This window comes from Polyodon spathula, chromosome 7 (genome assembly GCF_017654505.1).
Source record: "Polyodon spathula isolate WHYD16114869_AA chromosome 7, ASM1765450v1, whole genome shotgun sequence".
In the NCBI taxonomy this organism is placed as follows: domain Eukaryota; kingdom Metazoa; phylum Chordata; class Actinopteri; order Acipenseriformes; family Polyodontidae; genus Polyodon; species Polyodon spathula.
In genome coordinates this window covers 39,435,183-39,558,423 of record NC_054540.1, presented here as the reverse complement: position 1 = coordinate 39,558,423, position 123,241 = coordinate 39,435,183, and the positions used below count along the sequence as shown (strand labels likewise).

Below are 123,241 nucleotides of genomic sequence, written 5' to 3'. Positions count from 1 at the left end.
AACACGTATTAATATTAGATTGACTGACATATTATGTTTTGTTTGCAGTGTACAAATGTTTCATGTCACTTACTGAACTCAATACACACAGGAAAAGTAACAGCAGTCTACACACCAGGCAGTACTGCCTGTGAGTGGGCGGAGGAGGGGCGAAGTATTGTATGTGAGTCGGGGGGGGGGGGGGGGGCACCGATGCCTTCATGAAGGTTTTGCTACAGAAGAAAACCTACTTGTAAGAATTAATAGGTTTTTTCTTGTTAATTTTCTTTTGATACTGATAAATTCATTTTAAAATGAAAATATTAAATATAATTATTTGGATTTATGTAAGACTTATTTTGAAATTGCATACCTGCCGACATTTTTGAACACAAATATAAAAAAAACAATACAGTCCTTTACTAGTTATGCTTTAAATATTATGTTTTGTTTCTGCAGCAATGGTCTTGCATGGACATCAGAAGATTAATATGTTCCTCACAGGAATGAACATTCCGGGTATTGTCTTAGTTTTGATTATTTCATTAGGCAGCAAAGAATGAGGCCCAGTTGAACAAATGAATTAAATATAAAATGTGTAAGCTATTTTTAATTTATTCTTCTAATTTGTGTAAGAAAGGTAGAGTAATAATGACCTTGTTCTCCAACAGCAATGAATATGTGGAAATCAGCATTGATGCTGCTTGGCAGACTAGAGGGAAGGGCAAGGCATACAACAGCCTCTCTGGCCATGTCACTGCAGACAAAGAAATGTGTTGCATATGCAACATGTAAAAAAAAAAGTGTGCCCTTTGTGATTTTTCCAGGAGGGGCAAACCCCCTAAGCCACACAACTACAGAAAGAATTACTCTGGTTCAGCTAAAGGTATGGAAGCTCATGCTTCTATCATAATTGTGAAGAAACTGAAGAAAATCACAACAGATGAAGATTCCACCACTATCGCAAGAATCAAAGAGGAGGTAGATCATTCAGTACAAAAACTATTCTGATAAAAATCATGTCAACATGATTTCCATTACATGAGAGTAGATGTTAAAACTTCATGCTGATTTGAACTCGGCTCTCATGAAGATAAGCACCAACTAAGACGTAGCTTTACAGTAAACTAATGTGATCAATCTGCACCTCCACCCATTTGAGTTTCTTTCCATCTGATGATGTAGATATCCTTCTGCTTGGTGTTAATGGCTGAAGTGTAATGCTGGCTCCAGGGATCAGCTTATTTTGCCTTCCCAGCGCATCAGCACACACAACGGCTGCAATGCTGGCTCCAGGGATCAACCACAGTGCGGCCTCTCCAGTGCATCAGCATTATAACCATCTGGATTGAGCTAAGTGGAGTACAGCTCTGGAGTTTTCAAGAGGGCACCTTCCGTCCTTGGTGCTTCATCGACTAGCCCACGACACCTCAAGAGGGCTCGACAGTGATTCTGGTGTCCCAGCATCACTCCCGTCCACCCCCACTCAACTCAGCCCAGATTACTTACCTGTACATCAGCGTTGCTTTCTTTCTATTGTGCTTGAGATCTCCATCCAGAATCTTTCTGTCTCAACCACAGCCAGTTGCTGCTCCGTTCTGCTGCTTCAGATAAGTTCTTCACTATACGACGCAACTCTTAGCCACTGAACTCGACACCTCTGAGAAACCGGGTTGTAGTGTGTGCCACAAATCCTCGACAGCCCACCTCCACTGGGTAAACCCAGACTCTCCAACCTCGCAGTTCTGCTTCAGCAGCTAGTTGAGCATACCGAAGTTTCTTCCTCTTATGTGCCTTATCGACAGCATCCTCACATGGCACCAAAAATATAATCTATATGAACTTGTTAAAAAACACAAAAATAAGCTTTCAACAACTTTATTATTATTATTATTATTATTATTATTATTATTATTATTAGGTTACATGCTAGCCCGTACTTTGTCTTGCAGTTAGATGAAAGTACAGACATTGCAAATGCTGCACAGCTACCCGTACATGTTAGGTTTATAGAAGGCGGAAATTTGTCAAGCTAGGCTCCTGAAACACAGAATGTTGTTTGACAACAGCACCACTTAACTGTTTTGGGTGCTTCCTCACCCAGTATTTCATGAACAATATTAACAGCCCTGCTAAAATCTTCTCCAATTGTATGAGTTTTTTTTGTGCAAGTAATGTGGTATGAGGCTAGAAAAGATGCTTTTTAATGCCCTCTCTGGAACAGCAACACGCTGCTTAAAAGTACTCACTTGTTTTAAAATGTGGGATTTCTTTCTTTTGAAAACATCAATAGATTTCCCAGCTTCATGGTGTTTTTCTTGTAAATGCTGTTTCAGCTTTGATGGCTTGAGACATTAATTAGATTTCAAAGCACATCACACATTTTGGGTAATCAAGGCCTCCTTTCTTTGTAATGCAAGAATACGTTAGCTTAATACCATAACCCTGGTTCCGTGAAAGAGAATGACAACCATTACCGAACGGGAAGAGTCCTCTCTGACCACCAGTCACTGAGGATATATAAAAAAAGCTGCCCTGTCAGGGCCCTGCTGTGAGAGGGAAGTCCCTCCCACCTCCTGCTGAAGAGGGACGTCCTCACAGTATATCGCCATTTTTTTTCGAAATCACAGGTCAGCTGGGGACATGACCTCGAAGGGTAATGGTTGTCATTCTCTTTCGGGGAACCAGGGTTATGGTAATAACCTAATGTTCCCTTTTAATGGAATGACAACTATGATCGAATGGGAAGCTGTACCAAAGCTGTCGTGGCTCCAAATTACTGACACTACAGCCCCACGGCGATAGCCTCAGAGCCCACATGACGCCTAAGGGCATGCCGCCTGCAACACCCTAGAGCCCAGAGAGGGTCTCACTCGGTTTGCAACATCAAGGCAGTAGAAACGCGCAAATGTCTGACTACCTGTCCATGTAGCAGCATTGCATAGCTCATCTAAGGAGGCTCCATGAAGGAATGCCCACGAAGTTGCCTGACCCCTGGTAGAATGGACCGTAATATCACCTGGTAAGGGGGAGTCCGTCTGTTCATATGCCATGCGTATAGCATCTGCCGCCCAGTGCACTAGATGTTGCTTCAATAGGGCCTGACCTCTAGAGCGGGATCCATAGCAGACAAACAGCTGTTTTGACTGTCTCCAGGACGCCGTCCTATCCAGGTAACAGCACAGAGCCTGAACTGGGCAAAGCATGTGCTGCCTATGGTCCTCCTTTGACTCGTGCAGGGGAGGTCTGAAAGTTTCCAAAACCACTGGTTGGTTAATATGGAATAAATATACCACCTTCGGCAAAAAGGCTGGATTTGTTCTTAATGTTACCCGCGAGTCATTTCCAGTGAAAGTGATACATGTGGCTTCGATGGACAGCACATGAGGCTCACTTACTCATCTGGCAGACGTAATGGCTATTAAAAACGCCACCTTCAAGGAAACGGCGCAGTTCTGCTGACACCATGGGCTTGAATGGGGGACCCATAAGGACCCGCAGTACCAGTTCTAGATTCTTGGGGACCATACTTTTCATGGGAGGACGAAGCCTCCGAGCCCCTTTAAGAAATGTGCCCCAGGGGACACCGAGTCAGTTTTGTTGTGGCACACTGATATTGCTGCCAGGTATACCTTCAAGGTGGACACTGATTTTCCTGCGTCAAACAAGCGGTGTAAGAAGGTTAATATGGTCTCAATAGGGCAGGTCACAGGATCGTGACCTTCGGCAATGCACAAGTTTTGGAAAACTTTCTATTTGTATGAGTACTGGGCTCTAGTGCTCGGCACCCTAGCAGACTGTAGTGTTCTACTACTGCATCTGGCAACCTTGTCTGAATAGATGGCTCCATTCAACGGCTGGACCCGGAGGTCCTTGCGCAGCGGGAGCTGCCACGGCTGACCCGACAACATGTCGGAGAGGAGAGCAAACCAGGGGCGTCTCGGCCATCTGGGTGCAACCAGCAAAACCTGTGCTCTCTCCACCCTGATCCTCTCTCTTGTCAGGGGTAATAATGGTAGCAAAGGGAACACATACAAGGGCCCCTGTGGCCAGGGTTGAGCTAGAGCGTCTACTCCCAGGGGGCCCCCATCTCTCTCCATGGAGAACCATGAGGGGCAATGAGTGGACTCAGCTGTGGTAAAGAGGTCGACTCGTGCTGGTCAAAACCTCTCCCAAATCTGTTTCACCAGTTGAGGATGCAGTCTCCATTCCGAGCTGTCTGGAGCTTTTCTGGACAGGAGGTCTGCTGCCTTGTTGTCTACACCGGGGAGGTGAACCGCCCTGATGGAACGCAAATTTCTGTGCGTCCAGGACAGGAGTGTGTGTGCTGCCTGGTGAAGGCCTGCCGAGAGCAGACCGCCTTAGTGGTTTATGTAGGCTACCACTGTAGTATTGTCCGTCTGGACCAGCACATGTTTGTGCACTAACTGCTGGCAAAAATTAGATTAAGCCAGGTTCTCTGCTTGCACCTCTTGGGCAATTATGTGCACTTGCTGCCACTGTCCCTTTCACTGACCTCATATTCCTTTACCATTCTAAACCACTCCCCAGCCCATGCTGGAGGCATCTGTAGTGACCACTTCCCTTCTGTGAGGGGATCCAAGGGGAGTTCTGAGGAGCAGATTGCCAGGACGGAGCCACCACTCCAGTGTGTTCCGGCATTGTCTCACCAGCCGGTACTGATCTCGGACCAGGTAAACCTTGAGTGCATTTACCCAGTCTTGAAGCAAGCGCATTCTCAGCAGCCCTAGTTGAAGGATTCTCGAGGTGGTTGCCATCAGCCTCAACAACCTTTGATATATTTTGACCTGTAGGAGAGCGTCCTCTGAATAGGGAGAGTGTGGCCTCCAACGATCGAATCCGACAGTGAGACAAGCGTGCTCACAGAGTTCAGTTTGATCCCCAGGAACACTGTGGTCTGAGACGTTTCAAAGTTACTCTTCTGTAGGTGTATCGAGAGCCTTCACTTCGTCACATGATCTATGACCTGTTTTGTGTGTGCCTCTGCACATGCTTTGGAATGCGTGCAAACTAGCCAATCATCCAGCTCAGGATCCAAATACCCCACAGTCTGAGTGGAGCCAGTGCTGCATCCATGCACTTCGAAAATGTGAGGAGCGCCAGCGAGGGGCCAAATGGCAGCACACAGAATTCGTACGCATTGCCTTGAATGGTGAAGCGCAGATATTTGCTGTGCGTGGGACGGATCGGGACATGGAAATAGGCGTATTGCAGGTCGGTCGATGTGAACCAGTCGCCCGGTTGGATGGACTGGAGGATACGCTGTGCTGTCAACATATTGAACTTCCTCTGTTTGAGGAACAAATTGAGGACCCTGAGGTCCAGAATAGGTCTGAAACCGCCATCCCTCTTGGGCACCAGGAAGTACCTGGAGTAAAAGCTGCTGAGGGCATCTGTCGGATCTACCAAGCATACAGCTTTCTTCTGTTGAAGATTGGCGATCTCCTGTTGGAGGAATATCGCGCTCGCTGGTTCGACGGTGGTGAGAAGCACACCCTTGAAGCATGGCGGACCTAAGCGGAATTGTAGAGCATATCCGTGTCTCATTGTCGATAGCACCCAGGAGTCCTGGGTGCAGCCTAGACATGGGTTGTTGCCTTTGGTTAGTCCGGTTGTGAGGGGGGTTGGTGGCAGCCAGGGCCTCTCAGGGGCAGTCTTCCTTGGGCTTGGGAGGGGGTGGGTCTTTTTTAGGCCCCGGCCTCGGTCTCCAGCCTGAGAACCGGTTAACTCTGGCTGGCAGTGGTCCGTTGCCGCCGGCTCTGCCTCTGTCTGCTTGTCTGTTTTGGGGTGGCGGGCGACGTTCAGGCCCTGTTGCCCCTGCAGGCTGTGAAGTCCACTTTGGGCGCTGGCGGTTGGCAGGAAGGTGCGAGAACTTCGAAGAGACCTCTTTGGCCTTGTGGGACTTTTCAAGGCTCACATCAATGGTCGCTCCGAATGCCTGTAATAGGGGCATCTAATATCGCTACCTTCTCTGTCTGGATGACCTTGGCCTCGGTTAGCCAGAGGTGTCTGAGCACAGCTACCAGCGCCGCTAGAGACCTGCCTGATGCCTGACCTAACTCCCCCATTAGGTCGGTCATCACTGTTGCTACCACCAGTAACTACCCTGTGTCTGTCTCCGCTGCCCGCTCCTGCAGCCTTTCAGCCAGCTGTGCCTGGTACAGGACCATTATAGCCACTGCATTGGCAGCCATGGCTGATAGTGCCGCTGACGCATATGCCTTTTTCAGCATGGCGTCAGTCGTTCTGCATGGCTTGGATGGGCAGGTCGGGCGTTTGTCGCCTTGGTGAAGGTATATCCCTTCACCAGTACTGTGACTGTGTCCCTGATGGTGGGGAACGTGCCTAAGCCCACTTCTTGGGCTCCTGCAGTGTGTAGCAGGGCCACTGCTGTTCTAGAGGCCGAGGGGGCGGTGGCTGGGTTACTCCAGGATGAGTGAACCAGCTCGAGGAAATCCTGGCACAAGGTGAGTACCCTTTCTTCTGTAGAAAGCGGTTCCCCTTTTCCTCCTGTTTTGCCAGCCAGAGAACATCTGTGGCTGCAGCTGCACGCTGCATAAGTGCCTGGAACTCTTCCCTTTGTGACACATGCGTCTGTGGCTTGCCCGATGGATGTGGTTGGGTGAGACACGTCTTACCTCGACACTATACAAGACAGGTTGTCTGGGCTAGGAGGTCTAGGTGCTGGGAATGGGGAGCGAGACTAGGGAAGTTGGGGCTGCCCGGTGGTAGGGGGCAATCTTCCCTGAGATTTAAGCAGGTTCTCCAGCATTGTCTGCAGAGCCCTCACAGTCTCTGCCAGTTCCTGAAAACGCCACTCAGCCGAGCTTGGTCGTCTCTGAGGCGACTTCGACGGAGATCGTCTGCGCCTGCGCAGGGAAGGAGAGCGGTACCTGTGTGGTGACCGCCTGTCCCCCAGTGCACGACCCCTTGAGCGGTATCGCCTCGATGGTGACCATCTCACTTCCCGTGAGAGGCGCCTGCGCCTCTGCACCGGTGCTGGAGAAGGGAGGGTGACCCAGGTGTGCCTATGGGGGGGAGGGGGGAGGGGAGGGGGTCCTAGAGGACCTCTGCGGAGGACTTTGGACCACAGACCTCATTCTTCCCTGGCTCGGGGAAGGAGACTCTGTTGGGGATAGGGCTGCTCTCCTGCACTTAGTTCTATTGGAGAACTTTCTGCATGGAGAGTAATCCAACTCACCTGTCAGTGCTTTCCCTGCATGATCTGGCCCCAGGCATCTGGTGCAGGACAAGTGCTCATCCTGTCTAGGCAGCTTTGGCGCACACTGGTCGCACTGGTGAAAACCAGTGGACGACCCAGTGGAACGCACTGACATGGTACGTGCGTAGGCAGGGCTGCTGCGCTTGGTGCCGAGGGGAACTGTGATCAGTGCCGAGAAGTCGGTGCCAAGGGAGAGAGTGGTCAATGCCGAAAGGTCGGTGCCGAGTCAATCGGCGCCGAGGTTGCTGCAGATGGGTAGTGCGGTCGGTGCTGGGCTGTAGACAGCGCCGAAGGTGGTCACATCAGTGGTGATTTCATTGGTGCCGGGGTTGGCACCAAGCGGTCAGTGCCTAGTCAATCGGTGCCAAGGTTGGTACCAATGGGGAAAGTGATCGGTGCCGGGCTGTAGATGGTGCCGAAGATGGTCACACCGGTGCTGAGTCAATCGGGGTCGGGTAGGCACTGGTTCAATCCTGAAGTCGGCCGGTAGAAGCGTGGTCGATGCCAGGCTGTGCAGCTGATTCAGTCGGCGTGGGCGCTGAGGGCAAGGGCAGCCGCACTAGAAAGCCCAAGGCTTGAGAGGGGCACAAGGCCAGAGCTGTTTTTTTTTTTTGGTTCGCTATGGCCGATTAAATCTGCGTAGAGGATGATGCCTCGAGCCCACAGGGTCTCCTTACAGCACCACCAGCTCCCAACACGGTATAGCAAACTACACAAGGCCATCTGTAGTGAAAGAGAGTAATGGCCGCTTACCAATCTCAAAAGAGGGGTCAAAACCAGCTCTAGTCAGTAAACTGACACGAGAATTAGGCAGGAGCACTCTCAATAACACTCAAAAGCGTGATTTTACCGTGGATGAAATTAAATTTGATGGTATTAAACTGACAAATCAGCCAGGTTTTGACAAAGAAAGCACAAAGCAATCTGTGACCTGTCTCAGTGAAGTGAGAGAGAAAATGCCGATATGTTACTGTGAGGACGTCCCTCTTCAGCAGGAGGTGGGAGGGACTTCCCCTTTGCAGTAGGGCCCTGATAGGACAGCTTTTTTATATATGCTCAGTGATTGGTGGTCAGAGAGGGCTCTTCCCCTTCGGTAATGGTTGTCATTCCATTGAAAGGGAACCCAAAATGAATGTACACAGCATCATATTTTTGAGATTTTGATGCCTTCACTGAGGATGGCAGCTCGTTTGTACAGGTCTTACTTTTGGCACTGGTACTCTTGGAAGTATCATTGGATTCGTTTCCTTGCTCAGGCTCCTTTCATTGGCGTTTCAAAGAACATGTGCAGGGCAGGGGGTGCAAGGGTATGAGTTTTAAGATTTGTTTATGTAGCTTTTAAGATTTGCTCTTAAATATTTCACACATAATTTTCTTTTGTTAAATAATTTTACATATTTGCTGTGGACTCCCTTGAAGGTTTGCTGTGGACCCCAGTTTGGGAACCCCTGATCTATTACTCTTGCACTTCCTGGGTCATTTCGCCTCAGCAGTGTCTTCTGGGTCAAAACATGTTACTGTCTGAAAGTCACTAAAGGAAGTAGGTTTGGTTGGTTTTTGGCATGAAGGATAATATGCGTGGTGCATTAATACGTGGCATAGAGGAGAGTACCACTACTTTTTGTCAGTGTATTATTGCAAGTATAAGTCAATGAAAATATTTTAACCAAGTGTAGTACCAGATATCATTTTTAAAATAAGAATACATATAACAAACAGGTAAGATTTATGTTTTTTTTTTTAAATGTTATTTATGCATTTATTTGTTTTATTTTTTTAGCTACAATTAATCTTGAAGCATTACATATAGAACTTACATTCTATTTGGCACTGGCAGGACATGAGCTGCTAATGAATGATTTAGCAAAGTTATTAGTGGTGGTACGATGGACCCACGTGACTGATGCTACAAATGTAGTATGACGACTTATATACAGTGCAAATGTAGTATGACGACTTATATACAGTGCAAAACTGAACTTTTAATAAATGTGACAGATCTAAAAGATCATATTTTAAAACCAACACCTAAATGCTAAAATAAACCATAAGCATAAAAGAAACAAATTAAATAACTAACTTATAAAGGACCATTTAGCATCACCCTTTTCTGTTCACAAAGTCCAGTCCAGTCAAGTTCACCCAAGCCTAACTTGGCACAGCTCAGAAGAACCCTGTCGCTTCCAATATTGAAAGCAGGTTTTAACCCTTTCTGGTGTATTGCATTCTGACCCCCTTTGTCTGCTAAATGCAATGTTTTGTAAACTTCATAAACTAAACTCAATTCAGATGCATTATGAGTTAGGTCTAGCACAAACAACCCCCCAAACACAAGAAAGTATGATTAACTCACATAACCAATGAGGCAGTCAAAGATGTTGTTCAAAAAGACCCTCCTAATCCTGCTTGAAAGAATCTGGGCTGCTATAATTATGGTAATCCTTTCTCAAATTCACTCACAAGCAGGTCCCTTATTTTGTTACAAAAGCTTGAGCCACTCGACTCCTTCAGTATCTCTCATGAAGAATGTCTTTGTGATGCTGACTTATTGACAGGGCCATGCCCTGGTTATTTAACACTGATTTGGGTGGGACTTTCTATACAGTAAATGTACATTTGATTAAAATAATTCCACTAAATCTTATCACTGCTTTTCCTGTTAGTTACTGGAGTTATTGGGAAATAGTGTGTGAATTCCCCAGCCAGCGGGACAAAGGTGGTGTATTTCGAAACAGTTATTCAACACAAGTATAAGCTTTTTAAGAGAGGTGGGGACAACATGTGGACTAGCCACAGAATGCTCATGCTCACCAGGCTTTAATTTCAAAGAAAGCCATTGCTTCATCAGTACCTTGACAGTCAGTCAATGGACACTTGTTTATTATCTAGCGGCTATTTCGACACAGCCAGAGGCAACGTCTTTCAATTGATATTTTTGAAAATGGGTTGTTTTGGAACGTAATCTCTCACGAGCTACAGCAGGTGATGAGGAAAAATGTGAGTGAGTGAGAGAGAGAGAGAGAGAGAGAGAGAGAGAGAGAGAGAGTGTTCGTTTGGCTTTAAGGGACAGGAATGTAACGTAACTAAGTGAACAGAACCTCTAAATATGTCAGTGCTCAGTCCTCACGTAAAATGCAATGCCTTGTCTCGGTGTTTTGCAAAAGAAGAACATAGTTGTTATTGTTTTTGTCAAATTTAAAACATGATTTGATTTTAGCTCGTATTTCTTCGCATCTATCAGCGATGGTTGCCACATGGGGAGTTCTGATCATCCTATGTTTATTATGCAGCACAGAATCAAAATGTTCACGGACTACTTTTTATAAGAACTGCTGGATTCGTCGTTTCCCCGGGATTTGTATTGATGTAGCGGAGTCTCAGTGGAAAGGCGCTCAACTCCTGAAGTTTTACCGTGAAGATACTGCACAGAAGTGCAGTAGGACCTGTTGCCTTGCTAGAAACGGTAAGTCATGGACTTGACTTAGTTTACATATGTATACAAAGTGTTGACTATTACTTTAACTCTACTAAAATAATGGGTTAAAATTGAATCGGTTTAGTCCGTAACTTTATCAATTTTACCAAAAACAAAAACAAAAAAACATTCACCAACAAATATAAGTGTTGCATACAAACATGATTTTATGAACAACAGTGTTCTGGCGTATTATTATTATACCCAAATGCTGACATCAAACTTGACAAGTTTTTGAAAAGCTGAATACGACAAAGCAAAGCAAATCTGTAACTTCATGGGTTGTATTTTGAAGCAGATCTCACATAATTGCATTAACACATTTTATACACACACACACACGCACATTCCCGTTCCCGCGACATGGCAAATCTTTTACACATCGGGTTTTGTACAACTAAGCAACCAATAAGCCAAAAAGAAAGCGCTGAAATCAGTAAATCATATAGAAAGTAATTCTGGAAAATAAAAAAATAAAAAATGAAGACGAACATTTAGAGTGGAGGCTTAATTATGACAGTGAAAAAAAAAGTAACGGTCTGCCTTGTTTGGCGTCAGTTTCCCACTTGCAGATAAAACAGCAGCTGTATTTGTTGTGAATCAAAATACAGTTTACATCATATCCAGTCTCACAGTAAGATATCACAATGGATACCCAGATACGCGGTCAAATTGTCTAACGTTTTGATTTGGGATCCGGTGTGTTCAGGTCAAAAGTGCCGTTCAGTCTTTCCAGGAGTCGTTGGTATCACTCAGCAAGACTGGCACTGGCTTGGTAGAGGATACATAAACGACAACGGTCTGAGAAGGATTGTTATTATTTTGTATTGTGAATATTGTTTTAATAGTGTTTATTATTAGGATTCCAGATGGTAATTTCGAAGAGTTTCTTATTTCAATTCATAGGGTGCAACATTTGTGTGTATTCGATTACCCGAGTCCCTTATGCTTCCAAGAATAAAAGACAAATGCGTGAGTACAAATACACAGCATAACAGTGTAAGCCGGTAAAGTTAGGGGATCTCCATGATGGAGCCACCACTCCAGTGTCTTCCGGCATTATCTGGGCACTTGTACCAGCCGGTACCGATCTCGGACCGGGTGCACCTTGAGCGTAGGATTCTCGAGGCGGCTGCCGTCAGCCCCAACAACCTTTGATATATTTTGACTTGTAGGAGAGCGTCCTCTCTGAATAGGGAGAGTGTGGCCTCCAACGACCGAATCCTGTCTTCCAACAGTGAGGCAAGCATGCTCACAGAGTTCAGTTTGATCCCCAGGAACACTGTGGTCTGAGACAGTACAAAGTTGCTGTTCTGTTGATGTATCAAGAGCCTTAACTTTGTCACATGATCTATAACCTGTTTTGTGTGCGCCTCTACACATACTTTGGAATGCGCGCAAACTAGCCAATCGTCCAGATAGTTCACGATCCGAATACCCCGCAGCCTGAGTGGAGCCAGTGCTGCATCCATGCACTTTGAAAATGTGTGGGGCTCCAGCGAGAGGCCAAATGGCACCACGCAGAATTCGTACGAGTTGCCTTGAAAGGCGACGCGCATATATTCGATCAGTGTGAACCAGTCGCCCGGTTGGACGGACTGGAGGATACGCTGTGCTGTCAACATACTGAACTTCCTCTGTTTGAGGAACAACTTGAGGACCCTGAGGTCCAGAATAGGTCTAAAACCAATGTCCCTCTTGGGCACCAGGAAGTACCTGGAGTAAAAGCCACTGAGGGCATCTCTTGGATTTACCAAGCGCACAGCGTTCTTTTGTTGTAGAATAGTGATCTCCTGCTGAAGGAGTATCGCGCTCACTGGTTCGATGGTGGTGAGGAGCACACCCTTGAAAGGTGGTGGACCTAAGCGGAATTGTAGATCGTGTCTGTGTCTCATTGTCGATAGCTCCCAGGAGTTCTGGGTGCAGCCTTGCCATGGGTCATTGCCATTGGTCAGTCCGATTGTGAGGGGGATTGGTAGCAGCCAGGGCCCCTCAGGGGCGGTCTCCCTTGGGCTTGGGAGGGGACGGGTCTTTCTTAGGCCCCTGCCTTGGTCTCCAGCAAGAGAACCGGTTACCCTTGGCTGGCGGTGATCCCTTGCCACCCACTCTTCCTTAGGCTGCAAATGCCACCTTGGGCGCTGGCGGTAAGCTAGAAGGTGTAAGAATTTGGAGGCGACCTCCGTGGCCTTGTGGGACCTTTTACATCAAAACCAACAAAACAGCCAAATTTGGACAAGAAAGCATGAAGCAATCTGTGACCTGTCTCAGTGAAGTGAGAGAGAAAATGCCAATATGCTACTGTGAGGATGTCCTGCTTCAGCAGGAGGTGGGAGGGACTTCCCCCTTACAGCAGGGCCCTGATATGGCAGCTTTTTTATATATGCTTAGTGATTGGCGGTCAGAGAGGGCTCTTCCCAATCGGTAATGGTTGTCATTCCTCGCGGTTGGTGGCCATCTTCTCTTTCAGGGAACCAGGTTTACGGTAGGTAAACTAACGTTCCCGTTCAATTCGAAGATGGCCACCAAAACATTGTTATGGGAAAACACGTACCAGAGCCGTCACGAGGGAGAAAAGAACGGCAGCATACGAGGGAAGCTTAACCCTGCCTAACCAAGGTTAGCATTTGCGAGCGTGCAACCTCCAGGACCCTAGTGCCCACAGACGGCAATGAGGGATCTATCACGTTCAGGCGCTAGAACCTGGAAAAAGTATGCGGTGTAGCCCAGCTAGCCGCGTCACAAATCTCAGCCATGGAGGCACCTGGAAAGAGGGCCCATGAGGTAGCCACACCTCTCGTGGACTGTGCGGCTATCCGCCCAGGTGGGGGTTAGCCAGCAATATTATACGCAGTCGAGACTGTGTCCGCAACCCAATGCAACAGCCGCTGCTTGGAGAGGGGCTGTCACAGGGTCCGTGTTCCATGGCAGACGAAGAGATGGTCAAATTGACGCAACGCTCCTGTCCTGTCCACATAACTATCTCAATGCCTGTACCGGGCAGAGAAGGTTCAACTTCCTATCCTCCTCCGAAGCAACGGTGGAGGATGAAAGGACTCCAGTTTCACAGACTGATTTATGTGGAAGGCTGTAACCACCTTAGGGCGAAAAGCAGGGTTTGCATGCAGTGACACTCTGCTAATATCATCCCAAATACGTATGCAGGAGCTATGCACAGACAGCGCCTGCAGCTCACTAACCCGCTTTCCGGAGGTGATAGCCCAGAGGAAAGCTGTCTTCATGGACAGGTGCTTCAACTCGATGGAGTATATAGGCTTAAGTGGGCCCTGCATGAGAGCCGCCAGTATAATTTCAAGGCTCCATTCGGGGGTGGTGGGGGTGAGGGGGGTGCGCAATCGCAGAGCAACCGAGCAGCCAGAAAATGCGCACTCAGAGACACTGAGTCAAGGGGGGTATGGCAATCAGAAATAGCTTCTAGATATACCTTCATTGTGGAAGGTGATCTACCAGCCTCAAGCAGATCTTGCAGACTGCAAGATGACAAGCATGGGACAGGAGATTGGATCGTGACCGTAAGTACGGCACCAATCCTGAAAATATTTCCACTTATAGGCATACAGCGACCTAGTGGAATGCGCCCTAGCATTTTGCAGTGTACCCATGACCGCTGACCGCTTCTGACAGCCCTAAGGGTGACCAGCGGTCCCTTTCAGGAGCCAGACCCACAACTGGAGCCTGCCCGGTTCTGGTTGCCAAGTGCCTCTCATCTGGCTGAGGAGATCTCGGACGAAGCGGGCCGTTCAATCGCTGGCACAGGGATGAAAACCAGATTCTCCTGGGCCACCTGTGGGCCACTAGGAGAACTGATACCTTCTCTGACCCGGCCTTTTCGAGAAAGGCCAGGAGTAATGGCAGAGGCGGTAACGTGTCAAGGAGCGCTCTGGACCATATGTGGGCTAGGGCGTCGACGCCGAGTGGACCGCCGCAGCGGTGGAGAGAGTACCACAGGGGGCAGTGTGTCGTCTCTGTCGAGGCAAAGAGATCGACCTGCGCTTTCCCGTACTGTTCCCAAACACTCTGCACCACCTGAGGGTGGAGCCACCACTCCGACGGATGTGGGCCCTCCCTCGAGAGGAGGTCCGCTGCCCGATTCTCCATACTGGGAAATGGATCGCCCGAAGGGACAGTGGGTTCTGTTGTGCCCAAATCAGAAGCCTGTAGGCTAGGTGATGCAGCCCCGAGTACCGAAGGCCACCCTGGTGGTTGACATATGCCATCACTGATGTATTGTCCATGCGGATCAGCACATGTCTGTTCTGCACCACGGGTAGGAAGTGCTGGAGGTAAAGGTTCACTGCCTGCAGCTCCAGCATACTGATATGCAGGGACGTCCTCTGCCTTCGCAGACCACTCCCCAACCTGAGTTGGAGGCGTCCGTCATCATTACCCCGCGGTTGCAAACTACTCCTGTTCGGACTCTTTGGCACAGGTGAGAGGTAGCCCTCCACCAACGCAGGGCCGCCAAGCAAGCAATAGACACTGTCAGCCGATGGTGTCTGTCGCTCTTGGGATGGAACGCATTGAGCCACGCTTGCAGTGGGCACATGCACAGTAAGCTCAGTGATGCTGATATTGCTGCAGCACAAGACAAGGGGCACCCTCGATCCATGTCCATACAGGGAGAGTTGGTGCTGGAGTGCTGCTATTCTGTTGTCCGACAGGTAAGCTTGCTATTAATTGGCTTTAGCATCGTTGAGGGTGAGACCCAGTCTCAAACTTCATCACAAATAGCTGTTTGCCACTGCTCCTTCCTGTGACTGGTCGTGTAAGCAATTCATCACCCTGATCACTTGCCGCTGCAAGGGAGCGAGGGTAGCCTTCATGCACTTTGAAACGCGTGGGGTAAGGAGAGGCCGAATCACTGCACGTAAACTCAGGACACTCCTTCCTGTGCGCTTGACCCATAGAAATGTGGAACAGGTTCTTCCGGTCCAGTGTGATACTGTAACCGGGCCAACAGCCTGGTGAGCCATCATATGGAGGAAGCTATAAAAAAGGCCAACAAGATGCTTGGATATGTTGTGAAAAGTGTTTAAATCAAGGGAAGAAATGTTAAAACTGTACAATGCATTAGTAAGACCTCATCATGAATATTGTGTTCAGTTCTGGTCACCTCCCTACAAAAAGGATATTGCTGCTGTAGAAAGAGTGGAAAGAAGAGCGACCAGAATGATTCTGGGTTTAAAAGGTATGTCATATGCAGACAGTCTAAAATAATTTAATCTATTCAGTCTTGAACAAAGCAGACTATGCGGCGACCTAATTCAAGCATTCAAAATTCTAAAAGGTATTGACAATGTCAACCCAAGGGACTTTTTCGACCTGAAAAAAGAAACAAGGACCAGGGGTCACAAATGGAGATTAGACAAAGGGATATTCAGAACAGAAAATAGGAGGCACTTTTTTACACAGAGAATCGTGAGGGTCTGGAATCAACTCCCCAGTAATGTTGTTGAAGCTGACACCCTGGGATTCTTCAAGAAGCTGTTTGATGAGATTCTGGGATCAATAAGCTACTAACAACCAAACGAGCAAGATAGGCCGAATGGCCTCCTCTCGTTTGTAAACTTTCTTATGTTCTTATCTTCTTATGAGGTAGAATACACTGCTGGTGCACCAAAGGATCGGGGACACCGAGTGTTACTGACATGCTGTAGCACCAAGCACCGAGGCATGGACGCGTGAAGCCAACACAGCCCGGGGTAGTTCATAGCATACACCAGGGTGGATACACAGGCTTGAGTGACTGCGGTAGGCAATCAGGAGAGCAGTACAGGGGAGTGCATGGAGCTGCACCATGGTGCAGAGCGGCGATAACCTGGTCCTGGACCGCGTGCAGTCACACCACCATAGTGTATGTCAGAGTGGAGCACAGGCTCAAGGAGCTGCGGCATGTTATGCAGGAGTAAAATGACACATTCCCCATGCCAGGCAGGTGACCAAGCACACCAATAGGCGGGCTTAAATAAGCCTGCTGATTCAACTCAACAGCAGGACCCTGCAGAGCTGGGTCCCGGTAGAGGAATCACGCTGCTACTACTTTTTCTTTTTAAAGTGCAAGGCGGTAAAGAAAAACACATATACACAACAATAATGTAAGTGCAAATAACAGTCACCAGGGCAGCGCGTGTAACTGTTCAGTTCACACCCACAGTTAGAGAGGGTGCCTTGTGCCTGACTGAGGAGATCCATGTGCAGCAGGATCCCTTAGGGCTGGCCTTGCAGCAGCTAGCAGATGTTTAAAAACCCAGAATCTCCTCGGCCATCTAGGGCCCACCAGGAGAATTATCGCCTTGTCTCTCCTGACCTTCTCGAAGAAAGCATAGGGCAGCGGTATTGGCGGGAAAGCATACAAATTGCTTTGGGAAATTGTGGGCTGCTCTCGGCTCCGATGCATTTATGTGCAGGGATGTCCAGCGTTCTGACCAGGATCCGTGAACTCTTCTGCCTCCCAGACCACCCCCCAACCAGAGTTGGATGCATCTGTCATCACCAATTGACGGTTGTGTATCACTCCCATCCTTCGTTCAGGTGAGAAGCTTGCGTCCACCAGTGTAGAGCTTCCCAACATAGGCGAGGCACGGTCAGCCAGCGGTGTCTGTCACGCTTGGGGTGCAGCCGAAAGGCACTGAGCCACAGTTGGATTGAGCACTTGTGGAGTAACCCTAGTTGGGTGGGCGATGAAGTTGTGGCAATCAGACCCAATAGTTTAACGCAACACCAATTATTGAACCCTTGTTGAACAGGGCCGGGCAGTTGCGAATGGCAGCTACTTTGTCTTCCAACAGGCAGGCTCACATTGTAAGGGAATCCAGCCTTAGACCCAAGTAGACCGTACTTTGCACCGGTAGTAACTGGCTCATCACAATCACTGTGTGGGCCACAGCTGCTTCCTGCAACTGGGACAAATCAACCAGTCGTCCAGGTAGTTCATCACCCTTGTCTCTGCACTCTGGGTGGGTGTTCGGACAAGTGAACGAGAGTCAGAGAGGAGGGTACAAATCAAAGATAAAAAATAAGTAGGATCAGTGAAGGCTACTGCCCAGCCTGATCGTATTATTTTTTATCTTAGATTTTTACCCTCCTCTCTCTCACTCGTTCACTCCTTCAAACACTCACCCAGAATGCAGAGAGCTGCAGGCTTTTATGCACGTGATTTTAACAAAATAGTTAATACAAAACAAATATACTTTATAGGGCCCCCTTCTCATGTTTGTTGCTGAACCTCTAATATGTTGCTAAATGTTCTATTGCAGTGTCCTGTAACCTTGCAGTCTTTCATTATGAGAGCACTCAGAACCGTGTTAACTGCTTGCACTTACACTGCCCAACCCTGGAGAGCTGTGTACTCAGCCGGAGCAGTATCGCCATTCTTTACAACATTAGCAAAGGTAAGATGCAAATCTGGAGGCACAGCATTTTAATTCACTAGCCTGGATGTACACAATGAAATAATGTCCTTGTCCACGTATATACTTCATGTTATTTTATTTCTAATTATGCTAATTGCTTGTTTGTCATTACATCCTTGAAACTTATTTTTAAAAAGTATGATCTCATCTGAAGACCATTGAAACATGCTTCTAGGTCAGGGGTATCAAACTTAGTTTCTGGAGGGCCATAGTGTCTTCTGGCTTTTGTTCCACTCGAACTCTCAATTACTTAATTGGTCTATTTATCTGATTAACTGGACACATTTAACACTTTTCTTCAGGCCTCAAAATGTTTCATAGGTAGTGTACCTTGAATCAAGTGCATTTTTAAAACCAACTGTAAAAGACCTTGAAAAATATTAAATATGTCAAATTCAACAAATAATTAGGTCAATTATGTTAATTGAGAGCTTAAGTTGGAATGAAAACCAGAAGAACCGGCAGCCCTCGAAGGACTGGAATTTGACACCCCTGTTCTAGATGGTTCCTTACAAGGGCTTTTTGCATCACCAACATGAGAGTAAAGATAAATTGAGACCAATTTGATTATTAGTCTCACCTTCTCCACATGTATGAGCTTCCCTGCTGTCAGTTGCAATGTGCTGGGTGGGCTAGTTGAGTTAATTGCTGCTGTTAATAAGAAGCACTGATTTTTTGTTCATCACAGGGAACCTTGCACAGGTCTTGAAGGTGAAACTAATAATCTCTTGCCTTTCATTTTAGAAGCGTGTTGCAATGGTAACAGTATTGCTATGAACTATGCTGAGCTCAAACTTTTTAAAAATACTTTTCAAGGGTATAAGACAAATGGAAGCAAAACAATAATTGGAAACCAAATAACATGAGTGATACAGGAGAGATTGATTTCATTGTGTACATGCTGTGGTCATGTATCCACTTCACCACACAGCTTTGTCTAAATGACAGACTCTGCTTTAGAATGAGTCAAATCTCATTGAAAATGCACTTCTTTCCAGTGTCTGTTTATATAATGAAGGCAGTATGTGCATATGAATGTTACACTAATGGGTTTCCATCTGCTGTATCTAGAGAAGCTCCAGTACTGTCTGCAACTTGTCCTATTGTAGTGAAACTTGCCGAGGACCTTCAGCACAAGCTATTGTGTGTATTTTAATCTTGGGGTATATGGGGGCTATCTGAAATGTGTATATGTTTCTAGGGAATGCCTTGTCAAATTCTGATTAGCCTTGCTAAGGACCTTCTTTAGCAGTTAGAGTTTCATAATAGGGGCTTATGTTGAGACTGTCTATATGTATGTCTGTCCATTTTAACTAAAGAACTCCTAATCCAGATATGATTAAAATCACATACTTTAACTCAGTTTATTAGGAGTATCATAATGTGAAAATCAGCACTACCGTTTGTGGGGGATAGCAGTCAATTAACTCCAAACATTTTAACAGCTATCATAGAATTTGATTATTTTTACAATTAGAGTACAAGTGCATCAAATTGTATTGCTCATTTAAAAAAAAAAAAGTTTACCCCTTGATCACCTGCAGGTGTGCTGACATACCTTAATTACCTGGTAAGGATCCTGGGTAGTGTAGTTTGTGGTGGGCGACCATTTTGTGAACTGTAGTCCTATTGGGACCTCCATTTTGTGTAAGGACAAAATCCTAACAAAATCTCTGCCCTCACGTATCTCCCATTCAGGACCATGCCCTGAGGGTTATCACTATATATATATATATATATATATATATATATATATACACACAGTGCCTTGCAAAAGTATTCAGACCCCTGACCAATTCTCTCATATTTCTGAATTGCAAATGGTACATTGAAATTTCATTCTGTTCAATATCTTATTTTAAAACACTTAAACTCAAAATCAATTATTGTAAGGTGACATTGGTTTTATGTTGGGAAATATTTTTAAGAAAAATAAAAAACTGAAATATCTTGTTTGCATAAGTATTCAACCCCCACACATTAATATTTGGTAGAGCCACCTTTCGCTGCAATAACAGCTTTAAGTCTTTCGGGGTAAGTATGTACCAGCTTTGCACACAGTGTCGGAGTGATTTTGGCCCATTCTTCTTGGCAGATTTGCTCCAGGTTGTTCAATTTGGTTGGACGACGATTGTGGACCGCAATTTTCAAATAGTGCCACAGATTCTCAATGGGATTGAGATCAGGACTTTGACTGGGCCACTGTAGGGCATTCACCATTTTGTTCTTGAGCCACTCCAATGTTGCTTTGGCCTTGTGCTTGGGATCATTGTCCTGCTGAAAGGTGAATTTCCTCCCAAACTTCAGTTTTTTAGCAGAATAAAGCATATTCTCTTGCAGTATTTTCCTGTATTTTGCTCCATCCATTCTTCCTTCAAATGTAACAAGATGCCCAGTCCCTGCTGATGAGAAGCATCCCCATAGCATGATGCTGCCACCACCATACTTCACTGTAGGGATGGTGTGTCTTGAGGCATGGGTAGTGTTAGGTACACATAGCGCTTTGAGTTTTGGCCAAAATGCTCTATCTTGGTCTCAACTGACCACAAAACCTTTTCCGACATCGCAGCTGGGTCACTCTCATGCTGTCTGGCAAACTCCAGAAGTGCATTCTGATGGTACTTTTTGAGTAACGGCTTCTTTCTTGCAATTCTCCCATACAGGCCAGTGTTATGCAAAGCTTTTGATATGATGGACTGGTGCACCATTACTCCACTCCCAACCACTGAACTCTGTAGCTCCTTCAAAGTGATTGTTGGCCTCTCTGTGGCTTCTCTCACAAGTCTCCTTCTTGTTTGAGCGCTGAGTTTTGAGGGACGGCCTTTTCTTGGCAGTGCCTGGGTGGTGTGATGCAGCTTCCACTTCCTGATTGTTGATCCAACTGTGCTCACTGGGATATCCAAACACTTGGATATTATTTTGTACCCTTTCCCTAATTTATGCATTTGTATTACTTTATCTCTAACTTCTGTAGAATGCTCTTTGGTCTTCATTTTTCTTCAGATTCACAGCCTTACCTATGATCCTTCAACAGTGGGGTTTTTATCCAAAAAATGTGACAGCAACTTTAATGGTTCACAGGTGGAGGCCAGTGGTAAGGTAATTGTGTCCTCGTTAGGGCAATTTCTTTCATCGGTGCAGAATTGGAGCTTCCAAAGCACAGGGGTTGAATACTTATGCAAGCAAGATATTTCAGTTTTTTATTTTTCTTAAAAATATTTCCCAACATAAAACCAATGTCACCTTAAAATAATTGATTTTGAGTTTACGTGTTTTAAAATAAAATATCGAACAGAACAAAATTTCAATGTACCATTTGTAATTCGGTAATATGAGAGAATTGGTCGGGTCTGAATACTTTTGCAAGGCACTGTGTGTGTGTGTGTGTGTGTGTGTGTGTGTGTGTGTAGTACCAGTCAAAAGTTTGAGTACACCTGCTTGAGACCAGGTTTTTCATGACTATCTATGCTTTTCACTGTGTAAACTTGTCTATAAACACTTAATATTTCATTATATGATACATGTACTTATATAAACTGATAATCATAAGTGAACTGCATTCAAAAATTTAATTTTTAAATGAAAATGTAAATCTTGTCAATTTCAATGAAATGGTCACCCAAAGCAACGAGATTTCAGTCTGAAGCCCAAGTCAGTTAAAAGTCTGAAATGTGTATAACACGGTGTTAGAACACTGGCCTAAGTATAAAAGTGTCTTTGTTAGATGTTCTCCAAGTTTACTTGCATGTTACCTGATTAACCTTTTGTCACCAATTATTGTTAACAGGTGAGGGTCCATGAATACTATAAATATAGGTAGCATAGGCACAAGTTTGTCATTCCTGAATGTAAGGGAGCAGAAAATGGCAAAAAAAACGCTCAGTTAAGCAAAGAAAAAAGACTGTAATTACTTTAAGAAATGAAGGTCAATCTTTAAGACAAATCGCAAGAACTTTGCTAGTGTCTGTAACTGCTGTGGCCAAGACCATCAAACAATTTGAAGAAACTGGCACTCATCAGGACTGAACAAGGTCAGGCAGGCCAAGGGTGACCTCAGAATCAGAGAACAAGTTCATTTGAGTCACAAGTCTGCAAAGTCGGTGATTAACTGCCCCTGAAATACAAGCTCAGCTAAATGCTACTAGAAGTACAGATGTTTCAACATCAACTGTTCAGAGGAGATTGCGTGAAGCTGGCCTAACTGGAAGAATTGCTGCAAAGAAAGCATTGTTAAGAGTGCAGAATAAGAGGAAGAGACTTGCCTTGGCCAAAAAACACAGAAACTGGATGTTTGAGAAGTGGAAGTCGGTCTTATTGGACCGATGAGTCAAAATGTGAAATATTTGGGTCCAACCGCCGAGTATTTGTAAGACGCAGAGAGGGTGAGCGCATGAGTTCTACATGTGTGGTTTCCTCTGTCAAGCATGGAGGAGGCAGTGTCATGGTCTAGGGTTGCTTTGCTGGTGACAGAGTTGGTGATCTTTACCAAGTCCATGGCAAGCTCAACCAGCATGGGTATCATAGCATACTTCAGAGGCATGTCATTCCATCAGGATTATGACTAGTTGGGCAGCCCTTCAATCAACTCAATCTAATGACCTGGCCTGCCCAGTCTCCAGATCTCAATCCCATAGAACTTCGATGTAACAAACTGGACAGAAGAGTCAAAGCAAAGCTACCCACAAGTGCCCTACATCTCTGGGAACTGCTGCAGAAGAGCTGGGAAGACATGTCTAGTGATTTCCTGCTAAAACGTTAACTGAATGCCTCGTGTTTGTGAGGCTGTTATTACGGCAAAGGGTGGCTATTTTGAGGATTAGCCACCCTTTTGAGGCTATTTTCAGTTTTCTTGAACATTGCTTTGATACTCCTTATGTTTTGTTTTGTATCTGGTAACATGTGTTTTCATTTTCAAGTATTTACAGAAACATATACGACGTAAAACATTGTCAATTATGAAACAAACCTAGTTTCCAGCAAGTGTACTCAAACTTTTGACTGGTACTGTATAGCTACACTCGGCTGTTGGTTTGGACCCGAGACTGTTGCTGAGTTCGGTACAATAAGTTACAGGTAAACACCATACATTTAAAATAAAATAACCAGTACATTTTATTAATCACATTAAAGAAATGAAAAAAAGCAATGTTAACATGCTACGTGCTAAATCTGCGAATGTAAATCATGGTGAGCAGAACAGAGTACAGTAGCTTGAAATTCCAGACTGTAACTTTGTTTAGATAGGATTGCTTGAGTTGTCAGGCATGTTACACGGGGCAATCCTCGCGGCATTTGGCCACAAGCAATGTTACGTGTACATCACCGAGGAAATCACTCAAGCATTACCAATGAAACACATTGATCCCCCTAAACGTCATTTGTGAGCGGACTCTCGATGGGGAAACCACTATTTGATTAAAGCACAGAACGTTATTTTGTTATATAGTAAAAAAGAAGAGATGAAAGTCCGTGTAAAAAAGAAAGAAACAATTGCTACGTATGCTGGTTTCGCCACCAGCATACTGTTTGTTTATTATTTGTTTGTTTGGCCCTTGTACCCTTTTGTTTTGTGTTTGTTTAAATCTTTTGTTTATTATTTAGTAAAATGCTGGACGCCTTATGTGTGAGTGAATAACCAGCTGAAATGTATTATGATTGCTAATCATGCTATTTAGAGGGAGATGGCTCCTTTGTTCTATTGTACTCTGAGGAAGACCTACAGGTCAAAAAACATAAACCATTGTTGTGGTTTTTAATATGTTTAATAAAGACTATTGCATTTATTGAGAATTCCTTTGTGCTGTGGACTTAATTGTAACGGGAGCTGCTGTCTTCATTTCTCCTTCAATGTGATTTCTCACTGGAGGAGACTTCTAATTACCTGTATCCCAGGACGAGGCACCCCGGATTTTATAAACTGTTCTTGAATACTTTTGTAGCGCCGGCATCTGCATTATTTAATATATATATATATATATATATATATATATATATATATAAGTATATATATATATATATATATATACTATTTGGTTGTGATAAACTTCAATACTGAAATCTGTGATAAAATTTGGTTTGGGCATACTGAAGCACAAGTTATTCAAAGTTTTAGAATATGGTGGTGTAACAGGGTGTTCTGTTAGAGTGTGGGTATCCGCTGATAGACGAGAGAGACGGTCTAAGTTGAAAACACCTCTCACACATCCAGGTTTTATTGACAGAAAACAGGCAGTGCAGTTGTAGGTGGCTGCCACTAGGGTACCAGCAATGGTAGCCCATAGCGTGGCAGACAACACACCCAAGTGTACATGGATACAAAAATACAAAACACAGTGGGTAAACCAGCTAAAAACAAGTTTGCCCTCAAGTAGCTCAGTGCTGAGTATAGTGTTTTTTTTTTTAATTTATTCCTCTCACTGGATATTTGTAGTGGCTCTGAGTAATTCCGACTGCTGTTACTCAGATATATATTTCTTATGACCTTGGCAGTGCTTTTAAGTGTTTTAAAAAGCCCAGCTAGAACTTCCAATGTGTCTTGCACTTCCTCATTTCGTTCAGTGGATTCCATGTTGCCGTCACTGTAATAATGCAGACTGGACAAATATATACAGAGCATCAAAAGAAACGTATCACTATTGTAACACATTGTGGCAAAGTGGTGCATAAATATGAGTGAGTGCAGTGCAGAGCAGATTAATCATACAGACAAATGCTTTCAGGTGCAAGGTGGTTTTATTTAATGAATGAGAATTTCCAGAGCCCAAAGTCAAACACCTGTAAATAATAAATGCTGGAGTGATAGAGCGGCTTGTATCACTTGTAATTGTAATCCCTGGGTTTGACCTGCAACCAAAAGTCCAGGTTTTACACACACCAACACCAGCGTTCCCTGTAAGCTTTTTAGATACCGAGAAACTTGCCGTTTTGACTGAGAAAGGGTAAATTACCAGTGAGAAATCTTCGGCCACGCATTAACCCTTTTAATATATTTTTGTTGCATTATACAAGTTTGAAACAATATTCCAACACAAGTATCTCAACAATTTTACAATTTACTTTAAATTTAAACAAGACATTTATTGTGGCTCTGCCTCTGATTTTGAAACACTCTCTGATCGTATGCAACCCTGTCAGTTGTTATCATAGATATAGACTTCATGTTTAACTGGTGGCCTGCATAAAATTGCATTATACTACTGCATAAAACAGTGGCATCTGGACTGCCTTCAACTGTAACCATCTTTAGGGCTTGTTCCATTTTTGGGAATACCAAATTCCATTTTTCAAAAGCAGCCAATTCCATTTGTACCAACTTTTTATCAACATATTAATAATTAAATATGGCATTTGAACATAAATACAATGTTGGTAGTTAAAATAAGTACATTTAATAAATATTACCACAGTTCAGTTCAACTCAGACTCTTGTTGCTGTAATAGTAAGTAAAGCACCTGAAGACACTTCAGACTTGTCATAATGTTTATAGACATCACTTGGCTCATTACTGGCATTAAAATAAGCAGGAAAACCTAATAATTATATTACAACAGTTCAGAAAAACAAATGTCCAGCACAGTTGTGAGAATTATAGTTAGTCTTCACTAACACAGTAGTTCAGTCTACAAATAAAGGTGTTTTGAAAAGACTTGATTAGCTTATTGCTGGCATTTACAATAACAATAAAACATAGGAAACAGTTTAGTAACAGCCCAGCAATGTCATGTGAGAGTAATCCTATGTACAGTACTCCAAAATTAAGTTTAGTGTTTTAAAGGCATTACAGTAATAACCAGGATAAAATATGAAACACTGATAAAGGAGTGTTGTCTGACTCATTGCTCTAAAACAGGTTGACTGCTATGTGTTACCCGATTGTAATTTAAATAGCGCTCATTTTAATGTAAACGCATAATTAATCCTCTCAGTTGTTTCTTTCCTAATTTAAAAAGAGGCGTGTCTCCAGATAGAATGTCTTTATGAAACTAACGGTGTGTAGTGACTACATCCTTTACACAGTAAAGTGAATAATTTCCTTTAAGGACTGTATAACTGGAAAAATAGTTTTGAGCTCATTTCTTCGTTGTCAGAAAATATAATTAAATTAAGAAACGGACATGGTTTAAACTTGCTAATTATAGCTTCATTAAAGGCAGGTAGAGTGGAAAGAAATAAACTAAACAATAATGAAAAACACAATTAATTTAGCTTACTTACTTCGGGAAAGCTCCGCCTTGAGCGCGGTACCTTAGGTCTTAGTTTTTCAGCATAGAAATAAATGCAGTGCTTTGCCATTGTTGCCGTCTCATTTACTTTCTTATTCTCTATCCCAGCCCTGCCCAATATAAATCCGACTAACTTTGGCCCTTACCATCAGGGTGAAGTTGTCAGCACACAGGTTCTAGAGGCACATCATGCAACGATTAAAATAAATTCCTGAAGACCTCCGTAAAAAAGTTGTTGATGCCTATCAGTCTAGAAAGGGTTACAAAGCTATTTCTAAGGCTCAGGGGCTCCACCAAACCACATTCAGAGCCATATTGTTCAAATGGAGAAAGTTTGGGACAGTAGTGAATCTTCCTAGGCGTGGCCATCCTGCCCAAATCTCTCCAAGAGCGAGGCATAAAATGGTCCAGGAAGTCACAAAGAACCCTAGAACAACATCCAGGGGTCTGCAGGCCTCTCTCGCCTCGGCTAAGGTCAGTGTTCATGACTCCACCATCAGAAAGACACTGGGTAAAAATGGGATTCATGGCAGAGTAGCAAGGCGGAAACCACTGCTCACTAAGAAGAACATGAATGCTCATCTCAAGTTTGCCAAAAAGCACCTGGATGATCCTCAAGAGTTCTGGAACAATACTCTAAGGACAGATGAGTCAAAAGTGAAACTTTTTGGCGAACATGAGCCCCGTTATGTCTGGCGAACACCAAACACTGCATTCCACAGTATGAACCTCATACCAAAGGTCAAGCATGGTGGCGGTAGTGTCATTATTTGGGGATGCTTTGCTGCATCAGGACCTGGACGACTTGCCACCATTGAAGGAACCATGAATTCTGCTCTGTATCAGAGAATTCTACACAAGAATACCAGGCCATCCGTCGGTGATCTGAAGCTGAAGCGCAGCTGGGTAATGCAGCAAGACAATGATCTGAGACAAACAAGCAAGTCTACATCAGAATGGTTGAAGAACAAGAAATTTAAAGTTTTGGAATGATCTAGTCAAAGTCCAGACCTGAAAGAAGCAGTTTATGCTATAAAACCCACAAATGTCACTGAGTTGAAGCAGTTCTGCATGAAACTGTGTGCCAAAATTCCTCCACGGCGCTGTAAGAGACTGATCAATAATTACAGGAAGTGTTTGGTTGCAGTTATTGCTGCTAAAGGTGGCATAATTAGTTATTGCGTCTAAGGGGGCGATTACTTTTTCACACAGGGGCATTGGGTGTTGCATAACTTTCTTTAATAAATAAATTATAAATATCAAAATTTTGTGTTATTTGTTCACTCAGGGTCCCTTTTATCTAATATTACTTTTTGGTTGAAGATCTGATAACATTCAGTGTCAGAAATATGCAAAAATGCAGAAAATCAAATGGGGCAAATACTTTTTCACATCACTGTACACTTAAATGTGTATTTTCGACTAATGTGCTGATTACATTTTTACCAGTTTCAAAATGCTTGTGATGATTTCTGAAATAGTTATTTTTTAAAAGGGAAATAAAACAAAAACCGTCAAAGTGTGAGTATTGTGATTTTTATTTATGTTTACTGGAGTATTTATACTTCTAAATAATAAAGAGATTGTGCTTCACTGGTTTTAGTATTCAATTATACAATGAGTTAATAACTGTAAAGTTCATGAGCAGCACAGAGCACCACTCTCTAGAGGCAGAATCGCCAGACGCCTCTCCCACCCTGTACCAGTAGATTCGCTGGAGCCCGACCGAGTTCTGCACTATGTGACTTACATTTTTACGGAGAGAAATCTGAATCAGCTGCAGACACAGCTAGACACAAATATGCTTATGTTAATGCATTATAAGAATGGTCTCAAAATAATAGGTTTACCTCGAGTGACTGGAGTCTCGATTGAGGCTGATATTTATGATAATAACTTGCGAAAGTTAGTAAACCGAGTGCAAAGGTTGTTGCCAGTTACTGCAAAAAATGCGTGCATTTTAGCCTTAGAGGGAACGCTGACCAACACTAAACACAAACACAAGACAGTGAAGTGATATTACATGCTAGTGGTGCAATTTTCATGTGCAGTTTAGTGGTGCAGTTCTCCGTGAAATGCTGGGGTGAAAATGATGTCCGGGTTGATGCTGGCTTGCACTACAGCTCTGGATCGTGTTACTGGGAGCCTATTGAGACAAACAACAGTTACAGCCGACACTAAAAAACAAAACAAACACTTTTTCAGTATTACACGGTATTCCTTCAAGGTCAAATCCAACCTTTTGCAGAGGAGCAGATTACTTTGCTACACCCCTATTTTATACCCTTCCTCATGACCTCTTGGTTAACGAGCGCATCCACTCCTCCAATTTGCGGATGCCACGCCGTTTCCCATTCAGGTCATTGAGTTTGGTTACCATAGCTCCGTCCCTTTTCTAGCTGGCTGACTTCCACCTACCCACAGGAATAAAGTGTCGTGGCTTTTAATCAAGGGTACTCTGTTCCCTTTACCTAGTGCCCTCACAGATCGGGAGGGAGACCTAACACCAAGCGTCATTCAATCTCTGTCACACACATTAATTTTTTAAATAAAAAATAAGGTATATAAATGATGGACATTGACGAAATGTTTTTGTTTTCTTTTTATTCACTCGATCATTCATCCTTGACCATGACACGCTTGAGTGACTATGACTGAAGCATATGCACTTAATCACCTAATTAGTGAGACTGATTGGGCAGTGGATATGGAGTGATTTCAGCTGTTGAATTGCAAGCTTGAATAAAAGCAATAAAGAAAATCACAGAAAAAAAAAAAAAAACAATATGACATGTCTGTCAAGACAGCAGCCCCTTCATGCAATCGGCTCGCCATCTTGGGTGCTCACAGCCAGCAGTTTCAAATCTGCTGAGATGGTATAACCAGACACACTCTGTCAATGACAGGCTAAGAACTGGGATACCAAGAGTCAATGCCTGCCCAGGATCGACAGATCATTTTGCAGCTTCTTTATGATGTCAGTTGTTAATCAGCACAATAAAAAGTCACTGCACCCGCTCTAAACAGAGTTTGTCATTTTTCAACAACATCTAGTGAATTTTATCCAAATATAACTGATACTTTTCTTTTGATGCTCAAATATAAGAGATAAGTTTCTTTTGATGCTCAGTATATGTCAATGTTGGAGCAGTAGCACTCAGACCTACTCAGAATGATTGCATGTATCATAAAAGGGTAAAACTGGTGAAATATAATTTGAAGCTACATGCTGCTCTCTAAATCTGTGTATTTTTACAGGTATTGACCCAGACCTACTTGTATTTGGAAAATACCCCACCTCAAGTCTCCGCCTGTGGACCAACCTGTCTTCTTCGAGATTCAACAGCTCCGATTCCTCCTCTTCTGACAAAAGGCAGTTCCACCGGCTGCCATTCTCCTCCAACCCTGTACAGTCCTCCCCTCCAAGTATCCATGAGAGCCTGCTACCGAGCACTAGCTGGGGACCAAGCAGCAGCAGCACAGCTTCTACCCCTGTACCTACCATAACTACATGGCTCAGTTCATCCACTACAATGGTTAGTGTTCCTGACGAGACCCAACCCACAATAGGCTATTCTAGTAGAACCACAGCTTCCACTCAAACCTCCACTCCCAGTTCTACTACCCCTACCACTGCCAGCCTTTCCCCAGAAACCCACCCACAGTTCACCACAGCCTCTCCGGTAACCAAGCCCTACTCCAACATTGCTGCTGTACCGAGTAATTTTGAAAGCAGTAAACAGTATCCCAATGAAACCAAAGGCTACGTCAGCAGGAACACAACTTCAGAAGAGGAGCCCAGCACTCTGTCACCATTCTGGGAGGTGGCGACGGACACGCTACTGGTTCCCGTGGTGATTTGCTCTGCCATATTATTTGTGTGCTGTTGCACCGTACTCTTTGGCGCAGGTCGGCGCAGCAGAAAGACAGGTCACTACAAACCGGTGTGGAAAGCTGACAGGGGCTCCATGCGTTTGATAAAATACATGATGGTTCGGGAAAGCTTGTGATTCTAAACTGAAGGGAAGTTGTGCTTGATAGGGGTGTGCAAAGGAAGGTTGATAACGGTTCCCCTTTAACTGTAGCCTCTTATTGACACTGCCCCCCCCACACTGTAAAGAACCTTGAGATCAGTTTCTGTTTACTTATTTCAACTATTTCAAAAGTGTATTTCTAAATGCATTTATTTCAAAAAGTGTCACCGTATATTCAAGAATAATTAGAAATTTCAAACTGTAAAATGTTATCAGTTTTAATCATTTTGAAGACTAAAACTGAACATCACTGTGGGACACAGCAATTTTTAAATACGACTTACAAAATGCCACCCTAGTGTAATACACCACCATAGCCAATATGCAGGTATAATTGCCCAAAAATCAGTTCATTGATGGCTTCCCAGACACACACAGAGACACTCCACAAGTTTGTGACATTGTCTTTAATGTAGTATTTACAATGGCAAAGACATAGGAAAAAAGTTGGAAATGTACATTTTGTGATCAGTCACTTTTTGGCAACTTTCCTAAATTGTCTACCCTTAGCTTTGAAAGTACCACCACACTGCCGTGACAACAGAGGGACATTCAGTTTCCATGTTATCTCAATCCTGAAGTTTTTTTCTTTTGAACAAAATCCACCTGGAGGGGCACCGGACCGGACACAGTGGTCATACAAGAATGGCTTTCACACAATCCAGTCTCAAAGTGAACTGAACACAGGAGAACAGGGTCCTTCAATGTAGGGCAGTGTGTGTAACCTTCCAGCAGATTTGTCATTAAAAATGGAATAATTAATTAGAACAGTGTTACTGAACACACAGTAGTCAGTTACTTGTTTCTCTCACTGAAACTTAAGTCACTGAAAACTCACAGCACTCATTAACTTGTTTTTCTAGCACTGCTTACCAAAAGTACTGTAATTGAAAATTCCCCATTTTGAGTGTGTTTGTAAACAGTTTGGCAATGGTATTTTGAATAAATATCTTGTAATGTTTTAGTTGTTATTGTGTCCAAATAAGCCACCACTTAAGATTGTTTACCAATTACTTAATGAGGAACAATTCTTATTTTGATTCATCATCAATGATTTGTTATTATTTACTGCATTCATTTATTTTAGGCGACAATTAAGCAGGGAAAAAGGAGATCCGAGACCGACTTCTCTAGCAGACGTGTAATGACATTTTGTGGGAAAATTGTTATTTTAGATGATACCAAACTAAACGTTGACGTTTCTCAAACAAGCACCTCTTCTCTTCAAATTGTTTTGCACTGCTTATTGCTACAAGTTTACCCAGCAAAATAAAGTCACATCCTTAATTTGCAAGGTACTGCCTCCAACACAAACAAAATAGTGATCAGTGATAAAAATGAATGAACAAACCTGATTTTAAAACAATCACACACTGCACAGCTTCGGTATCAAAGTTCACATAGCCAAAAAATTAAGCTTATTGTTCTAGAAGGCATATGAATATATTTACTCAAAACATCAGTAGATGATCTAGTTTAGGATTCTTTAGAGGCATCTAGACAGTTTTAAAATTTGAATAATGACAGATGTGCTATTACATGGGTTGGCTGCACACTAATGTGGGTTTAAGGAAGTACGGCTCTCTAGCTTAGAATGAATAATGGGTTTGTATTTAAAAATGTTGCAAGTTGTTTTATTTTTTTTACAAATGGTAGTTGTTGCTTAATTCAATGTATAATGATTTGCAAAATAAATATTTGAATTATGTTTCATCAAAAAAGTATTTGGTTTTTATGACACATACAGCATAGGTCTCAAATGTACAGTTTTTAAAGAAACATGTTACACAAACATATCATTTCATTTTCAAACAGGATATCTGGTACTACAATAGGTCAAAGATGTTCCCATATTTGCTTGCCTTGTTGTTTCTCTTCAGCAGTGTCTTCTGGGTCAAAGCATATTAACCTGCCTTAACTTTGTTTCTAGTTAGTTTATTATGCATGAGAAATGAGTACAAACATTACTTTGCTTTTTTAACCAAGTAGTCCTTTCTGTGCTGGAGATTACAAGTTGAGCAGGTTCTTGACGGACTCCTTGTACTGGATGAGGGTACTTTCGCTTTCCACTGCATTCTTCAATTGGTAAGAGTTTCTGTATTCCTGCATGGGGCTGGGGTTCAGCAGCTCCTCTCTGGTTGGAGCCGAGCCCTCCTCAGAACCCTTCATGCAGAGCAGTGTCTCTAGTGCGTTTCTCTCAGAGAGGCTGCTCTCCGATAAATAATCCTCCATGTCTGCCTCTGTCTTCTCCTTCTCCCAGGGTTCGCGTTTCTGAATAAATAAATAAATTAACTAATTAAATCACCCTGTCATATACTGGGAAAAGGACAGGTTATGAACTTATAAATGGTCTAAAGCACGGGGCCCATAGTTGCACTAATATTGACAAAGATGATCTTGCACTAAGAATCCCTGTACCCCACAAGATATGTCTATATTTCCAACATGCAATCCTCGTGGGCTACTGAGTTATTTATAGAAGATGAGAGAGGTTTGTGGTAAAGATCATCAGTACTAAGCCCGCTGGGGATATGAACCCCCCTCTTGCTTGACAGGTCTGCAATCCTGAGAACACAATAATTAACTTGTCAGCTTTTGTAACAAATACCCCACCAATAATTTATAGAGTGCCCAATTATTACAATTATTTTTTAAATTTGAAGTCAGCAATTTTTGTTTTTACCCCATTTTCTCCCTAATTTGAAATGTTCAATTTTTTTTTTTTTTTTTTTTTTTTTTTTAACCCCTGTGCTGACACGGGACAGACGAAGACGAGCACACGCATCCTCCAAAATATATGCAGTCAGCTGTCCACTTCTTTTAACTCTGCAGGCCCGTCATGCATCTACCTTCAGAGCTACCGCAGCTCTGGGCCACTTGTAGGCAGACCCGCCAACAACACCCGACCTAAGCCCTTTCTATTCTGGGTGGTGCTCGGCCAATTGTGTGCCACCCCCTGGAGCTCCCGTCCATGGTCGGCAGTGGAATAGCCTGGACCTGAACTAGTGATCTCCAGGCTATAGGGCACATCCTGCACTCCATGAGGAGTGCCTTTACTGGATGTGCCACTCGGGAGCCCTCTATGCCCAATTATTTTAACCCTGGGTTTTCCACCAAATTGAGAATGACCAATTAGACTCAGTTACTGCAGCAATTCCCCACAACAGGTCAGGAGAACTAAAGTTCAGTTGTGTCCGCCGATCGCAAACCAAGCCAATTAGCTATTAACACCCAAGAGCTTTACAGCGGGTGTTGACGAGTTACCATCCTCTGGAGGTCTTTGCTTGAGTTCACCAGGCGCTTGGCCAGTAAGGTCTGCTTCACTGCAATCAGGAGAAACCGTCCTTGCGGGCTGACTCTTTACTAGGTGAGCCAGTCGGGGACCCTAGACTTTATTCTAAATACACAAATTTGACAAAGTTTGACTGTGCTCACTCTTGTTTTTGAAGATGACACTTATTTCAGTAAAAACATAAGATTTTTTTGAGAATTACTGCACAATTATGGAACAACATTACTATCCTCAATCAAGTGCATTAAACTGTATCCTTTCCAGTTTCAAGTTTTCTAAGTCTGCCTCACTGCCTGTAAAGCAATGATGGAGGCTGCCTTTAAATGTGCTTTCAAAACAGCAGATCAAATCCTTGCAGGAAAGCTGACGCTTCTCTTCACTGAAATTATTCCAGAAAGAGAAGCATTTTGACATCTCTGCCGCACAGCAAACAACAAGCGTCTCTCACAGAGATCGATTATCCAGGAGGTAATACAAGAGGAATGGCGCACCTGGCTCATGCCAGGGCACAAAGTATCTCTTCAAATTTCACCAGTCACATCATAAACTTCACTTACAAAAAACTTTGTCCGTGCCCTTAAAGCATGATTGAGTTTTGGATTTTTACAGCCACTGTAATCAGAACTAATGACCATCATTACATCTATCTCGTCAAGAAAATCCTTGTAGTAACCCCCATCCTTCTGGGGTTTGAGAGATACAGGCTGATAAACAGATTAGCCGGCCTCCTGTACCTCCAGTACACCATACAGAGAGTCTCAAGCTTTAATAAGATCTGGTTATCAGAACAGAAGACTAGGATAGACTGCTTCTTTACAGCTTGCAGTATGAAACACAAACCAACTGCTTAAATGGACAAGGGAAACCAAACTTTTATTTAGAAAACGATTTAATACATTTTACAATAGACTTCAGATACCTTTATGTGAGATTTTGGGAGTTTAAGTAGTTGTTGCAGTGTTCTAACATTATTAACGATAATAAACGATAGTAAACTAAAGCATTTAACAGCAGTCAGAATCGGAAATGAAAGTTACAATATTTATGTATTGTGGCATCTCTGCAAGTTTGGTAACAGAAAATATGATCTGTTCCTTGCTGCCTTTAAATGTCATTTAAAAAATTACAAACTCGCAGCTAGAGAGTACAGTGCTGATAGTTCAGTGCCACTCTGCTACTAAGATGTTTTGTTCCTCTCTTCCTGAAGACAAACTGACTATTAAAGAAGTTAGGAAGGCTGTGAAACACTGGTGCACAAGATAAACATAGATTCAGCATGATACTTCATGATAAAAGTATAGGAGTAACAGATATCAAGAGTTGAATGGACACAATATGACACGATTCAAAAACAAAAAAAACAATAAATAAATAAATAAAAACAGGCCTGCCGACAGGATGTCAGTTTAAAAAATAGATATGGATTATCTCAACAGAAACAACATCATAAAAAGGTAGGTGTAAAAATGGTAGTTATAGGACTAAAGTCTGCTTTGACATCACAAGGCTATTTGTCAATACATGTTGGTTCTGCTTAATAAAAGGAAATCCTTGGAACTGCATCAGAAATTAAAGTAACCACAAAAGGTGATTAAATTATTCCTTGGAAACAAAATCATGTGTGAGTCAATGCTCCTGAGCTGGTTAAGAATTTAATTAAAAAGAAACATGCTTTTACCTGCCTGTTCCCTTCTCTGTCTGTGCCTAACCTTGCTGTAATCCCATCGTGCAGATGGACACTGGCAGGATAGCACACCCTGTCTTATGAGCAGCTGGCAATGGAGAATTAAGCCCTCTATGTATCCACTGAGCAGGGAAAGCACAGGCTAACTTGAGGGAAGGTCCCATTCCTGCCCTTGATGCACCACACTCCTAACCATATTCCCATTTGCAACATGAAACCAGTCTGTAAATCTCATCCCTTTCCAATGTAAAACTCTATAATCCAATCTGCAACAAGGCAGTACACAAAAATCAAATATCACCAGTATGAATCATGTTTATATGACTGCTATTTATTAAAAATATAACCCTGACTGCAATATACTCCTATTTGTTTCTGCAGAGAGAGTTAAAAACTGCATTAGGTGCTCAGCAGGCAACTTCCACAGTCAGTGTGAGCTGGAGAGATCACAATCCTACCAGGGGCTGAGGGAGTGCCAGTTGAAATCGACTGGATCTTGATCTGCTGATGATGGACATAAACAAGTCTGATTTGAAATTGTTTTCAGGCTAGTCCCGGTGGCACATTAGAGGGTAAGTTCAGTTTACATGCCCTTCCTTTGGCCTATCTTTGAGACCGTCTGCAGGTTTCACATTGAGAAAATAGTAGTCATGTGGCTATTAATGGGTTACAGAACATGTACAATGTCCTCATTACCACATGTGTTTTAAAACATGCTGATGCATTTCTTTGAAAAATGTGAAAATTAGGTCAAATTGACATGAAAGGCGTGATGGTTGGTGGCCACCTTACTGCAGCCATTTCAATTCATTTGCACACTACTGCATGCTACATGTATTTTCAACTTCAGTTCATGTTATGTTGAAATTATCTATATTTTGTTACCCATCTATCCAGTGCATGAATTGTAAAACATATTCACAGGACATATTGTGAAGATAATGATGGACGCGGAGGTCCCCATAGCACCCTTTGGTTATGCTTATGATTTTCAAGTACTGGGGTGGAAAGCCAGTGCAAAACCCACAGGGCAGTTTGGACTGTGCAAACGAAGTAGGTGTAAACTCTTATCAGAGAGATATTTTACCTTGATCGCTTATGGCGTAAACACCTAGTTTAAAAGGTAATTTGAATTGCCATTATACTACCAATCTGGTGCGGAGTGGCTCTGAGTTTATTTGCTCCAAATCTGAATTCTAGTCAACTTTAAATATAACTGGCAGGCTTGCTTTGAGGAACAGTATGGAGAACAGAACCAATCTAATTCAGATTTCCATTACAATCAAAGGACAATGTGAAAATGTTAAGCCCTGACAGCCCTACCTACTCTGTCTCTCTCCCTGTCTATATACATATTCATACATTTAGTAAGTTGGGCTGGCAGCTGATATTGTTAAATAATTTGAATGGAATGGGGAAGTCTGTTCAGTGCAGGCAATCAGGATCGACATGCAAGCTTTGATAAGACAGATAATGAAAATGATAAAATAGTAAGGGGAACGCAAAAAAGATATTTAATTCACATTCAATCTACATCCTCTTTCACTAAATCTGCTTGAGTTAAATCTATTACATTTAAAGCAAAGACATTTTTATTCTGAGTTTTTATCAATTTGGACAGAAAAATTCCAGGGCTTTACAAAAGCTACTCTGTAGTGTGGCCCACTCAAGCATGTGAATATATTGATTTACACCAAGTAAACCAGGGCTTCACAGTCAGTATTTGTCTTAGGTAATATGGGGCAGTCTGGTTAACCTAGTACTGAAATTAAGTACTGACACAGCTTAACTTCACCAGTTTGCATTCACAAAGAATATAAGAGTAGGCAAGCTGTTTATCCAACCCTCATCTTCGATATTCACCTGTAAATCTGGGAAATTTATTTGTTTCACCTAATTTCATTTTTTTTATATATATATATATATATATATATATATATATATATATATATATATATAAACACTGATAAAAATACCCATGAAATTCAATATAAAAGAAAGAGACTTCAGTGTTTTGCTGTAGACTGTTAATAACAATTACATTCTCATAATATGTGATTAAATCAATCGTCCACATGCTGTGTGCATTAAAATAAAACAACATTTTGTATTTTAAGTAAAAAGGCTATTTTGATTTCCTAAAATTAGATTACATTTGTGGTGTAAAAGCCCTTTTTGTTCCCAGTGCTAATGTGTGGATGTGTCTGCCCCTCTTCTGCAAGAATAGGATCCTTCTGTGTTGTAAACATGAGACTTCTCCAGCGGGGTAAACCCGTTCTGCATGGACTCCTCCACTCCATTAGCAGAGCGCAGTCATTTCAAACACTTTATCCTTGCCTGAATCATCTTTCCTCACTTTAGGAAAATAACCAGGACAGCTTAACTAATGAGAAAACAAGCACTGCCAGGGAGTCTGGTCTTCAGGATTTTTAATACACAACTCCTTTTCAATTAAAGGTTTATTTAGGCTGCCAAAAATCCCTGGGTTTTAGTTGCCATGCCTTCATGACTTTCAAAGGTTTCACCTCTGGAGTCAGGGGATTGAATCAGCTCACGGCCGAGGTTGTAGGGAGTGGAAGCGACAGCGAGTGGGAGAAGTACAGGCGTGGAAAAGTACAGAGCAGTTTCGAAGCAGAAAGGAGAAATTGCATCTTGAATTGCTTTAATCAGAAAACAGAGGACATTGGGGAAACACAGCAGCAGCTCAAAGTCAAACAGCCGCGTGTGTTTTTCTGATAACAAACAAGCTGAAACTCGGAGCAGCTGATTCAAATTCAGCGCCGTTTTGAGACACGGGAGAGGGGAGGAGCCAACAGCACAGCAGAACAACGCAGTTAAACGAGGCAGTCTTCCAGGCGACAGCGAGTGGAAGCGACAGCGAGTGGGAGAAGTACAGGCGTGGAAAAGTACAGAGCAGTTTCGAAGCAGAAAGGAGAAATTGCATCTTGAATTGCTTTAATCAGAAAACAGAGGACATTGGGGAAACACAGCAGCAGCTCAAAGTCAAACAGCCGCGTGTGTTTTTCTGATAACAAACAAGCTGAAACTCGGAGCAGCTGATTCAAATTCAGCACCGTTTTGAGACACGGGAGAGGGGAGGAGCCAACATCACAGCAGAACAACGCAGTTAAACGAGGCAGTCTTCCCAGCGACAGCGAGTGGGAGAAGTACAGGCGTGGAAAAGTACAGAGCAGTTTCGAAGCAGAAAGGAGAAATTGCATCTTGAATTGCTTTAATCAGAAAACAGAGGACATTGGGGAAACACAGCAGCAGCTCAAAGTCAAACAGCCGCGTGTGTTTTTCTGATAACAAACAAGCTGAAACTCGGAGCAGCTGATTCAAATTCAGCGCCGTTTTGAGACACGGGCGAGGGGAGGAGCCAACAGCACAGCAGAACAACGCAGTTAAACGAGGCAGTCTTCCCAGCGACAGCGAGTGGGAGAAGTACAGGCGTGGAAAAGTACAGAGCAGTTTCGAAGCAGTTTGAAAGCAGGTTGACAGCTGCAGAAGAAACTAAACTTCAAAAAAAAAAAAAAAAAAAAACCTCAACATGGTCTTCAAGCCAGTAATCTGTGACACCTGCTTGATGTGGGAAATCCGAGAAAACCCAGCGGAGCTAAACCAAGTGTGCGTAAAGTGCCGCGCGATCCAGGATTTGCATAAACTAGTAAGTATGCTAGAAATGGAGCTGGAAGAAGTGAGACAGCAACAGGATCTTGAGGAACTGGCACACCCACAATTCATGGAAGTCTGCATCACCCCTAACAGACTGAAAGCCACCAGGGAGATAGAAGGTCAGAACAGCTGGGTTCAGGTAGGCAGAAGCAGGGAAAAAAAGAAACTTCGTCAAACACAACCACCAGAAATCAAAACAACCAACAGATTTGAGTCACTTCAGAATTTTGATGAGCAGAACCAACAACAAGAGAATGAAAGGAACAACATCCAGGACCCTATTGACAGTGGTGACCAGACAGCAAAAAGAAGGGAGGTCATGATTGTTGGGGACTCCATATTGAGAAACACAGCAAGTTCAATTCGCAGTTTGGACCCCCTTACTACAACAGTGTGCTGCCTTCCGGGAGCCTCGGTCAAGCACATCACTGAGAACGTGGACAGACTCCTGGAACGAACAGGAGACGACCCGGTAGTAGTCGTCCACATTGGTACAAACAACATTGGAAGAGACAGACCAAAATCCCTGCAAAACAAATTCAGAGAGCTAGGAAGGAAATTAAAAGAGAAAACCAAAACTGTGGTATTTTCTGGTATACTACCCGCACCTTGCAAAGGACCATATGGACAGCTGGAAATAATTAATCAAAACGCATGGCTGAAGACGTGGTGCACACGAGAAGGCTTCACCTATCTTGATCATTGGACCACATTCTACAACGAGGACTATCTGTATAGACGGGATGGACTGCATTTAAATAACAAGGGAACTAGTCTACTCGGAGAAAAGATCCTCGAGCAGGTTCGGAAGCATTTAAACTAGAAAGGAAGGGGGGAGAAATCAACAAAAAAACAGAAGGGAGACCGCAGTAAAGCAGCAGCAGCAAAGGTCATTCAAAATGATCTAGACAAGATTCAGAACTGGGCAGACACATGGCACATGACATTTAATAGAGAAAAGTGTAAGGTACTGCACGCAGGAAATAAAAATGTACATTATAAATATCATATGGGAGATATTGAAATTGGAGAAGGAATCTATGAGAAAGACCTAGGAGTTTTTGTTGACTCAGAAATGTCTTCAACTAGACAATGTGGGGAAGCTATAAAAAAGGCTAACAAGATGCTCGGATACATTGTGAAAAGTGTTGAATTTAAATCAAGGGAAGTAATGTTAAAACTGTACAATGCACTAGTAAGACCTCATCCTGAATATTGTGTTCAGTTCTGGTCACCTCGCTATAAAAAAAGATATTGCTGCTCTAGAAAGAGTGCAAAGAAGAGCGACCAGAATTATTCCGGGCTTAAAAGGCATGTCATATGCAGACAGGCTAAAAGAATTGAATCTGTTCAGTCTTGAACAAAGAAGACTACGTGGCGACCTAATTCAAGCATTCAAAATTCTAAAAGGTATTGACAGTGTCGACCCAAGGGACTTTTTCAGCCTGAAAAAAGAAACAAGGACCAGGGGTCACAAATGGAGTTTAGAAAAAGGGGCATTCAGAACAGAAAATAGGAGACACTTTTTTACACAGAGAATTGTGAGGGTCTGGAATCAACTCCCCAGTAATGTTGTTGAAGCTGACACCCTGGGATCCTTCAAGAAGCTGCTTGATGAGATTTTGGGATCAATAAGCTACTAACAACCAAACGAGCAAGATGGGCCGAATGGCCTCCTCTCGTTTGTAAACTTTCTTATGTTCTTATGTTCTTATGTTCTTATGTTGTTGGTCCCAACCCAGTGGACAGTAGTCTGCAACACAAAACCACCATAGTATTCGGCAGCTGAGGTGGAAGTTCTTCTGGTCCACACCTTTCATCAGGGGTGTAATGATCAGTCATGTATCGATGAATCGTGATACTTTCTTTATTGTATATTGGACTGTAAAAGAGGCAAGTATTGTTTGTACAAATAGTTCTTTAAATTAAAAAATGTGTGTTTTATAGTTGGTATGACTACATACTAACCCTGAACTTTGGTCTTATCAAAATAGTTAATCGTTAAATTATCATTTTATCTTATTATGCATCAAATAAGGTGATGATTTTGGCACAGTAATTTTTAGTACATTTCATGGACGGGGTGCGGCAAAAAAAACCAAGACTTAACGGAAAGGTCATTAATTAATGTATGTTTAGCTACATCAACATACACAAGAGCTATTGCTTTTGACTACTGACCAGTTTAAATGTTATTTTAGAGTACAAAACTTACAGTACATACTTCAGACTCTGACATTATTTGTGGCTGGAGTGACGGGTCCCTGAACCTGTGCGACAGGTAGGAATTACATCATCATCTACACTCTTGTGATGTACGTCTTTGTTATTCTAAAATATCTCACCTACACTTACCCGCATCTATCTAAATAATGTTTGAAACTCTCCCTTGTTCTATCTGTTGGTTGAGAGGATGGATGTACCAACGAAACATAAGACGTAAAAACTCAGCACATCTACTTAAATGTAAATGTATCAGATTTCGAGAATGCAGTCTGTATTTAAAGTATGAACAACTAAGGCCACTTTGCGCAGTCAGAAGGGCTGCGACACGATGCATCCTGTACAGAAAATAGTGAAGCTGCATTGCTAGCTGTCTGCGCCCGATGCATCAGCAGAAGTATGAACCAGGCGTTAGTTTTCCGCGAGTTGTAACGGAAGCCTCTGTAAGTCAGTAAACTTCTGTTCTCCGATGCATTTGTTCTTCTGTCTTTACTCACATTTTATTGTGTTAGCTGTCACCGGTTTACGTGCTTGCTCAGCTATCTCATTGGCTAATGTACATAGCTAAACGTAAATGCTGCGTGCATCAACCAAACAATTTATAGATATTTGCAGATTTGTATTTTCAGAGCACGACATACTGCATTTTTAAAAGGAAATAAAGGAAGTGCCTAATCAAAAGTGTTTTACGTTCCTTTTGAAGATTTCACTGACTTTGTTCAAATTCGCAATTTGCACGATCTCTGTGACCTCCGTGACAAAATCGTAGCCATATGCATCATGCATGTAACCCATCAGGACCATCACATGCATCGGAATACACATGGTACCGTGACCTTAGTTTATCTACACCAACTAGCAGGATTTCTGTGGTGAGATTAAGCATTGGTAAATAAACAGGACTGTGGACAGTTAAAAAGCAAACCAAAGAGTTCTACTTAAGTATAAAACTGAACATGATTATGAACACATCCGCTTTAAAAACACCCATTATGTGGAACAGAGTTACTATTCACCAAATTCCTCTTACCTGGATGCATACAAATCAACAAGATAGCGCACAAGCAAGGAAACAGTAAAAACACTCAAGCCAGGGCTTCAGATCTCTAAACAACTCCCCCATACAGTTTACCAAGTAGAAGACAGTCAATCCAGATCAGACACTGCAGAATGAAGAACAAGGGCCTGTATTACAGTGCCTTGCAAAGATACCATCAAGCTGGTCACTCACCACAAGGACTCGAACAAAGACTCCTTTGCTGGGTTCAATTACCTGCTTACAGCATGTTATGCTAGCACTGTATTTGGAAATAATAACCGTAAGGGCATCTACCATCTTTAACGCATAATTTGATTAGGTTATTTTAGAACAAACTCATAAAGTAGTACATAGGCATTTATTCTCCAGCAGCATATACTGAGAAAAGTAAAGAGGCCACTGTTTATTCTGTTTTAAAACTGCTTATTTTAAAAGACTTATGGACATATTTCTCAGGAGTTTACTCCAGTCTTTATCACAACTAGATCTGCTCAATCTATACCATGCTGGGATAAGAAATAGCTGCATGATTTTACAGTACCACGGAATCAACCTTCAACCTCCATTTTTAAGGGTAATCTTGGGATAAACTATGCAGTTGATGTAATCCAGCATGATTCCCCAGTGCTATAAAATGCTCTAAAACGATGTCTTTACCTTGACGAGGTATAGGTTGATCAAATCAATTATCTGTTATATCCATGACAGTTTAAAAAAAAATCCAAAAGCAGAAAATCCCAAATATAGAAAATGCAATAACATTATCTGAAACTGGCAGTAGATATCTATGACAAGCATTAACATCTAGCAATATCAGGACAGATTAAACAAATTTCTATATAGATAGATATATATAGATACAGATAGATGGCAAGCAAGTAGAACACGTCACAGAACAGCATAAAAACAATAATTTCAATAAATGCAACACAACAGAATGTATTTGTATCAAAAAAACTTGAATGCATTTTGAATTTTCTAATTTAAATTCTTTCATAAGCATTACACTCCATAGTGCATAATATAGAAATACTAAAAGAAACTTGACAAACCTTTAAACAAGAAGTCTTGTTCAAGCACTCTCTTTTAAAAGTAAACAGTAGTAGCTACGTGTTTAAATGCAGCCCAACACAGCCCTTGTGGATTCTACATAGTTAAAAGCTACATAGTTAAAAAGCTGCATAAATAGAGCAGAGGTTTGTTTTTTTCATTGCTTTTACACAAATAAATAACTCTTTTTTAAGGAGAAAAAATGAGTAAACTAAGCAATATAAGCAAGTCAGTTCCATTCACTCTGTAAATTCTAAATCTGAGCTACTGTAACATGAACAATGGCACCATCGTGATCTACAGTGTATCCACTGTATAAACGTGTGAATGTCTTCACATACCCACCCGATTCCCAAAAATCAGAAACACAGTCTTACATTACAAGCACATTGTTGGTTAATGTATGTATTTGTACCAGCTTTCAAAACAAATAAACATATTAGGACTTCTTTAACTGAATTTTTAAAACTTTTTTTGTACCACCAGTAGATGGCGGAAAAGTACTCCTAAACTGAGCATTACCAGTGAAAATAAAAGGCCTGCACATTCTGCTGAGAAATAAATAGACTTGATGCCTGTAGAAGTAAAAACACATGCAATCTCTCCCGAGTGCAGTGGGAAGTGCCAAACGTTTAACACTTTAACAGTCAAGCACAAGCAGAAAACCCCTTCAAGAAAACACATGTACATGGATTAGGGAGTGGTTAACTTGTAGAAAACATAAAGTACTGATTAGAGGAGAAACCTCAGAATGGAGTGTGGTAACCAGTGGTGTACCACAGGGATCAGTATTAGGTCCTCTGTTATTCCTAATCTACATTAATGATTTAGATTCTGGTATAGTAAGCAAACTTGTTAAATTTGCAGACGACACAAAAGTAGGAGAAGTGGCAAACACTGTTGCAGCAGCAAAGGTCATTCAAAATGATCTAGACAAGATTCAGAACTGGGCAGACACATGGCAAATGACATTTAATAGAGAAAAGTGTAAGGTACTGCATGCAGGAAATAAAAATGTGCATTATAAATATCATATGGGAGATACTGAAATTGGAGAAGGAATCTATGAAAAAGACCTAGGAGTTTTTGTTGACTCAGAAATGTCTTCATCTAGACAATGTGTGGAAGCTATAAAAAAGGCCAACATGATGCTCAGATACATTGTGAAAAGTGTTGAATTTAAATCAAGGGAAGTAATGTTAAAACTGTACAATGAATTAGAAAGACCTCATCTTGAATATTGTGTTCAGTTCTGGTCACCTCCCTATAAAAAAGGATATTGCTGCTCTAGAAAGAGTGCAAAGAAGAGCAACCAGAATTATTCCGGGTTTAAAAGGCATGTCATATGCAGACAGGCTAAAAGAATTGAATCTGTTCAGTCTTGAACAAGAAGACTACGCAGCGACCTAATTCAAGCATTCAAAATACTAAAAGGTATTGATAATGTCGACCCAAGGAACTTTTTCGATCTGAAAAAAGAAACAAGGACCAGGGGTCACAAATTGAGATAAGACAGAGGGGCATTCAGAACAGAAAATAGGAGGCACTTTTTTACATAGAGAATCGTGAGGGTCTGGAATCAACTCCCCAGTAATGTTGTTGAAGCTGACACCCTGGGATCCTTCAAGAAGCTGCTTTTTGAGATTCTGGGATCAATAAGCTACTAACAACCAAACGAGCAAGATGGGCCGAATGGCCTCCTCTCGTTTGTAACCTTTCTTATGTTCTTATGTTCTTATGCATTTGGCCATAACTGCACATTCATTCCATGTTAAACAAGTTAGTCTAACAAATGTCCATTCAAAGTTTTGTTGTATCAGGGAAACTGGTTTAATATTTTTTTTAAAAAATACGCTTCCTTATTTTCCCTAACTGCAACCAAAACTTCTGTATAAGTAGGTCATCAAAAAATAGGCTGAATATTTTGCAGCAGAGGGAACATTTTTGAGAGGAACAAATCGGAGCTGCTACAACCAGAGAAAGCGAGGAGAAGTATAAAAAAAGCTGAGAGTGGTGGAAATCTGGGATCGACTGCCGTGTTGGATTTTTTGCTCAGGAACCCAAATTGAATGCTGTTAAGATTCAGATTACACCTGAAATTAGAATGTATACCAAATAATACATGAACTTTAACTGCTGGTTTGACAAATCCAGAGATGCCAATACTTGAGAGTGAACAAAACAGCACCTGCCAAGCAGGACCTTAAAATAGGGTCTGTGAAACTTGATGCAAGTATCCAGTCAAATAAAGTTGAGGTAATATATATATATATATATATATATAGTTTCAAGTGAAATGTTTTTTTTCTTAAATAAATGTTGTACAGCATGTCTGTACTTTTAATGTTCTTGCCCCTTAGGAACTCAAATGCAACTTGTTTACATTAGAATGTCACTCCCTTCTGATTTAACTACCGGGGAAAATAAAAATCAGCTATGTGTAAAAGTCTTTATCCATCACCCTCGCCAACCCCCCCGCCACCCTAAACCCTTGCTATGCCAGTATTATTAACCATCAGAAAAATCTACATCCATCCCCGAAACTAAATCCTGGCTAGAAAATAAATAAAAATAAACACTAATTGATTGTGTCATGAAAGTTTAATAAAGTTTAAACTTAAGGGTCTGTAAACAACTTTACAATTGTATTTTATAATCCGCTGGATCAACATGTTTGTCTCCATCTACATCAGATCACAAAGAAAATGTAGGACGACAGGCTATAGTTACTGCGGCGAGCAATTATTTGTCTACATGTTTTCTGCTGAGAATATGGCTTTCCAACACCTTGTACCCTCTGGATCAACAATCGGGTTCAATTAACTGGTATTCAGGTACTCATGTGGACCAATAAAACAATACAGACTTAGACCCTGTTCACACTTGCCGTCCATATTAAAAGTTCAAGTTTTTAAGACGCCTCGACACATTCACTTAGTGACTGAATAGCCAGCTTAAAATATGACAAACTCCTTGTTTTGTTTTATCGACCGATAGCCTGCACTCAGAATGGAAAAGGTACCGGAATATAGACTAATCCTTTTGTAGAAGATATTTGTTAATATTTTTTTTTTGTTGTTGTTGTTTGTTTTTTTTTTTTTGGTAAAAGTTACGTCGTGTCTTCGTGTACAAGCAATATTTATATATATATATATATATATATATATATATATATATATATATATATATATATATATATAAAAAAAACAAACAAAAAAACATATTGACTATTTTGACCACCCACAATAACATTATTCTCTCAAGAACACTGAGGTATTTAGAACGTGGGAAACACCAACTTGCTAACGTTGACAGGTATAAATATTTATTTTCGTAATGGATACTTCACTCAGATTGCAAATGCCTATCAGGCTGTACCCAATGACTGACATTGACAAGACAAACTCATGCCTGACCACATAATAGTACTACTGCTCCCTCCTAAGGAAAGACATCACATTAAATAATAATAAATTAATTATTCAATAACTGGTTACACCTGGAATCATTTCATACAAAAACCCTCTTAACATTCGTTCCATTTACAATACACATGTTTAACCTGCATGAACACCATCATTGTTTACAAACATGATTTTTAAACTATTATATTGTTAATCATTATTATCAGTGTCATTATTATGCTCCATTACCAGTAAAGACTGAACATTAGCATTACCCATTCCCTTCGAAGATTATCGAACATATGGCTATAACAAAACCCTTGTTCCACATGTAGCTACGGCAACTGCATTAAGGGAAGCGCCCTAATCTAAATACAACAATACACCATTATATATCAAATATTTTATTACCTGCGTACAGTACCTTACACTTTGTTTCTATTAAATGTCATCTGCCATGTGTTTTCCCAGTTCTGAATGCTGTCTAGATACTTTTGAACAGCCTTTGCTGCTGCGTGGTGTTTGCCACTCCTCCTATTTTTGTGTCGTCTGCAAATTTAACAAGTTTGCTTACTATATCAGCATCTGTCATTAATGTAGATTAGGAAGAACAGAGGACCTAATACTGATCCCTATGGTACTCCACTGGTTACCACACTCCGTTTTGGGGTTTCTCCTCTAATCAGTACTTTCTGTTTTCTATATGTTAACCATTCCCTAATCCAAGTGCATGCATTTCCTTGAATCCCCACTGCGTTCAGTTTGAGAATTAATCTTTTACATGGGACTTTGTCAAAAGCTTTCTGGAAATCTAAATAAAACCATGTCATATGCTTTGCAATTATCCATTGTCGATGTTGCATCCTCAAAAAAATCAAGCAAGTTAGTTAGACACTATCTCCCTTTCCTAAAACCATGCTGACTATTTCCCAGGATACTTTTACCATGCAGGTAATTTTCCATTTTGGATCTTATTATAGTTTCCATAAGTTTACATATGTTCAGATATCCTGTGGCATATGTTCAGATATCCTGTGGCATTCAAATGTTGCTCAACTTTTATCAAGGGGCAAAATGTGTGCCATGAAAACACACCCCACACCACCACCACCAGCCTGCAGTGTTGACACGCGGCATGATGAATGCATGTACTCGTGTGGTTTTCTCCATACCCCAGCCCTCCCATCAGCGTGAAACAGCAAGAACCGAGATTCATCAGAGCAGGCAATGTTTTTCCAATCCTCCAGTGTTTTTGTTCCTTAGCCCACTGCAACCGCAGTTTCTTGTGTTTTGCTGAAAGAAGCGGACGCTGTTAGGTCGTCGGCTGCCATGCCACATTCGTGTCAAGGTACGACGAGTTGTGCATTCTTTTATGGGTCTTTCGGCACCAATGTTGTACTGGACTGTAAGTTGACTAACTGCATCCCTTCTGTTGCTCTGCACAATTCATGTCATCCTCCTTTTGCCTCTTTCATCACTGAGCTGTTTTCGACCACTGGCCTGCCGTTAGCTGGATGTTCTTTGGGTGGTGGACCATCCTTGATACACATGAGAAACTGTTGAGCATGAAAAACCCAGCAGCGCTGCAGTTCTTGACACACTCAAACCGGCGCGCCTGGCACCAACTACCACACCCCGTTCAAAGGCACTTAAATCTTTTGTTTGTCCATTTACCCTCTGAATGGCACACATGCACAATCCATGTCTTAATTGTGTCAAGGCTTAAAAATCATTCTTTAACCTGTCTCCCCTTCATCTACACTGAATGAAGTGGATTTAACAGGTTACATCAATAAGGGATCATAGCTTTCACCTGGATTCACCTTGTCAGTTTATTATTAGGAACAGCAGATGTTCCTAATGTTTTGTACACTCGGTGTGTGTGTGTGTGTGTGTGTGTGTGTGTGTGTGTGTGTGTGTGTGTGTGTATATATATATCTATATATATATAGATATATATCTATATAATAGATATTTATTTTTATTTATTAACTAAACATATGTCAAAGATTTTATTTGTAGATTCCTCGAATCCTAGCTAAAAGAGTGGTGTCATTTATTTACAAATCTTATATTCTGGTCTATGATTGCATGTAGTCTAGACAAATGGGTTATGGTTTTGGTGTGAAAGTTTCCTTTTAAAAATACATTTGCAGTTAACAAAACCATATGCACACTTGTCCGCATATAAAAAAATTAATAAAAAAAAGTTATTAGCTTATTAGCTATCTGTAGTAAACTACTGAAATTTTACTGTATATTGGCAAATGGAAAAAAAAAAAAAAAGCTTTAAGAATCTAGTTTTTGTTTTTAAATATATTAATGTATTTGTTTTGCTTATGGTTAAAATACAGTGACATATATGTACTGCTCCTTAGACACCCGGCAGGTATTGTCATCAACTAACTGCACCACAAAGCTACTCTTGTGGTATCAGTGACGTTGATTCACTTATCCTGTAAGTTAACACTTCTAGCTTCTGTCTTCAATGAATACAGATATTTGTAAAAGTCAGTGCTGGTCCTCATAAATCTCAAAGTTAAGAATGTGAAAGCGTGAATTCACATGTTAAAATAAGTGTGTAAACATATGGGATTGTAGCGAAATCAATGTAGGCAAAATTGTGAAAGAGAAAGGCTGATATGACAGTGCCAGTTTCTGCACTGGCTGTAAATACATTTATGTTAACTGTAAAGTCAGTATTTAGTATTTATAGTACTGTACATTTCAGTGGAGTAGCATGTTTTGTGTATGAACAAGTCCAAGACAGGAAATTTATGGGAAAAAAAAACTCTGCATTCCTTTATAAATTTCAGCTCAGTAGACCATATAAACTACCGTAAAACTTCAATTAAACGGCTCCGGCGTTTACTTACAATATTTTCCAGCAGACCCGGCATGTATTAGAGACTGGCGATTATTTGAGACCGACGTTTATATTAGATCTCTAGCTTCACATGCTTCATGCAGTCATTGAGAAGCCGCTAACGCACAACCTTGCAGCAACATCGTTGCACAATCTAAACATTCCAGCAACTTTGTTAAAACGTTGTGTGTGAGTGGGAACAGTTTTGTTTTATAACAAAATTACATTGCACTGTACACCCTCAAGTATAAAGCAAAAGTATACAGGCTTTTTATATGTAATGGTTAACAAGGACATGGTATGCAAAAAGTTTGAAAATGAAAAAGCAGAAGAACAAATTTGTATTTAAAAATTGAATTATCTACCATTGTTAATAACATTATGTAACACAATTTTTGTTCCTGGGTAGTAAGTGTTATTTCCTAATTGCTTATGCCTCAAAAGTATAGAAAATGGCTATTATTCCCCACAAACTTTGCTTTTGTGACCAGGACAGTGATATTTCACTGTCCCAGGAACAAAAAAAAAAAAAAAAAAAAACATTTGTTACACAGTGTAATAATAACAGTTAAATCCACTAAAAGACAGCCCCGTGGATATCAGAACACAGGTGTGTATGTTTACAGCACAATAATAATAATAATAATAATCTTCTAAAATGTTTTTAAAAATGAATAAAAGCAGTAAGTACCATTATCAAAAATAATGTATTGTTTAAAACTTTGTTAATATAACAAAACATGTTAAGAGACCAAGACGTTTATATCTGGCCTACTTTTAGCACGCTTAAAATTATCAAAACTTTTAATAACTGCATTAAAACAAATAAGCATTACATGTAGACCTACCATGGACTACATGTTCTATTATTATTTATTAATCCTAAGAGTCACTGTGGCAGGCTGGCGAGTGGATAGAGGCCCAGAGACAGACTGCAGTTCAAAAAAATAACTATTTTATTATAAATAAACACAAAATGAAAGGGCACAAGGGCCAAAACAAAACAATTTAAACACAAAGAAAGACAAAAAGCAAAATTTACAAAAATAACAATCTCCAGGCTGGGCAATGCCTTCACTGGATTCAAGCTCTCCAAACAACCAAAAAAAACCAACCTGCTTCCTCAGCTCCCTCTCTCCAAATGAGAAGCAGAGGCCTCCTTTTATATCAGGTGGCTGGGCGCTGATTGATCGTTAATCAACCTAATCAACTAATCAACCCCAGCCACCTGAACATAATAAACCCAGGCAGGCAGGGGAAGTTAACCCCATCCCTGCCAATTTAAAAGGGCAGAGCTTTGCTCTGCCACACACCTCCCCCCATGTACAACGTACACCGGCCGCAATCAGCCAACTCCCCCCTTCCCCCCACCCTCCTCCCCCCAAGAGTCCAATTATGTCCCTTGGGTGGGCTGTTATGGTGGGTGGTGGTGGGCGGGGTTGATGTCGGAGCCCCCAAGCCTTCTTTGGTTGAGGGGGCCCCGAATGTCCAAGGTAGCATGGCGACGGCGGCCCGGCTCCCTCTGGTGGCGGAGGCGGCGACGGCGGCCCGGCTCCCTCTGGTGGCGGAGGCGGCGACGGCGGCGGCCCGGCTCCCTCTGGTGGCGGAGGCGGCGACGGCGGCCCGGCTCCCTCTGGTGGCGGAGGCGGCGCGACGGCCCGGCTCCCTCTGGTGGCGGAGGCGGCGGCCCCTCCCTCTCGGGCTCTGAGAGCGGCGGCGGCGGCTCCTCCCTCTCGGGCTCTGAGAGCGGCGGCGGCGGCTCCTCCCTCTCGGGCTCTGAGAGCGGCGACGGTGGCTCCTCCCTCTCGGGCTCTGAGAGCGGCGACGGCGGCTCCTCCCTCTCGGGCTCTGAGAGCGGCGGCGGCTCCTCACCCCTCTCTGGCTCTGGGACGACGGCAGCTCCTCCCCCCTCTCTGGCTCTGGGAGCGACGGCAGCTCCTCACCCCTCTCTGGCTCTGGGGACGACGGCAGCTCCTCACCCCTCTCTGGCTCTGGGGACGACGGCAGCTCCTCACCCCTCTCTGGCTCTGGGAGCGACGGCAGCTCCTCACCCCTCTCTGGCTCTCGGGAAGGCGGCTCACCCCTCTTTATTGGAGTGACCGGGGCATCTCCCATGTCTACCGCCAGGTAATTAACCACCATGAGGGCAACCTCTGGGAAGGAGGCCGGGTGGTGTTGTTCCTCCCACTGTTCCCACCTCTCCCCATCTCGACGCCACAGCGTGTTGATAACTATGGGGAGATCGTGGACGAGGTCTGCCTCAGGGTGCATCAACCAGTCCCAGATCTCCTGGGACGGTGGTGAAGGTGGTGGTGCTGGAGGTAGTGGGGTGGCCCCTGATGCCCGGGGTGAACACTGCACCTCTTCCTGGGCCTGGTTGTAGGGGCATCCTGCCCAGTTGTGGCCGTCCTCCTCACACCGGCCACACCAGTTTGCCGGTGGCATGTCTGGGCAGGACCGCCAACGATGGTCCTCCTTCCCACACCAGGAACACCAGGGGAAGAGGCTGGCCGGGTCCTCCAGCGGTGGCTGCAGCAGCTTACATTTCTTCAGCTGCTGCTGCTTTTCCTGCCTTTGCCGCTGTCTGCTCTTCTTTCCCATTTTTTTTTTTTTTTCAAAAAAAAAAAAAATTATCCCAAAAATTCCACAAAACAAAACAAAAATACTGCTCTGAGCCTCTAGGTGGCGCTATCCCTCTTCTGACACCAAATGTGGCAGGCTGGCGAGTGGATAGAGGCCCAGAGACAGTCTGCAGTTCAAAAAAATAACTATTTTATTATAAATAAACACAAAATGAAAGGGCACAAGGGCCAAAACAAAACAATTTAAACACAAAGAAAGACAAAAAGCAAAATTTACAAAAATAACAATCTCCAGGCTGGGCAATGCCTTCACTGGATTCAAGCTCTCCAAACAACCCTGCTTCCTCAGCTCCCTCTCCCCAAATGAGAAGCAGAGGCCTCCTTTTATATCAGGTGGCTGGGCGCTGATTGATCGTTAATCAACCTAATCAACTAATCAACCCCAGCCACCTGAACATAATAAACCCAGGCAGGTAGGGGAAGTTAACCCCATCCCTGCCAATTTAAAAGGGCAGAGCTTTGCTCTGCCACACACCTCCCCCCATGTACAACGTACACCGGCCGCAATCGGCCAACTCCCCCCTTCCCCCCACCCTCCCCCCAAGAGTCCAATTATGTCCCTTGGGTGGGCTGTTATGGTGGGTGGTGGTGGGCGGGGTTGATGTCGGAGCCCCCAAGCCTTCTTTGGTTGAGGGGGCCCCAAATGTCCAAGGTAGCATGGCGACGGCGGCCCGGCTCCCTCTGGTGGCGGAGGCGGCGACGGCGGCCCGGCTCCCTCTGGTGGCGGAGGCGGCGACGGCGGCGGCCCGGCTCCCTCTGGTGGCGGAGGCGGCGACGGCGGCCCGGCTCCCTCTGGTGGCGGAGGCGGCGGCGGCGGCCCGGCTCCCTCTGGTGGCGGAGGCGGCGGCCCCTCCCTCTCGGGCTCTGAGAGCGGCGGCGGCTCCTCCCTCTCGGGCTCTGAGAGCGGCGGCGGCGGCTCCTCCCTCTCGGGCTCTGGGAGCGGCGACGGTGGCTCCTCCCTCTCGGGCTCTGAGAGCGGCGGCGGTGGCTCCTCCCTCTCGGGCTCTGAGAGAGCGGCGGCGGCTCCTCCCTCTCGGGCTCTGAGAGCGGCGGCGGCTCCTCACCCCTCTCTGGCTCTGGGGGCGACGGCAGCTCCTCCCCCCTCTCTGGCTCTGGGGACGACGGCAGCTCCTCACCCCTCTCTGGCTCTGGGGACGACGGCAGCTCCTCACCCCTCTCTGGCTCTGGGGGCGACGGCAGCTCCTCACCCCTCTCTGGCTCTGGGAGCGACGGCAGCTCCTCACCCCTCTCTGGCTCTCGGGAAGGCGGCTCACCCCTCTTTATTGGAGTGACCGGGGCATCTCCCATGTCTACCGCCAGGTAATTAACCACCATGAGGGCAACCTCTGGGAAGGAGGCCGGGTGGTGTTGTTCCTCCCACTGTTCCCACCTCTCCCCATCTCGACGCCACAGCGTGTTGATAACTATGGGGAGATCGTGGACGAGGTCTGCCTCAGGGTGCATCAACCAGTCCCAGATCTCCTGGGACGGTGGTGAAGGTGGTGGTGCTGGAGGTAGTGGGGTGGCCCCTGATGCCCGGGGTGAACACGACACCTCTTCCTGGGCCTGGTTGTAGGGGCATCCTGCCCAGTTGTGGCCGTCCTCCTCACACCGGCCACACCAGTTTGCCGGTGGCACGTCTGGGCAGGACCGCCAACGATGGTCCTCCTTCCCACACCAGGAACACCAGGGGAAGAGGCTGGCCGGGTCCTCCAGCGGTGGCTGCAGCAGCTTACATTTCTTCAGCTGCTGCTGCTTTTCCTGCCTTTGCCGCTGTCTGCTCTTCTTTCCCATTTTTTTTTTTTTTCAAAAAAAAAAAAAAATTATCCCAAAAATTCCACAAAACAAAACAAAAATACTGCTCTGAGCCTCTAGGTGGCGCTATCCCACTTCTGACACCAAATGTGGCAGGCTGGCGAGTGGATAGAGGCCCAGAGACAGACTGCAGTTCAAAAAAATAACTATTTTATTATAAATAAACACAAAATGAAAGGGCACAAGGGCCAAAACAAAACAATTTAAACACAAAGAAAGACAAAAAGCAAAATTTACAAAAATAACAATCTCCAAGCTGGGCAATGCCTTCACTGGATTCAAGCTCTCCAAACAACCAAAAAAAAACCAACCTGCTTCCTCAGCTCCCTCTCCCCAAATGAGAAGCAGAGGCCTCCTTTTATATCAGGTGGCTGGGCGCTGATTGATCGTTAATCAACCTAATCAACTAATCAACCCCAGCCACCTGAACATAATAAACCCAGGCAGGCAGGGGAAGTTAACCCCATCCCTGCCAATTTAAAAGGGCAGAGCTTTGCTCTGCCACAGTCACTTTCATCGCTGTCACTTGATTCCGCTCAAGCTCCTCCTTATCTTCCTGAGCGTCAATGGCAAAGACAGAGACCCAGCGTTTATTTACAATACTTGCAGCTGACCCGGCGCTTATTAGATAGGAGATTATTTGAGACCCAGCAATTACTTGAACTTTTACGGTATGCACTCTGCTGTCTGTGCAGTCCTGCTAGTGTTCTCTCTGTAGCAAAAAATATGTAAAAAAAGATTTAATATTGTATACGGCAGTAATAACTTACTTTTAATAACAATATGTACAACAATAAATCCTGCTATGTTCGTTGTTTAACAGTGGAAGCTATTTCTGCATGTATGTAGGGAATATACACAGTAACATTTTTCACCCAGATGGCCATGCATCTGAAAAAACTTTTATGAAAACATTTGTAAGCTCATTTCAGTCATGTCCTCCAATGCCTTGACTCATTCATTTCAAATAACATGAGTAACAACTACTTTTTAAAATCTCGGGCATGAAATCCACGCTACTAATTTCTGTGTGGATTTCTGGTTGTTTTCAACCTGTTAGCAACAATTGAGGCAATGCCAAAATTGCCTTACAACCTGGTTTGTTTTTTAACTCTATAATGCATTATTTTAATGTTCAAACTGCTGCCAAAAAGCAATGCGACACATCAAAGTCAGGGGAAACCTGTGCAATAATCTTCGATCACAATGCAATGGCAGCACAAAAAACAAGCAACAATTATCATTTGTATACATATTACAATGGTATAAAACAGCGTCAAGGAAATTTATGGTTAAATTCATTTTAATATAAGCACTTTCCAGATATTTCACGAGGCGTGAGCTGGGGGGTAGAGATAGGGCAGAAGAAGCAGAAGGGAGCGGTAAGTAGGACAGAGTGCCGGCTAGAAAGGACCGGACCTAGGATAGAAGAGCAGACGAGGCCCACTCTAGCAGTAGACCAGCAAAGCTGGACATGGAAGCTAGGATAGTAGGTGGTCACTGACTGAGGACAGCGATGCCGACACGAGCCCAGGGGCGAAGCACCCAGCAACCGAAGACAGGATACAGAAAGTGGTCACTGACTGAGGGCGGCGATGGCGTCACGAGCCAAGGGCCGAAGGACCTAGCAACCGAAGACAGCATACAGAAAGTGGTCACTGACTGAGGGCGGCGATGCCGACGCGAGCCCAGGGCCAAAGGACCTAGCAACCGAAAACATATATGAGGGTTATGACTCGGGGAGCCACCCCTCAGAGGAAAACGGTCCCGGAAGACCAGGACACGAAAGGAGATAGAGAAGGAGAGGTACCCAGCGTCTGAGACTTCTGTAGAGGGGCACTCGTTAAACCCCCAATTGGCCGAGACTTCACGCTGCCTGGGACCTGAGATAAGAACAAGACATAAAGGTTAGTATGAGACTCAAGCATGAGTAGCCAAGTCCCGAACAGAGATAGAGTATAGAACAGCCTTGAGTAAGGCAAGATAAGCGCAGGAGCTGTGAAAGAACAGTGTGTGGCCGGGTGTCCGCACTGACTCACATGGTGAGAACCCCCCTGAAGGTTAAGGGAGGCTGAAGCCTGCCTTGAGGTCGGGGAAGTGATGATCACTTGCCCCCCAAAAGGATGGACCCCCGGCTCCACACCAAATCTCCCACACCGTGAGGCAAACAAAAGAGAGTACATGCCAGCGCATAACATAAACAAAAGACTAGAAGGACAACCGGGACGGCAAAAAAAACGGCAAAATTTTGTAGGATATGACTGTGTATACCTGCTGCTCAGTGGAGAGGAAAAAAACCCTTGAAGCTAATTAGGGGAAAACCTCTAGTGGCTCTGGCAGACAGGTAGCCCCCACTCGGGGCATACTAGGAATTTTGGAATGGGCTGCAACTGTGTCGGAGGGAGATGAATCAACGTTGGAGAGAATCCCTAGCATGGACCATGAGAGCCAGGTTTTGATTGAAGGGCTATGATTATTCGAATCTGGGCGCAGAGGATTGAAGACACTGAGCAGGCTGTAGAATAGGAGATCTTGAACAAGGTGGAGGGCTGCAGACGTGAATGCTGAGCAGATTGAAGGAGGTTACTGAGAGTAGGTTTCAATCAGATATCATCTGGAGAAGCTTAGGATTCTGGATGGGGGTTGTGGAAGCAAATGGGACCAACTGACTGAACTTGGATACCGAAAGTAGAGGCAGAAGAAGAGCTGGAACTCTGAGGGCTGAGGTGGCAACTAGACTGAACGAACATGGATCGGCTACTGGGGAAGCACGGCGCCTTTGCGCCCCATATTCTAGAAATGAGGGCAGAGATGAGATGCCACCTTTCTATGTGTTAGTTAATACAGGATCGATCAGCGGTTTGCTACTATCATGTCTGCTTGAAATGGAAAAAGTAAACTCATATTCAGAGATTTGGGTTTCGCAACGCCAGTTATTCTCTTAATAGTGGAACTTCTTAGCTCATAATCAAGACAGATTTCCAGTCTCGTACCACATCTCAAACGTATTAATGCTGTAACATTTGGAAGGATGAACGGAGATATGAATAGGATTGCTGAGGAAGTGCCCCGTATTTTGATTAGATGGGGATTAGCATTAGTCTTGATTGTGGGAATGCTACCACGATCTGTGTATTGGAGGAAGGCTAGAGCATTGTAGGCTCTGGAGAAGCTGCAGATTTAAACAGTACACTAGAGCGACTTTTGCAGCTGAAGTAGTGAACTGATCTGAAGAGGGAGTGGAGATCTGCTGCAGTGAGGAGCAATTAACAGTAGAGGGCGGGATCTGCTGAACAGAGGTCTGAGGAAGAAAACAATGGAGTGCTGTCAGTAGTGTGCAGAGGCCCAGCTGTGAGAGCAGAGATTTGCTGAAGCAGAGATCTGCAATAGAGAACGGAGGACTACCATCGGTAGTGCGGTGGTCTGCTGCAGAGAGTAGGGATCTGCTGAATGCAGTAGATATTGGTCTTTCAGTGTTAAGGCAGATTTAGATGGAGCCAGAGATGGGGCTGCTTTTGGGCAGAGATGAAGATTGCAGAGATCTGAGACCGCTGCAGAACCAGAGAGGATGAATATGTTTCTCCGAGGAGTCTGCAAAACCTATTGATTGGTTGGGAGCAGTTTATTGTCTACTGGTGGTAGAAGGACATTGACTGGAACATTGATAAATCGTAGGACATGGTTCCATGACTGATTAGCGGCTCGCGTTGATGAAATTATGACTTTGATGAAGCTGGTCGGATTGGAGGAGCAGCACCAGATGAGGAAACACGAATCTGGGAACAGGAATAAGTCACAGGAATGGATGCGTGATGCAGGAAAGCAGGACGTTACTATGATGGTAGATACTGAGCATCTCGAAAACAGCTGAGTAAGGTTGCTTCATGACCAGGTCCTTGAAGAGGGGAAGAGTTGAAATTGGAGACTGTCAGTTGCTACAAAAGATTGGGGAGGAGAGGGTCTCCTGCAAATCCCTCGGAATGACAACAAACTGCAGGAGTGTATAGAAAAGCTGGAGCATGTGAGTTTCACAGTGATAGCAAACCAGCTTAGAGACTGTATAAAATTTGTGGTGTTACCCTGCCATCTAGCGATTATGATTAGAATTAACCATTGGCTTGAGTGAAGCCGGGTAGAATATATTTGGTTATTGTGATTAAAATCCTTGTCAGTGTATGTGGCAGAGCAAAGCTCTGCTTTTTTAAAATTGGCAGGGATGGGGTTAATTTCCCCTACCTGCCTGGGTTTATTATGTTCAGGTGGCTGGGGTTGATTAGTTGATTAGGTTAATTAACGATCAATCAGCGCCCAGCCACCTGACATAAAAGGAGGCCTCTGCTTCTCATTTGAGAGGAGGGAGCTGAGGAAGCAGGTTGGTTTTTTGGTTGTTTGGAAAGTTTGAATCCAGTGAAGGCATTGCCCAGCCTGGAAATTGTTATTTTTGTAAGTTTTGTTTTTTTGTCTTTCTTTTTGTGTTTAAATTGCTTTGTTTTGGCCCTTGTGCCCTTTCATTTTTGTGTTTATTTATAATAAAATAGTTATTTTTTTGAACTGCAGTCTGTCTCTGGGCCTCTATCCACTCGCCAGCCTGCCACAGTGTAGCACAACAATTGCGTGTTCTTTTAGATTTTAATATCTTCGTTACATGTTTTAGGGCAGTTAGTCATGTATATAAATACGTTAACACAGTATTTAGATGTCACAATTTGGCAAGAAAGTACTGATTAGAGGAAAAACCTCAGAATGGAGTGTGGTAACCAGCGGTGTACCACAGGGATCAGTATTAGGTCCTCTGCTATTCCTAATCTACATTAATGATTTAGATTCTGGTATAGTAAGCAAACTTGTTAAATTTGCAGACGACACAAAAGTAGGAGGCGTGGCAAACACTGTTGCAGCAGCAAAGGTCATTCAAAATGATCTAGACAAGATTCAGAACTGGGCAGACACATGGCAAATGACATTTAATAGAGAAAAGTGTAAGGTACTGCATGCAGGAAATAAAAATGTACATTATAAATATCATATGGGAGATACTGAAATTGGAGAAGGAATCTATGAAAAAGACCTAGGAGTTTTTGTTGACTCAGAAATGTCTTCATCTAGACAATGTGGGGAAGCTATAAAAAAGACTAACAAGATGCTCGGATACATTGTGAAAAGTGTTGAATTTAAATCAAGGGAAGTAATGTTAAAACTGTACAATGCACTAGTAAGACCTCATCTTGAATATTGTGTGCAGTTCTGGTCACCTCGCTATAAAAAAGATATTGCTGCTCTAGAAAGAGTGCAAAGAAGAGTGACCAGAATTATTCCGGGCTTAAAAGGCATGTCATATGCAGACAGGCTAAAAGAATTGAATCTGTTCAGTCTTGAACAAAGAAGACTACGTGGCGACCTAATTCAAGCATTCAAAATTCTAAAAGGTATTGACAGTGTAGACCCAAGGGACTTTTTCAGCCTGAAAAAAGAAACAAGGACCAGGGGTCACAAATGGAGATTAGACAAAGGGGCATTCAGAACAGAAAATAGGAGGCACTTTTTTACACAGAGAATTGTGAGGGTCTGGAATCAACTCCCCAGTAATGTTGTTGAAGCTGACAAACCTGGGATCCTTCAAGAAGCTGCTTGTTGAGATTTTGGGATCAATAAGCTACTACCAACCAAACGAGCAAGATGGGCCGAATGGCCTCCTCTCGTTTGTAAACTTTCTTATGTTCTTATGTTCTTATGAGTTGAACCAGCCCTCGCAGGTTGTAAAAGCGCAGCAGCAGCAAGCCAGAAAATTGCAGTACTGAGGAACGGGTTGTTACTTCAAAGCTGATTAGATAAGGCACAGAACACAAACTGTGTTAACTCTTTGAAGCTCGCCTTCCAAAATGCTATCTGATTGTCTCCTAAGGCATCATAAAACTTGCCAAGTGACAATGCAGTTGTACCATTATTGTGTTAAAAGTTAGTTAAAATGCTAGTTAAAAGAATCATATTTAATTACATAACTTGTGGACACAACTGTAATAGTTATTTTAAGTCTCCCAATAAATCTGAAGTGTTTATTGTGTTTTAAATGAATATTATAATATTATATGCATGCTTCTCCAGTGAATGTAACTAAAGTTATATTGAACTGGAGGTTTAAATGATAAATGTAAAATCCTTTGATAACAAAATAGGCAGATACATTCCATTTCTAACACACCCTTTTTGTGTGACACGCAACACTCCATCACGTTATTTAAACTCAAAACAAGGATTTTCACTCTCTCTGCCCTTCTCTCTGGTGGCTAGACTCTCTCTCTCGGATTCGCTCTTTAATCTCATCGCTCTCAACTCATTAAACTCCACAGTTCTGCAACAAAGACTGTTCTGCAACGAAAATGTAATCTTCAAAACTCTTCTGGAGAAGATGGACTCCCTCCGGAATGACGAAAGCTTTTGCCTACAGTATAGACTTCACAGAGATACTGCACTGTGCTGCTGCACAGCTAACTACTACAGAGAGGACGGCCTCGTTAAGAAGACTTTGTTTTAAACATCGCACCAACAGGATAAGTATCAAACTTATATTGTGTGTTTACAAATAACTGAACTGAAGTCGTGATACTGATATTGTCACAATACGTAATGTGCGTCTATCCAATTAGATGCTGAACATTGTACATGTGTACTTAGCCACGTGGAAGTTGGCGGATGTATATAGAAATGTAATGCATGACTGAACCAAGCAATGCAACAAGAACTATTAAGACTGCTTCACTAATGCAGAACTATGACCATAATGCACATCAATGATTTTTTTTATGAACATTTAGAATGCATTATTTTTCCTTGAATGTTTTAATTTGTTTCTTCTTTATACATCTGTTTTTAACTATGAAGCCTAACCTTTATTCTTCTTCCTTTGAGAATATGAATAAATGTAATAATAATTTGGATTGTTAGGTTTCTTTTTGTCTTATAACAAATACACATTTATGATTGATTTGAAATACTTAAACATACATAATATTAATTGTTAATCTCTTTTCATCATGAATCTAGGGATAATTAAGCCAGAATCGTTAGTTCTTATTGAGGTATTGTGTTTATTGTGGTTAATAATTACATTATGAGCTATAATGGGTATCTTCTTTAATGGTAATTGGCGAGGACACAGTTGTGACATAAACCCTAGATATACAACGGAATTATGCACGACAACAGTACACACTGGTAATCCATTGCAAAACCACTGAACCATACTGGCACACTTAAACACCTAATTATTTTACCCTCAATTTTCTCTGAAATTTAGAATGCCCACTTACACTTACTCACCACAGCAATTCTAAACAACAGCTCAGGAGAACTGAAGGTCAGTGGATGTCCTGCAATCCCACTACCAAGCCTACTGCCTCTTTACACCTAGGAGTTCAAAAGCTACCAGCTTCTAAAGGACAAATGCCAGCCCTTCAGGTGTCTTATTGAGCTTACCCGGTACCTGGCCAATAAGGTCTGCAGTAGCGCAATGAGGAAAATCAGTCCCTGATAGAATTTGCCTCCCTAACCCATGGTTCAGCAGAGCTAATGTAACAATCTGTGTTCCTCAGCAAGGACACAAATAGAATAGAACCCCAATGATATTTATCAAAGTTTGCATTTAGGGCACCAGAAAAACAAGAAGGAAGGGTATTGACAGAAGTCTGCAGAGTAGCTCCAATCTAAAAACTGGATCCCTATGAAGACAGAGATAGTTAAATCAGGTAGCGGTGTGCGTTGGACCATCTTTCACCAGGCCTGTACAAAAAGGGATTACATCGATCATGGAAAATCAAACATGTCACAGCGGCCCATGTTAATGTTTTATGGGAACCAAGGACAATTACAGTGGATTGATGCCCCTCTGAAATATTGATAGAGCAGTTGAAAGGTAACAAAAAGATAGCCTTTTAGCCAAGGAGTTCTCATGTGTATTCAACCTGCCACAAACACTCCTGAACGCTGTATCAGGTGTCCTTGTCCTCTACAGCTCAGTAATGCTAGAGCCTGGGATGAATAAGTGCTGTGTGACTGACTGAGGGGAAGAAGCTGGGCTTAATCTTTCACTGCTGGCCCCCTTCTCCTGCTGGATCTTTCTCTGATCGGTCAGCACAGGCATTGATTTTCTTGTGGCAAGCGACGCGTTCTTCCAATTAAGCAGCGGTATTATAAAATGCAAACGGTAAACTGAGACACATAGTAAACAACAAAAGTAAGACTATTCTTGCGGTTGCTTTACAATTTTCTGATATTTTTGTAAAAACTAACTAGATATTTTTTATTTATTTACAGGCTAAATTAAAAAAAAAATAAACACACACACACACACTGATAACTTTCAGAAACGAAGTTTTTGCCAATTTTTTTTTTTTTTTTTTTTCTTGACCAAAGTGCAACATTATCTCAAAGCACAGCAGGAAAACAAACATTTCTTTAACCAGCGATAGCATCCTTTACCAAGTTTTAAAATAACAACACAGGTTACTACAGAGGTGTTTTTTTTTCAAAACTGTACATTAGATGTATATGGAGAATGGATAATGAATTTCATGGAACCGTTTTGTGTGCAACAATTACTAATAAAGAACAAATAACAGTTTTTCAAAGTTTATGATTTTGACCCTTGAAGTCTTTTCCTGTTTTGATGAAAAGACTCACTCAACCTGTCCTTAGAATACAAACCAATCTTGCTGAGACCTGATTGAACTTGCAGAGGTAGGGGAGGCAATCATTGGAACAGCATGCTCATCAGGAATGGTGTTCAGAAGAGGCTTTGTGGCAATAGAAACACACCTAGTATAACGAGATCATGTGATACAGACAGTATACAATCCAAGGTAAAGTAATGCATTTCTTCTAAACACTGCAGTGTTTTGAAAGACTAACTTTTGCCTGCTTGTCATTTCCTCTAAATAGTGCATTAATTAAATATTTGCAGAGGTCATTACCCTTTCTCAGAGGTCATTACCCTTTCTCAGAGGTCATTACCCTTTCTCAGAGGTCATTACTTGACGGTTTAGTTTCCACTGACTAGACAATTATCAAACTACTGTATCTCATCTTGTGTTTTTTCTAGTATACTGTACCGGTGTAGGAAACAATGCACAATTTATTATTACTGTACCTACCAGAGGTATACTACGTGGATCAGACACAAACAACACAATTTAAAAAGCAAAACATCAACTTACCGACAATTCATGATACAATACAGTAAGGAAATACATTGCATGATCGTAGTTCTGCCTCCTCTGTGGGCACCTTTGTAAAAGAAAGAAATTGACTGCATGTAATTTTCAATTCAAATAGTATATACCAGCAACACATGACTATACAACAATAATAAAAAACAGTACATGTATTTTTTACTATGTCAGTCCCCACTGAATTCTGCAGGTTTTCAATTGGCCCAAGAGGTCCAAGGATACTGCTGGCATTTTTAGTTATACAGTACTGTATTCGCACTGTAATTTGAACTCAAACAACCTGGTCTCCACAGTCTTTGCTTCCACAAAATGGTCTGCATATTCATGTGAGATTGCTGAAGTTAAGACAAAGTGCATGTACACCTTTATTTATATTACACATTATAATATTTATATACCTTTGTTGCACTGTTTTTCTACCACTTCCAAATAGCTAAATTATTACCACTGCAATACTGTTGTACAACTACAATGGTTAAAGTCTTAATATAAACAAATAGTTATGGTACTTCATATTACCATGGTTAACCTTGTTTTTACCATACTGATCTGTAATTTAACATGTTTTTGTGCTACACAAAACCCTGCTATTATTTGTATCATAGTATACCATGTTTACAAGGGTCCCAAATCAGAAACCAAAAGTTTATTCAGTAATATTTATTCAAAGTAGTTTAAGTAGAATATTTTCTTCCATGCAACGAAGCACATCCTACTTATTGACTGTCAAATACCATACCAGAAATGTCATTATACAGTACAAGAGAATCTACCTAGATTGCATCAATGGCTTGTGTTAATCTCCCGCTAACCATAGAATACAGGGGGATTCTGTGGTGTCTCCTGGCAGAGTATGTGCTGATCAAACGAACCTCTAAAATGTACTTAGTAGCTGCAGTACTTGCAATTGTAGTAACTTAACCAGTGCTGGGACACTAGGAAAAATAAATCATGCAAAAGGAAACCAATTCCTAACATGATATTTGTAATAAATAACTCACATTCTACTGAACAGATGAGTGTTTTGATGGGGTACCATTTCACTGCTTTATGGCATGGTTTATACTTTTGTTTTCTAGCTAATTCAAAATGAAACAATATCCAAATTCATTTCATGGTCATCTGTGCACAAATCAGTCCAGAATTAATTGGTACTTTTTGGTACAGGTTTGGCCCACAGAGTTCATCCACATGGCTGTTCTACGAAAAGGGAGAGACCAGGGTGTCTCTCTGAAAGCTCCTACACTCAAGACATCCTCTTTGGTTACCGTACCTGTCTGCTGTGAAGGTAAGCGTATCTGTCTCCTTGTTGTGCCCCTCTCCTGCAAGTTTAATCAGCTTCTTTTTTCCATGGTCATCCAAGTTTAAACTGGAGACTTTTACCTTAAAGGAAAACAAGTGTTCAATATTTATGCACAGAGTCAAGTCAAAACAACAGAACATCAACTACTGACCTTTTTTCCAGGTTATATGAAGGAACACTATATACGTGTTTCATACTATCTCTGAAACAGACTGCAGTGGAGCATGGACAGTATATTTTTTGGGATTCAAATTATGTTTATTAAAAATGTAATTTGAAGACATAGAATTGATAGAGATGTTGGAGAATGTCAGGTCTGTCTTCTAATGAAAAAGAAAACCTCTTCAGGTCAACAATGAGTGATACTCATTTTTGAATCAAAAAACATTTGTCAGCTTAATCTATGCTATGCTATGCTATGCTATGCTATGCTATGCTATGCTATGCGCCTTGCCCTGGGTTCGTCTCCCACAAGTGAAGAGACCACTCCTAATATACACCTGTGGCTGGGCTTAATTGACTGTTAATTAATCAATTAAGTCCCAGCCACATTCTGCATGTGTATTTGGCAGGGACAGTTTTATCCCAGCCAAACTGGAAGAACAGCAATATAACAGGACTTGCATCTTGTCCCAGGGTCACTTATTTTGAAAATGGTGCCCAAAAATATTGTACATGTTCTCAAACAAACACACACATATGCACACATTGACCATCTTGCAAAAAAATTTAAATTCATGATAGGTTTTCTGTATAAACTCAAATCCTGTTTTTCTGTAGTTTATAAAAAAAAATAAAAAAATCTAACTGCTTGTATATTTCTACCACAAACTGATTATGGTGACACAGCAAATTGGATCCAATATATCATGCAGTCTTGAGATAGATTACTAATTCAAGTTACAGCACTCACTGTGTGTTATATGGTTTGGTTGGCTGGACCTCTTTGGCATTGTGAGGGTTGAAGCGCTGATACATGAGACAAGAAAGGTAGCAGCAGTACAATAAAACATTTTACAATACACATCCAAAAGTATTTTTAAAACACAAACAAGTCATACTCAGTACAATAAAGCAATTAGTGACAGGTGTAATCAACTACTTAAAACAAGCACAACTCTCAATTAGATAGTCCTTCAGCTTACTCTTGAACTGTACTAAAGTTATTTGGGATGGCACTTAAGTTTAGACTGTAATTCATTCCAGGACCAAGGAGCAAAATAAGCAAATAATCTTTTAGAAACCTCAGTACTCACTTTAGGAACTGTAAAATACAAAAATGAGTGCAATCTAAGACTGCACGTACTACAAGCGACTATAAAGTGTTCATTTATATATGGAGGTAGCTTGCATAGTGTACCCTTGTATAAAATTATATATGTGTGTGTGTGTGTGTGTGTATGTATATATGTATAGGTGCTCTCTATGTGATTTCCTAGTAAAATAAAGGGTTAATAATAACGCATATACCCTAAATCTAAATGTTTTGTTTTTAAAAACAGTTTGGTTATTTTACATTTACTCAGCAGGAGGATAAATATCTGAATTGATGTTATGTTTCCATGAAGGATCCCTACACAGGGCCCCAAACAAACTTTTTATGTTTAGAGACAATGGCGCCTGGGCCAAAAAAAGAGCACAAGGAGGTGGAGCGACTTGCTCGAGGTTGCACAGCGAGTGAGCCGGGATTTGGCCCGGGGACATCCTGGTTACAAGCCCTTTTCTTTAGCCACCACACCCCACATCTGGTGACTGCAATGAACTCAGCATGTTTATATTTCAGACAATTAGCAAGTGTTGTGTACTGAATTGGTGATCACACCTCTAATTATGTACTGTTGTAATATGGGAAATTGCCTGCTGTAGCTCCTATGCTCCGTATTAAAGTAAGTCCTGATCGGACAGTATGTAACATAGCCAGCTCTTATGTTTACATCTTACCATTTGCTTTTTCAGTAAAAAAAGTTTAAGTTTCAGCAAGTTTATTCTGTTATTTACAACATTAAATACACCACAGCAAGCATATTGTCATTTTTTTTTTAAATTTCCTTTTATTTTTTTTTCTCTGTAGTACACTTCCTAATTACAGAGAAGTATTTATAGGTGTTCTGCTGTCACTGTTCTGAATGGTCAGGTTGAGAAATAAACTCAGGTTTCCCTACAGCAGCTGACCCTGTTTTAGTAAAAAACTCACGCTACATTACTGTTTTTCATTATGGTAACATCTAAATGATCAGCTCAGCATCAAGGCTGGGGAAGGGAGAGGGACACAACAGTTGGATGTCACACAAGATACGACAGCTTAGGAGTCACATGACACAAAGGGATTAGTATACAAATAACTCATGGACAATAGAACACTAGAAGCTGTGTACAAAAGAATAGTAACATCACACTTAGCACACTTAGCAACATTGCACTGCAGCTGTCAAAAAAACATTCACTAGAGAGCAATGAAACATGCAGGCAGAGGCACCACATAAAAGACTACAAGCTTCTAGGACAACCATATTGTAGTACTTCTACAGACAAGCAGCAACATATTAGCTGTCTGTCACAGTAGCCAAGAATCGTGTTGCCCACCATCTGCCTTTATCTGACAAGCTTCACTGATCTACAGGTGAATGTTTTTTTTACAACCAAAGTTTAATTTAAAATTTCTAGAGGAGCTACTAAGTTTTATAAAGTCTACTTTTTCAAGAATCTGAACTAATTATTGAGCTGGGTACTATGAATTGTCATTACTCCCTTATTTGCTGGGCTGAAGATATTTCTGTTCTTTGGTTGTTGCAGCTCACTTCCTTCTTCCTGGCACCATATCACTGAGATCAATTTCCATGGTTTGGCCACAGTGCCTCATTTTGGTTGACTATACCTGTGACGGCTGTACAAGGAGTACAGCTTGAAACTCTGATTTGTCACTACTAGAATACTGACTTTAAAGCATTGGTGAAAACTAATTTAAGGGATAGTAGTTTATTTATATATAGTGACATTAGTTGCATTAAAACCCAACGGCTACCAGTGAGTACCACTAATACACATAGACACAGCTATGACCAAAAGTTCTGCATCGCCCTATAGAATTAAGTAATTTTGCTTCATAAAGTCAAATGAAACCTGCTGAATAATGTTACATTAACATAATTAATTACATACAGCATTGTAGTTTTCCATATACTTAACGAAAAATGTAAAGTTTTACTGTACTACTATTATGGCTTCCGGTAGAGTTCTGGGTAACGCTTTATATTGCATGGCATAAATTAATATTAAATAGATGCAATTGATACTCAATTTAGGTTCAATTATTCCTTGTTACTTTCCATTAACATTTAAGTCAGATTAATAGTATTTTCAATTAAAAACATGCAGACAATGGGAAACTACATATTTTCAAGGGTAACAAAACATAATATAAACCGACATGATATGCAATTACATTTTCAATCAATAATAACCTTGTTCCAGCGACATTTGGTTAATATATATATATATATATATATATATATATATATATATATATATATATATATTATTGTTTCAATCCTAAAATTCTAGACGTTATCTTGGCAGGGAGAGTAGGAAAGAAAGCCCGGAGACATCCCTGCTTACTGTTGGAAGCAGATACCTGGGAGATAGCAGATACCTATGTGCGGCTCTCCCTCACTTGCAGGGGACTGGTGCTTCTCCTTCTCCTCTTATTCCTGGAGAATGGGGCAATTGACCACAAAATGGCCCCACTCCCCACAGGCAGTGCACCAGTTCATGACCCCAAGATCACCGAGGTAAGCTTCCCAGTTGCCCTTCGGTCATCCTTCCTCCTCCTCTCCGGGGCGGGGGCAGTTGACAACGGAGTGGCCCTCCTTCCCGCAGGAAGAGCACCAACTTGAGACCTCGACCAGGTGAAACTAGCCATCCCAGTGACCACTCTTGGGCTTCCCTTTCTTGGTCTGTGGACACTCGGCCTCTTCCCTCTTGGGCTGTGGACGCACCGGCTTCTTCGCCTTCTTGGCACTGCCCCTCCTTCCCTTCTTCGGGACCGGCAGTCTCTTGCCATGGAGGGGGTTGGTCGGGTGATTTGTGCCCGACCTCACCGACAGCAAAGCACCACTCCTCCCCTTTGAGGCAGGTGAGGCAGGTTTCCTGATAAACCTGCGGCGATGGTACGGCCTTCAGGCAGATCTACTCCTCCACGGTATCCACCTCAGCCCGATCGAAGGCCTGCACAAAAAGGGGGTCTTCATATGGGTACACGTCAGGGAGGTGCCCATACCCCAGACAGGCGAGGCACCATGTAGCCCCTCCTTCCTTTAGCTCACTCTGAAGCTCATGCCACCTTTCCATGTACTCCTCCACTTTATCAATTTTTTCTTCTTCCAAATGAAAACAAAAAAACTCCTTTTGTGAAAAAAATTAATTCACCCGCCGTATTTCTGGTCTGCCACTTGGAGGCGCTCTCGTCCCATTTCTGACACCATACGTGTACAGGATGGCTTTGTAGGCGTGACGTCAAACCAGAAACACACTCCACAACAAGGACTGGCGGTGAAAACCGAGACGCTATGGCGGTCAGTATATTTATTAAATAATCAAACAAAAGATTTGAACAAACAAAAGACACAAAATAAAGGGTGCATTGGCCAAACAAACAGACAGACAAAACAGACGTGGATGAACAGAAAACAAGTACCATGCTGGATCTTCCAGCACGAAATAGCAATTCTCTCTCACCCGTTCTCCACTCACAAACACACAACCCAGAGTGAGTGAAAACATGCTGTTTTTATGTAGCTGTATCGAGACTCGATTGCTAATCAATCATTCAATTGGAGTCTCGGTACAACTGCACTTGAATTAATAAAAGTGCAATTCCCTGTGCTCTCATTATTATTACATTTTACCTGCACGTGAAGTGCTGTGCAATCCTCGTGCCTAAATACAAATACACATTTTAAACACTCGTGCTCGTGACCCATATTTATATCCTGTGTATTTTTATACATAAACACCAACACTAACACACTACATACAACATAAAACACTAATAAACATAAAGGGGCTGGACACTCCGCCACACGCCCCTTTTAATGGGAAAGCTCCGCCTTGAGTGCAGTACCTTAAGTCTTAGTTTTTCAGCATAGAAATAATGCAGTGCTTTGCCACTGTTGCCATCTCATTTACTTTCTTATCCTCTGTGTTTACAACCAGCATTATGATATTTATTGGAATTGACTTGTACATGATCATGCGAATTACAGCAAAACTAAGAATACTATCGCACCATCCTCATATAATCAGATTTATTTTAGCTCTTACTGAAACAATGTTTTTTTTTCGTTGGTGCAGCCGCCATGTTGAGTTTCAGCAGACATGGAGTGAAGTCACATGATGAATGCAAAAAAATGGACATGGTGTTCTTCAATTACTATATACACTGAAATGTGTATTTTCTACTAATGAGCGGATTACATTTCACCAGTTTCAAAACGCTTGTGATGATTTCTGAAATGGTCGTTTTTTAAAAGGGAAATGAAACAAAAACTGTCAAAGTGTGAGTATTGTAATTTTTATTTATGTTTACCAGAGTATTTATACTTAAATAATGCAAGAAGATTGTGCTTCACTGATTTTAGTATTCAATTATACAATGAGTTAATAACTGTAAAGTTCATGAGCAACACCGAGCACCACTCTCTAGAGGCAGAATCGCCAGACACCTGTTTCGCCCCTTGTAATAGAAATGTTATAGAAAATAGGATTGGCTCAGCATGGAAAAGTACTGGCATCTTGCACGCCTATAATCTTGCTCGCATAACCTTGTATGCTTTGCTTAAGATAAAGTTTTGCCTACATTGCAGCCGTGAGACAATGGATAATAGGATGAGCCAGATGTGTCTTTTTGCACACACACAAAACAGCCATTCTGTTTTTTGCTTGCTTAGCTATATGTCACACATGCATAGTTATAAATTGTTTCCCTTATATGCTAATATCTGAATCATCATTGGCTAACCCTCTGCCTTACTGACAGTTTTAAGGTATATAAGAAATTGTTCTAACTCTGTATGTTGGAACACTACTCGATGATTATCTAGCACCCTGTGTGTTGAGAGTGTTCTCAGTTTTCAAACTTAAGAAATAAAGGCCTGTGTGTTTGGAACTCGCAGTCTCTCTTCCTTTTATTAGAATTTCCACGACACCACCCAGTAGATTCGCTGATGCCCAAGCGAGCTCTGCACTAATATGACATGCATTTTTAAAGAAGGAAATCAGAGACACACATGAATATGCTTATGTTAATGTTTTGTAAGAATGTCTCAAAATAATAAGTTTACCCCAAGAGGCTGGACTTTCGATTGAGGCTGACATTTAACAGATAATAACTTGAAAAAGTTAGTAAACTGAGTGCGAAGGCTGTTGCCAGTTACTGCGAAAAATGCGCGCATTTTAGCCTTAGAGGGAATGCTGGTTGTAGGTGCTGCTGGCTGCAAATACTCACAGTGACAGTAGTGACTCCTTTGGATTTCTTACAGAGGGGCCTGCAGACAAAAAGTCTGTCATTGTCACTTGGATAGGGAGGTGCTGCTCACTGTCTAGTGTCTCTGGCCACTTAGTGCAGAAGAGCATAGGAAAGAACAGTTTTATATGTTTATGTACTTTTACTATTGTTATTTGTGAATTCAAAACAGTTATTAAATTTAGTAAGACTACATGAAAAATATACAGAAGGTACACCACAAATGTTAAGAGAATACTGTAGTTATTCCAAGAATAGCCCACAAGCCCCCAAAGTACGATAACCATAGGACTCTATCAACATTTATGGAGTATTCTGTTTATGTAACAAAAAGTAAATTAAACCACTGAGTTCAGAGAATTACATTCCTTATACCCCACAGAGATTTTTAAACAAAGGACAACTGGGAATTTTGCTACAGTACTTTGCAAAAGTGTTCAGACCCTCTCACAGTTTTCACATTTTGTTGCTTTAAAGCTAGCAGTCATGACATTTTGAAGTAGGAATTAATATGGGTTATATACACAACCTACTCCACACATTCAAAGCAAAAACAAAAATATGTAAACAGATACTTAATATGAAATAAAAATGTAAAAGTCATGATTGTGTAAGTATTGAAACCCTTTGCTGTCAAACCTAAATTAATTCAGGTGCACAAAATGACCTTAACAAGCCACACAATTAGTGGAACGGCCTCTGTCTGTGTGCAATATTAGTGGTTCTCATGATTTCAGAATAAAAACACTTGTCTCTGTGAGTTTCTTTGGTCAGGTAATGAATTTCAAGCAAAGACTCAACCATGAAAACCAAAGAGCTTTCAAAGCAAGTCAGGGATAAAGTCATTGAAAAGCACAGATCAGGAGAAGGGTACAAAAAAATATCGAAGTCTCTGAATATCCCTGTGACCAGTCTACTCAATCATCAAGAAATGGAAGGGTCATTGTACCACACAGACACTGCCTAGATCAGGCTGTCCCTCCAAATTGAGCAGCCGGGCAAGGAGGAAACTGGTGAGGGATGCCACTGTGAGGCTAACGACAACTTTGAAAGAGCTACAGAGTTCAATGGCTGAGATTGGAGAAAATGTGCATCAGTCAACGATATCCAGAACACTCCACAAAAGTAGCCTGTATGGCAGGGTGGCAAGAAGGAAGCCGTTACTAAAAATAAGCCATCTCAAAGCCCACATGGAGTTTGCAACAAAGCACCTGAGTGATCCTGCAAAAATGTGGCAATAGGTGTTGTGGTCAGACGAGACCAAATTGGACATTTTTGGTCTAAATACCAAGCGTTACTTTTGGCTCAGACACAGCACAGCACATCTCCTAGTCAACACCATCCCTACAGTCAAGCATGGTGGTGACAGCATCATTCTATGGGTATGCTTCTCCTCAAAAGGGACTGGAAAGCTTGTTAGGTTTGAAGGAAAAATGGATGGGGTAAAGTGCAGGCAAATACTAGGGGAAAACCTGTTTCAGTCTGCTAAAGACTTAAAACTGAGGTGAAAATTCACCTTTCAGCTGTACAATGATCAAATGTACAAGTCCAAAGCTACACTGGAGTGGCTTCTTAAGAACAAGAAAGTGAATTTCCTCGAGTGGCCCAGTCAAAGTCCCGACTTGAATCCTATTGAGAATCTGTGGAAAGACTTGAAAACTGCTGTACATAAGCAATCCCCAAGCAACTTAAGAGAGCTTGAGCAAAATCTGACAAGAATGGTCACAAATTTCACCAAGCGGCATACAAAGTTGGTACAGACTTACCCAAAAAGACTTGCGGCTGTAATTTCTGCCAAAGGTGCTTCCACCAAATATTGAGTTGATGGGTATATTTCATATTTCAGTTTTTTTTTTTCTCCAGTTTTTGCTGACATTTACTGTAACTTATCTTACCCTGAAAAGTCTTCAGGTCGAGCATTCAAGTTTTGATAAAATATTGTTTTAAAAAAAAGACACGGTGTGTATGCATCTGTAACAGTGGGAGCAGCCCTGTACAGTATTTATTTTAGAACGGGGTTTCCCCCTCAAGCCTCTGTACTGTGTTTTGTGTTTATTTATTATTTACTGAATGTGTTTTTTTTAGCGTGGATGGGAATCCACATTAATTAAAACTCGTGCAGAAGGTGGCCATGTCCCGAATTAATTAAGTGATTAATTTATTGCTAATCGGGTCACCTGTATAAATACCTGCAGCTCTCTGCCCTCTGGGTGGCTGTACGGAGAAGAGCGAGAGCGAGAAACGAAACGAAACGAAACGAAACGAAACGAAACATTATATAATATTTTTGTATTTAAAATAAAAAACGGCGCACACCGCCACTTTGAACTGCAGTATGTGGCTGGTTTGTTATTCTTTTGCCTGAATCCAGGAGGCGCTGGTGATCCCACGCTGGACACAACGAGTGGCAGGAAATGGCGTTACTGTAACGTCAGGCAAGAAGGCGGAAGAATAACAAACCACGCAAAGGCAAAATACCTAGCTTAAAACATTATATTAGAAAGGAGGGGTAATTTAGCCTTTTTGATTGCCTTTCTGTCCCATGCATTCCAGCAATTTGTTTGCAACTTTCTGCTCTGACCTCTCAACTCCGCACCATATTTTACTTTGAGTTAAGTTGATAGTGCTGACGCATTATTTATATTTGTAACTGTTAATATGTAATTTTAAATTGTAATATTTTTTAAACACATAGGCTACTTTTTAAGTTGGTATGTGTTACTATAATGTTAAATGTCATATAGCCATTTTTTTATGTTATCCGGAATGTTCAGTGTTAAATTGAGGAACATGAAATTGTATGAACTTGATTGGTATGGGAGAATCAATGGTGTAGCGGAGGTTTAAGGGAAGAGCTGAGTCTCTTTGTTTAATGAGAGATCTATACCTACAGTGCCTTGTAAAAGTATTCAGCAACTTCCTATGGTGTCCCATTTTGCTGAAATGACCTGAAAGATGGTGAAAGGAAAATAGGGTACCTGCACTTAAAAAAAAAAAAAAAAACTTAAAAAAGAGATACTGCAGGACATTGTTGAATGCACTTTAACCCTTTGCAGTCCAATGTCAGACCCAGTCCGACATTATAATTTTCCCTTTCCCGTCCAATGTTGGACCCTGTCTGACATCATCAGAAAAACATAAAGCACGGGTCTTTTTGAGATGTTACAGTAATAAAATAAAGACTTGGATCGCATTATTGAGGATTTTGGTGATAAAACGAGTGATCAGGAGAGGATTTATCAATATCCACGTCCATAAAGAGGTATGTGAAAAATGTAGTGAACAAGAGGTGGGGCTTGGCTGTAGTTAAGAACATAAGAACATAAGAGTTAGTTTTTGCACTGCTGCAACTGATCAAGTTAATTTCTTGTTACAGGGTTACTGAAACAGACCTGACGTTGTTCTATATTACTTTTCCCCATTGCCAGAAAGTCAACTTTGGAGTCTGTCAAACTAACAAACAGTATCTTCCTACCTCACTGCCACTAAAATAGTGGATGTTACATTCCTCCACACACCTGACATTACTTGTACATTGTATTCAGCCAATCACCTCTCTACAATATCCATCTCTCAATTTCTTCACAACTACCCGATCAACAACTATACTGAAGAAATGTACTTAAACTCTTAAAAATAACACAACTTAAAAATAAATTAAATGTGACAAAAAATCTTTATGGGGCTGACCCTTCAGATTTTAATTAACATGACAGGAGGTCTAACTGATGCATCCACCTTACCATATTGTGAACATCTTTCATACAGGAAACGTTTTATACGAGAAGCTGGTTATATTAATTTTGAGAAATTCAAGGATGAAATACAGCATTTGTAAATGTTTCATTCCAAGGACACAACTTACCACTTAGTGCTGCACACTGCTTAACTGCTGTGTGAGATGCAAGAAATTTGGAATCTGAAAGAAATGATTGAGATGAATTACATTGCTCTTGATGTTCCACTTTCTGCTACTAAAATGTTTTAAATGCCTCTGTTTAAAGTTTTACATTTCTTCTTTTAGGAGTATTCGTCTCCTTTTTTAGGAGAAATAAATCTCCTCCTCTGGAATGAAAGTTGAAAAAAAGTAGCTCTCTAGTTTATTGGCCAGTAGAATGAGCGTGAGATTACTACAGCGAATACCTAGCGTAGAAAAGCTGGCAATAGAAGGAACTGCATATTCTCAGCATCTTAAAAAAAACAAAATTGCAGTTAGACATACAGTTTCCATTATTAAGTCATCAAATGTAAATAGTTGGTAAACATCTCAAACCATCAGTAGACCCAGGGTTGCTGAAACTTATGGAGATATAATACGTTATACCTAGAACTACAACAGCTGTCACTTTGACTGTCAGTAAAAACAATGGGTTTGGCTTAGCATTCCTGAACTTGAGAGGTTCGCGCTTGTTTTGAATAGCTACAGGAGGCATTTGAAGTTGTGATTTATCTATCAACAGCTGTAAAAACATTTATTTTCTAGTTAAAATGAGTAGACCAATACAATTCAAGACTGCACAGCAAGTCTTAGGTGTGATTATATTAAAAAACAAACACAAAAAAGTTACTGAATAATAGCATAACAAACCAGCTATTGCAGACTGGTGACGACATTCCCGTTGAACAGTTAACAGAGTCGAACTCAGGCACAAAATAAAAGGATAAACAGAAAACACTTGTATAAAACAGTCAAACAAACAAACCTCGGGCACTATTCAATATTGCTCCACAGAGTGATGTAAGCTCCTGCTGCATGTCAAAAGTCGTCTCTGAGCTGCTAAAACCACTCTTTTATAGCCCAGCATTTGCAATCATAAGTCCCCTTCCAACATCACCCCCAAGTCTCTTGTCAGTGCTCGTGTTGTAAAAGGTTTCCCTCAAGTGTAACATGCAGGCTGCAAAAACTGTGCCACAGACAATATCCTGAAGGAAAACAAACAACATCAAAACACAAACTTTTTTACAAATTAAGTTTTTACGCTCCAAATACCACAGGCAAGATGGGGGAACATCTGATTTACAAAGAAATTATGGGAAAATAGAAGTGAGGAAATCCGAATTAAAGGTAAGCACTATGTTTGGTATGTTAAAATAAACACGCTGTTTTGACTACATTTAACAGAGAACAGTTTCGTAGCGTGCAACGCTGCAGTAGCTTTATACACTAAGATAGTTCTAGATACGTATGTATGCCTGGTAGTTCTAGTGTTAATGTCTTTACTAGCTTCTGATGTAATATTGATGTAGGTGTCCAAGTAGTTTGCTGTCGATGAAAGAGCAATTAAATCGAAATATAAATGTCCGTCCCAGGGGGATAATGCGAATTGCAAAATTGAAATGTCCCAGGAAAGAGAACAGTGCATGTTTTGTGATCGTTTTACTGATCTGAAAGTTCCAAATAAGAGAACGAATACATTTGGGAAGGCTGGTTTCAAACTTTTTTGTGTTCAGTATGATTCTAGAAATTGCAGTGAATGAAGGGGACCGATTGTTTTTTCTTTTAAAGCGGGACGCCAACCTCTAAAAATAAACTTTTAAGATTGGTGATCGCTTCTGCTGGCAGATCTGAGGAAGGAGAGATCAAGAGAAAATCATCAAGTAGATGGAGTAGAAATGGAACACAGTATGAATTGAGAAGCATCCAGCATAAAGCCTCTGAGGAGAGTACTGAATATATTTGGGCTGCTGCGGCAGTCAAAAGTTAACCGAATAGAAAAATAGAATTTCTTTTCTTTTAACTTGCCAATTTAATTGAATGAATTGCATCTGATATGGTAATGTACTGTTGAGAAAATTGATTGTGAGGAATGAGCGAGTTGATGCTACTGGTGCTTGATCCCCATGGTGCTGACAAGTCAATGATGAGACGCTTTTTTTCCTGACATTAATAGCGATGCCAGAGGGGTTAATGCTGAGTATTGGAAACGAGAAAGCTGCAAACGGTACAACCATAAATCCTTTTTTAATCTCTTTTTGAATAAGAGACTGAACTGTCTTGAGCTCTTGAATACCAGAATGGATGTTTTTTTGCTTTGGAAGGAGGAGGGAGGGATTTGACTTGAAAAAAACACTCTATTCCATCTAGTAAATAATTAATAAAGCTCTTTTGGTTATTCATGGTATGATAGGAAAAACAAAGGTGCCCCCACCACCCCCATTTATTTTGACCTGATTTTCTTCCCAATTTAGAATGTCCAATTCTGTGAAGATTCAGAAGGCATCCCTAATCCCAAAACACCCAGGAACTTGACAACGGATGTTAGAGAGCCTCTGGAGGACAAAAACCAGCCCTGCAGGTGTCCACTTGAGCTTACCAGGTGCCTCTCCAGCAGGGTCCACTGTAGTGTGATGAGGAGAAAAAGTCTCTGTTGGTTTTGTCTCCCAAACCCAGAAAAGCTTGACAGCCAATGAAACGCTCCGTCTGGAATCTCCAACAAACCAGCAACTTCATACACCCAGGATACGAACCTCCACTCCCTTGAAGTTATGTATAAATTAACATAACACAAATCAGATTAATTCTTATATGGGAGCATAACTGAAAGGGATTTCGAGTAAATCCATTTACTCGAAAAACAAAACCGGTAGATGGCAGTAATCGCGTATTCGGTAGAATGGATGGCCTAATTTTAACCCTTTGCGGTTTTTCAGCGCCTGTTAGGCATTTTAATGTTTTTTTCATTAACGTTATTTAGTGTATTTTAAGACACTTAGTTTGTGTCTTGTGTTTTTAGATTATCTGTTTCACTCATGAGCAAAGAATGACATTGAATTGAATTTTTTTTTATTTTAATGACATTTTATTATCCTCCAAAGACTTGATTTGCGATTTGTTTTTATTGCGATGGTGTTCCAGGTGTTAAAGAAAGGGACATGCTACCAAGAGGTTCCAGGTTCCAGCTCAGCCAATGATTCGCTGTGCTTGACCCCGAGCAAGTCATTGCCTCTTCCTTGTTCTCCATCCTTTGGACAAGACGTAAAACCGAGGTCCTATTGTCAGTCACTGTCTGCAGCAGCAGTTGTGTTGCATAAAGGTTTTATTGATGTCTGTGTAAGTCGCTTTGGATAAAAGCGACTGCTAAAATAATAAATAATAATTTACCTTTAAGTTACTTACTGTAAGGAATGCTGTGGATTATAAGTCTTTTGAAGTTGACCTTTTTCATTTTGGTACATTATATTAAATTTAGTATTTACTGTACACCAGGGACAATGATTTCCATTAGAGAATAGATCATGTGTCATGCTGATTTGAACTCGGCTCTCGCCAAGATACGCACTAAGACATAACTTTACAGTAAACTAATGTGATCCGTCTGCCTCTCCATCCATTTGTGTTTCTTTCCAATGATGATGTAGATATCGTTCTTCCTGGTGTTGATGGCTAAAGTGTAATTCTGGCTCCGGGAATCAGCTCACACAACAGCTCGATGCTGGCTCCAGGGATCAACCACAGTGCGGTCTCCCCAGCGCATCAGCATGACAGCCGTCTGGATTGAGACAAATAGGGTACATCTCTGGGGTCTTCAAGTGGGCAACTTCTATCATCTTTGTTTAGTTGACAAGCCTACGACACCTCAAGAGGGCTCGACAGCAATTCTGGCATCCCAGCGTCCCCCCCTTCCGTCCCCCACTCAACTCAGCCCAGCTTACTTACCCGTACATCACCATTGCTTTCTTTCTATTGTGCTTGAGATCCTCAGCCAGAATCTTTCCATCTCAACCACAGCCAGTTGCTGCTCCTTTCTGCAGCTTCAGATAAGTTCTTTACTGTGCAACGCAACTCTTGGCCACTGAACCCGACATCTCTGAGAAACTTGGTTGTAAAGTTTGCCACAAATCCTCGACAACCCACCTCCACTGGGTAAACCCAGACTCTCCTGTTCCGCTTCAGCTGCTTGTTGAGTATAATAAAGTTTCATCCTCTCATACGCCTCATCCACACCATCCTCCCATGGCACTGTTAACTCTACCAGATGAACAAGGCGTGCTGATCCAGACCACAAGACAATGTCTGGTCGAAGGTTAGTGGTGGCAATCTCGGTGGAAAAATAAGCCGTTGACCAACATCTGCTAGCATTTTCCAGTCTCTAGCAGCTTCCAGTTGTCCTGGGTGAGGCTTGGTTTTAACAACTTTTCTTGGTGGTTGCTCTCCTGGAAGGAGGAATATTGTCTTTTGTGTGTAATGCTTTGATGGAACTGGTGGTAACTTATTGGTCAGGTTACGCTTGTCTTCCAATGCTAAGGCCAAACATCACAGCATCTGGTCATGGTGCCAAGTAAACCATCCTTGGCTAAGACCCACCTTACATCCTGTCAAAATGTGCCTTAATGTTGCAGGTGATGAACACAAAGGACATGAGGGATCCTCACCTACCCAGAGGTTTAGGTTCTGTGGTGATGGAAGAACATCATATGTTGATCTTGCTCTGTTCCATTGATCCTGCTCTGTTCCATTGTCCAAGGTCTTGCCAGCCGACCATGCATTGTTCCATACTCTCCCATCTCATCCATTCTCCCTGCTTGGCCTTGGAAATGGTCTTTACACACCTCATCCTCTCCTCTGGCTTTTGCACCTCATTGACTGCCACCTTCGTCCATTGAGCTGGGGTTGCCTTGTGCCATGTAGAAGGAGCTGAACTGAGACCAAAACCTCCTTTTCCATGCTGAACTTGCCCAAAAATATCTTCGATTCGAAGGGCAGACTTAGCATCTTCCACAGCTTTCTTTGCCTCCCACTTTCTTCCCGTTTTCAACACAGGTTCTGCTTACTTTACGCATTTGTCGTGTGAATCTACTGATGTCATTTTCAGTCGGACCTTGGAGCACTTAAAATCCTTGGTTAGAGCAGAGGCTGGTAGCTGCAGAATTCCTTTACCATAAAGTCCCACTCTGCTGAGCCAGCGTGGAACTCCCAACCATTTCCTGACGTATGAACCAATTAAAGGTTCCAGCTTCTCTACTGTTGTCAAGGAAACCTTGTACACAGTCAGTGGCCATAGCAGCCTTGGCAGTAGACCAAACTGAAAGCACCAGAGTTTCAGTTTGCCCGGTAAAGAGCTGCTGTCTATGCTCTTCAACCCTTCTACTGCTTGTTGTCTAACTTCTCCCACATGAACTGTATCCTTTAGATCGCTGTCATACCATCTCCCAAAACTTTTACACTGGCTTCTCAGACACTGTTGGTATTAACACTATTAATGTAGAACATTTTTTATCTACTGTAGGAATGCTGTGGATTATAACTGTTTTGAATTTTGGTATGTTTTATTAAATTTAGTATTTACCCTACGCCAGGGATAAAGAAAACTAAAGTGCATACCCCACCCCCCCCAAAAAAAATCTTGACAAGTCGGCGCCTATTTCCTTGACTATTACTCACTATGCACACGGCAGTGCCTTCACCAGGTGAGCCACTCAGGGACTCCAGACAAAGTATGTTTTAACCTAACTTGAACAGATGAGTTTGGATAATTTACTTTTCTAAGATCAAACTCCATCTGCTTAGCCAAGTGGCATAATTTGCCTAGTCATTCTGCCTTTGAATTTGAATGATTCAAAGTAACTCAATGCAAGATCTCGATATAAATGTTTTTTGCCCAACCCCTGTGCTTGCGATAAGAAGAAACCTGATTGGTGGTCAGAGACATCTGCGCTAGAATGACCCAATTAGAAGGTGTACTATTTAAACACACCAACCTTCATTAGCTCCAGATTCCCCTTCTTCTCTGGTGACCCTCTCCTCTTGACAGGATAGCCCATGTGAATGGACAGAGGCACTGTGCTGAGTTTAAATGAAGTTGCAGTTGGGTACACACTACTCCATTCCTGGTCCACTGTCATCTTGTCAGTCCTAGGAGCAGCAGGCTATGCAAATACATGGAAACAGAAACCACAACTTTATACTGAAATCAAGTCAAAGTGTCAAGTCTCTGACAGACAGTGAATGTAATAACAGTTAAAGATTAAGTAGCAGGGTTCCATTGCACATTCCCACGTGTTGCTACAACTGTTTAAATAATGTACCTGTAATTTCTGTTAATTTTTTATATCCCGACAACTTTTTACACATAATTTTAGTCTGTTTCAAAGCTCTTTTCCCAAGAGCTATTTTTCAGAACCCTCATACTTACTCAACAGGTTACTGCTCTAACTAGGAACCATAAAAACAAGTCAAAGGAATCATCTCGACACCTGAAACTACATAGAAAAACACATTTAAAACTGTTTAATATCCATTAAACCAACATTATCGGAGTTAGAACATAGGAATATTTATGAATGATAGGATGCCATTCAGGCCATGCTCGTCCTATTCTTTGTAGCTGATTGATGCTATAACTTTAGGGTCTAAAAGAATCCCAATGATTCAGAATTAATAACATAGCTTGGTAATCCACTCCACTTTTCTCAAACAAACACAATTTTGAACTAAAAAAATGTTATTCTTGCAGTTTCTTGAATTTTCCAATTACCTCATAGGATCTCAAAGAAAGTACTGTAGCACCAATTTGTAAATGGCATGAAACAAAAACACTACGTTTTGTGAATTTAGCGCTCATGAATGGGGAAGGAAAAATGGCACTGGCTTCATCAAACACAGTGTCAGCAGATTCAATTAGAACTTCCTCTCACAGCTCAATCCTGACAAGAATGTCTTTTGTGCAGTGACTGCCAGTTGTGCCAAATTGTATGGTGGTTTTGGGACATGGACTAGTGCCCAGTAATAATTAGGACTAAGCCGAGACCACCACACTCATTTCATTTGTGAGTTGAATTTGAACTCAGGCCTCCAATGGTATCACCTAACCTTTTAAAAATATTTAATTTTTCCCCTTATAGCCAAGCAGATTAAATAGGAATTCTGAATTTGTGAGGTTTTCTCTTGCTGGTTTGCTCCTGATTGGTCTGATCTAATGATTTACAAGATAAAAAGATTTCATCCTGTGAGATTACATTTTCTGCTGCAGTGAGCAATTTTATAGTGTGTAATGTATATTCACGATGGTTATGCTAGGCATTTGTTTACTGTATATATTTGAGTTTTTATTTGGTGTCATTGTATACCAGTTACATTTGTTCATTGTAAAGAACTCAACAGAAAATAATAACGGAACGAAAAACTGAAATATGCACGTCTAGATAAAATAACAAGCACCACAGCGCTGTCTCACCTCTCTTTTTGGTCTTCTACCCAAGGTTGATCTGTTTCCTCTTGTCATAACATCTACAAAAAACATAACAAAACAGTCGTCTTTCTGGAGTATACATTACAGCTAGGGTAGGGCTTCCTAACCCTAGGGACACCACAGGCCGGATTTCAGATCGCAATGCATTTTCACTGCAAGCTTTTTTGCCACTTACACATCTTTATTTTCAAAACGGGCAGGTTCATTTCTCTACTCGCAAAGCCTTTTGTGTCTTCTGCTTATGACTGATTCAAATGAAACGGCAACTGATTTTCCAGTTCCTTAACATGCCAGTTAGTCACATTTCAATAGTCTGGACTTCCATTTAACTGAAGAACAATGAGACAGTGCACATGTAGTTGCAACAATGGGGAAATAAAGAAAGGAAAACACATTCTTACCAGCCAAGCTGAGCTTTTACTCGATTATATTTTAGTAAATAAGACTGTTCTTTTTGGCAAAATGAGTCACTGCTAAATTAAAAATGCGGAAGGATATAACCTATATAACCAAAATAAACACAACCTCTTCCATGAAAAGAAGACCAAACAAGATTCTGTGAACTAAAGTGCAGAACAGCAAGTTATGACACACCACCTAGACTCTTGAGTCGCTTTGGATAAAAGCATCTGCTAAAGTCTAAATCATAACAACAACAGCAACAACAACAGTAATAATAATAATACAGTGTGCCTATAGAAAATAAACAATCCTTAATTTATTTCAATATCACAATTTATTCTCTGATACAAAATTAATAATATTTTTTACATGCAATATCTGAATGTTTTTGTATGTTTGTGAAAAATTATAATATAAATGTTAAACATTAGTATTACATTTTTACATATGTTTTCGAATGGTCATATGTTAATTGTGTATTTAATATATTGTAAAATTAGCCAGCCTCTACTGAATTTTCTGAACACGGCCCTGTTCTCCATGATAAATGAGTCGTGGCATTAGCCAAGGTACTTGGCAACTATATCCGTGATACTACATTGAGCATCACATAGTTAAAGAATTATGAAGTCTGGATGGCATCCATTGCATGAAAATGAAGGGCTACTGTAACCTTTACTCTCTCTCAGGCACAGGTATGGCGTAATTTGTGATTCTAAATCAGACTTAAGCAGATCACACAGTTCTGTTATACCTATAGTGCACATATCCATGTATCTACGCATAACTTGTTTTAGAGTTAAGGCCTTTGCACACTGGATTCGATAACGCGTCCACATTTAACGTGCGTATAAACAGAAAAAAACAATCATGTGAATTCCCTATTGCACCTTGCACACTGAGTCTGTAAATGTCGTATGACGGTGATGCATCAATTTTGGAATCAAAATAAGTTTGATTTGATCCGATTTGACATGCGTTAAAAAATACATTGACCAATGAAAAACGACTGGGAAGACACGTGGATTCTTGCAGTTCCCTGAACAAAATGGAAAAGAGGAGCAGTACATGAAAGTGATGGAATTTCTGGCTCCACACAGACAGTAGTACATAAGGTCATTGTTGTAAGGTAATTTTGGTATCTCGTTGCTAGCTTACCAACTTTTACTACAGGAGTATTTCAGAAATTAAATATTGGTCATATGGTTTTTGATGCTATAACAACTGTGTTGTGTAATATTTTTATATATATATTGCGTTACAACCTTATTATAGATCTAGCAGAAACTTAATAATTAGCTTAATAACACTATGTAACACAATTTTTGTTTCTGGGTAGTAAGTGTTATTTCCTAATTGCTTATGCCTCAAAAGTACAGAAAATGGCTATTATTCCCCACAAACTTTGCTTTTGTGACCAGGACAAAATATCACTATTTCCAATGAGAAAACGGGCAAATGTGTGTCTTTTCGTTCACATAAAATCAGAAAAAAACAACATATGAATCCAAATTAACATGTATTTATACTAAAGTAATCAAAAAATGACTACAAAAGATTTAGAAGTGAGTAGCTTTTCAAGATTTACGATTATACTGCAAATATAGTATAATCGTAAATCTCGAAAAACTATTAGCTTCTAAAAAGTTATGTACAATAGAATTGTATTTATTTATTACAATACTGAAATCTGGGAAGCCCTGTTGGTACAGTCGACTAGGTCCTCCTTTGGGTTCCACCAGAGTGACCAGTTCACGGCGAAGCTGCCCAGGCAGGACGAGCTTAGGCGATACTTAAAAAGGCGTACGCATCGGCAGCCCTGTCTGTCCGAGCAGTGAATGCCATGACTATAATGGTGCTCTACCAGAACCAGTTAGCAGAGAGTCTGCAGGAAAGGGCTACAGAAGCAGACACAGGGGAGCTGGAGGCAGTAGTAAAGGCCATGACTGAGTGGGGGAGTTGGGGCCAGGCATAAAGGAGGTCACTGGTGGCAATGTTAGCCACCCACCGCCATTTGTGACTGACACAAGCCAAGGTCATGGAGACTGAGAAAATGGTGCTACTGGATGCCCCCATTACACTGGGGCAGACATTTGGGGCAACCATTGATGTGAGCCTTGAGAGGTCCCACAAGGCCATGGAGGTCACCTCCAAGTTTTCGTGCCTTCCAGCTTACAGTCAGCACCCAAGGTGGCATTTGCAGCCTGCTGGGGTAAAAGGGTCTGAACATTGCCCTCCACCCCAGAGTAGACAATCAGGCAGAGGCAGAGCCAGCGGTAGGTGACCACTGCCTGGTCAGGGGTAACAGGTTCTCTGGCTGGAGACCGAGGGTGGGGCCTAAGAAAGACCCACCCCTTCCCAAGCCCAAGGGAGACCACCCCTGAGGGGCCCCAGCTGCCACCAAACCCCCTCATAACCGGACTGACCAATGGCAACGACCTATGGCAAGGCTGCACCCAGGACTCCTGGGTGCTATCGACAATGAGACACGGATATGCTCTACAGTACTGCATAGGTCCGCCACCCTTCAAGGAAAGTGTATCATTAAGTCCGTCCAACCGGGCAACTGGTTCACATCGATTGACCTGCAAGACGCCTACTTTCACGTCCCGATCCATCCCGTGCTCATAAAATATCTGCACTTCGCCTTTCAAGGCAATGCGTACGAATTCTGTGTGCTGCCATTTGGCCTCTCGCTGGCGCCCCACACATTTTCAAAGTGCATGGAACGCATACAAGAGCATGATATAACCGAATACAGCAGCACAGCTTGGACAGACTGTACTGAAAAATTATTACCAGTTATTACCACATATCCACAGCTCACACTACCGCAAACTGCCAGCAAATGTCGCGTGAATTGTAGTTTCCATTTAAAGGTGTCAGAATCTGTACAGAATTATCTTCTTGAACACACCGTAGTGTGCATTAAAGTATTTACAGACTGCAAAAATAATAATAATTAACACGATCTCTATGATGTTCCTATAGTGACATGATCATTTTAATTGTTACTTTTACTTATTTTCACAGATAATTTCTTTCGTGACAATCGTGTCAGTACTTGTACATTACTTATACCGTAACAGTATTTTACCACTACCGGCAAATGAAAGGTTATTTTCGTGCATGAAAAGGGTCAAAACATACCTGTGTACAGCTACTGGAGGTGAAAGATTGAGTGATCTTTTGGTTAGCGCTTACAGGCTGGTGTTGACAATTTTGAAGTCGAGATGCTACCTTCTTTAATTTTTGTTTATTCGTGATTATCTGTGTTAACATGTTATTTAAAATTTTGCTACTTTCGAAATTCACAGAATTGTGGTGCTTATTTAGCAATTTATATCCATTGGTTTATATTTAATGCAAAGTGTAATTTTTTGTGGAAAGCAGGTGAAATGTATTAAACTTCACTCTAGGTTGTAAGTATCTATCAACTCTGTTGAGATGTATTTGAATGGACGCTGGAATAAAGAGTTAAGCTGCATTCGTACCCCTGGCTAATTTTGTAAAGCCCATGCAATACATTACTTTTTTTTTCAATGAGCTAAAATAAGAGCAGTGTAATGTTTAGGTGATAGTGTAAAATGATGATAAAATAAACAAACAAACAAAGAAAAAACTGATGATTTGCTTCTATGTGTTTAATGTAGCAGTAGGTACCTGAAATAACTGAAGTAACTGAAATGTTTATTTAAATGGGATATCGGAAGCTGGCAGAAGAGTAATTCGGTTAGTGTTAAAGGCTTTACCCGCGTTTAAGCTTCAGTGAAAATGACGACTTAGACTTAGTGGAAAATGACGACTTAGACTTAGCGGAAGGACATTTTTGAGTTTGTTATAAATAAGTGCATGCTTTAAAAATACTTGCATTGCACATTTTGCATAATTTATTTTAAGAATGTCGTTGTAAACTGGCCAAATTACTGGCTGTTTTTTTCTCATTCAGGATGTAATTTGGGACAGAGAATGTTCAATGTTGACACAACTTTGTCCTGTCCCACCATCCCCCAAGAATATTTCTGAAATGACACCCCTGGTTTTAAGGAATATGTAGTGTATTATATATCTGAAACAAAAACACATTGGAAATGTGGAAAAACGTCAAGTTATCGAAAGTGCCCTGCCATTTAAAGTAGAGATATAAAAAAGCACAAGCCAATTTTCAAGAAACCATTGGGGCAACCTTGCCCAGCGCAAAGCAAATAGGCACAACTGTCAAAGCAGTGGGGGTCAAGGTTGCCCCAGTTGTCCCAACCAACAGAATAAAAAGGACCTGAGTGTCTAATTAGTAAATAATTTAGCATTCTAATTTAGTGCTCTTAATAGGCTGGCGTGGTTGAACTACATGTATCATAATTTATACCCAGGCAAACGTTATAACTTGGAATAAGTCGTCAGGATTTAGTGCTGGGACCAGAATCGTGTAACACATTTGATAATGACAGAAATTGATCAGAGAACTACTGCAGTGCCTTGCAAAAGTATTCAGGCCCTTCCTGTGGTGTCCCATTTTGTGAAATTGCAAAATGATGCTGTGGCAGGATGGCTAAGTGGTAGAGAACACCTTCATTGAACCTATAGGTTTCATTTAAAAAAAAAATTCTCTTTCCTTGCTCGCTCTCATTCCTCCTCTCGAACACCCACCCCGAGTGCCGAGAGCTGCAGGCTTTCATACTGTGGCTGAGGGGTTTAACTAGCTAGTAATTATTCTATTACACCTCGGCCACAATCTGCATGAGTATATTAACTACTGGCAGAGGATGAGCTGCCAACCTCGCATCTGTCAGAGCACATTCAAATAAACAAAGCATACAGCTCTCGCCGTCATATATAAATACAATAAATCATAAAACAGACACGGCTGCGCCGTCATAAATACAAATACACAAATCATACACGGTCGGAGGGGGAGACCCTGTTCTAAAATTAAATAAATAAATAAATTTATACAACAAGGCTTTGCCCTGCCCCCTTTTTATGTGCAGGGCTTTCCTACCATCATGCTACAGATGCATACACATTTTTTTAACAATATTTTATTCAAAACTTGAATGCTCAAACTACACACACCTGTTGGTTATTTTGGATTATGCTACTTGTTATCCAGAGGCCATACCACTTCACTCTGCTTTGGCTAAATCCGTCGCTGACAAGCTTATTAAAATTTTCTCCCGGGTGGGGGTTCCCTGAGAAATGCTGACCAACCAAGGAACCAATTTTATGTCACTGCTGGTCTGCAAGTCATTAAAACTATCAGAACATCAGTTTAACACCCTAATCTGATGGTTTGGTAGAACACTTTAATAAAACTCTAAAAAGCATGTGTGGCAGGCTGGCGAGTGCATAGAGGCCCAGAGACAGACTGCAGTTCAAAAAAATACTAATTTTATTATAAATAAACACAAAATAAAGTGCACAAGGGCAAAACAAAAAGGTTTAAACACAAATAAAGCAAGACACAAAAAGCAAAACTTACAAAAAAAAATAAGGTTTCCAGGCTAGGCAATGCCTTCACTGGATGTAGAATTCACAAAACCAACAAACCAAAAACCACCAACCTGCTTCCTCAGCTCCCTCCTCCCCAATGAGAAGCAGAGGCCTCCTTTTATGTCAGGTGGCTGGGCGCTGATTGATCGTTAATTAAGTTAATCATTTAATCAACTAATCAACCCCAGCCACCTGAACATAATAAACCCAGGCAGGTAGGGGAAATTAACCCCATCCCTGCCAATTTCTAAATGGTAGAGCTTTGCTCTGCCATAGCATGATGCATAGATTTATTGACAGTGATGTGCACAACAGGGATAAGCTGATTCCTCCCCTAATCTTTGCGATTGGAGAGGTACCGCAGGCTTCCATCGGGTTCTCCCTGTTGGAGCTACTGTATGGGCAGAGACCCAGGGGTGTGCTCGATCTCGTCAGAGAAATGTGGAAGGAACAGCAGGATAATTCAACTAACACGGTCCGGTATGTGTTGGATCTGCGCAGGCATGCTGAGTCTATAGGTCAATGGGCTTGTGACAATCTGCAGCAGGCACAACACAGGCAGGAGACCAATTACAATAGAGGGTCCCGCTTGTGCACATTTCAGCTGGGGGATAAAGTGCTTTTATTATTACCCAGCACTGAGTCTAAACTCCTGGCAAAGTGGCAAGGACCCTTGAGGTTACATAATGGATTGGGAATGTGGATTACGAGATCTGCCAGCTGGGATGGAGGAGAGAAAAGCACATTTATCATGTGAACCTCCTGAAGCCCTGGGAGCAATGTTAGCAACATCGACAGATGAAGTTACAGATTTGGGACCTGATCTTTCTGTTTTGGCGACGATGGGGTCAGTTTAGGTTGGAAGTAACCTGACACAAAGAAAGAAGTGTGAGGTTCACAATCTGGTGGCTGCTTTTAATGACATGTTGTCTCCAGTCTCAGGGCAGACTCGAGTAGCCCATCATCATATTAAAATTGAGCTGGGGACGTGAGTTTGTCAGAGGCCATACCGCATACCTGAACATAAAAGACAGGTAGTGAAAGCAGAGGTTGAGGAAATGCTCAAGTTGGGGGTAATAGAAGAGTCCCAGAGTGACTGGAATAGTCCAATTGTTTTAGTAGATAAGCCAGACAAGATTCTGCATTGATTTTAGAAGAGTCAATGAAAAACTGAAGTTTGATGCTTATCCCATGCCCTGAGTAGATGAATTGCTGGAGCGCCTAGGCACGGCTCATTTAATGACAACACTAGAATTAACGAAGGGGTACTGGCAGATACCCCTAACCCCAGAATCACGGGAGAGAAAAGCATTTTCAACTCCCTTTGGGTTATACCAGTTTACTACCATGACCTTTGGGTTGCATGGAGCGCTGGACACTTTCCAGCAGATGATGGATTGCATTTTGTATGCCCCTGCCTGCTTAGATGACGTGGTTATCTACAGTGAGGATTGGCAGAGTCATCTGCGTAAGGTAACAGCGGTGCTGCAATCCTTATGGGAGGCCGAGCTTACTGCTATGCCAAAGAAGTGTGCAGTTGGGAAGAGTGAGTCGGAGTATTTGGGGTATCGGGTGCGAGGCTGCCAGATCAGACCACTTGTTGCAAAGGTGAAAGCCTTGGCTGACTCTCTGACTCCTACCACAAAAACCTAGGTAAGCTATTTCTTGGGACTGGTGGGATTTTATCGTAAGTTCATCTCGAGCTTTGCTACTCTTGCTGCTCCTTTGACAGACCTCACCGAAGGCTGCCACAGTAGATGGAGTCATGTCATAGGGCCTTTCTCGCCTTGAGGAGAGGAGACTGTGTAGTAAGCCAGTGCTGTGCACTCCAGACTTTAGTCAGAGGTTTACCCTACAGACAGATGCGTCTGAGACAGGTCTCGGGTCAGTGTTGTCCCAGGTGGTACGGGGTGGCACTTCACCCTTGTCACAGATCATGGCCCCTTAGCATTGTTTTACCGGATGAAGGACAACAATGCCACTGCAGCCCTATGCCTTCAGGGTTATCCACCGAGCAGGAAAACTGCACCAAAACACAGATTTGTTCTCTTCGGAAGGCATGGGGGTGTAGAATTTTTGAATGGATCGGTAGAGCTATTCTGAGGGGGGGGATCTGTGAGAGGAAAGGGATTTGGACTGGCTGTTGGGCGCATGCGTGAGTTTGTAGGGGGTTCGGACACCTTGTGTATTCCCATGCTGTCAGGCAATGTCTGGTTGACAGGAATCAACTGGGAAGAATTTGGCTGATGTTCTGCCATTTAGCTTGGGGGTGGGACTATATTGGGTGTATAACTGCACCTGCACACTTTATTTTTCAGTTTTACCTTAAAATATTTTGTTTTCCTTTTTCCTTATTCTACTCTGATTGGCAAGCAATTGAAGGCCTACAACATCTGGGGAATCACAACAAAACTTTCTAAGCCTCAACGGATTGAAAGAGAATAGGATGGCAAACAGCCAGAAAAACTCACCGCAGAGAAAGCAACTTGACACGCAATGTGGTTCTTGATATGGAGATCTTGATGTGAAAGAAGGACTGAGGCGTGCGACTGCAAGAATCGCTCAATCCACTAAGACGGTATCAATGTTTAAGATATAATGTTGATGTTATGGACAAAGATTTTATTTATTTATTTATTTATTTATTTATTGTCTTGCTCTTTGTAGATACCCTATATTATCCTACATTATGGGTATACAGTATACATGGCTTCTAGCTGTAATCATGGGGTTTTAAAGTCAGTCGTTTGAACCTGTGAAATTTTCATCAGCAAACTTGGACACTTTCAGGGTCCTAACATCAATAGAAAGCGTTCCCTATCACTTTTATACGGATATCTGAAAATATATAGATATATATATATATATATATAATATATATATATATATATATATAATATATATATATATATCGACAACTTCGATTACTGAAAATATATGTTTTCACCAATAGTTCGGGCTGAATCAATAGTGCACTCAAATGTAATTATGATGTTAACATTCAATGAGACGTCAATCTTGTGCGGGAAGCTGTTGAAGCTAATGAAAATATACAAACGTGGTTATCAAGCGGTGTTAGTTACTCTGCGTAGAGTTTACATTGTTAATACTATTGAGGGGTTATGAACAGATAATTTCCAAATGTTGTAAGAGTTGTAAACAGGCGGGCAGGTTGCATGGCAACGGATACCTCCTACATGGGAAGTGGACAGGGTTTCTGAACTGAACTAAGGTTTAGACATAAACTCTATGGCTGCTTTAAACAACGTGCAGCCAAGGTCCCGGGCACTACAGTTGTTGCTCTGGCTACTCCTAATTCCCTTAGACACACAAGATAAACAGCAAATAACATATGACTGCTTGCAATTAGTAGACACGCTGGGTTATGAAGCGCTGTGTCAGGGGAGGCCTACAAGATTGTGGGCCAACAAGGTGAAAGTCTGTAACGCTTCTGGTTTTTGTTCTAACCAAACCCTAAATTAGTTAATTGGACCAATTAAGTTTCTAATAAGGTCCAATAAAGTACCTTAGGCTGCAGTTGGAATAAAAACCTGCAGGGACACTGGCCCTCCAGGACTGAATTGTGCAGCACTGATGTAATACATATGTGTCGTCAGGTGCAAGTGGCGCAGTGCAATAAAAGTGACTATCCACACAGTACTTTTCCCAAAAAGTGTTTTATTTTAACACAAAAATAAAGAAACAATCCACCCCTTTACCAGCAATGGTATCGAGGGGGTGGAGGTGGGGTGGAGGGGTGATACACGGGTGGCTTGCAAGCCCAAAAATAATAATAATAATGCCGGACCCAATCCAAAGAAAGTGCCGTCTCTTGCAAGAAAGTGTGTGTGCTTGACTCCGGGAAAGTGTGGTGAAAAGACGTGTGGTTTGTGCAGGGCAGTGCTCGGGTGATTGTTGGCTTTGCAGTGACAGCTCTGCGGTGCTCAATCCTCCTCTGTGAACACAGAACAGACACACACATAATAAAAAACAAACAACACAAGCTCTGGCTGCCTGTTTATGTTTCTCCGTGCAAAGTGGCATACTGACATAGCTGCTTCCCCTTTGTACCCACAACCTCCTCCTTGCAATCAACCCGTCACCATGGTTGCTCCAATAGTGGGCCGTCCCGCAGCTGATTGCAATGGAGTCGTTCTGGGTACGTGCAACTACGTGCTCCCCCTAATATGGTCACCTTCTGGTTTCCACTTACCATCAAGGTGGTCCATCTAGGAGGCAGCGTACCACCGTCCTTACACAGCACCCTTTCTAATCGGGAGGGAGATTTACAACATCAATCCTTTCTCTCTTTATCACATATCTCACCCCTTAGAGTGATGCCGAAGGAACACTCTGACAATTCTATATTCCCCAATGGTCCCCCCTCCCTTGAAAAGAAATCTGCATTTTGTATGTGCCTTATCTGCACGATGTTTCAGTGCAGTGGAAGGGTTGCAGTGCCAGATACCACTGATTTATCCTGGTGCTATTGTCCTTCATTGTGTGTAACCACCTTAAAGGAGCATGATCAGTGACGAGAGAAAGAACGCCCCAACAAGTAATAGCCAAGAGCGTGTGTAGCCCATTTGATGACTAAACACTCCTTCTCAATGACGTAGTAGTTAATCTCCCTAGGATCCATTTTTTTGCTCAGATAAATGATAGGTCATTCTACCCTGTCAACTTGTTGGGACAGGACTGCCCCCAGACCAATGGGGGAGGCTTCGGTCTGAAGGATGAAATCTTTGCTGAAATCTGGTGAAATTAGAGCGGGAACTTGACAGAGTCGCTTCTTAATCATATCAAATGCCTCCTGACACTGCCCTGTCCATTTAACTAATTTTGGAGCAGCCTTTTGGGTGAGATCAACCAGGGGCTTGACTATGGTGGCATACTCTGGGATAAAAAGGCGGTAATAGGCAGCTAACCTCAATAGTGATCTCATCTGTGATTTGGTTCTCGGGATCACCATCTCCACCAGTGCCTGGACTTTGCAGGCGATGTTTTCCAAATGCACACTTGCCCATTTTGGCTGTTAGCCCTGCCTCCCTTATAGAATGTAAGATGGCTGAAAGCCTAATAATATGCTCCTTCCAGGTGGAGCTAAAAATCACCACGTCATCAATGTACGCGGCTGCATATTGATGATGGGGAGCTAAGACCTGGTTCATTAGTTTCTGAAAGGTGGCGGGAGCTCCATACAACCCGAAGGGCATGGTCCAGAAATGGAACAAGCCATCTGGGGTAGAGAAAACAGTTTTCTCTCTTGAGCTCTGAGTTGAATCTGTCAGTAACCCTTCGTTAGATCCAAAGTCAAGATTAACCGTGCCTTACACAATCAGTCGAGGAGCTCATCCACTCGGGGCATCGGATATGCATCGAACTTGGAGATGACATTAGCCTTACGAAAATCGACACAGAGTGGAATCATCCTTCTTGCCCACCATCATGATAGGACTGCACCACTCACTCCGGGAAGGTTCAGTGACTCCGAGCCTGAGCATATCCTCCACCTCCTTGCAAATGGGACCCCTGCGACTCTCTGGGATGTGGTATGGTCTCTCCCAGACACGGACACCTGGCAGAGTAATAATAACGTGAAAAAACATTAGTTCTGCCGGGCAAGTCAGAAAAGACGTCATTAAACCTTTCCACCAACTGGCAGAGCTCGCATTTCTGATCCGGAAGTAACTGTCCCCCCATCAGAATGTCAGTTGTAGCTAGTGGATTGACAGTGGGACAAAAATCCTATGTCACATACTAAAAATAGGGCCTCCCTTTTATTCCAGGGTTTTAGCAAATTAATGTGATAAATTTTGGTCTTACTTTGGCGATCGGGTTGTCTAATTTTATAATTCACATTACCAATTCCTCGTATCACCTCATATGAACCCTGCCATTTAGCATACAACTTAGACTCAAATTTAGGAAGTAGCAACAGTACTTTATCACTTGGCCAAAAAGTCTGAATTCGTGCTTCTTTGTTGTGAGCCAACCGCATGATCTCATGACAGAGGAACTAGTAATTGTGTTACAATCTGGCTTGTACTCTTGGCTTGGGATACCCTATACAGTAAGTGCCCGACAATAATGTGGTGAGGACATGCAAGCGTATGGTTATCCTCTACATTCTTCCCCTCGATAGATGGAACCTGCCCCCAGATGTTTGCCAGTGAAGAGTCGTTCTTCTGTTCCAACTCTAGGTCCACATCTCAGTCCCAGAATTTCGGGATATCGAGCAGAGCTACAATAGCTTCAGCACTGGGGGCCTCAGTAAACCACCCCCGCAGGTCACACTGAGTCCCAATCCCCTTTCCCCTGCATTTAACAGACTTTGAAGTTTCCTCCAACAAACCCCAGCCTTGTCTCATTGACATTCCTTTCCATTTTTCAACCCTGCACTCTCTTTTTTTTTTTTTTTTTTGGGGGGGGACAAATCAGCCTGAGCAGGAAGATTTTTCCAATAGCTTCTCCCACTGCTCCCATGGTCATATGACAACTTTACAGCCACTGCCATGATTACGTGACGGATGTGACATCCAATAGTCATATCTAATTTAGTGAAGAAGTAGTCCTTGTTATCCCCATGATGACCACTACCCCGCATGACCACCAAGGTACCCCCATCAACAGACCTTTAAAGTCTCCCCACATCCTGAGTCCACTAATGCGTGGGTGTTCACATCACCAACCCGTACATCAACAATGCAAGGCCCCTCCCAATCATTACCCCTCGACTTACCTGGTGCTGTTAGTATGTAGTGGGAGGCCGCACCACATTCCATCACCACCGGACAATTCCGGGTGAGGTGGCCGACCTCATGGCACCGGTAATAGGTGGGGTGAAAGGACGCCCACAGAGCCTGTATGTTTCTCTGCCTGTTTGGCTCTCACCCTGCTGGGGGTTGAACTTGCCCTCCATTGATGTGGAGGAAGGCCATCCATGGGATGCCGAAGAGCAGTGATCCATGGGTGGTGAGGGTGAAGTGCTGTGGGGGTCCTGTCCTCGGCCCATCATCTGGTTCGGTTGGAGAGAGGAGCGGCGGTGACGAACAAAGGAGCTGCATCCTCGTATCCCTCAGTCAATCAAACTGCTGCCTCCAGCGTGGTGGGTTGATGTCGGTGACCCAGTTCCAGGTGTCCGACCCCAGCACCTTCACGCATTTCTCAATAGCAATTAGTTCCATGATCTTCTCAGAGTCGTTGGTGCTGGGGAAGAGCCACCAGGTAACATGATCCGCCAGCTGTTGCGCCACCACATGGGGTCACAGTGCTGGGGGTCGCTGGTATTCTTCTGTGATATCGAGCCGCTGGACTTGGTCTGCTTCACATGTTCATACACCAAGGCTTGCTTGTGTGTCAGGGCTTGATAGGCTGCCTAGACCTCTCCGATCAAGTTGGGGCCCAGCTGGGTAGCCCACCACTCCCGAAGCCACTGTGCTGCTGTTGCCTGTCTCTCGAATGCAATCAAGTAAGCCTCGGGTTCATCCTCCAGCGACATCTTTACTACTCTCGTCCTTGGTAGTTGCACTGCTGGTTTAGCCGCTGATTCCCTCCCCTGATTGGCCTCCAGGAACATATCATGCATCCTCTCCATCATGACTGTCAAAGATTCATGGTGCCTCTGCTCCTGCACCTCCAACAGCGCTGCAAACGCAGTTGGGTCCATCCCTGTCCCCACTTCTGGACACCAAATGTCATCAGGTGCAAGTGGTGCGGTGCAATAAAAGTGACTGTCCACACAGTACATTTCCCAAAAAGACTTTTAAACACAAATAAAGAAACAATCCACCCCTTTACCAGCAATGGTATTGGGGGGTACACGGTGGGCTTGCAAACCTAAAAATAATAATAATCATAATAATGCCAGTCCCAATCCAAAGGACTTAATCCATCTTGCGTCTTCCGTGCACGAAAGTGTGCGTGCTTGACTCTGGGAAAGTGTGGTGAAAAGACGTGGAACTACTCACTCCCCCTAATATGGTCACCTTCCGGTTTCCACCTACCGTCAAGGGTTCCATCTATGAGGCAGCGTAGCACCATCCTTACAGAGCGCCCTTTCTAATCTGGAGGGAGATTTACAACATCAATCCTTTCTCTCTTTATCACAGTATGATTTTGAAGTTAGGGGTTGTATCTAATGCACAATTAGAACACAATAGAATGACTTTTGGATGTATCTCATGTGAAAATATTTATGTTGGGTTTTATTATTTGATTTCCTATGCCCAACAGTGGAGGCATATAGGACCCAATCTTCAAAAGGTTTGTGCACCCTGCAGAGAGGTATGCAAATTGCCATATTCGAAATGTCCTTTTACGAGTCACAATCCATTCTGCGATGTGCAGAAATAAAATGTATGCATCACGCAATTTGGGGGGAGTGGCCTACAATATGCGTGATCCTAGTATATTTGAAGGTATGTACCAAGCACAAAACCAGGTTTGTGACAAGCAGAATAAGTCATGTCTTGTCTGTCTGTATGTGTATCCTGGCTACTGGGACCTTCCAGAAGGTAGCAGGTGATACAGGGCTGCAGGGGTGGAAGCAGCAGCCTTTATGAACCGCAAGGGCTACTGCTCCTTCAATATGCGGGTTGTCTGTGATGCAACAGGTCGTCTTACGATGCGTACTCTGGCATCAATCCAAACTCTGAAGTGCATTTGAGTCTGGACACATCCCGAATGCATTCCTCCTTGGTAAGTAAGCTACACTGCTCTATTTTAATCATCAGTCAATGCGTTTACATGCAGGTAGGATTCCACTTGGATTTGGAATAGTGGGAAATTTGAATAGCTATTCCATGCCATGTAAACAGGGTATTCCGAATGAATACATCTGTATTCTGTATACCAGTATTCCAAAAACGTGATACCGAATACCCACTTAGTATTATGATACTATTGGAATACTAGCCCTTCTAGACACCTTATTCAGAAAACCAGTTTTTTTCTAGACAAACGAGTCATCGTTTTATAATCTATAATATATAAGACAACGGCTTGTGTGCTCAACAAAGCCTTTGTAAAAACTGTGCACAAATATATTAGTACTTGTATTACCCCAAACTGGTTGCCGATTATACCATATCTTCCTTTTTTTTTATTCTCGGAACCGGCAGCTGTGCGCCTCTTCAGTGATATCGAGCCACTGGAGAATGGCCTGCTTCACCTGGTCGTACACCAGGGCTTGATGGTGTGTGTCTGGGCTTGGTAGGCTGCCTGGGCCTCTCCGATCAAGTTGGGGCCCAGCTGGGTAGCCCACCACTCCCGATATATAGGCCTAATAACATGTTTATATGATAGTGATGTCTTTTGGGCATGGGAATACACTATAAACAAGTGTGGAAACATGCACTTACCTCCGTCCAGCACATTGCCTTCCTTGTTGTGTCTGTTCTGTTCCTTTAATACAGTCCTATTAGCATATGGTAATACATCGGTAATCAGAAACATTTGATGCAAATATAGTCAAGATGAACATTCAATATGCACATAGCACAATCAAATTTGAATTGGGCGAAAGCCCTAATTTGTCTGAATATACCAATATCTGCGCGATAATTGCAATGAGATAGTTCCAATAACTGCGCACCGCTGGCTCAAATAGTGTCAGAGTAACAGTCCACTCTGGAGTTGGGTACCTATACAAAGTGGTGGTCGGGGGGGAGGGGTAGTTCCTTCAATGCCTTGACCTAGGTTGAAGCAGTATGAAGATTGAGAGAAGGATGAAGAGGAGAGGGGTTCCTGCCTGTTATCTTTGCTCTGTGTTGTCACACATCTGTAAATTAATTGTATAAATACGTCATACACCCATCTTGTGGCCCATTGCTTTATTTGGCTATTCCATAGGTTGCTGCATATTACGGGTGTAGGGGTGGGCAGCTGCAGTTCGGAGAGCCAGTCACCATCAGGGCACTCTTGCTATGAAAGGCATGCTAACATTTTTCTAAAGCAGACCGGTGATACGATAAACCAATCTGCAGTCCAATCATAAGCTAGCTGAGGCGGTACAAACAGTTCTGTTAACTGTAATTTCTGGCAGTGTTTATCCAGCTGTCCAGTTTGCTGAATGTCGATGTTGGTAATTGTACAGAAACTGTTCATTTACTGAGAAATCATAGTAGGCTACAATCAACATTTTAGGAGCGTATTTAGAATGAATTATTATTCTTACAAAAAAAATGTCATAATGAAAAACATCCATTCCGGTGACACTCAAAATCTTACAAACTGGGCTTACTCATGATGTTCAAATGGGTGAGTAGAATAAATAACATAATGCATTTATGTGTATTGTGTATATAAAAATGCTTGATTGATGTTTACTTTGCAGGTGAATGAACTCATTACATTTACAAATCAGAGAGTGTGCTACCACAGTACCACAGTAGACTCCAATTCACTGTAAAGTGGCCTTTATGCAATAAATCTATCTGATGCAGAGCATAGTAAATTATCCAAGTCTTGGGCCAACCAAGTGTTCTTTTCCCCCCATCACTTGGGTAGAAGACTTGGGGTGGCAATATTAATTCATAGATCAATCCCATTCTCCCTCCACTTACAGTTTAATTATAGAGAGAGGAGGTTTATATTCGTTAATGGGACTGTGGCAGAGCAAAGCTCTGCCCTTTTAAATTGGCAGGGATGGGGTTAACTTCCCCTGCCTGCCTGGGTTTATTATGTTCATAAGAACATAAGAACATAAGAAAGTTTACAAACGAGAGGAGGCCATTCGGCCCATCTTGCTCGTTTGGTTGTTAGTAGCTTATTGATCCCAAAATCTCATCAAGCAGCTTCTTGAAGGATCCCAGGGTGTCAGCTTCAACAACATTACTGGGGAGTTGATTCCAGACCCTCACAATTCTCTGTGTAAAAAAGTGTCTCCTATTTTCTGTTCTGAATGCCCCTTTTTCTAAACTCCATTTGTGACCCCTGGTCCTTGTTTCTTTTTTCAGGCTGAAAAAGTCCCTTGCGTCCACACTGTCAATACCTTTTAGAATTTTGAATGCTTGAATTAGGTCGCCACGTAGTCTTCTTTGTTCAAGACTGAACAGATTCAATTCTTTTAGCCTGTCTGCATATGACATGCCTTTTAAGCCCGGAATAATTCTGGTCGCTCTTCTTTGCACTCTTTCTAGAGCAGCAATATCTTTTTTATAGCGAGGTGACCAGAACTGAACACAATATTCAAGATGAGGTCTTACAAGTGCATTGTACAGTTTTAACATTACTTCCCTTGATTTAAATTCAACACTTTTCACAATGTATCCGAGTATCTTGTTAGCCTTTTTTATAGCTTCCCCACATTGCCTAGATGAAGACATTTCTGAGTCAACAAAAACTCCTAGGTCTTTTTCATAGATTCCTTCTCCAATTTCAATATCTCCCATATGATATTTATAATGTACATTTTTATTTCCTGCGTGCAGTACCTTACACTTTTCTCTATTAAATGTCATTTGCCATGTGTCTGCCCAGTTCTGAATCTTGTCTAGATCATTTTGAATGACCTTTGCTGCTGCAACAGTGTTTGCCACTCCTCCTACTTTTGTGTCGTCTGCAAATTTAACAAGTTTGCTTACTATACCAGAATCTAAATCATTAATGTAGATTAGGAATAGCAGAGGACCTAATACTGATCCCTGTGGTACACCGCTGGTTACCACACTCCATTCTGAGGTTTTTCCTCTAATCAGTACTTTCTGTTTTCTACAAGTTAACCACTCCCTAATCCATGTACATGTGTTTCCCTGAATCCCAACTGCGTTCAGTTTGAGAATTAATCTTTTGTGCGGGACTTTGTCAAAAGCTTTCTGGAAATCTAAATAAACCATGTCATATGCTTTGCAATTATCCATTATCGATGTTGCATCCTCAAAAAAATCAAGCAAGTTAGTTAGGCACGATCTCCCTTTCCTAAAACCATGTTGACTGTCTCCCAGTACCCTGTTACCATATAGGTAATTTTCCATTTTGGCTCTTATTATAGTTTCCATAAGTTTGCATATAATAGAAGTCAGGCTTACTGGTCTGTAGTTACCTGGTTCAGTTTTGTTTCCCTTTTTGTGGATCGGTATTACGTTTGCAATTTTCCAGTCTGTCGGTACCACCCCTGTGTCAAGAGACTGCTGCATGATCTTGGTTAGCGGTTTGTAAATTACTTCTTTCATTTCTTTGAGTACTACTGGGAGGATCTCATCTGGGCCTCTAGGTGGCGCTATCCCACTTCTGACACCAAATGTGGCAGGCTGGCGAGTGGATAGAGGCCCAGAGACAGACTGCAGTTCAAAAAAAATAACTATTTTATTATAAATAAACACAAAAATGAAAGGGCACAAGGGCCAAAACAAAACAATTTAAACACAAAGAAAGACAAAAAGCAAAATTTACAAAAATAACAATCTCCAGGCTGGGCAATGCCTTCACTGGATTCAAGCTCTCCAAACAACCAAAAAAAAAACAACCTGCTTCCTCAGCTCCCTCTCCCCAAATGAGAAGCAGAGGCCTCCTTTTATATCAGGTGGCTGGGCGCTGATTGATCGTTAATCAACCTAATCAACTAATCAACCCCAGCCACCTGAACATAATAAACCCAGGCAGGCAGGGGAAGTTAACCCCATCCCTGCCAATTTAAAAGGGCAGAGCTTTGCTCTGCCACAGGGACTCTGGCAGGAATAGTAGTTTCCCTTATCAGTGTCTCTGCTCCAAATGATGACAATCTTCAATTTATAAAAACATTGTTTGACATCATAACTGAAAAAGCAAATGGGGTCCTACTGGTAGGGGGGGGGATTTTAACTGTGTACTGTCATCAGTAGCTGATAGGCTTCCAGCTTCTTCAGCCCCCCTCCTTAAAATGAGCAGGGCCATTAAAAATAGCTTTACAGAGTTGGATTTGATTGAAGTTTGGAGGTACTCAAATCCAAGGCATGATTTTTCTTTTTATTCCCAACCACATTCTTCCTACTCATGTATAGATTATTGTCTATAGATTTTCAAAGACAGAAGTCCATTGAATCTTAGACTGTAAAATTCTTAATATCACATTGTCTTATCATGCCCCAGTGGTTTTAAACTGGAACTTGGGTAGGCAAACCACCTCCAGCCGTTGGCATTTGAACACCTCATTATTGAGTGATTCCACGTTTTGAGACTATATCAAAAATGAGTTACAACAGTATCTAGAATTTAATGAATCCCCTGAGGTTTCTCCTGTTGTATTGTGGGAGGGTGCAAAGGCTTTCTTGAGGGGGTGTATAATTTCATATACATCGGCAAGGAAAAAAAAGAAGGGAGGCAAAGCGAGTAGAATTAGACCAGAAAATACAGAAATTGGAACAGCAACACAAACAGCAGCAATCTCCTGAAATTTTAACGCAACCTAAAGAAACTCACAGATCATTGGATACTTTTCTAATTGAAAAGGTAGAAAGAAACTTGTTTTTCTTAAAGCGATGTTATTATGAGCACAGCTCCAGGCCTAGTATTGTTTTTTTTTAACTTAGAAAACAACAAGCATCCATGGTAGTGCAGGAACTTAAAGCTAATGAGCCAGATAATGCTTTTTTTAACTAAACCAGACCAGATCTCTGAGGCCTCTGCATCCTTCTACAAGAAGCTCTATTCCAATACAGATACCTGTACTGATTTGTCAAGAATAGATGCCTATTTTCAACATATAAACATTCCTCAACTACCCATGAAACTATCCCAAAAGATAGATGAGCCTATCACTGAAGCAGAAATAAGGAATGCGGTTAAAAACTTGAAAAACAACAAAAGTCCTGTGTCAGATAGATATGCAAATGAGATTTATAAATTCGGTAGTGATGCCGTTTGCCCACTGTTGTTACATATGTACTCCCATACGTTAGATATGGGGGTGCTGCCATTCACCTGGAGGGATGCTATTATTACTGTCATACACAAGGAAGGTAAAGGCCCAATGGAGTGTGGGTCATACAGACCAATATCTCTCCTTAATACAGATCTCAAGATACTTACATCTATTCTAGCAAAAAAGAGTGGAGAAAGTTATTAGGTATATTATACACCCAGACCAAACAGGATTTGCTCTTGGACATCACTCAACAGACAATGTCCATAGACTCCTTAATATCATGTTACATGCCCAGGGCCAGGATGCAGGTAGTATGGCATTGGCATTAAATGCTGAAAAAGCGTTTGATAGGGTGTCATGGCCCTTCTTTTTTCAGGTCCTGTGTAAATTTGGATTTGTCCCTAATTTTATTAAATGGATTCAGATTCTGTGTTCTACACCACAAGCCTCAGTATGGGTGATGGCAGCTTTTCTCGGTCATTCGGGCTGGAGAGAGGGACAAGACAGGGATGCCCACTTTCCCCACTTCTATTTGTGATCAGTATAGAACTACTGGCATAGCTAATTAGGGAAAATTTAATGAGTATAATGAGTTCTGGTTGAAAATCTTCCTCACGACCTGTGAGGGCACAAAGTAGCAAAAGGGAAAGTCTTTGGATGGGCTGACCTGACAGTTCATTTCCAGGGTCGGGAAGTTGGTCAGCCTGGAAGGGGGCAGGACTGGATTGCAGGAACGTATTGACCTGGAAGGTAAACGAGGTAGCAGCTGCAAGTAATAAAGGCAGCTGCAATCGTTTACCAAGGGGTCATGCGTGATAGCATAAAGGGATGTGTTAAGTACTGTGCTTATTATTTATGGGACTGCAACCCTTTTTCACCACTGTGCAATTACACATTGTTGTGCATTGCAAGCTCTTTGTTATTTATTGGCTGGTCATCAGTCCATTGGATTATAAAAATAAAAGAATACTTTGTTGTCTGTTTGTTCTTTGGATTACTGCACCAACACCGCACCTGCTGTACACCTGCTACTAATTATCACTTTGCCATATGTTGATATCAAAGGGGTGGATGTGGGAGGAGAGGAACATAAGATATTGTTATATGCGAACAATGTTCTTTAATATATATCTGAATCTCTGAACTCAATACCTAATCTCAAGAAATGCAAGGAGGAGTTTGGACTCTTCTCAGGTTACAAAATAAATATAAATAAAACAGAGGCCATGACCATGAAGAAGATCCCTCATCAGATGAAAACTTTATTCTCTATTAAATGGCCAGTGCAGGGCATAAGATATTTAGGAATCAACATACCTCCTTCCTTAGATAACTTGTATAAAACAAACTATGTTAAACTAATTGATAGGATTAAGGGAGACTGGGACCGCGGGTCAATTTAGCCTCTATCCTTGACAGGGAGAGTAGAAACAATTAGAATGAATGTACTCCCTGGGCTTTTACACTATCCCTTTCAGATGCTACCTACTCACATTCCTGTGTCCACATCTAATACACTAAACCACCTGATTTCAAGATTTATTTCGCATGGCAAACGGCCCACGAAAATGTTATAAAGTGTTACAGCTTCCAAAACAATCAGGCAGGCTGGGATTACCTAATTTAAGGCTGTATTATTAGGCAGTCCAATTACATGCCATGACTGGCTGATGGAACTCACAGACACTAGGTGGCTTAATATGGAGAGGACTAAATGCACCCATTGTCAGCAATCCCATTTGTGGGAGGGAAGTGGATGGGTGGCTCTGTGGGTAGATGGTCTCTATTTATGCTTCAGGTTTGGAACAGAGTGCAACAGACTTACCATCTGCCCATGTTAATTTCTACACTAACAAGTATTGCTCATGTTAATGATTTTGTGCCTTGTCACTTGATGCAAGGTTTAGAAAATGGTTTCACTTAAATTTGCACTTTGTACACTAACTCTTACAGGATAGTCAATTAAAATTTTTTGAACAATTATGAACAGACTTTCAACTTCCTTAGACAGATTTCTTTAGATACCTATAACTTTGACACTATCTATTTAAGCATAAAGATTGGGGAAAGTAACACAAACTCCTTCACCTATTGAGCAATATTTTATTAAAATCCAGAAAAGGGAATATAGTGGAAAGCAAATAGCTGGTATGTACCAAGCCCTAGCTTCTATGATACCGAACAATACATATTGTACTAGAAGAAAATGGGAGGCCGAACTGCAACAAGAAATCACACTTAAAATGTGGGAAGACATATGCACTGAGGCTCACAAAGTTACCAATGCAAATATATGGCGGGAATTTCAGTGGAAAGTTGTAAGTAGATATTTTAGGACCCTGCAGATAGTGACAAAGATTCACCCTGCTGTGCCTGGTGACTGTGGGAGGGGTTGTTGAGAGGTGGGTAACCATCTCCATATGTTATGGACCTGCCCCAAACTGGATAGATTTTGGGAATCTATTTTCCAGACCATAAATAAGATTTTCAGAATAATCCTCCCTAGGAGCCCCAGATAGCAATACTGGGAGTAATGCCTGAGATTGTGAAGGGTAGAAGTCACATATACTTGATCAAAATTTTATTCGCAACTGCAAAAAAAAAAAAAAAAACCTCAAGCCTGCTTAAAAAGGAACCCCAACATATGGAGAATAGTTAAGCAAAGTACAAGATGTATTTGTTATGGTAAAAATAACATACTTGTTGAGATTGCAATTGGACAGATTTAAAGAGGGATAGCCACCACTTACTGCTATCCTAGAACTATAATTAATTCATGCCTACTGTATACATGATTATGACATCCTCTGAGATTGCCTTTATTGGGAGATAAATGGTTTATAAGCTTAAAATGAATGGGATACACTGACCAACCCTGTTTGTGTTATTTTAATTTTATTTCTGTTTAATATACCATTGGTGAAGACTGCTACGGGATTTTAAGTACTTATTGTATATCAAAAGCTAATGTGGTGTATTTTTTTTTACATTGTGTTTTTTTTTTTTTTTTTTTTTGTCTGTCGTCTTGAAAACAAATAAAATCTAAGTTGAAAAAAAGCAGAAATAAATAATTTAATATAAATTACATAGACGTCACAATAATTGCGTTTCCTAGTATATTTCCATGTTGACAAAACAAGTTAATTGTTATAAAAATCGGATGTCCTGTAATATACATATGCGTGGATAAAAGTGCCTGGGGTCTTCAATTATTATATTTATTTATTTATTTATTTTGCCTGCGATGCGTGCGGCTAGTCAATTTTAAAATATCAATACATCGTTAAATATACATGATACACAGGTCAAATAAATGCGTTCCCCAGTATATGTCCATGTTTACAAGATACGCTAATTGTTATTAAACTCGGATGTCCTGTAATATACATATGCTTGGATAAAAGTGCCTGGAGTCCGCAAAAATATGCAAAAAAAGAAAGGAGGACATGGACATGGATTTTTACCTTTCTTTGGCGACTTATTTCTCTTTCTGTATGACTGGTATTTACCTTTTTTTCTACATTTTACGTAAGTGTTGGGAACTGCAAATTAAATGTGGAATGGTGGTTTTGGCTGATTTACTTTTGCTGCGCCAACACCCTGAAAACACGTGCACTAGTCACTGGCAGTTCTCGCGCTTCGCTGTATTATTTTGATTACTGAAACAGTTCGTTGTTCAAGAAACCCTTTTAGATGGTTAGGAGTTTATTTTCCAAAGCACCGTTTAACATACGAGAATGTTTATGACAGTCTTCAAAGAACATCCCTTAAGTTCTGTGAATGGGGTCCAAGTCTTGTGTTCACGTTTAGAAACGTCCGTTTCTTTGCAGCCTCTTTCTCCTTCTCACTTTCTCATTTGGTTTTACTTTCTCTAATGCGATCTTCATTCACCTGTGACTGTTCTCAATACGATTATAAATTGCTACGCTGGATCTAACTTGATTTTTAATTCACTAATGTTCTTGCCTGAAAAGTATTCTTGCTAATAACAATTATTATCGATTGAATAGAAAAAAAAAAAAAGATGTATAACTTGGCCATATGTACAGTTAATACTGTCTTTATTATTTGTTTATTTGCCAGATGCCTTTGTCCAAGGCGAGATATAGAGATTTTGTATAAGACAGACCACTTTTTCTAACTTGTCTATTTTTTGTTTTTTTGATCTATTACATCAGTGTTGTGGGATGTAATGGACTAGTTTCTACATGTTGTTTTTCTTTTCTTTTTTTTTTTTTTTTTTTTTGGTCACAGTAAACAAATGGATGAGGTATAGGAAACAAGGGATGACACGATCTGTTCACAAGTTTGCTGCGGCGCCTAGCAACGTTTTGCCAACCGGTGTGAGTGCAGAACGAGAGACAGGGGGAGACAAAGAGAGCGTGCAAGCTGTCTGTGATTACGTGTCTGTTTCGCTCTCCACGGTACTGAACTTCTAATTCAAAACGGAGAAGACTTTGCCACCAACGGCGATTAAACACACCTGTTTCCAAGGATGCGTTAACGACCAAGGTAAAGCTTTATGATTATCGTTTTAATACAATTAGTAATGCATTAATAATGTATTTACTTATATTCTCAATATATTTAATTCTTGAAAAAAGGCACCAAAGAGTGGAATTGTGTTTTACAGTTCCGACACTTTTCTCGCATACAGTATTATTTAACGGTTTGACTAAATGTTGTTTGATGCAGTTTTTAGAGTGTGTAGTTGCAAAAGTTTCTTTAAAAATGCAGATAATAGTTTCTTCAGTATGTATATTTTTAAATAGCAGAAGTGTAAATACGCAACACTAAAGCGAAAATGTAGGTTGGGCAGAGCAACAGCAAACACCACTGATATGTATGTATGTTTGTTTGTTCAATACAACCATTGTTCATGTTTACATTATACAAGCATTTTATGTACATAATATTTATAATAATGTACTATGTATTATACACATTATTATTATTATTATTATTATTATTATTTATTATTATTATTATTATTATTATTATATTATTTTTATTAGTCGTAGTAGTAGTAACCCTATGCAGGCATGTCCTTTGAATAGGTCATTTATATTTAACAATAATCATATTATTAATATAATAGTATTATTGGGTTATGTTTCCCTAAATAGTGCATGTTTATAATGTTAAATATATACAGTATTTTTGCAAGTTTGTATTATTATACATTACCACGCTCTACCATACCTACCTATGCTTTCACCTTGCTTTACTAAGCACCTGCACTGAGGATGGGATTTAGTTGAGGCAGAAGGGTGTGCGTTGGTGTCTGTCACACTCTTACACAGGGAGCTGCTTGTCCAGTTGTGATGAGACTTGGTTAGAGCATTCTTTATTTATGAATAAGGAATCCCCACAAGGATGAATATATAATTTGTAGGGTGTCCTGGAAACTTAATAGAAAACAGAAATACTATATGCTTAAATGAAGCTGTCATCACTACGGGCAAGCTGTATAAAAGAGGTGTTGAGGGAAAGAATAGGCTAATTTACCTCTGAACACAAAAGGTTTGGTTTCAAAGAGCTTTTATTACAACATCATCCCTGAGCCAGTTAAAGATATTCTTTAAAGGTTATGGATATGCAATGTTACAGCTATCTGAACTAATGAATTCATTTCACTGTGTGTAAACATGTCCTCTCTCTGAGTACAGATGATACTGCAGAGTGTAACTTGTAACCAGTCTCCATACAACCTAGTGAATGTAAAAATACATGAGTAAGAAATACCACATTTGTTCAACATTCACTTCATGGGGACAGGTTAATGGACACACTCCTGTGTGCCAGCTATACTTAAAGTGTTTCAGAGACCCTTTGAGGCAACAGGGGTGCTTTATAAAACTCAACATGATGTGCTGACTGAGACAGAAAATAATGTCAAGTGATTGTAAACAACAAGAATATGTTAGTTAAGAAACATATTTCAGAGCTATACCAAGGTGCTCTTTAAAAGGTTGGACCAATGTAATTCCTAACTGCACCATGAAACCATTCTGTAAAACTGAATCTCATCTCATTACAATGTCAATCTGAGTGTTATACAGTCCAGACTGCAACCAGATGTTACACAAAGCCAAAGGATCACCTGTTTAATTATCCTTTTGTATAAATGGAATTTATAATTCACCAAACTCCAATATCTTACTGAAAATATAATTAATTCACAGGCCTCTGTTCTGTCTACACATTTTAAGTGATTCTGTATTCACAGATTTTAAACCTGTGTCTCTCATCCTTAGCATGGATTCGACAATTTCCACCATCAATGAGTTGGAGAGATTAAGTTCTACCAGTCTGCAACCTAAATAGGACTGACAAAGACCTAATTGAATTCCTTTTAATCTCGATCTGCTGATGGAAACCAACAGAACTGGATTCCTGTAGCTTTGCAGTCAGCCCTAGTGGCAGATGAAAATAGAATTATTGTTGCAAAGGCCAAGGCCTTTCACTGTGGCTTAAACAGAGGGCTATAACCCAGCACCACGTGTTGAAAAGATAGCTACACTCAGTGGAAAGGGAGCAATGTGTATAGTTAGATTACAAGAAGTCATTTGAAAATCCAGTCACATTGATTTAATAAGTACGGACGGATGAGTGAATTTAGAGCGAGTGTGAATTCCAGCCTACTTACTATTTCAACTTTTGTTGCTTGGTTTGATCATCCATAATTATTAAAAAAAAAAAAAAAAAAAAAAAAAGCTATGTATAAGTGTAGACAGCAGCAGGTAATATGATTCCACCTGACATCACTTAATGGAATACTTTCTATTATATTTTATTGAAATTCTTCAGCATTGTTCTAATGCTTTTTAATTAATTTAAGTTGGTGGGTAGGTAAGTTGGTTGTAGCTTTACTGGGAACTTTGTTTTTACACAATTGAATCTTTCTATAATTAAATAGTTGTGTAGCACAGTATCCAAGCCACTTTAAGCATTTTGTTTTGTTGTATATTCCTTATTGCTGCACACCACCACTTTGATTTATTTTACAAAATGGTATGGCAAAGCATATTAAAACCATGGCAAAGAATGGTAATATTGCAATGTTACAGTGAAAATTACTGTGATAAGGCTGATCACCTGATTCTATAAAAAAATGATATTAAAAAAAAAAAAAAAAAAAAAAAACATTCGGCTGGTTTTATAGAGAAAAAAGATTTTCTTCCAATAGAGAATTTTTGTTCAGTAATTACTTCTTAGTTTTTTTTTTAAATGGAGGAACACACAAAGTTATATCATATAAGGTAAGTTCTCAAGTTGTTTTAATTAATTTTATAAAATCGACATCATATTTATTTAATAATAGGAGTTAATAAAAGACTATTGTAAATGCTTTGACTATACACCTCATTATGTTTCACCTTTATTTTTCTTTTGATCTACCTCCAGGCTGTAAGAGGCAACATACTGGAAAGTGGTGATTCCCTGATGTCTAATCACCTGTCAGAGGTGTCTCTTGGGGTTCATACAGCACGTTCCAGTTCCAGAGGATTTCAGTTTTAATTGATCAGGAGCGTATTGGCTTTGCAATGTCTTACACCAACGAGGGGAAAAGCAGCTACCCCATGTTTGATGTCAGCAGCAGCAGTTCCAGCAGAGTTCAGGATTCCTCCCGGTCACAAGTGATGGAACCGATCAGGCACACTAAGTCCTCTCGGAGTCTTAAGATGAGAAGAGATGTACACACACAGTATTCTTCAGTTTCACTGGAACCAGACCCTGTGGTGAATAATGGATCAGGTATTCCCTGTAACTTTCAGGCAGACACAAAGGACCCAGCATGTCAGATCAACAGCCAGCCTTCCTCGGGAAGTGAGGTCTGCAGGTACTCCTCTCCCAAGCGCTTCCACTGCCCTTACCAGACCAAAACCAGCATGCAGGGGGATGTATACAACTTCCTGGAGCGGCCCAGTGGACGGAAGTGTTTTCTTTACCATTTCACTGTGTGAGTAGCTTTTCACACACGCTTTTTATCATGCATGTTTTGCTTAGCATTTTTTGTTTTGTATAAAATCCTAGAAGGGTTTGTCAAATGAATTCATTAAGATAGTGCTGTTATTTACTTTGGCATAGTGAGGTGCTTTATCTCTGATAACAGTAAATACTACGATGACTACGACTACTACTACTACTACTACTAATAATAATAATAATAATAATAATAATAATAATAATAATAATAATAATGATCACTTGTATAGAGTAGAGCAGTTAAGAGGGTTTCAGTAAAAATCAGACAATCATTACACTTACAGTACCTGTAAATATTTTTGGCTTGGAAAACAGTTTTCTTCAATCTAAAATGTGAGAATGTGTGACTGATTACAGTCAGGCATATGTGCTTTTTTGTTGTTTGTGGTGTTTAAGGATAACCTTTTGTATTTGTGATGTTTGCTGTTTTATAAGACAGATTATTAATACAACAAAAAATGGATTTCAAATTGCCATACCAATGGTGCATTTGGTGTGCGTTGTATGTTATGAATTTCTTCTTGTCTAATGCTGCAGAAATGTCAGCACTGGCATACACAGTCAGCAGTGGCATTATAGCTAGTCTTTTCACTCTGTGTTCTGTTGCTTGATGCATTTGCAATTCAAAGCTAAGGATTCATTGCACTACATGTTTTTTAATCAAATTAGGCACACTGTAGCAAATGTGTAGTTCTAAGTGACCAGGTCTCACTGCTCGTAGGTTGTGTGCCCCTGTAAGAATAACTCAGGGCTTCCTGGGGCCTTCTGTCAATGAGTCAACCAAATTGTGTGTTTAATTAAGATGTTGATTATTAATATTAATTAAATAGTGTTAGTGAACAGTTGTGATTTACAACAAAATACATTTATTTCTGTTTCTGCCTCTTGCAATATATATATTTTTTTAATTATTTTATTAATTTTTTCACCTGTTTCTTTTTGTTTCACATTGGAGTCGGGCTATAAAAATAACTTGTGAAAATGCATCATCTGCTGTCATGACAGAGCCAACTCAATCTGGGAGTAAATCTGATATGAACATGCATGTCATATAAAAAGTGCATACAACATCTTTTATTCTACCCAATTCAATAGTAATTATTAGTCACTCTTACAATTTATTTTATGGAAATGAGGGACAACACCTGCAAACTGTATGCATACTTATGAATCTCATTTTGTTTTTAAAAGATTTTTCCTTTGAATGGTTCCCTTTCATTTGTATTGATAAACCTGTTCACGCGTCTGTGTATGCCCTAGTGGGAAGTTGGCTAGCAAAGAGCTAAAATGATAAACTGATGAAACAATCAAAAACCTGAACTCAAACAAGTGGGGGACCACTTAAAGTTTTCTGACTGTAAACATCGTGAGTTATGATTTATCAAGACATTTTCATGGCAAAAACCCAATGTGCATGTCTAAATAACAAAACAAAAAAATTACAAAATGCAAAATAAGCAACCTAAATACTTCAAGGTGTTCTCCTTTTGAAAAACTATTTGAATTTACGGTTTGGAGTAAAAGGCTTTGAAAATTAAGAACATAAGAACATAAGAACATAAGAAAGTTTACAAACGAGAGGAGGCCATTCGGCCCATCTTGCTCGTTTGGTTGTTAGTAGCTTATTGATCCCAAAATCTCATCAAGCAGCTTCTTGAAGGATCCCAGGGTGTCAGCTTCAACAACGTTACTGGGGAGTTGATTCCAGACCCTCACAATTCTCTGTGTAAAAAAGTGTCTCCTATTTTCTGTTCTGAATGCCCCTTTTTCTAAACTCCATTTGTGACCCCTGGTCCTTGTTTCTTTTTTCAGGCTGAAAAAGTCCCTTGCGTCGACACTGTCAATACCTTTTAGAATTTTGAATGCTTGAATTAGGTCGCCACGTAGTCTTCTTTGTTCAAGACTGAACAGATTCAATTCTTTTAGCCTGTCTGCATATGACATGCCTTTTAAGCCCGGAATAATTCTGGTCGCTCTTCTTTGCACTCTTTCTAGAGCAGCAATATCTTTTTTATAGCGAGGTGACCAGAACTGAACACAATATTCAAGATGAGGTCTTACAAGTGCATTGTACAGTTTTAACATTACTTCCCTTGATTTAAATTCAACACTTTTCACAATGTATCCGAGTATCTTGTTAGCCTTTTTTATAGCTTCCCCACATTGCCTAGATGAAGACATTTCTGAGTCAACAAAAACTCCTAGGTCTTTTTCATAGATTCCTTCTCCAATTTCATTATCTCCCATATGATATTTATAATGCACATTTTTATTTCCTGCGTGCAGTACCTTACACTTTTCTCTATTAAATGTCATTTGTCATGTGTCTGCCCAGTTCTGAATCTTGTCTAGATCATTTTGAATGACCTTTGCTGCTGCAACAGTGTTTGCCACTCCTCCTACTTTTGTGTCGTCTGCAAATTTAACAAGTTTGCTTACTATACCAGAATCTAAATCATTAATGTAGATTAGGAATAGCAGAGGACCTAATACTGATCCCTGTGGTACACCGCTGGTTACCACACTCCATTCTGAGGTTTTTCCTCTAATCAGTACTTTCTGTTTTCTACAAGTTAACCACTCCCTAATCCATGTACATGTGTTTCCTTGAATCCCAACTGCGTTCAGTTTGAGAATTAATCTTTTGTGCGGGACTTTGTCAAAAGCTTTCTGGAAATCTAAATAAACCATGTCATATGCTTTGCAATTATCCATTATCGATGTTGCATCCTCAAAAAAATCAAGCAAGTTAGTTAGACACGATCTCCCTTTCCTAAAACCATGTTGACTGTCTCCCAGTACCCTGTTACCATATAGGTAATTTTCCATTTTGGATCTTATTATAGTTTCCATAAGTTTGCATATAATAGAAGTCAGGCTTACTGGTCTGTAGTTACCTGGTTCAGTTTTGTTTCCCTTTTTGTGGATCGGTATTACGTTTGCAATTTTCCAGTCTGTCGGTACCACCCCTGTGTCAAGAGACTGCTGCATGATCTTGGTTAGCGGTTTTGTAAATAACTTCTTTCATTTCTTTGAGTACTTTTGGGAGGATCTCATCCGGCCCAGGGGATTTGTTTATTTTAAGAGCTCCTAGTCCCTTTAACACTTCTGCCTCAGTTATGCTAAAGTTATTTAAAACTGGATAGGAACTGGATGACATGTGGGGCATGTTGTCAGTATCTTTCCTTTGTAAAAACTTGTGAAAAGTAATCATTTAACATATTTGCTATTTTTTTTTCTTCATCTACGATTTTGCCATTTGTATCTCTTAAACATTTAATCTCCTCTTTGAATGTTCTCTTGCTGTTGTAATATTGGAAAAACATTTTGGAATTGGTTTTAGCTCCCTTAGCAATGTTCATTTCTATTTCTCTCTTGGCCTTTCTAACTTCCTTTTTGACTTGCATTTGCAGTTCTGTGTACTCTTTCTGTGTACTTTCTTTTTGGTCCTTTTTTAATGCTCTGTAAAGTGCCTTTTTTCGCTGAATATTTTTTTTAATTGATCTATTAAACCATTTTGGCAATTTAGTTTTACATTTAGATTTGTCTACTTTAGGGATATAATTGTTTTGCGCCTCTAGTACTACATTTTTGAAGAACAGCCATCCTTTTTCTGTGGGTGTTTTCTCTATTTTACTCCAATCTACTTCTGTTAGTCTCTGTTTCATGCCTTCATAGTTTGCTTTTCTAAAATTGTAAACCTTAGCTTTAGTCATTACTTTTTGGGATTTAAAAAACACTTCAAATGAGACCATGTTGTGGTCTGAGTTTGCCAGTGGTTCTCTGACCTCTGTTTTAGTTATTCTGTCTTCGTTATTTGAAAAGACTAAATCAAGGCATGCCTCCCCTCTAGTCGGTGCCTTGACAAATTGTGTTAGGAAGCAGTCATTTGTCATTTCCACCATTTCTATTTCATCCTTCGCGCTACCCACCGGGTTTTCCCATTTTATTTGGGGGAAGTTGAAATCCCCCATTAGTATGGCTTCTCCTTTGCTACACACATTTCTAATGTCATTGTATAACAGATTATTGTGCTCACCGTCTGAATCTGGCGGTCTATAGCATGCTCCTATTATTATGCCTTTTGAATTTTTGTCCGTTATTCTGACCCATATTGATTCGGTTTTATTTTCTTTGTCCAGGTTTAACACCTGGGCTTCAAGACTGTTTCTTATGTATAGCGCTACCCCTCCTCCTCTTCTGTCCTGCCTGTCTTTCCTATACAGTGTATACCCACTAATATTATATTCGTCCCCATCACTCTCAGACAACCACGTTTCTGTAACACCTATCACATCATAGTTACCTGTTAGTGCAGTAGCTTCAAGTTCTAGAATTTTGTTTCTGATACTTCTAGCATTTAGATAAATACATTTAATGGTTGTCTTACCTGAGTTGTTGTTCTTGTTTTGATGCGGTCTCCCTTCTGTTTTTTTTGTTGATTTCTCCCCCCTTCCTTTCTAGTTTAAATGCTTCCGAACCTGCTCGAGGATCTTTTCTCCAAGTAGACTAGTTCCCTTGTTATTTAAATGCAGTCCATCCCGTCTATACAGATAGTCCTCGTTGTAGAAAGTGGTCCAATGATCAAGATAGGTGAAGCCTTCCCGTGTGCACCACGTCTTCAACCATTGGTTTTGATTTATTATTTCCAGCTGTCCATATGGTCCTTTGCAAGGTGCCGGTAGTATACCAGAAAATACCACAGTTTTGGTTTTCTCTTTTAATTTCCTTCCTAGCTCTCTGAATTTGTTTTGCAGGGATTTTGGTCTGTCTCTTCCAATGTTGTTTGTACCGATGTGGACGACTACTACCGGGTTGTCTCCTGTTCGTTCTAGGAGCCTGTCCACGTTCTCAGTGATGTGCTTGACCGAGGCTCCCGGAAGGCAGCACACTGTTGTAGTAAGGGGGTCCAAACTGCGAACTGAACTTGCTGTGTTTCTCAATATGGAGTCCCCAACAATCATGACCTCCCTTCTTTTTGCTGTCTGGTCACCACTGTCAATGGGGTCCTGGATGTTGTTCCTTTCATTCTCTTGTTGTTGGTTCTGCTCATCAAAATTCTGAAGTGACTCAAATCTGTTGGTTGTTTTGATTTCTGGTGGTTGTGTTTGACGAAGTTTCTTTTTTTCCCTGCTTCTGCCTACCTGAACCCAGCTGTTCTGACCTTCTATCTCCCTGGTGGCTTTCAGTCTGTTAGGGGTGATGCAGACTTCCATGAATTGTGGGTGTGCCAGTTCCTCAAGATCTTGTTGCTGTCTCACTTCTTCCAGCTCCATTTCTAGCATGCTTACTAGTTTATGCAAATCCTGGATCGCGCGGCACTTTACGCACACTTGGTTTAGCTCCGCTGGGTTTTCTCGGATTTCCCACATCAAGCAGGTGTCACAGATTACTGGCTTGAAGACCATGTTGAGGGTTTTTTTTTTTTTTTTTTGAAGTTTAGTTTCTTCTGCAGCTGTCAACCTGCTTTCAAACTGCTTCTAAACTGCTCTGTACTTTTCCACGCTGTACTTCTCCCACTCGCTGTCGCTGGGAAGACTGCCTCGTTTAACTGCGTTGTTCTGCTGTGCTGTCGGCTCCTCCCCTCGCCCGTGTCTCAAAACGGCGCTGAATTTGAATCAGCTGCTCCGAGTTTCAGCTTGTTTGTTATCAGAAAAACACACGCGGCTGTGTTTCCCCAATGTCCTCTGTTTTCCGATTAAAGCAATTCAAGATGCAATTTCTCCTTTCTGCTTCGAAACTGCTCTGTACTTTTCCACGCTGTACTTCTCCCACTCGCTGTCGCTTCCACTCGCTGTCGCTGGGAAGACTCGCTCGCTGTCGCTGGGAATTAGTCCTAGTGTGAATCAAAAATAAATGTTTAAAACTGATTTATGACCAAGGACTACAAAAATATCTAACAAATTGTAACTATGTGTCAAAGACACACACACGACGTAATACAACACCACCAATAATATAATAATAAGTATACAACTGAATTATAGTATATAGCATTCACCCTGGGACTATATTAACAAATTCAGAATATTTTTATATAATTGTTTTTATTTATATTTTAGAAAAATAAAACACAGCCAAATGTACATCAGATAGGTACACAACAGCGATACATTGTTATGTATTTTATTTATTTGGCGACACCTTTATCCAAGGTGACTTACAGGTGTTCCAGGTGTTACTGGAAATAAGACACAAGAAGTCAGGATTACAACAATTTATATCTACAATGACATAATAGTAGTGCAAATAGTGCAAGAATAGTTCATCAGCTGAGGATCCAGTAACGTGGTGCTTCGGTCAAGCAAATGCAGTATGTAGTAGGAGGAGTAGATAAAGAGATCTACAAGTGCAGTCTTGAGGAGGCAGCAGAAAGCAGTGAGAGACAGGGCAGTCTTGAAGTTCTCCAGTAGCTGATTCCACCACAGAGGGGCTAAAAAAGAGAAGGAGCGGGCACAGGAGGATGGAGAGTGGAGAGAAGGCATGACCAGTTAGCCCGTAGAGGAGCAGAGAGGGTGATAGGGGGTGTAGGGAGACACGAGGGATTGGAGGTAGGAAGGGGGTGTGGTGAAGAGAGTGGTAGGCAAGAGCAAGGGTCTTGAATTGAATGTGAGCAGAGATAGGTAGTCAATGGAGGGTGCGAAGCAGAGGAGTGTCGTGAGAGTAACGAGGTTGGGAGAATACAAGACGAGCAGCACAATTTGGAATGAGCTGAAGGGGCTGGATAGCTGAAGCAGGGGAGATGTTACAAAAGATGTGAGAAGGAGATGAAGAAGTGGTCCGAGAAGGAGAGAGTTGATAGTAGAGGAAGAAAGAACATTTTCTGGAGAAAATCAAATCAAGTTGGCAGCCAGCTTTATGAGTAAGAGACAGAAATAATCAAGGAGAAAGCCAGCAGAATAAGTTGAGAAGGAGAGATGAATGTTAAAATTGCCTGACAATTATAGGAATAGAGGTTGTGATAGAAAGCAAGAGAGGAAGATGTCAAGCTCATCAAGGAAGTGAGCAAGGGGACCAGGGGTGCATTTGAGAACAACAAAAGCAGATGACATGGAGAGTGCAGTTCAACAGTGTGAAACTCAAAAGTGCTGTCACAGAGGGAGGAGAGAGCAGAGGGGATTGAGAAGTTCCAAAGAGAAGAGAAAGGAGAGAGCAGAGTGGAATGAGAAGTTCCAGAGAGAAGAGAGAGGAGATAGCAACTAGGGCAGCAGTCTATGTTTCTGTAAGAGCCAGAGCGTCAAGAGAGAGAGATGAGTGGCATAGACAGAGAGGAAGTTAGCCTTGTTGCAAGCTGATTGGCTGTTCCAGAGGCACCAGAGAGAGAGAGAGAGAGAGCAGGGCAAAGGGGCAGAGGATGGGGGTAGAGGTAAAAAGATCAGGTTGGAAAGGTTAGAGCAGTGATGGTAAGAGATCTTGTGAGCGCAAGAAGAGGGAAGGGCTGGCATAGCAAAGAAAGTCATAGTGGATAGAGTGGGCAAACTATCAGTTAGAAAGCAGCGGGGGCAGGGAGTATAGGTAGGAAATAGCCTGTTTTTGGATGAGCAAAATAGTTTCTCGGGCAACTAGTATATGCCGCTGGTGAATCCTGTTGCAATTCACACCATCTCAGTGGCACCTGAAAGAAATACACAGTAAATGATAAATGAGGGAAATTAAACACTATAAGCAAAATGTGAGAGGCTTGGTTGAATAAATTCAATTCTTTGCCTCATTTGTACTATAATGATTACTGTGTGTTACTGTTCGATTTAGTTTTAAATTTGTGAATTTAAAAATAACTGCTCACCTTCATATATGGAGCAAGCCTTTAATTAAGAAGAAAATATATTTTATCACTGTAAATCTCTTTTGATGAGGCTTGTTTTGTTTTTGTTGATATATTACATTTTGAAACAGTCACCCTTGAGATGGTAACAGATACTATTATATTACGATGGAGTGAGTAGAACATGAAACCTGACTATTGAGAAATGAAACCTATTTGAAAGACAGACTTCAAAGCTGCTTTAAATAACTCTCACTTCATGATGGCTATCAGTGGTAATGTTTTCGGCATACTGGCAGGAACACAGTTACATATGAAGACAGAGAAGGTTCAGTGCAATACTGGTATATCAAACATGACAGAGTAATGAATGTGCATCATTATTAGTTATTTACCCTTGAGTGTAGTGTACCAGGTTAATCACAATACTTACATTTTAAACAAAAAAATTGTGATAACCAGTCAAGTGGACCAATAGGGGTTGATTTACCCCTTACATTAATTATTTAAAATGATACTAGGTCCATGTTTGTCAAAATGGGCATTTTTGCAAATGGGAAAGAACCATGCAGCTCTTCTTCTGAAAGCACACTCCTACCCTGAAACTACACAGAACCACACAGCTCTTCTTCTGAAAGCACACTCCTACCCTGAAACTACACAGAACCACACAGCTCTTCTTCTGAAAACACACTCCTACCCTGAAACGACACAGAACCACACAGCTCTTCTTCTGAAAGCACACTCCTACCCTGGAACGACACAGAACCGCACAGCTCTTCTTCTGAAAGCACACTCCTACCCTGGAACTACACAGAAGCACAGAGCTCTGTTTCTGAAGCACACCCCTACCCTGGAACTACACAGAACCACACAGCTCTGTTTCTGAAAGCACACCCCTACCCTGGAACTACATAGAACCACACAGCTCTTCTCTTGAATGCACATTCCTGCTCTGGAACCCTTTTTCCATTACTTGGTATCCTCAACCACACATGGAGGAGACATCTCCCAAGGTGTGGACCATTTGAGTTGGAACAACCTTCCTAGCATTAGTAACATTTTATTGTGATGAAAATCTTTTGGTTGTTTGCGTGTCTTTTCAACACTATTCCTAATCATGTCCTGTGTTGTAGGTCACACGGTCTAATTACAGCAGAGGAAATGACAAGGTACCAGGGACCATGAAGCTGCAGAAACTTTTAATTATATACGTAGCATTGTATTCCCTTTCAATTAGAATGACAACCATTACCGAATGGGAAGAGCCTCTCTGACCATCAATCACTGAGCATATATAAAAAAGCTGCCCTGCTGTGAGAGGGAAGTCCCTCCCACCTCCTGTTGAAGAGGGACATCCTCATAGTAGCACATCCCCATTTTCTCTCTCACTTCACTGAGACAGGTCACAGATTGCATTTGCTTTCTTGTACCGAAATTGGCTGGTTTGTTGGGTTTTACTTGCAAATTTATTAAATTCCACGGTAAAATCACTCTTTCAAACCTTACTAAGAGTGCTCTCACCTAATGCTCACATCAGTTTACTAACTAGAGCTGGTTTCGACCCCTGTTCTGAGATTGGCGGCGGCCATTACTCTTTTTTTCACTGCACGAGGCCTCATGTAGTTGATATACCGTGTAAGGAGCTGTTGTGGTGCTGTAAGGAGACTCCGCGTGGTCGCGGCATTGTCCTCTTCACCAATTTATATCAGTCACAGCGACCAAGAAAAAAAAAAAAACAGCTCGGGCTTAGCTCCTCTCTCAAGCCTCAGGCTTTCCTAGCGCGGCTGCGCTTGCCCTCGGTGACCATGCCGACTCAATGGCTGCATACCCCGGCATCGACCGTGGTTTTTCCCGCTGACTGCAAGGTTGAGAAAAACAGCGCCTACCCGGCTGCGATTGACTCTGCACCGGTGTAAACATCTTCGGCACCACCTACAGCCCGGCACCGACCGTGCCTACCACCGGCACCGATCTTGGAACAGGTCCACTCTGCACCGACTGTTTGGCACCGACAGCGCTCTCCTCGATGCCGTTAATAACTGAAACATACCATAATAGTTCACTGACATCTTGTAGAACTCAGATTCCCTTGACAACAATTGACATCCACACGTGTCAGAAATATAAAACAATCGTTTAAGGGATAAAGAAGTGCAAAACTAATCTAATATTACAGAAAGGAAAGGCTATTGGTTAGAGATATGCATGAATTGTAATATGCAGTTAATGGATTCCATAGTCAAATGATTACAACGACCATAACATCATTAGCATACATGGTTAATATACTAATATTGAATATGTTTTATCACACAAAGTGTCTACTTTGCATTAGTATTTTCAATACCCATCTCTTGTTGTAATCGATCATGTCAATATGCACGAGAATTAATTCAACTTCCCATTCAGCAAGGAATCTAACGTTACAGTACCTAATTTAGCAAATTAGTTTTACCGTGTTAATTTAGACGTGATGTACCAAACTAATAATATGTTATCAACCTCAGTTGATTATATATTCAAATTAACTCAAATAGGGCAATGATGAAATTCTCTGCATTTACGAGGCAACTCCTTTTGAGTTGCACATTTTAAACAAACATAATACATTTCTTACACACACTAAAACAGGAAGTTATATTATATTCCTAGAACAGTTTCCACTTAACTTGATAGCATTTGCTTCAGTTACTTTCTCAAGTCATAAATTATTTAATATGAGACATGTTGAATACTTATCAATTTCCATATACAGAAGTCAATCTGTGTCGATGAATACTGTAGCTCTCCAGATCCGCAGTTCTAATGTAGACAGCACTTTGCAGTACGCATTGTATTGCTAGGCTCACAATAAACAAATTGTTCTTTTTAAATGGAGATCAGCTTGTTGATCTCCAAGGCTTGCAACATTATCTTTGTTGTTGTCAGTTTTCCCATTGGGAATAGTTCCTTTGATCAGACGTAACTCAGTTCAGCTAATGCGTTGCAATTGAAAAGTTATATAGTTTGTTCAGTGATAGGTAGAGATAAAACACTTGTCCAGCATTTACAGATTGACTCGGCACCGGCTACTCGGCATCAACAGCGCTCTCTTCGCTGCTGTCCCGGCACTGATTGATTCGGCACCGGTGAATAGCTTCAGGGCCGTCTACAGCCCGGCACCGACCGCGCTACACCTTGACACCGACCTCGGCACTGATTGGCTCGGCACCAACAGTACTCTCCTCGACGCCAATCCCGGCACCAACTAAGTCGGCACTGGCGAATAGCTCTAAGCGTCTACAGCCCAGCACCAACCGTGCTACTATCGGCACCTGCTGCCCAGGCAGGACGAGCACCGGTCCTGCGCTAGATGGTTAGGGCCAGACCATGCAGCCAAAGCACTGGCAGGTGAGCTAGACTGCTCTCCATGTAGGAAGTTCTCAAGAAGAACTTAGCACCAGAGAGCAGCCCTATCCTCAGCAGATTCCTCTAGGACCCCCACGTTACAGTGACCAGAGAACTCTCCTGCACAACTGGGTCACCCTCCCCTTTCCCACAGATGCACGGACACCTCAAAGGGGAGGTGAAATGGTACCGCTCAAGGGAACGCTCACCAGGGGACAGGCGGTCGCCACGCAGGCACCGCTCCCCTTCCCCATGCAGGCACAGACTATCCCCGTCACAGTTGCCTAGAAGGTGCCCAAGCTTGGCTGAGTGGCACTTTGCTGAGCTGGCGGAGACTGTAAGGGCTCAGCAGAACATGCTAGAGACCCTATGAAAATCACAGGGCAGGCTGCCCCATACCCATACCACCGGGCAGCCCCAGCCCCCACAGTCTCGCTCCCCATGACCCCTGCCTAGACCCCTAGCCCAGATGAGCTGTCCTTCAACGCATCCAGATCAGACATTTCAGACCCAGCCACCTCCATCGACAGGCCACGTTAGGGGGCTCCTTACCACCCTTGCCACACGTGTCGCAGAGGGAAGGGTTCCGGGCACTAATGCAGCGTGCAGCTGCAGCCACGGACATTCCCTGGCCAGCATAACAGGAGGGAAAGGGGAAACGCTTCCTCCAGCAGAAAGGGCACCCACAGCATGCCCCCCTTTATGCCAGGACTTCCTAGATTTGGTCCACTCCTCCGGGAGCAACCTAGCATCTGCACCCTCAGCCTCCAGAGCAGCAGTCTCTGCTTCATACTGCAGGAGCCCAAGAAGCGGGCCTAGGCACATTCCCTACTATCGGGGACACAGTCACGGTATTGGTGCAAGGTTCCAACTTCACCAAGGGGGTATTGGTGCAACCTGTTCCAAGCCTTCACCAAGGGGAGCTTACGCATCGGCAGAGCTGGGACCCAACAAATGCCCGTCCAACACAGGGGAGCTCCAGGCAATAGCTAAGGCGATGACTGACCTAACGGGTGAGTTAGGTCATGCATCAGGTAGGTCGCTGGCGGCGATGGTGGCCTCCCGCTGGCACTTGTGGTTGACACAAGCCAAGGTCGTGGAGACCGAGAAGGTGGCACTACTGGACACCCCCATTACACCAGGGCACACTTTTGGAGCGACGATTGATGTGAGCCTTGAAAGGTCCCACAAGGCCACGGCAAGATGCCTACTTTCACGTCCCGATCCATCCCGCACACAGGAAATATCTGCGCTTCGCCTTTCAAGGCAACCCATACGAATTTTGTGTGCTGCCATTTGGCCTCTTGCTGACGCTACATACTTTTTCAAATTGCATGGATGCAGCACTGGCTCCACTCAAGCTGTGGGGTATTCGTATCTTGAACTATCTGGGCGATTGGCTAGTTTACTTGCATTCAAAAGCACGTGCAAAGGCACACACAAAATAGGTCATAGATCATGTGACAAAGTTAAGGCTCTCAATACATCAACAGAAGAGCAATTTCATAACGTCTCAGTCCACAGTGTTCCTGGGGATCAAACTCAACTCTGTGAGCATGCTTGCCTCACTGTCAGAAGACAGGATTCTGTGGTTAGAGGCAGCACTCTCCCTATTCAGAGAGGACGTTCTCCTACAGGTCAAAGTATATCAAAGGTTACTGGGGCTGATGGTAGCTGCCTCGAGAATCCTTCCACTAGGGTTGCTGAGAATACGCCCGCTTCAAGCCTCGGTAAATATGCTCAAGGTGCACCCGGTCCATGATCGGTACCGGCTGGTGCGAGTGTCCAGACAATTCCAGAAGACACTGGAGTGATGGCTCCGTCCTGGTAATCTGTGCCTCGGCTCTCCCCTTGGATCCCCTCACAGAAGGGAAGTGGTCACTACCTAGCCTGGTCTGGGGAGCGGTCTGGAATGGGTGAGGAGTGAACCTAGTGTTATCTCATTTTCACCAGAAGTTAGTGCTTGTCTGGACTGACAATACAACAGTGGTAGCCTACATAAACCACCAAGGCGGCCTGCGCTCACCAGGCCTTCACCACGCAGTGCACAGA

The 123,241-nt window shown here is 41.8% G+C and overlaps 2 protein-coding genes and 1 pseudogene across 2 annotated transcripts in view; 2 read left to right on the top strand and 1 right to left on the bottom strand.

Annotated features, from left to right (window-relative positions):
• Positions 1–10,288: 10,288 nt before the first annotated feature.
• Positions 10,289–32,039, top strand: LOC121318619 (MANSC domain-containing protein 4-like). The gene is made up of 3 exons (XM_041255489.1): positions 10,289–10,685; positions 17,972–18,106; positions 29,609–32,039. The coding sequence occupies exons 1-3, from the start codon at positions 10,466–10,468 to the stop codon at positions 30,358–30,360; spliced, it is 1,107 nt and encodes a 368-aa protein (XP_041111423.1). The 5' UTR covers positions 10,289–10,465; the 3' UTR covers positions 30,361–32,039.
• A 352-nt stretch (positions 32,040–32,391) lies between these two features.
• On the bottom strand, positions 32,392–71,231 carry LOC121317847 (annotated as a pseudogene).
• A 38,451-nt stretch (positions 71,232–109,682) lies between these two features.
• The window catches only part of kcnq1.2 (potassium voltage-gated channel, KQT-like subfamily, member 1.2), a 514,204-nt gene continuing 500,645 nt past the window's right edge, over positions 109,683–123,241 (top strand). Inside the window, exon 1 of the mRNA XM_041255488.1 lies at positions 109,683–110,008. Within this exon, the coding sequence (XP_041111422.1) occupies positions 109,689–110,008 (320 nt within the window). The 5' untranslated portion in view covers positions 109,683–109,688. The remainder of the gene's footprint in view (positions 110,009–123,241) is intronic.

Coding starts and splice junctions, on each gene's coding strand:
- LOC121318619 (XM_041255489.1), top strand. CDS start 10,466: ATGGTTGCCACATGGGGAGTTCTGATCATCCTATGTTTATTATGCAGC. Junction 10,686..17,971: donor CTGTTGCCTTGCTAGAAACG/GTAAGTCATGGA, acceptor GTTCTATTGCAG/TGTCCTGTAACCTTGCAGTC. Junction 18,107..29,608: donor TCTTTACAACATTAGCAAAG/GTAAGATGCAAA, acceptor GTATTTTTACAG/GTATTGACCCAGACCTACTT.